This window comes from Prionailurus bengalensis, chromosome B1 (assembly GCF_016509475.1).
Source record: "Prionailurus bengalensis isolate Pbe53 chromosome B1, Fcat_Pben_1.1_paternal_pri, whole genome shotgun sequence".
NCBI classification, from domain to species: domain Eukaryota; kingdom Metazoa; phylum Chordata; class Mammalia; order Carnivora; family Felidae; genus Prionailurus; species Prionailurus bengalensis.
In genome coordinates this window covers 67,706,783-67,850,961 of record NC_057344.1, presented here as the reverse complement: position 1 = coordinate 67,850,961, position 144,179 = coordinate 67,706,783, and the positions used below count along the sequence as shown (strand labels likewise).

Here is a 144,179-nt window from a genome sequence, read left to right as displayed (position 1 = left end):
CTTCCTTTTATTTTCACATTTTTTCTACTCTAGTGTTAGAAATATATATTTACAGATAAACTGTGCCATTACTTGTAAATATAACGAAATTATCAAATCAGTCCACATACTATGCCTTTTAGCTCTTGAGTCAATGTTTTAATGGCCCTTACGTAAAGAAAGTGATTCACATGTAAAGCATGCACACTTTCCAATGTTATTTTATATAGTATTGATTGGTTATTTTTTCCCTCTTAAATTTCTTTAATTTTGTTCTGTGTGGTATTTTTTGATTCAAAGTTTCATTTTCCCTAATGGAAAACATTCTTCCCCCGGATCCTCCTACCTCCAGTAATGTTGGGTCCTTAACTTTCATTTCCAATATTCGCTTGACCTTTAAGACACCCAGTAATACCCAGATGTGTTGAGTAGTTATCAAAAAGACTTCCTCGCAGGGAAAGCTCTCATACCATCCCAAGTATAAAAGGCCTGCAGCCTTATTTCCCAAGTGTAGAACAAAGGGTAGATGTCACATCTGCTTTTCACTTATTGTAAATGCTAAAGGCACACTTTATTTTCTTCTGTGGTCCCAAGTCCACTGCAACTTTTGTGCTTTCACCACAGGAATTTTGACATGTAAGATGGCCTACAAAACAAGTAGTGTCAGATCTATTTGTCATGTCGCCTCCCTTTCTTGCAGCCACAGGTTTAAAACGAAGTAATTGTTGGTTTTATAATTCACATAATCAGAATTGCTTACACTCTGTCAATTCTCCTTGTCCCTTGTTTGTTCGTTTGTTTTCTTGACTATTTTGGCCATATTCTTTCAATTGATTCTACTCAAAACCTAAAAGACAACAGCAATTCAGAAATATAATTAGGGACAAGAATGCTTCAAGGCTCTGAATGTCAGCAAGTTTTCCAAGTGCATTATTTCTGTGACTCTAACTTCGCATCGCACAGGTATTGTGTGATCAAAAATGTTTTGAAAGGAAAGATTTTTGTCCAGTGGGAGGATACAGTACCTCTTTTTTTCTACTTATAAAATGAGTGCCAACCATTAACTTTGGGTTCGGAATGTTATAGTGAACACAATGGAAGTGCGAGACATAGGTAAGTTTACGGGATTTAGTGCTTCATCTTATGTCCTATCCTGTGATGAATTCGTCAGGATGTCTTAAATGTGTCACTTGCAAATATTTTTTGTCATTATATTTCAAAAAATTAGCCATTAGCCATTATATTTCAAAAAATTAGCCATTAGAGTTTTTCAAATGTAACTGGGTGTCTTCTGTTTTATTTTGCCTATCTGTCAATCCTAGACAAAGGCTTTTCTATTATGAAAATGCATTAAAAACATTCTAAATTATCATTTAAATTTATGAAGGATTTAAAAAGGACATGTAATTTATAAAGGATCTCTCTTTTTTAGTGTTTATTTTTGAGAGAGAGAGAGAGGGAGAGAGAGAGGGAGTGTGTGTGTGTGTGTGTGTGTGTGTGTGTGTGTGTGCATGAGTGGGGGAGGGGCAGAGAGAGAGGGAGACACAGACTCTGAAACAGGCTCCAGGCTCTGAGCTGTCAGCACAGAGCCTGACAGGGGCTCAGACTCACAGACCACAAGATCATGACCTGGGCCAAAGTGGGATGTTTAACTGACTAAACCACCCAGCAGCCACTCTTTTGTAATTTCCAATTACCTTTAGTGCCAGTATAGGCAACCATAGTAATACTTTCCTTAGGAAACGTAACAGGGAAAAACAGGCAAGGAAAGAGAATTTCTGCTTTTGCATTTATTTGATTGGATGATTAATCTACTAATTAGCCTCCCAACTGACCCTGAAAACTGAAATTGAGGCCCCTGATATTGTCAGGTTTTTAAAATGTAAAATGATAGGGGCTCCTGGGTGACTCAGTCAATTAAGCCTCTGACTCTTAGTTTTGGTTCAGGTCATGATCTCAAAGTTCTGTGCATTTGAGCCCCACATTGGGCTTCCAAACTGATGGTGCAGAGCCTGCTTCGATCTCTTTCTCTCTGTCTCTCTTTCTCTCTCTCTCTCTCTCAATATAAATAAATAAATAAATAAATAAATAAATAAAATGTAAAATGAGAGAAAAGAGGAGTGTGCACGAGTAGTTAAAATTGATGAGGATTTAAGTTGTAGGCTCTGGTCTACCCCCCTTTATATCCTAGAAAATAATTATCTGCAGTCCTTTCAGTGTCTGTGTTATATGTAGCCTTTGCCAATAGCAAACTTACCTGTGTGTCTGTTTGTTTTTTTTTTTTCAAACTTTGCTCTCACTTACTTTTTCTTGCTGTAACATTTCAGAAAGTGCTATGGACTGAATTATGTCGCCCCAGAATTTTATGTTGAAGACCTAACCCCTAATGTTTGGAAACATGACCTTTGGGAGGTAATTAGATTTAGATGAGCTCATGAAGATGGGGCTTTCATGATGAGATCAATGCCCTTTTAAGAACAGACACTAGAGAGATTGCTTCCTTTCTCCACCTGCACACCCCCCAGAAAAGCTGTGTGGCTGCCTGAAACTTAAGGAGAGAGTCCTCACCAGACACTCAACATACTGGCACCTTGATCTTGGATTTCTAGTCTCCAGAACTGTGAAAAATAAATTCCCGTTGTTGAAGACACCCAGTCTACGGTATTTTATTTTGGCAGCCTGAGCTGACTAATTCAGGGAAGTAACTTAGTTAAAGTGGTTTCATCTAATTAACTTTGGTACTCCAGTCATGCTTCATACTGCTGACAGGATCCAAACCACTACCATAGAAACACAACATGGCTTTCTCACTGTTTCTAAAATTTGATATCAGAATTCAGACTAAAATGTCAGTTTTCATGAAAAAATATCAAAACTCTGTGATATATGTTATTTATTATTTAAATCAAATTTGATTAATATTTTTAAAAATTATATTTAATTTAGTGGCCATTCTGTACATCCACTAATAATTCTGGAATAGGAAGTTTTTCTTCTTCACCTTTTTTTTTTCATTCAGAAAATAGAATCACAGCAACATTTCCTTGATTCTTGCAAGGATTCATCTGTTGTAGAACCAAAATTCACAAATTGAGATGCTGTTAAGTAAATATCGTTCTAAAGCAAACAGTAGACTATTAATACCATTGCAACATATAATTACATTGGTGAAGCTGCAATAATTTTGACATATGAAATTTTTCACCTTCAAGCTACATGAGCTCCTGAATTGTGGAAATCCCTAAGATAGCGATCTTGAAATTAATTAGAATCTGGTTTTAAGAAGAGTATCTCTGCTTCAGTCAGAACACATTGTTAAGCTAACCCAATTTTCCATTTATTGCTTATAATTTGTGCATTAGGGAAGTGGCTTAACATTTCTGAGCCTCTGTGTGAAGTACTTTATAATTTCACAAGCACAGTCTGTTGCACAATCATATTAGCACACATTCAGATATATTTTCCACAAATTAATGATCAAGAATTCCAATGCCTAATTAGCTAAAGACCATTATGTCCTTTATCAGATTCTTCAACCCTCTACACTTAAATTATTGCAGATGTCCAAGGAATAGATCCAAGATTGTTCAGTTTAACTAGTTGTTATTGATTAAGCTTTGGTGGTTTGTGCCTTTCAAGGAATTTGTCCCTTTCATGTACATTGTAAAATGTATGTTTTTAAAATAGTTTGTAACAGTCTCTTATTATTTTTTAATGCCTATAGGATATTGGTATATTTGTCTTCTCTCACATTTTTGGTTACTCTGGCTACAGCTTTATCTATGTTGATCTTTTAAGAAATAACTTTTCATTCATAAATTGTCTGTGTGGTTTTATAATTTGTTTTCAATTTCATTGATCTATGGTTTTACATTTACTACTTCTTTCCTTCTGCTTGCTTTACATTTACTTTACTGTTCTCTCACCCCCAGCACCTTCCTTCCCAGTGTCTTCGGGTATAAGTTTGGATTATTGATTTGAGAATTTATTCTTTTCTAATAAAAATTTAATTTCTAAAATTTTATGCTAGTTACTTCCTTAACTGTATTTTACAAATTTTGATATGTTGTATTTTCATTCAGTTAAAATTATTTCTTAACTTTCCTTTTGATTTCTTCTTTAATCTGTGAATATTTAGAAGTATGTTGTTTGCTTTCCAAAATGATTTGTTTTGAGATATAATTTTGTTAATACTTTCAAGTTTAATTTTGTTGTGTCATACTTTATGAGAGTTCAGTCTCTGCAAATGTATTGAGAATTTTTTTATGGTATAGAAGAATATTAACCATCTTGGTGAATATTTAATGTGTACTTCAAAATGATGTGTATTATGTGGGTGCCTGAGTGGCTCAGTCCGTTAGGCATCTGACTTCAGCTCAGGTCATGATCTCACAGTTCATGGGTTCAAGCCCCACATCGGGCTCTGTGCTCACAGCTCAGAGCCTGGAGCCTGCTTCAGATTCTGTGTCTCCCTCCTCTCTCTGCCTTTCCCTGCTCTTGCCCTGTGTATGTCTTTCTCTGAAAAAAAATTAACATTAAAAACATTTTTTAAAGAAAATGATGTGTATTATGCTGTGGTGGGTTTTTTGGGGGTTTTTTTGGGGTTTTTTTTTTTTGGTGTCGTGCTGTCTATATATTAATTGCTTTAAGCTGATCAATAGTGATGTTCAGGTATTTTATATTTAGTGTTCTTGTTTATTTTATACTGGAATAAGAAGGTCAAAATATTCTCATGTAATTGATGATTTTTAAAGTTCGTCTTTTCAGTTTTATTAGTTTTTCTTCATTATTTTGAAGCTTTGTTATTAAGTCCTTTTGATGAATTGGCTCTTGTTTTACTATGGAATGTCTCTTACCTATTTATCCCTGGCTTTATTCCCTATTCTGCCACCCACTTTGTCTAATATTGACATACTCATCTCATCTTTCTTTTGTTTAGTGTTTGTGTGCTATATATTTTTCCATAATTTTTACCTTTATTATATTTTTAACCTTGTTTTGTATTTAAAATAATTTATTTCTAGATTTGGGGGAGGTATTCTGTACTTGTTTTTTTTTTTTGATTTGTTTTTTGAATCTGAAAGTTTTTCTTGTTTAATGGGACTATTTGTAGCATTTGTATTTAATGTATTTATCAGTGTGATTATATTTAAATCAATCATCTGTGTTTTTCTATTTCTCTTACAAGTCTTATTAGATATATAGAAGCATTTAAATTTATTTCTAAGCACCACCTTCACAGAATCCAACACATGTTGATATGTTCATATGTTACCCTACAATGTCAGTTTCCTGAGAGCTTCAAGGATATTATGGGTCTTTAGTTTACATGGTTTCCTCTCTTTTTGAGTAAGATGGATACACTTTCAAAATTTCTATATTTTAGATGGAAGTGGAACACTTTGTGTTATTTATATCCTTTTAAATTAATTGAGGCTTGAATAATTATTGGATACATTCTTTTTTTTTATGGTGAATATCCCATCTAGTCTAGAAAGAATAGGCTTTCTGTAGTTGGTGAATGTAGCAATTCTTAAATATCAGTTTAGTCAATACAGTTGATAGTGTTCTGCATTTTTAAATTTTTTCTAGTTGCATCAGTACCAGGAAAAAGTGCATATAAAATCTCCAACCCTATTTTTTTGGAATGTCTCTTTAACTCTTTTAACAATGAATTTTTATCGCAAACCTTTTATTTTTCAACTCAGTTTTAAATTTACAATTATAATTTTCCATTTGGTTTCTCTAGGGTTTGTTATCTTTTATTTTCTATGAATATATTTTCCTTGATGTACTTCAGCATAGTTTAATAGCTGACTTAATAGTTATTGTTTGTGAATTTCATAATCTTAGTCATCATGAGGTTACCATTTTTTTATTCAAATTTTGACACCCTTATGACTCTCTGTCTTTGTTCAGTACCTAGAACCTTTATATATATATATATATATATATATATATATATATATTCTTTAAATGTTTTAGCTCATATGTTTAGTCAAGGTCCATTGAGAGAAACAGAATCAGTAGGAGATATTCAGAGATTTAGTACAAAATATTGGTTTATGTGATTGTGGTGCTGACTAAGCAAGTCAAAAATCAATAGGGTAGGCTTTCAGAATGGAAGTTTACGAGCAGAATGGAACTCAGAGGCATTGACCAAAGTTCCAGATCATAGTTACAATTCCTTTTCTTTTTGAGAAAATGTCAATTTACTTTTAAATCCTTTTCAACTGATTGAATCAGTTAACCCAGATTACCAGATTATAATCCCCTTTGTTAAAATTACCTATATAGGGGTTTTAGTTACATCTGCAAAATACGTTCAAAGCAACATGTAAATTCAGGGAACATTTAGATTTCTGTTTGAATTTTTATTAAATAACTGAGGACCTTAGACTAGCCAAATTGACAATCCAAAAACCCATGACTTTTTTCTTGTTTTTCTCCAGGATTTTGGTTTTTACATTTGGGTCAGGGTTATAATTTTTGGAATAATAATAAGAATAATAATTCTTGGGATCATAATGCTTTTTTAGTTGCATTTTTCTGTCTTGATATTTTAGTTTTTTATTCTTACTTTGTTTTCAGTAGTCTTGCCCTTATTGAGCACTTTCCAATTTCGTCTTCATTTTGTGAATATTTTATTTTTTGCTTCCTGTTTGTCCTGAGTTCTGCTAGCTTGTGCTTTATCTACTTTGTTTTAAATTTTTCTTTCTTCTTTTCTCTTTTGTTTTAACTTTCTGAGCTTTTATTTCTGTTTTTATTTTTTTATTTTTTTTAATGTTTATTTATTTTTGAGAGAGACAGAGAGACAGAGCACGAGTGGGGTAGAGGTAGAGAGAAAGGGAGACACAGAATCTAAAGCAGGATCCAGGCTCTGAGCTGTCAGCACAGAGCCAGATGTGGGGCTCGAACTCACAAACCGTGAAATCATGACCTGAGCCAAAGTTGGAGGCTTAACAGACTGAGCCACCCAGTAGCTCTCAACAACCTACTCTTTAATTACTTTTTTGCATGGGTCACTTTTGTTTCATTAATTTAATAATTACTTAAGTTTTAATAATGAAATAGGCATTCAAAAACCATATCCAAAATGAGAAGTAGAATATGGATAATGAATATTACTTATCACCACCAACCCATCCTCTGCTTCCCCCTAGCTTTTAGACCAGGAGTTGGCATGCTACAGCCTAGAGGCTAGCAATTTACTTTTGTAAATAAAGTTTTATTTCTGTATTGCCTGTGGTTGCATTCAAGTTGAGTAATTGTGATAGAGACTATTTGGCCTACAAGCTAAATTAGTTAAATCTGTTCTTTTTAGGCAAAGTTTGCTGACCACTGAATGGAATATGTATTTTATATAGTTTTATTGATATTTTTTGTTTATTCCTAATTACACATATGTATTTTAGTTGTTTTTCACTTCACAAAATGAAGTGTATATAATTACTCTATGTAGTTCTTGTTTTCAACCCACAATTATATTACAAAGATCCATTCATTTTAATGTGAATCATTTCAATTCACTCATCATTACATTTAACTACTCATATTACTGCATAATATCTTACTGTATGAATAGTATACAGGTCATTCATTCAACTCTCTCTTTAGAAGTAATCAGAGTTATTTCTGGCTTTTGGTGTTATGAAAAGTTCTGTACTTTAAGAGCCATGTCCACTGTAACATGACTATTAGCTGATTCAAATGGGACTAGGACTCATATTGAGAGTTTTTCCCTTATCCATTAATAACATACTATATTATTTTCATTATTATGAAGATCTATGAAATCTTCAAAGAAATCTTTTAGCAATATTCAATTCAATTCAATACAGTTTCAATGTTAATGCATAATGATCTGTAAACTCAAAAATATTTAAACAATTGATTTCTATCAATACCTTTATAAATGCATACACTTTCTTGAAGAACTTTATGAAAAATGTTTTTTTCCTTTTCTAAATCTGATTTTAGTAATTTTAAGTTCATGTATTTTCCATACTTTATTTATGAAAAATAAATGAGTTTATCATGAATATAATTCAAATATCCTAAAGTTCTCTAATTTTTTTTTCTAAACATTTATTTATTTTTGAGAGAGAGAGACAGACAAGAACAAGGGGTAGGGGCGCAGAGAGAGAGGAAGACACAGAATCCAAACCAGGCTCCAGGCTCTGAGCTGTGAGCATAGAGCCCAATGTGGGTCTCAAATTCATGAACCATGAGATCATGACCTGAGCCAAAGTCGGACACCTAATTGACTGAGCCACCCAGGTGGCCCTCAAATATCCTAAAATTCTTAATGAGTTTCTTTATCAATAGTTTACTGTAATCACATTTATTTACATTTACTTTGTAAAATGTGTACACTTTGATCAAGATTTACATATTTATTGAAGAAATTCATGTTTTATGAATGCTTTGAAGACTGTAGAAATCAAAATATTGGGAAATAAAATATAACATTTTAGAACTCAAGTGAAGTTGCTATAAGATATAGATGTAGAAGTCTGTTTTGTTCACTAGAAAATACCAATTCTTTGGAATAATAAAACACAATTCAGAAATCTGGTACTGTAGGCCAACATTTTCTGATGATTAGTAATTTACATAAACTATTGCAAAACACATAAAAATCATGTTGCCGTACAAACAAGATATGATGTTATAATATATTTAAATAAGTTATAGGTATGCGCAATTTCCATTGTATGTTTTATATTAACATAAAAATTAACTACTCATAAAATATAATAAAATGTGATGTTTGTCTTACTAAGCTTCAGTGATCATAATTTGTATATTAACTTAACAACCAGAAATAATTAAGTAAAGCCAGTCAAGTCCTAAGCATGTTATGAATTGTGTTAATTTGGTTGGATGTTCAAGATAAAAATTCTAAGATCCATGAAAACTATTTTCAGTTTTGTAAAACAACTAATATTTTGAAACAATAGATTTCACTTTTTTCATATTAAGAAGAAACTTCAAGAAAACTGAACCTCAAATTTTAATAGCTGTCATTATATTTGCATCTGCTTACAACTGATTATACCAAATTATTTCTATCTATTGTGGTTTGAATATGTGCTTGACTTGGCTGAACTAAACAATTCAGGTCTTAAATTTATCAGTTGCATGGGGATATATATGCTCGGGGAGCCCATAAATTATCTACATGGTACTTATAGTATGGTACCTTATAATTAAAATGATGCAAGTTTAATAGTTAATCAATAGTTATTAAGTATTTTCTGATGATTATCTGACCTCCTCTTCTCATGTATATCCATTCCAATTTCTGAAAAATTTAAATGAGGATTTCTATTAGCTTTTGCCATGAATTCTTCATCTATTGCTTTATGAGGTACTCTCAATATATGTGTTTAAATTTATGTTCTTTCTCTGGAAATTCCTGGGATAGTCTCCCTTTCCCTCCCTCTGTTAGATATCTGGGTCCCAGTAAGTCTCTCAGATCTGTTTATGCTAAAATATTTTCTGCACTTATCCCTGCATGCTTCATGTGGTTTCTTAAAATGGCTGCCAAGATTGAGTTTTGTAGAAAACATTATGGATATTTCTTTAAAAATTAAAAATAGAACAACCATATGATCCAGACACCCCACTTCTAGGTATATATCTAAAGGAAATTAAAATAGGATATCAAAGAGAGAAATACACTCCTATGTTCATTGCAGTACTATAGCCAAGATATGGGAACAACCAAAGTGTCCATCACTGATGAATGGATAATGAAATCACGATTTCTTTATATTATACATACTACACACACACACACACACACACACGTGTGTGTGTGTGTGTGTGTGTGTGTACATGCACATAGCTATGGGAAAGAAGAAAATCCTGCCATTTGTGACACAGTTGAAACTTGAGGACATTATGCTAAATGAAGTAAGTCATTCAAAGAAAGACAAAATAGTGTATCACTTATCTGTCAAATCTAAATAAACAGCTGAACTCATAGAGAGATGAGTTGAATGGTGGTTAACAGGTACTTGGGTTGGGGAGGAGGAATAGAGAGGTGTTGAGCAAAGGATACAAACTTCCAGTTGTAAGATAAATAAGTTATGTGGATCCAATGCACAGCACCATGATTATAGTTAACAATACTGGGTTACAGGCTTAAAAGTTGATGAAACAGTAATCTTAAATGTTCCCACCTTCAGCACAAAAACAAAATGGCAATCGTGTGACATGATGAAGGTGTTAGCTAAAAGTATGGTGGTAATCATCTTGCAATGTACAACTATATCAAATCAACATATTTTACACTTCAATTTACACAATGTTGTATGTCAATTATAGCTCACTAAAGCTGGAAAAAAGTAAAAGAAAAACCTAATTTTATGTTTCATACTTTTCCAGCATGTCACTAAAGATTTCTGCAGCTAAATCAGCTTAATTACATACCTAATTATACATAATTTTTGTTTTCTTTTAGTTTGTTTTATTTTTGTATTAGCTTAATTTTGAAAATGAATCTAGTTATTTCTTGATTTCCTAAACAAATCCAATTATTAGAGAAAATATTTGGGAATAAGATTTCAAATCTATTTCTTGTATTTTGACCTTGGAATGCTTTACTGAGTTTTCTCCTTCAACCCCCCCATATGACATATTGCTTATTTAATAAAAACCATTCATACATGCATTCAATGCTTTAATCATTCTCTAAACACTGATTTCATTGTATCCCACAACATTTGATAATTTGTATTTTCATTTGTAGTGCAATATTTTCAAATATCTCCTGAGGCTTCTTCGATTTGTATGTTTTTTTTATATGTTCTTTAATTTCCAAATATTTGGGAATTTTTCAGCTGTTATTTTATTACTGATTTCTAGTTTAATTCCATTTTTGTCTGATGACACATTTGTATGATTTCTACTCCTTTAATTTTTTTATGGTGTGTTTTCTGGCCCAGACTGTGGTCTTTCTTGGTGAATGTTCCATGTGATCTTTAGAAAAATGTGTAGTCTGCTCTTGTTGGATGAAGTATTCCATAAATATCAATTAGACCAAGTAGATTGAAAGGACAATTCAGGTTAACTATATAGTTACTGATTTTCTGCCTGCTTCATCTATCAATTACTGAAAATGAATTGCTGAAGCCTCAAAGTATAATAATGGATTTGTCTATGTCCATTGTAATTCTATTAGTTTTTGCTCACATATTTAATGCTTTGTTGGTTAATAATTGTCATGTCTTTTGGAGAATTGACCACCTTTTAATTATTGTAGTACTCCTCTTCTTGATAGTTTTCCTGTTCTGAAGTCTGTTTTCTCTGAAATTAATATAGCTACTCCAGCTTCCTTTTAATCAGTGTCAGCATGGCATGTCTTTCTTTATTCCTTTACCCTTGACCAATCTCTTCCTTTATATTTAAAGCCTATTTCTGATAGAAACATGTATTTACATTTATTTAATCTAGTCTTTCAGGCTCTTTTACATAACTTGACTGTTGCTATAGTTGACCTAATATTTACAGTGTAATTTTTTATTCATTACACTTGTTCTTTTTATTCTTCCTTTTTCTGGCTTTTCTGGTTTAACTGTGCATTTTATATGATTCCATTTTATTTTCTCTTTTGGTATGTAAATATATTATTTAAAAATTTTAGTACTTGACCTAGAGTTAACAATACACATATATAATTAATCTCATTCTACTATTGTGGGCAGTGGAGCTACCTTCTAAGACACTATTCCCAATTCTTCAGATATATTATGTATCTGGTAATATGAACTGAGTTAAATAGGTCTTCAATGTGAAATTTTATATTACTCTGGTTAGGAGCTAGGCTGTGTTTAATATTTGCTCTAGCTGTAGGTGTCAGAGGCTTCAACTTTCTTTTTTTTGTCTCCTCTACTATGAGTTTCCTTAGAGACTCCTTTAAAAATAGAGATTGCATTCTGTAGTTCTTCAGCTATATTTCTCTGCTATCATCTTGAAGGTATGTAGTGGCAGTGATAAGGTTTGGGGTTAGCAGATGCATTCTATAATCCTATGATAAATCTTTTTTTTAAACTTTATTTACTTATTTTTGAGAAAGAGAGAGTAGGGGAGGGACAGAGAGAGAGGGAAAGAGATAGAATGCCAAGCAGACTCTGCACCATCAATTCAGAGCCTGATGTGGGGCTCGAACTCATGAACTGTGAGATCATGACCTGAGACAAAATCAAGAGTCGAATGCTCAACCAGCTGAGCCACCCAGGTGCCCCAATCCTATGACAAATCAGACTTATGTCAGCCTGTGACTTTAGGCAGTGATCTTCACAACTATTTTTCAGCTTTTTCCTCCCATATAGCTGAGAAACAAAGGCTACAGTGGTTGTTATTGGGTAAAGCTCCTATAACATTTTTGTTCTTGTTGAGTAGGCTTTTGTTCTGGAGACTCTCTGAGTGTATTTCAAAATAGGTAATTTTCCTGAGGGTTTTCTTGTACCTTGAGGAACTGGTAGGGTCCTGGAGGTAAAAGTCCATGAAGTGTATGCGTTGGGGGGGGGGGGTCCTAAGACACAGAATCCCAGGAGATTATCATTTTCATGGTAGTCTATATTCTGCCTCCAGCAACTAGTCCCATTTACCCTTATGTACTCCTTCTGGTTTATGGTTCTACCAGTCTTCTATTCCAGGTAAGCGCATCTCAGATATGACTCTCTATATTCATCTTCCTCTCCAGATTTTGGAGATGCTGGTTTGCCTTATGACTTAAATTCCATGATAATTCAAGGAGACGCATTGGATTTCACTTGGCTCAGATTTTTTTCCTATTGTTAAGTACAAAAATGACAGTGTTTAAGCTCTTTATATGTCCAAGCTTGAACTGGAAATTATAAAATCCATTTTTTTTTTACTTTTATCAACTCACGATCTGGCTATGATTGAAACTCTATTCTCAGTCTACAGCTTTCACAATTATGATCATATATTGTATCACTAACATAGCAGATAGAACTTGAGAGCTTATGTCTACACCTGACAAATGCTCATAGGCAGCCATATGAAGAGCCACATTTAACTAATATAGAATCTTTCTTTTCTTAAATCAGTAGCTCAAAGCAGGATGACAAAAGAAGTGAATTTTGTGATTGGTACAGTTTACCTAAAGCCTCTTCTACTTATCAATTTAGAAACTTTCACAATCCATTCAAAGTGTTCATGCTACAAAGAAAGCTTGAGAATTTGTCATATAAGTCCCTCTACTTTGACCAAAAAAGTGAATCTCTATATTTACTGCTTAGATTTGAAGCTTTTTGTTTATTCTTTGATGATTGCATCACCATCTGTTGTAATTATATTTTGTCTTTCATTTATTTGCAATGTCTCCTGTCTATGGACTGTTTAACAGAAATTGAATAATTTGATCATTGTTCTCATTTCAGTGCACCATATATATAAGAAATATAAATATATCAAGTATTCATATCCCTAAAAATAATGCAGTTACATTATGCTTTTCATGGCTTAACGTTATTTTGATTTAGAGGGTTTTAAGTATATCATATATGAAGCAACATATTAAGAAGACTCTACATACTGAAAAGCTTCTGAGTTAATTCAGCATTAAATGTTGGTGATAGTCTAAATTTTTTTAAGTTTATTTATTTATTTATTTATTTATTTATTTAGTGAGTGAGTGGAGGAGGGGCAGAGAAAGAGGGAGAGAGAGAATGCTAAGCAGGCTCCATGCTGTCAGCACAGAGCCCAATTTGGGGCTCAATCCCACCATCCATGAGATTATGACCTGAACTGAAATCAAGAGTCGGATGATTGACAGACTGAGCCACCCAGGTACCCAAAATGTTAAGGGTTTTTGAGCTAAAGAAAATAATTTTCTCTCCACTAAACATAAATAAATATATATTTAGGTGAGGGTTTGGAAAATTAAAATCACTCAATAAAGTAATATGCATTTATAGTATCTCATATATAATTTTTAAATACAGATTAATTCCACATATAAACTTCCATTGTCTAAAGATATAAGTTCCTTTGGTTCCTCAATATTGTATAACACATCTTTGGCATGAGAGGATACTACAGAATATTTTCTACAAATAAAACCCTATAGTTTCAGAAATACAATAAAATATTAATAAAAATAAAAGTCCAAAGAGTTTCTTGAGATAAAATTCCAAATTTTTGGAAAGTTTTTAAGTTAATGTATTCTTTTGAACATATATATTTGGGGTTCTTTAATATATTTTTTAAATTAGTTTTAAATTACTAATGCAGAGTAAATTCTAGAAGAAATCTATCAAATTTTAATTATTTGTATATTATTTACATTGAAATGGTTACATTTATCATATTGACTGCATGCACTTGTAACTTTAAAATTTTTTAATTCTTTTTTTTATTCATCTGCTAGTAACAATAGCAATGATAAGGAAAATTGGCATGGTAGGTGCTTTGTATGTATTAAATCATGGACTCTGTAGCTTTGAGAAATTGTTTTTATTAACCCCATTTTATAGATGAGAAAATTATGACTTAGTGGAGTAAATTGACTTGGCCAAAGTCTCACATCCACTAAATGCTAGAATTTTCATCAAGATCTCCATGACTCCAATATACTGGAGGTCAGGCACTGTTACACATTCTCTGTTTCTTAATATAATGAAATTGCCTCATTTTTATCTTTAGTGTCAATACTTTATGTTAAAATACACCATTTAGAGTTTGTATGCTTTTAAATACAGAATACATTAAATATGGAACATATTTCCAGCAGTAGAAAATCAAATAATCAGATAGTAAATAGCATTTTTTTTCTTAAAATAGTAGATTAAAAGAATTTTTCACACTAGAGATGTTTTTCTTTCTTTCCTTCTTTCTTTTTGTTTTTCTTTCTGTCTCTTTTCATTTTTGTGGTTGTGCTACATTATAATAAAAAACCTGGGACTTTTGAGCCAGATAATATTCTGGTTTTATATCTATGTCTGTTTCTCTACAGCTAAATAATTTGGATATGTTGCTTATTTTTCCAATGGTTTAACCACCACCCCATTCCTTGTACTAAGGCTGCCATTAGTATCACACTATTGTCCTGAGAATTAAATGAGGCAATGCAATTAGGTAGGTACTTAGCAAATGCTTGTTCTCTCTGTTTGTTTTTTTTTTTCATAAAGGAGGACAACACAAAGCACTGAGAGTGTATATTTCTTCTTCTTTTCTTTCTTTTCTTGTCTCTACTTTAGTGAAAATAATTTGGTATGGGATACCAAGTACTATGTAGTTGATTTTGCTCTTTTTTCTATTTAAAGAAAAATTGTAGTAAAAATAGATAACGTAGATGAATTTTACTATAACAATTTAATAATTTTTATTTTTGTGAAAAAATCATAATGATTAGGTTTAGTATGGGGTATAATACACATACAGTGAAAAAAGGTCATTCTATAGATAATATTATAGATAATATTGCAATTTGCTTCTATTTAAATAATACACACAATTTTGGGATGTGTGTGTATATAATGCGCATGTGTATAAGTGAGCTATCAACATAATGTATCAAATTAAATTTTGAGCTATTTTCTTGTGCCACATGTACAATAATGAGGTATATAAGGGCAACTAGGGTTTGTATAATACAGCATAATTGAATACAATAGAGTTCCAAAGACATGACCCAGGGGAATATGTATGCTCTTGCAATCACCATTCAAGCAAGATATAATAAGCTCTATTTCTATAGGCCAAGTGACTTTAAGAATAGAAAAGAAATGAATTGGCCATGGGTTATATTGCCAAAAATGTTTCATTATCCTCATATACTGGAGTTTATAATGAATGCAAAACCCAGAGCCCTGCATGTTCTTCTCTATCATTAATATGAATAAGACATGATGAATAACAAATTTATTGTAGAAATACCAGATCACTAAAATTATGTCCTAAATATGGTGCAGGTAGATGTTTGATAGCTTTGAGTGAACAAGTTGTGAAATTTAGTAGCTATTAACTATGACCATTTATTTTCTACTTATTTTTTCCATTATTGATTGCTGTATTTACTATATAATATATATAATTTCAGAAACTACTTACCTAATATGATCTTTAAGTATATTTGAGAGACAATTTATTATTTACATTGTATTTCTATTCCTTAGAATAATTACCCTTATCTGATTTTTTACATTACCCTTATTTTAGAGTAAATATTTTTAACTGAGCAAATGTTGACAACTACGGCCCCTTTATAGTTGAATTCCTCTAATTTTTCTTTGTCATTTTTACTTTCTGTCTTTTTGTCTATCTCTCCTAATTTCAATCTCTTTCTTCAAAGTTAGCATCTATTTATAAAATAATATTTCTTAAATACACAACAACTTTTAAGATTTCCAAATGTTTCTAGTGGAAACTGACTTCAAGACAATAATCAACATGGTTTTACATTTTTATTCAAGACACTTGTGTAAGGTCATGTTAAGTTTTTTGAATTTCAGCCCAAGTAAATCACCAACACTGTGCTTTATTTTCCATATTTTTACTTTAGTATTTATTGTTTCTCTTAAATCCTAATATTCTGCCACTACGTTCAGATGTCAATTGAGATTTACAATTAAATTCTCTGGTCTACGTAAGATTAATGTGACATATTACTTTATCAATCATTTCCCTGAGTATATATTTCATCAGTTTTTCAGACATTATCCTTGAGTTTCTTATTTAATGTCTATTTTGATTCCAGTCACCTTTGTATACTAGTACTATGTCTATGAAAAAACACACGTGTGTGAGAGCAGAGATTTTTATATTACAGAAATTTACTGTGTTGCAAAACAGTATCAGATTATTACCTCTGAAATGGTTTTGTATATTGTAGCCAGTCTTTAAAAAGAATAGAGCAGAGATACTATCAAATATCATGGATACATTCAATAAAGAACCAGCCACTTACAGCATTTAAGGACCATTGGGTCCTTAAAAACAGCTTCCAAAATGATCATTAACTAGAGCTCTGGCAATGCTAAAGAATGCTTAGATTATGAGTTAGTCTTCACCATGAAAACACAAAGTTTAAATAGTAATATAAACTTAACTTTTTATCAATGAGTCTTTTCTAGTTGTTAAGCACACTAGCTTATGGAACATTGATCACCAAGTTAGAGGCAAACAAAATTCCTACATTGTTTCTGGATATTGGAAAACATGAGTATAACCTCACTCAACAAAGAAATAGTGAAAGATTAGTTAAATCAAGAGTACATGTGTATTTTTTTTATCATGTAACCCAGTTTTGTTAAAGTTTTCTTTTCTCACAGCCTAGGAAAACTAGCTGATGAATGGCTTTTGATAATACCTTGCTAGCGTTCAATTCCTCATTTTATAAACTTAAAGGAAGTAAATTACTTTCAAGCACATAAAGCTAGTTTACAGCCACTAAGGATTTAAAATCCCATTTTAAACTCTTAGGGGAGAGATCTCTTACTATTCCATATTCTGTGGAAGAAATTGTCAACAAGGAGTTCAATATTATTAGAGTAATGATTGTTGTAAAGCAACCCTGATGGGCTAGATAATTTACACATGCAGACGACAATAGTATACTCAAAGATATTGTCAGAAGATAGTAATAGCCTTAAAGAGGAGGGCAATGAATACATTGAACTCATCTGCAAGCAGTGACGATCGCTGATCATATTGTAGCACAGCAATATGAATATTTGCCCTTTGAAATGGGCTGTTTCTCTCCAAAAAAGGCTTTGTCTAAAATTTAGCCTACAGTTCAGAGCCACTAGCAATGCCAGACCTTGAAAACACACTTTAGACCATGAATTAGATCCTTCATGCTCATCTGATTGCGTCTTTATGGGTAACTTGAGAAACATTAAACAATGAATGTGATTAGGTGATAAACGAATCTTTGATTAACTTAATTGGAATTTAAAAAAAAAACTTTTTAAATGTTTTTATTTATTTTTGAGACAGAGAGAGACAGAGCACGAGCAGGTGAGGGGCAGAGAGAGAGGGAGACACAGAATCCAAAGCAGCTCCAGGCTCTGAGCTGTTAGCACAGAGCCTGAGGCGGGGGTCAAACTCACGGACCACGAGATCATGACCTGAGCCGAAGTCAGACGCTTAACCGACTGAGCCACTCAGGCGCCCCTAACTTAATTGGAAATTTAAAGTGTATCTATTTGGACTCATTATAACAAAAGATGCTGATATTTTGCTGGAATGCTACTTTTATTATAAACACATACATATTTATATGGTGGCAATTGTGGAGTAAGGAGATGACAAAAAATCTAAGTTTAAAGTAACAATATATGGAAAGAGCATTTGGTAAAGTATCAGGAAACTGAATTTTGTCTTTAATTAGTTTCTTATTTGTTTTAACTTCTTTAACTATGAACGGTGGTTTTTGTCATGATCTCTCAGTGCTCTTTCCACGCTAAACTGTATGGTCCCTGAAGTTTTATTATATTAATAAAATAGTCACATCATAAAAAAAAATCACAAATATAAGATGGCTTGATATGGATAAAAAAATTAGAGTATCATTGATAACCTGGATTAATATCCAATAGTTATAATTAACCAGATACTTAGGAATAATTTGATGACTTTTTCACAAAATAGTTAACCAACAGAATCAAAGTCAACTCAGTAAAACAAATATCTATTGAGTAGATTCAAGATGTTTTTAAGATACAGATAGGCTCTATTTTGAACATACTTAAATGGTTAAAACAATATGTCCATCAATTATAAAAATAAAATGTCACATGTTAAAGAAAATGACATGTGTAAATAAGTGTAGTAATTTCAGATCCTGTGCCTTACCACATTCAAGCAATCCCCTCAGAAAACTTTCTCAAAAATAATAGAAGCTAAAGAGCTATAATAGAAATGTATCTAGTTTATAATGTTTAAAGAAGTAGAACTGTAAGATTTTGGAAAATGTTTACAAAAGGTGTTGAATTCACCATCAAGGGGGCAATAGACATTTCCTCCTGTCTCTCTCCCATAAGTGCAAAAATATAGAGAGGGAATAAGAAATTGTTTATGGAAGAAAGAAAACAGAAAAATACCTAGGATTTGCATGTGTTTTTGGACAAGAAGGAAATATTGCAAGAGACACCTTTTGGTTAAGTTTTAGTTTTTACCTCTATAACTGACATTAGAGATAAAGTCATTCATTCAGATATCTTTCTAGTTGCTTTCTTTTACTATAGAAACCTGAGCAATTATATGGGGCGCCTGGGTGGCGCAGTCGGTTAAACGTCTGACTTCAGCCAGGTCACGATCTCGCGGTCCGTGAGTTCGAGCCCCGCGTCGGGCTCTGGGCTAATGGCTCGGAGCCTGGAGCCTGTTTCCGATTCTGTGTCTCCCTCTCTCTCTGCCCCTCCCCTGTTCATGCTCTGTCTCTCTCTGTCCCAAAAATAAATAAACGTTGAAAAAAAAAATTAAAAAAAAAAAAAAAAGAAACCTGAGCAATTATAAATAGAATAATAGAAGTTACTGGTTTTTCTTTCCTAAGAAGGTTGCTGACCAATTTTATTATCTGGAAGTTGCTGCTCATTCTTTGTAAGCTTGTTTTACAGATGGATACACTTGGTACCACAGGGATATTATGGATATTGATCCTGGTAGTTTTAAAATCTAGGGTATGGTAGAGATTCACAGTATATGAACCAACTGGTAAGATCAGAGAAGACTTTCATGTATTTAGGCCGAATTTCTTTTTTTTTTTAATTTTTTTTTCAACGTTTATTTATTTTTGGGACAGAGAGAGACAGAGCATGAACGGGGGAGGGGCAGAGAGAGAGGGAGACACAGAATCGGAAACAGGCTCCAGGCTCCGAGCCATCAGCCCAGAGCCTGACGCGGGACTTGAACTTACGGACCGCGAGATCGTGACCTGGCTGAAGTCGGATGCTTAACCGACTGCGCCACCCAGGCGCCCCATAGGCCGAATTTCTTATTATTGCCTTGTTCTTCAGTAAATAGACATCATAAAGCAGAAAGTGTGTGTGTGTGTGTGTGTGTGCGTGTGTGTGTGTGTATGTGTGTGTGTGTGTGTGTGTGTTCGATGGATCAGTCAGTTAAGCATCTGACTTCGGCTCAGGTCCTGATCTCACAGTTCATGAGTTTGAACCCCACTTCAGGCTCTGTGCTGACAGCTCAGATCCTGGAGCCTGCTTTGGATTCTGTGTCTCCCTCTCTCTCTATCCTTCCCTCACTCATGCTCTCTCTATCTCTCAAAAATAAATAAACATAAAAAAATTCAAAAAAAGAAAGGAAGAAGAGGAAAATAATACAGAAACAAACTAAAACTATGTAGCCAAAAGAGCAATGTCTGTGTAAGTACCATTTGTAAGATTACAAAATAGGATTAAAGTACAAGATTATGGGGTGCCTGGGTGGCTCAGTAGGTTAGGCATCTGACTCTTGATTTCGGCTCAGGTTATGATCTCACATTTCGTGAAATTGAGCCCCACATGGGGCTCTAGGCTGGTAGCATGGAGCCTGCTTGGGATTCTTTCTTTTCCTTTCTCTCTGCCCCTCCCCTGCTCGCTTGCTCTTTCTATTTCAAGATAAATCAATAAATTAAAAAATAAATAAATAAAGTACAAGATTAGTATAAGTGAAACCTCATACCTGTTTAATTCAACTGGTAAGAATGTTTTTGAGTGTTTATAGTTCCAATTTTGATATTGTTTGTGTAATTTGGTATTTATTAATTTATTAATAGGCAAGTGATGATATAAACCTACATCAGTTACCTTCTCTAATTTCTTAGCAATTTTTATGATATTTAAAGAAATTGGCCCTAAGGGAAAATTCCATTTGATAACTTTTCACAAAAAATGCAAATATATGAAATTATTCCCAGGTATTTTATTTTCTGCAGTGTTTTATTTGTATAATTTCTTATAAAATACGTCGGGCAATTTAAAAAATGTTACAGTATGAAAATTTAAGCTCAAATATAAAGAAAACAGATGGATTAATGTTTAGAGGGACATGAAGAAAGAGTATCAGAAGTGAATAAAAGTTTGGCAGACGGAACTATAGTAAGTCACTAGGGTTGGAAATCATGAAAATACAGAAACTATTGGTGCAGTGTGATGAATTTCTCCAGAAGCCCCTTAGCTGTCCAGAAGTAAAAAGAGAAAAGCAGATGGCAGCATATAAATTGGTTCAGAATCAGAAAGCCAGGAAAGACAAAAAGACAAAAAGAATAAAAAGAAAATGGATACTGTGATTCTGGCTAAACTAAAACCAAGATTTTCTCCAACCACATACCTTCCAAGAAAAAAGATTTACTACATAAGTCTACTTTTGGCCTGATTTTTGGCAAATCCAAATATGATGAACAAAAGTTGGCCAGCAATAACTTCTCTAAAACTATGGCTTTGCTTGTGTTTCTAAATTTTGTTAATGTGAGACTAGTTATTTGATAATCTAATGGATTTTGTTTATTTTTGGATTTTCTTTTTCTAAAAAAAAAAAAAAGACATGACAGACTTACCAATGAACTCATTCAACTTTCACAGTCTGTTATTGTTATTGTTGATTTTTGTTATTTTTTTTTGTTTTGTTTTGTTTTATCTTTCTAGAGAGAGGGAAAGAAAACACGAGAACATGATATGGAGAGAGGGGCAGAAGGAGAGAGAGAATCTTAAGCAGACTCCACACTTCATGCAGAGTGGCATTCCACGCTGACTCAGGGTTCCATCTCATGACACTGGGATCATGACCTGAGCTGAAATCAAGAGTCAGTCACTCAACCAACCAAGTCAACGAGGCTCCCCAACTTTCAGAGTCTTGAAGGCACGATATCCATTCCTGAAAAGGACAACCCAGACATAAGGTGTGGTAACAATTTCTTTTTTTTTTAAATATATGAAATTTATTGTCAAATTGGTTTCCATATAACACCCAGTGCTCATCCCAAAAGGTGCCCTCCTCAATACCCATCACCCACCCTCTCCTCCCTCCCACCCCCCATCAACCCTCAATTTGTTCTCAGTTTTTTTTTTCAACGTTTATTTATTTTTGGGACAGAGAGAGACAGAGCATGAACAGGGGAGGGGCAGAGAAAGAGGGAGACACAGAATCGGAAACAGGCTCCAGGCTCCGAGCCATCAGCCCAGAGCCTGACACAGGGCTCGAACTCACGGACCGTGAGATCGTGACCTGGTTGAAGTCGGACGCTTAACCGACTGTGCCACCCAGGCGCCCCTGTTCTCAGTTTTTAACAGTCTCTTATGCTTTGGCTCTCTCCCACTCTAACCTCTTTTTTTTTTTTCCTTCCCCTCCCCTATGGGTTCCTGTTGAGTTTCTCAGGATCCACATAAGAGTGAAAACATATGGTATCTGTCTTTCTCTGTATGGCTTATTTCACTTAGGATCACACTCTCCAGTTCCATCCACGTTGCTACAAAAGGCCAGATTTCATTCTTTCTCATAGCCATGTAGTATTCCATTGTGTATATAAACCACAATTTCTTTATCCATTCATCAGTTGATGGACATTTAGGCTCTTTCCATAATCTGGCTATTGTTGAGCGTGCTGCTATAAACATTGGGGTACAAGTGCTCCTATGCATCAGTACTCCTGTATCCCTTGAATAAATTCCTAGCAGTGCTATTGCTGGGTCATAGGGTGGGTCTATTTTTAATTTTCTGAGGAACCTCCACACTGCTTTCCAGAGCGGCTGCACCAATTTGCATTCCCACCAACAGTGCAAGAGGGTTCCCGTTTCTCCACATCCTCTCCAGCATCTATAGTCTCCTGATTTGTTCATTTTGGCCACACTGACTGGCGTGAGGTCATACTTGAGTGTGGTTTTGATTTGTATTTCCCTGATAAGGAGCGACGCTGAACATCTTTTCATGTGCCTGTTGGCCATCCGGATGTCTTCTATAGAAGTGTCTATTCATGTTTTCTGCCCATTTCTTCACTGGGTTATTTGTTTTTCGGGTGTGGAGTTTGGTGAGCTCTTTATAGATTTTGGATAGTAGCCCTTTGTCCGATATGTCATTTGCGAATATCTTTTCCCATTCCATTGGTTGCCTTTTAGTTTTGTTGGTTGTTTCCTTTGCTGTGCAGAAGCTTTTTATCTTCATAAGGTCCCAGTAATTCACTTTTGCTTTTAATTCCCTTGCCTTTGGGGATGTGTCGAGTAAGAGACTGCTATGCTGAGGTCAGAGAGGTCTTTTCCTGCTTTCTCCTCTAGGATTTTGATGGTTTCCTGTCTCACATTCAGGTCCTTTATCCATTTTGAGTTTATTTTTGTGAATGGTGTGAGAAAGTGGTCTAGTTTCAACCTTCTGCATGTTGCTGTCCAGTTCTCCCAGCACCATTTGTTAAAGAGGCTGTCTTTTTTCCATTGGATGTTCTTTCCTGCTTTGTCAAAGATGAGTTGGCCATACGTTTGTGGGTCTAGTTCTGGGGCTTCTATTCTATTCCATTGGTCTATGTGTCTGTTTTGGTGCCAATACCATGCTGTCTTGATGATGACAGCTTTGTAGTAGAGGCTAAAGTCTGGGATTGTGATGCCTCCTGCTTTGGTCTTCTTCTTCAAAATTACTTTGGCTATTCGGGGCCTTTTGTGGTTCCATATGAATTTTAAGATTGCTTGTTCTAGTTTCGAGAAGAATGCTGGTGCAATTTTGATTGGGATTGCATTGAATGTGTAGATAGCTTTGGGTAGTATTGACATTTTGACAATATTTATTTTTCCAATCCATGAGCAGGGAATGTCTTTCCATTTCTTTAAAATCTTCTTCAATTACCTTCATAAGCTTTCTATAATTTTCAGCATACAGATCTTTTACATCTTTGGTTAGATTTATTCCTAGGTATTTTATGCTTCTTGGTGCAATTGTGAATGGGATCAGTTTCTTTATTTGTCTTTCTGTTGCTTCATTGTTAGTGTATAAGAATGCAACTGATTTCTGTACATTGATTTTGTATCCTGCCACTTTGCTGAATTCCTGTATCAGTTCTAGCAGACTTTTGGTGGAGTCTATCGGATTTTCCATGTATAATATCATGTCGTCTGCAAAAAGCGAAAGCTTGACTTCATCTTTGCCAATTTTGATGCCTTTGATTTCCTTTTGTTGTCTGATTGCTGACCCTAGAACTTCCAGCACTATGTTAAACAACAGCGGTGAGAGTGGGCATCCCTGTCGTGTTCCTGATCTCAGGGAAAAAGCTCTCAGTTTTTCCCCGTTGAGGATGATGTTAGCTGTGGGCTTTTCATAAATGACTTTTATGATGTTTAAGTATGTTCCTTCTACCCCGACTTTCTCAAGGGTTTTTATTAAGAAAGGGTGCTGGATTTTGTCAAAGGCCTTTTCTGCATCGATTGACAGGATCATATGTTTCTTCTCTTTTTTTTTGTTAATGTGATGTATCACGTTGATTGCTTTGCGAATGTTGAACCAGCCCTGCATCCCAGGAATGAATCCCACTTGGTCATGGTGAATAATTCTTTTTATATGCCGTTGAATTTGATTTGCTAGTATCTTATTGAGAATTTTTGCATCCATATTCATCAGGGATATTGGTCTGTAGTTCCCTTTTTTTACTGGGTCTCTGTCTGGTTTAGGAATCAAAGTAATGCTGGCTTCATAGAATGAGTCTGGAAGTTTTCCTTCCCTTTCTATTTCTTGGAATAGCTTGAGAAGGATAGGTATTATCTCTGCTTTAAACGTCTGGTAGAACTCCCCTGGGAAGCCATCTGGTCCTGGACTCTTATTTGTTGGGAGATTTTTGATAACTGATTCAATTTCTTTGCTGGTTATGGGTCTGTTCAAGCTTTCTATTTCCTCCTGATTGAGTTTTGGAAGAGTGTGGGTGTTCAGGAATTTGTCCATTTCTTCCAGGTTGTCCAATTTGTTGGCATATAATTTTTCATAGTATTCCCTGATAATTGTTTGTATCTCTGAGGGATTGGTTGTAATAATTCCATTTTCATTCATGATTTTATCTATTTGGGTCATCTCCCTTTTCTTTTTGAGAAGCATGGCTAGAGGTTTGTCAATTTTGTTTATTTTTTCAAAAAACCAACTCTTGGTTTCGTTGATCTGCTCTACAGTTTTTTTAGATTCTATATTGTTTATTTCTGCTCTGATCTTTATAATTTCTCTTCTTCTGCTGGGTTTAGGCTGCCTTTGCTGTTCTGCTTCTAGTTCCTTTAGGTGTGCTATTAGATTTTGTATTTGGGATTTTTCGTGTTTCTTGAGATAGGCCTGGATTGCAATGTATTTTCCTCTCAGGACTGCCTTCGCTGCGTCCCAAAGCATTTGGATTGTTGTATTTTCATTTTCGTTTGTTTCCATATATTTTTTAATTTCTTCTCTAATTGCCTGGTTGACCCACTCATTCGTTAGTAGGGTGTTCTTTAACCTCCATGCTTTTGGAGGTTTTCCAGACTTTTTTCTGTGGTTGATTTCAAGCTTCATAGCATTGTGGTCTGAAAGTATGCATGGTATAATTTCAATTCTTGTAAACTTATGAAGGGCTGTTTTGTGACCCAGTATGTGATATATCTTGGAGAATGTCCCATGTGCACTCGAGAAGAAAGTATATTCTGTTGCTTTGGGATGCAGAGTTCTAAATATATCTGTCAAGTCCATCTGATCCAATGTATCCTTCAGGGCCTTGTTTCTTTATTGACCGTGTGTCTAGATGATCTATCCATTTCTGTAAGTGGACTGTTAAAGTCCCCTGCAATGACCACATCCTTATCAATAAGGTTGCTTATGTTTGTGAGTAATTGTTTTATATATTTGGGGGCTCCCGTATTCGGCACATAGACATTTATAACTGTTAGCTCTTCCTGATGGATAGACCCTGTAACTATTATATAATGTCCTTCTTCATCTCTTGTTACAGCCTTTAATTTAAAGTCTAGTTTGTCTGATATAAGTATGGCTACTCCAGCTTTCTTTTGGCTTCCAGTCGCATGATAAATAGTTCTCCATCCCCTCACTCTCAATCTAAAGGTGTCCTCAGGTCTAAAATGAGTCTCTTGTAGACAGCAAATAGATGGGTCTTGTTTTTTTATCCATTCTGATACCCTATGTCTTTTGGTTGGCGCATTTAATCCATTTACATTCAGTGTTATTATAGAAAGATACGGGTTTAGAATCATTGTGATGTCTGTATGTTTTATGCTTATAGTGATGTCTCTGGGACTTTGTCTCACAGGATCCCCCTTAGGATCTCTTGTAGGGCTGGTTTAGTGGTGACAAATTCCTTCAGTTTTTGCTTGTTTGGGAAGACCTTTATCTCTCCTTCTATTCTAAATGACAGACTTGCTGGATAAAGGATTCTCGGCTGCATATTTTTTCTGTCCAGCACCCTGAAAATCTCGTGCCAATTCTTTCTGGCCTGCCAAGTTTCAAAAGAGAGATCAGTCACGAGTCTTATAGGTCTCCCTTTATATGTGAGGGCACGTTTACCCCTTGCTGCTTTCAGAATTTTGTCTTTATCCTTGTATTTTGCCAGTTTCACTATGATATGTCGTGCAGAAGATCGATTCAATTTACGTCTGAAGGGAGTTCTCTGTGCCTCTTGGATTTCAATGCCTTTTTCCTTCCCCAGTTCAGGGAAGTTCTCAGCTATTATTTCTTCAAGTACCCCTTCAGCACCTTTCCCTCTCTCTTCCTCCTCTGGGATACCAATTATGCGTATATTATTTCTTTTTAGTGTATCACTTAGTTCTCTAATTTTCCCCTCATGCTCCTGGATTTTTTTTATCTCTCTTTCTCTCAGCTTCCTCTTTTTCCATAACTTTATCTTCTAGTTCACCTATTCTCTCCTCTGCCTCAATCTGAGCCGTGGTGGTTTCCATTTTGTTTTGCATTTCATTTAAAGCATTTTTCAGCTCCTCGTGACTGTTCCTTAGTCCCTTGATCTTTGTAGAAAGAGATTCTCTGCTGTCCTCTATACTGTTTTCAAGCCCAGCGATTAATTTTATGACTATTATTCTAAACTCACTTTCTGTTATATTATTTAAATCCTTTTTGATCAGCTCATTAGCTGTTGTTATTTCCTGGAGATTCTTCCGAGGGGAATTCTTCCGCTTGGTCATTTTGGATAGTCCCTGGCATGGTGAGTACCTGCAGGGCACTTCCCCTGTGCTGTGGTGTATAACTGGAGTTGGTGGGTGGGGCCGCAGTCCGACCTGATGTCTGCCCCCAGCCCACCACTGGGGCCACAGTCAGACTGGTGTGTGCCTTCTCTTCCCCTCTCCCAGGGGCGGGATTCACTGTGGGGTGGCGTGGCCCATTGGGCTACTTGCACACTGCCAGGCTTGTGATGCTGGGGATCTGGCGTATTAGCTGGGGTGGGTAGGCAAGGTGCACGGGGGCAGGAGGGGCAGGCTTAGCTGGCTTCTCCTTAGGTGATCCACTTCAGGAGGGGCCCTGTGGCAGCGGGAGGGAGTCAGATCCACTGCCGGAGGTTTTGTTCCACAGAAGCACAGAGTTGGGTGTTTGTGCAGAGTGAGCAAGTTTCCTGGCAGGAACTGGTTCCCTTTGGGATTTTGGCTGGGGGATGGGCGGGGGAGATGGAGCTGGCGAGAGCCTTTGTTCCCCACCAAACTGAGCTCTGTCGTCCGGGGGCTCAGCACCTCTCCCTCCCTTTGCCCTCCAGCCTTCCCGCTTTCGGAGCAGAGCTGTTAACTTATGACCTCCCAGAAGCTAAGTCGCGCTTGCTGTCAGAACACAGCCCGTCAGGCCCCTCCGCTTTTGCAAGCCAGACTCGGGGGCTCTGCTTGGCCAGCGAGCCGCCCCTCCGCCCCGGCTCCCTCCCGCCAGTCCGTGGAGCGCGCACCGCCTCGCCGCCCTTCCTGCCCTCTTCCGTGGGCCTCTCTTCTGGGCTTGGCTCCGGCGACTCCGTTCTGCTCGGTGTGGTAACAATTTCATTTCCCTGGGGGATCTGTGTGAGGTGCTTTGGGCAGAGACCAAGCTGAAACAGAACTGCAGTGAATGAGGATTGATACTGGGCCTTCAGTTTCCTTGGGCTTTAGTTAAAAAGAACACACTTTGATTTTGGCTTCGATTCCTTTGGGATCCAAATGAAACGTTAAAAAGTTCTTCATTTTTAAAAAAATGAATTTTTATTTCATTAAATTCTAACTTCTAAAAAAAATTCTTGGAGTGCCTGGGTGGCTCGGTTAAGCGTCTGACTGCAGCTCAGGTCATGATCTCACGGTTTGTGAGTTTGAGCCCCACGTCGTCCTCTGTGCTGACAGCTCAGAGCCTGGAGCCTGCTTCAGATTCAGTGTCTCCTTCTCTCTCTGCCCCTCCCCAACTTGTGCTCTGTCTGTCTATGTCTCTCAAAAAATAAATAAATGTTAAAAAAAAAAACAAATACAAAAAGTTCTTTACTCTCTGGGAGATTTAGAAAGTTCATTTTCTAATTTAACTATATTACAAAAAAGTAAACACATAAATATACACATGTGGTATATTTTATCCACTGCAAGTGTTTTTTTAAAACACTTATGAATCTAAGTTGACCCTGTATTGAATATGATGATTTTTGCTCATGTGCTTTTTAACATTACAGCACAAGCAATTTTACCTGAGGAGTTTTGTATGGATTATGTTCAACCCTAGTGGAAAACTTGCCTCAGAAGAGTGCTTTGCATTTGCTTTTCTGAGTATAGTGGGAATATCAGTATTCAAAGATTGATTTTTATGATAGTTTCTCAACGTGGGCTTTCTGTACCAGTAAGTAGGGCATAAATTCCAACCTCAAAACTGTGTGTGGTATATAGCTTAGGGGTTACCAATTATCTAGGGAGATTTTTTTCTTCAACCTAAAAACCGGGTGGTGATAGAAAGTCTTTGCCATCTTCCTTTCCTAGTAGATAGATTCTTTGTTTTGCCTAATTCACCCTTTTACTAATTACAGAGCCAGTTGAGGGTACCTGCTTTATACGAGGTCCAAATTCACCTTGGGCTCACAAGGGCTCAGGTTTCATATCCTTCCCCTGTGAAGGTGTTATAGCACAGACCTTTGGTTACTAGCGCAGCCCTCTGACCCATGCCAGAGTAGCCAGTACATCCGGCCAACTATGTGCTAACTGAACTGGTTTTTGTTCTTCTGTATTCCTGGCACCAAGGCTTTTAATCTCATTTCACTTACCTGAAGCTATGATTTTAAAGAAATGTTAAAATTGTAAGTGTCATTTCTAGATATTTGCCGAAGGAAGAATTTCCAGCCTATTAATAAGTTGCTAGAACCAGATGTTTTTATTTGGATATTATTAAATATTTAAACTTTTTTTACTGTTTTTTTTCTGCATTAATTACAGTTGACCTTTAAACAACATGAGGGATGTTAGGAATGTCGTCCCCTGCAGTGAAAAATCCACATATAACTTAGACTCCCACAAAACTTAACCACTAATAGCCTATTATTGATGAGAAGCTTTACGGGTAACATAAAATCAGTTAATGCATTTTTTTACTTGGTATTATATATTCATTATAAATTTATTATATATTTACATTATATGTGTTACATATTCTTATAATAAAGTAAGCTAGAGAAAAGAACATGCTTATTAAGAAAATCACAAGGAAGAGAAGATACTTTTGCAGTACTGTATTATGCAGTATATGGAGCCATGTGTTAAGCAAAGAGCAATGCAGTCCCAAGCCAAGCTGGCAGAAGTGGCCCAGGACCTCCAGGACTGTCACCTTACCCCACAACAGCCATGCAGGGCCCCACAGGGTTCAGGGCCAGGCCAGGTGGGAGGCCAGGTGGAAAGCCAGGTGGGATCCTGGTGCCCAGCTAAGCTAAGGCTGAGGGAGTCCTCCCTGCCTGGAGCTGGGCCCCAGACAATGGTTGGTGGATCTGGTGCAGCTCCTGCTGCCACCACTCCTGCTGATTCTGGCCAAGCTGGACCTGGGCGGCCAGCAGGAGCACTGGAGACATTCCAGAAATGGCAGAGGCTCACCTTTGAGAGTACCACCACACTACTGCTGGACAGCTTGCCAGCTCAAAACCTGAAGACTTCCACTTTGGCCCTTACCACCCAGATGAAGAGACCCCCCCTGGAGTGTGGTCATTGCAGAATTCAGTGGCAGAGACTGAGACAAGGCCATGAAAGAGCACAAAACCATCATGGACATGTCTTAAGAGTGAGCAACTACTTGTGCCTTCCCAAAAAGGAGGAATGATTGAGGTCAGCAGCTTTGTGGTCCCTGATGCAGCTCAGTGGTACTCATGAATACAGCTGACCCAAGCTGCTGGTTCCATTGGCCAGTGGCCATTTCAATGTCTGCAGCTTGCTCCAGCTACCAGGAATTTTTAGGCAGCTCTTCATCCTTCCTCAGCCCGGATTTGGATGTGGGTCACTTGACATCCTTCTTTCTCCTTCCAACTTTTATGCAGATCTTTTAGAAAAATAAATATTTTTAACATTAAAGCGAAAAAAAAACCCAAAAAACTGTATATACGTGGATCCACACAATGAAAAATGTTAAGACTTACTGAGTGCCACCACCTTCTAGGCACTGTTCCATGCAACAAGTATATGACAATATACTAAATAGTCATTTGTCTTCATTCAGTTTAGTTCTGTATCTCACAATTTATTTATTCATTTTAATTTTAATTTTTATTTTCATTCCATTATAGTTAACATACAGTGTTATTTTGGTTTCAAGTGTACAATACAGTGATTGACTAATGTTGTATATTTCTCAGTGCTCATCGGGAGGAGTGAACACTTAATCTCCTTCACTGATTTCACCTATCATCCCCCACCTCCTCTTTGGGAGCCATCTGTTCTCTATACTTAAGAGTCTGATTTTTGGTTTGTCTCTTTTTTCCCCATTTGTTCCTTTTTTTTTTCCCTTAAATTCCACACATGAGTGAAATCATAGGTATTTGTCTTTCTCTGGCTGGCTTATTTTGCAACATTATACTCTCTAGTTCCATCCTAGTTCTTGAAAATGGCAATATTTCATTCTTTTTTATGGCTAAATAATATTCCTGTGTTTGTGTGTGTGTGTGTGTGTGTGTGTGTGTGTGTATACAACATGATTTTTGTCCGTTCATCTATCAGTGGACACTTGGGCTGCTTCCATAATTTGGCTATTATTAATAATGCTGCAATAAACATGGGGGTGCATATATCCTTTTGAATTACTGTTTTGGTATTCTTTGGGTAAATACCCATAGTGCAACTACTGGATCATAGGATAGTTCTGTTTTTAATATTTTGAGGAGGAACCTCCATGCTGTTCTTCACAGTGGCTGCACCAGTTTGCATTCCCACCAACAAAACAAGAGGGTTCCTTTTCCTCCACATTGTAGCCAATGCTTCTTGTTTCTTGTGTTTTTAATTTTAGCCATTCGGATAGGTGTGAGGTGATGTCTCATTGTATTTTTGATTTGCATTTCTCTGATGATCAGTGATGTTGAGCATCTTTTCATATGTCTGTTGGCCATTTTTATGTCTTCTTTGGAGAAACGTCTGTTTATGTCTTTGGCTTATTTTTTAATTGGATTATTTGGTGGGTGTGTATTGAGTTGTTTATGTTCTTTATACATTTTGAATGCTAACCCTTTATTGGTTATGCCATTTGCAAATATCTTTTCCCATTCAGTAGATTGTCTTTTAGTTTTGTTGATTTCTTCCTTTGCTCTGTAGAAACTTTTTATTTTGATGTAGTCCCAACAGTGTTTTGTTTTTGTTTTTGTTTTTTGTTTTTGCTTTTGTTTCCCTTGCCTCAGATGACTGATGTATGTAGAAAAACGTTATGACCAATGTTAGTGGAATTACTGCTTGTGCTCTCTTCTAGGATTTTTATTGTTGCAGGTCTCACATTTAGGTCCTTAATCCATTTGAGTTTATTTTTGGGTGTGGTGTAAAAAGGTAGTCCAGTTGCATTCTTTTGCATATAGCTATCCAGGTTTTCCAAAACCATTTGTTGAAGGGATTTTTTCATTGAATATTCTTGCCTTCTTTGTTGGAGGTTAATTGGCTGTAATAATCATGAATTTGTTTCTGGGTTTTCTATCCTGTTCTATTGATCTTCTGTCTATTTTTGTGCCAATACCATACTGTTTTGATTACTACAACTTTGTAGAACTCAAAATCTGGAATTGTGATATCTCTGCTTTTTCTTTTTCAAGATTGCTGTGACTATTTGGGGTCTTTTGTGATTCCACACAAATTTTAGGATTGTTTGTTCTAGTTCTTTAAATTTTGATATTTTGATAGGGAATTAAATCTGTAGATTCTTTTGGGTATGTATATTTTCACAATATTTTTTCTTCCGATCTTCAATTATGGAATTTTTTTTTCATTTCTTTGTGCTGTCTTTAATTTCTTTCATAAATGTTTTATAGCTTTTGGTGTATAGGTCTTTCATCTCTTGGTTAAGTTATTCCTAGGTATTTTATTATTTTGGTGCAATTGTCAATGGGATTGTTTTGATAATTTTTTCTTTCATCTTCTTCATTATTATTGTATAGAAATGTAACAGATTCCTGTTCATTGATTTTGTATTCTGCAACCTTACTGAATTCATTTATCAATCTTAGTAGTTTTTGGTGGAGTCCTTATGGTTTTAATTGGAATGTTGTATGAGAAGATAATGTACCTTATAAACATTAGTTTTGGAAATCTTTTTAAAGATTTCATTGTAAAGAAGTACATAAAATATTTAAATTATTGTAAATGCCTCATAAACCTCATAAAAAATAAAACATATATATTTTACTTGTGTGTCTATGAGTGTGGAGGTATATACAAAGCTTGTATCTATATGTAAATATATGCTGCTAAATTCTAAAATTTTCTAATAAAGTAAAATATGTGCAAAATGGACCTGAGCTATATGATACTGATGAAAAATACCTTAGAATTAAGTGATGAAAAAGGCTTTATATAAGGAGCATAGTGTGTATTAGATACTGTTTGTTTTCTTTGTACTTAATCTCATCCTTCCAAGCTGTGGCAGTGACTGGAAAGGTAAAACCACATTTCTTCATCTCCTTTGTGGCTAGAAACAGCTACTGTAATTTGGGACAAAGGGACAGAATTTGGAAGTGAGGCAGAAATCATGTTCTTGCATTCTTGCATTATATAATTTGTATAATGATCTGAAAATTCCATTATATAACATGGCTCTTTATCCTGTTTAGTTCTATATCTATCGTTTTCTTTTCACTTGCATTTTCCTCGTGTCTCTTTTCTCGTCAGTATCTATTATGGTTCAAAGAAGAAAATCACCATAGTTATTTCAAGAGATTTTGGTGATTAAGCATGATTGGAAAGGCTAGGTGAGGAGATGTCAAGGAATTGACCACTAGACCGTGGTTTCCAAGGTTATATGACCCTGGTGGCAATCTGCAATCTAGGAAACCGCTGCTTCTTCCACTTCCACCACTGCTACTTCGTGCTCATGATCCTGGTGGACAGACCCTGGAATTGGAGCCCAGGACCCACAAATACTCACAGCTATGCAATTGTGTTTGCCAGACTCCACAGCTGCAGGGAGATGGCACCTACCTCACTTCTAATTCTGTGCCATTGCACTTTACTCACAGAAGCTGTTTTCCATCAGAACTCGAAATGCAAGTGAGGATGGGAAGTTTGTTTTTACCCTTCCAGTCCCTGCTATACAAGGAGAGAACAGATTGACAGGAAGGGGTGAGTGAAACTGGAGATACTTAATGCCCATGTTTTTCACACGCGAACTCTCTTTATTACAGCATTCAAGAGGTTTAGTGCAAATGTCATAGCTGAAGTTATTTTTTAAGATCATTCAGAAATGTTTTATCTTTTAGTAGGAAAATTCAGTCTTTTTATTTTGGGAACAGTATGGCAAATTGACAATTTTTTTTCTCTCATCCAGTTATAAACAAAATGGTTTGAGTGAAATCTTTCTTCTGTTTGACTTATTGATAATAATTCAAAGTACTATTATTCTTCTCAGTCTGTGATTCCTATTCCTTTAATGTGAAAACAAGATATCAAGTAATTCCTACATTAATAACCTGCCTTACTGCTCTCCCAACAAAAATGTATCCTTGTGAAAATAATTGTTTTCTCTCATTCCTGTGGTCCAGTGAGACCTCTAGACAGTTTGAATTCTTCTTGTTCTTTCGTCTTCTCCTTTTTCTTTCTTTTCTTTTCCTCTTACCCTCCCTCTCTCTTTCCCTGTCACCTACTTTCCTCCAACCCTGTGTCTTTTTGAGATAATGAAGTACTTTTGGCTCCAGGATCAGTATGTAGTACTTACAGTAGGCATTCCTACTGTGTCCCTCACTACCCATTTAGTAATAATGGAGAGTCTACTTCAAGAATCCCACTTGACACTTCTGTGGCCCATTCTTAGGTAGTGTACTGTTACCATTCAGATTTCCTAGTAGTTGGCTGGATTGATACCAACATTCGTTGGTCATCCACGCTTCCAGAGCTGTTCATCCATATAGAGGCAAAGGAAGCAAAAGTTGTTTATTATTCTGATTCCAGATAGGTATCACCAAGTAGATATAAGAATTTTGTAGGAAAACACATGACTTAGAAGAAAAAAAAATGAGAGTTTTCAGGAAAAGAATTGTCAGTCTGACAGGAGGAAGTCAGGTCTTGAGGACTTTTAACAACTGTTACTTCCAGTGAAATGCAGAATAATGCATGACACTGGCAGAGAGTTGTTGCGATGGATTGATTATTGAATAATTTTATTTTGAGGGGATCACCAAGAAAATTTTTAAAGGTTTTATAAATTATAAAATGATATAAAATATAAAATAATATTTAATCTCCTTTTCCTTCTCTCCTGTTTGCTGTTTTTATCTTTTGTTTTCCAATATGATTATCATTATCATTAATTATTGTATTGTCAGGCACAATAGCAATGCCAATATTTGTCAATATTAATATCAGTGTGCTATGTGTTAGTTTAACATTTACTAAATATTAAAGATGTTTTTATTCATTTTTGTAGTGTCTATTTATTTTTGAGAGAGAGAGGGAGAGAGGGAGCAGGGGAGGGGAAGAAAGAAAGGGAGACAGAAAATCTGAAACAGGCTCTGCACTGTCAGCCCAAAGCCTGACATGGAACTTGATCCCACAAACTGTGAGATCATGACCTGAGCCAAAGTCAGACACTCAAGCGACTGAGCCGCCCAGGCACTGTTAAATATTAAAGATGTTTTGAAAATAACATGTAAATATATCATAGAACACAAAGTAGAATTGTAGTTATGAAATATAAATTTTAAAAATCATTATCATTCTCATATATAAATTATTAACAGCAGCATATACAAAATGTAAATACAATATAAGTGAAGAATATTTAATCATAAAATGTTAAATGAAACAATGTTATATAACTTTATTTTGATCCTTCAATATAAATTTGTCATTTATGTCATAATCAGACCTGGAGCATATTCTGTACTAATTTTCCAGCTACCGAAAGAATTCTTTTTAACTCTATATGAGACTTGATGAAAAATTGTTATAATCCAATTCCAAATACCGTGCCCTTGACTTTTTCATCTTAAAATAATCTCATCTTTTTCTTGGTGCTTTGAGATACCCAGATTCATTGTGTATAGATGGGTATTTCAAGTAGAATTAATTATATCATTTTGAATACCACCACATTAACTTTTAACTTAAGAAAGTCTTTACACTAGAGGAAGAATTCTTGTATTTCACACTTTGTTTATCTCTTATTCTTCCTCTTGAAAATTCTAAAAGTTTAAGACAATGCACAAATACTTGATATACAATTTTAATGTGTATATCTCAATTGGTATATTTTTATGTTTTATGTATTTTGAATATATATAAATGAAATTTTATACTAAAAACTATGGGTACTGTATAAACTGTAGTGCGTACTGGAATTTGGAAATTAAAAAATATATTACAATTTTTACCTTCACTATTGTGATCATCATTATTATTTGATATTTTTAAGAAAGTTAATAAACAACAGTGTAAAGGAGATCATGAGTGAGGTATACAGCCTTTTTGAAACAGAAAAAAAGAATTCAATTAGAGAAAGGATTGTAAAGGTGGACATAATTTATATTGACTAAAATAGACATTGATCATTTCTCTCTCTCTGTCTATATCTGTCTCCTCTCTATCACTCCATTGTCTATCATCTATCTATCTATCTAAATCATCTGTCTATATAGCTATCATCTACCATTTTTGCACCACTTTTTCTCAGTCTTTGAAGATAAAACATGAGTATACTAAAATTTTCTTTCTAAAATTTGGTACTGTTTCAACATAGATAAAACACATTAAAATAATATTACCACTTAACTGTGTGAAGTCATCAACCAGACTTTTCCTCATGTTACAGTACTGTCCCCTACCCCTTTTGTATAAGCTATACACAAACAAAAATACACACCCCTACACACACATGCAGACTGACAGAAACTTTGCTGACTGATCTACTCACATTAACTGCCCTCTTTTCCTTAATCGTCCTTTAGCTAGGGATGGCTGTGCAACATATTTCCTGAAAGTAAAATGTAGGAAGGCACTCATTCTTAATAGAAGGCAAACTTTCCTATAAAATAGACTCCTTCCATGTGTTGTCCATGTCCCGAGTATTTTAAAGTAATTAATCTGATTCTATCCACATAAACCAGGAAACTGACATTGCAAATAAAACGAACTAAATGATAATGTATATTTTGGAGGCGGAGAGAAAAGCACACACTTACTTCTTAACTAGGAATGAGGGGTGAGGAGCATGGACTGAAATGGAGAGTGAAAAGTCAAAGGAAAGCAATGTCTTTCTGATTTTGAATAACTGACTAAACTGTGATTCTACAAAGTAAAATCAAGAATCCAGGAGCCCCAGCAATTTGGGGAAAATAAAATTTAGTTGACTACAGGAAATCCAAAGAGAGATCTCCTAGGTCATTTTATATGGAATCTAGATTTTCGGAATTAGAATTACATTAGGGATATCCATTTAGGAATTATGGTAATTGAATACATACAATTGTATATATTCTTGATAAAGACTGAAGAGACATGAAGAGGGAAAATAATCTGAGCAAAAATCTGAACTGTAAGAATGTATTTGGGATGTAAGGAAGAAAGTAAGCCAGCCGAAAAAGCTGAAGCATAATGGCCAAAATTACAGGTGCAATGGAAAGGCCTCTGTAAAAGTTTCAGGAAAGAAAGAAATGATGAAAATAATGAATGGTCCTCACTGAGTATAGGGAACCAAAAGTAATTCATGACCTCAGCAAGAAGAACGTATATGGTGTAGTAGTGTAGAAGAGAGTCTGTCAATAAATGAGGGGTAACTGGGGAATGGAAATTGAAGATGATGAAGATACAACTGCTTTGTAAAATATTGAATGTTCAAGAGTGTTGGATGCAAGAAAGGGTGTAGGACCAAAGCAAAGATTTTGTATTTATTTGTTTTTAAGATGTGAGAAATGTGAACAAGTTTAAATGTACGTGGAGGCAAGAAAGAAAAGGAAAAAAAAGTAACATAGAAGAGATTTACACAAAAAAAACATACAATTGATAGAACAAGATCCTAGAAAAGTGGGAGATTAAACAATCCAGGATAGAAAAATTGGAGTGCTAAGACTTGTACAAGAAATGGGACATATTTTCAACAGGAGAAGGGGGAGAAAGCAAAATAGATGTGTGTATGTGTTGCCAGGAATATTTGCAGATTTCTGTGAAATAACCTCCTGTTTTGTGGCTTCTATTTTGTCTCAGAAGGAAGTAGTGTTCTTTGTGAGTTGTGAATGCATGAGTTTGAGGTTTCAGGGACTTGAAAGATTAAGAGAGTGTGGAGAACTGGGAGCTGATTGCAGAAACATAAATGGATTTCTTGATATCGCTGAGAATCTATTTGAAGTTGCAGATTAAATTGGTCCCATATTCAGTGTAACATAACTTTTCCCAGGTATAATCAGTGCAGGGTTCTCAGAGTTCAGTGAGAATGCAGAGTTAGACTAAGGCTATTGAACTTTTTTAACCTTTTGAGGACCATTTCAAATAAGATATTCTGTATAAGAAATGATCTGATCTATGTTTTCACCCCTACTGAAATTGTTTTTCGTCTGCATTTGTGTTTACTTTACATTTTGTATTTAACATCATAGCACTTTTCTTGGTGCATTAGACATATCCCCTTATGACTTATCTCAACTGAAAAACAAAAAAAAACCCTTTATTCATACTTGTAGTTCTAGTGTCCAGTGCATTTCCTGGTATTATCTGCTTACTGCTGGCTAAGTGTTGATAACCCGAAAGAAAACATTGCTGAGATTCTATCAAGATAGGCTGTGTAAAGGAATATTTTCCCAGACTCTGTAGGATTACAAAGAGAAAATCTAGAGTAAATTAATATGATAGATCACAATGGGAACATTTATATTGTGAACACTAGATACTTTATTCACTGAGATATCTAAAATTATGGGGCTCCTGGGTGGCTCAGCTGGTTAAGCACCTGACTTCAGCTCAGGTCATGATCTCCCATTTCGTGAGTTTGAGTCTCGCATGGGATTCTCTGCTGACAGCTCAGAGCCTTCAGATTCTGTGTCTCCCCCTCTCTCTGCCCCTCCCACACTCACACTCTGTCTCTTTCTCAAAAATAAAAATAAAACATTAAAAAAATATTAAAATAAAATTAAAACTCTGCTGTCAGATGCCTTAATCACATGATGCTATTGAGAACTTGAAATGCATCTAGTTCAAACTGAGATGTATTTTAAAATTAATATATACCCAGTTTTTAAAAAATGTCATCTATCTCCTTAATATTTATATGGATTACACACTAAATTTAAAATATTTAGATATATTTAAATAAATAAAATATTGTATTAAAATTAACTTCACTTATTTCTTTTTACTCTTTTTAATGTGGCTACTAGAAAATTTAAAATTAAATATGTGGTTATTATTTAAGGCTTGCATTATATTTCTATTGGATGCCAAGCATCTATTCAGAAAATAATACCAAACTAAAATTTATAGTTGTGTTGTCTTTTATTAATACTTTCATTTTTTCATTATTTTTCAATACTTTTCATTATAATGGTATTAACCATCTAATATCTTTGATAATCCAATTTTCAAGGGTGACTAAAGAGTCTTCATATTCTTCATATGGCATATCACATAATACATTCAATTTTTATATGAAATTAGTTTGAATAATTGCTAGATTTGCAATCATATAACCCAATATCAGCATTTTGTTCTTCTTTCAAGTCACTGAATTTCTAGTTGCAATATAAAGACAATTTGAGATTATTTAGTAATATATTTACACCCGTAACAAAATATCTTTTGAAATAAGATAATTTTAAAATATTAAAATCCCGCAATGGTCATCAGACTATATAATAAAATCTACATTTATAATCTTATAAAATGGTAACAAACATACCATATGAAAAGAAACAAAATTGACATGACTAAACACCAGCATAAATGATAGAAAATGCTGTTTTCAATAGTGTATAATAACTCTCACTGACATTTAAATGTAAAAAAATAGTGTTTTATAAGTTGATGTTATAAAAATGAAAAATTTGTAGCCATTTACAAAAGAACATACCATCTTTGATCCTACACGTGCTTACAAAATATAAGCCATATATTTATCATTTAGAATTGTTATGTTATGAAAACTTCATTTATACACTAGACACAATAATCTGAAATTCATTTAGATTTTTATAATATTTATTAAGCCTGACTTCTATTTTCTTTTTTTTTTTAACGTTTATTTATTTTTGAGACAGCGAGAGACAAAGCATGAACGGGGGAGGGTCAGAGAGAGGGAGACACAGAATCTGAAACAGGCTCCAGGCTCTGAGCCATCAGCACAGAGCCCGACGCGGGCTCGAACTCACGGACCGTGAGATCGTGACCTGAGCCAAGTCGGCCGCTTAACTGACTGAGCCACCCAGGTGCCCCCTGACTTCTATTTTCTTTTAACATCAGTCCATGATGCTATTAAAGCTGTTCAAGATACCGTGATACCAGAACACACGATAGAAAGAAATTTGTAAAAATGCTTTTAAATGTTTATTTATTTTTGAGAGAGAGAAAGAGAGAGACCACATGCAAGCAGGGAAGGGGCAGAGAGAGAAGGAGGAGACAGACTGCCAGCACAGAGCACCATGCAGGGCTCGAACTCACCAAGCCACCAAGCCTTGAGATCATCACCTGAGCAGAAACCAAGAGTCTGACCCAACCAACTGAGACAACCAGGTTCCCCTAAAACTGCTTTTAGATAAGTAATTCATATATACTTGTATTCAAAAGACTCCTCATTTTCTTGTATTTTTATAGTTTTCTTATTACCTTTATAAGAAAGTGTATATACTACTAAATCTATTACTCAGTTTATTTATCCTAAAATATGCTGGGTGAAGCAGATGACATGCAAAGTAAACGTTTATTCTACTGATACTTGTAATATTTTCACCATAAGGAGTATAGTTTGTATGGACTTGCCCTCAATTTCAGTTAATAATGAATTATGTAACAGAATCAACACTTTATTAGTATTGGATATTAGGTATCAAACCGGTAAGTTTTCTCTTTGACTTAAGTTTTCTCTTACAAACCGGAATGATAGAACTCTTTGAAGCCCCTTTCTGAAGAGTAACAATAGATATAAAAATTATGGAACCATAGGTGTTTGCAAATACCTATCATAGTGTTCATTTGCCTTATTTGTGGTCACCCTTGTGCACTGGATTATTAGAAAATCAACACTATCATGGAAAATAAATGTGACTATTAAAGAAAATGCAAACATAAATCTTAATTCAGTAGTATTCTCCGTATCAAGACACTCCAATGGAAACATAATTTTTAAACTTTCTGGTAGTCACAAAAAGAAGATAAAATAAAATCAGATGTTAGTATTAGTAATTAGTAATATAGTTTTAGTAATTAGTAATATAGTTTAATATACCCAAAATGTGTTTTAGAGTGTAATCAATATAAATATTTGAGATCTCTAAGATACCTGGGTTTTTTTACTACTAGGACTTCTAAATATATAGTTTATTTTACACTTACAGCACAACTCAATTAAGATGACATATTTCAATAGCATGGCTAGTGTTTTAGTCAGGATATCTTCTGTTAAGAAAGATACACCTTCATAATTGTACACTCTATACATATGTGTGAATTATTTATTTATCAAATTCCTGGAGCAAAGATAAATGTGAGAAAAAATGTGGAAGTGTTTGAGGAGGATAGAAATAAAGAAATGACTTTTGTTCCACATAGAATTACCTGGTTTTGATTTGATTCATTGTAATAGAGGTTAGCAGCAGCTGCAGATGGAGAATACTGGTGAAAATCAGGGCTCAGTAATCAGCCCTATCACAGAATTATGAAGGAATTCTTTCTCTTCAGTTCTGCATACCACTTATTACTCTCTTGGACTCTGAGGAAATAAAGCTATGGGAGTATGAAGGCATTACATCATAACCATAGATGAAGTTTTCTCTTCAAGAGAGCCAGAGAAACTTTGCAAGAGGTTTTACAAACAAAGCAGATATTTAAAAAATGGGAGCTGGAATAGAAAAGAAAAGAAAAGTCAGACATCTAGTGTAGACTGACACTAAGGAAACATTGAGGAGATTTTGCTAAGGAATACAGAAAGAAAGAAAGAAAGAAAGAAAGAAAGAAAGAAAGAAAGAAAGAAAGAAAGAAAGAAAAGGAAGAAAAAAAGAAAAGGGAAAGAAAAGAAAAGAGAAAAGAAAAAAGAAAATAAAAAAAAGAAGAAAAGGAAAGAAAAGAAAAGAAAAGAAAAGAAAAGATAAGAAAAAAGAAAAAAGAAAAGAAAAGACATTTTGGTTTAGGAGTGTAGAAGGTAGAAATATTGCTACTAAGACTATGAAGAAAACTACTTACAGGTATTTATGCTACATGTATTTGAAATTGAATAGTAACTTTTTTATTACTTGCTTAGCAACAATAAATGCAGTAGTTGGAGATGGTTCTATTTCAAATACCTAAACTCTCATACCTACATTTCTGTCGTTCGTGTTATTAAAATATGGTAACTATAGGTCCTATGACATAGATTGCTGTTTCTGAAGCAGGAATATTTTTTTAATGTTTTTAAAAAAAATTTTAATATTTATTTATTTTTGAGATAGAGAGACAGAGACAGAGTGCGAGGAGGGGAAAGGCAGAGAGAGAGGGAGACACAGAATCCAAAGTAGGCTCCAGGCTTTGAGTTGTCAGCAGAGTCTGACGCGGAGCTCAAACTCATGAACCGTGAGATCATGACCTAAGCTGAAGTCCGACTCTTAACCTACTGAGCCACCCAGGTGCCCCTAAAACAGTAATCAGTTTTAAAAGTATATGTAAGTAAATAAATAACTCAAAACTGAAAAGCATATTGCCAGCAAAGGCTTCAGAAGTGTAAACAGTATCATAGTCAAGAGTCATCTTTTGAGATGATAAAGTAGAGTGACCATAGCTAGAAGTTGAAGAAAGTGAAGCGTATGAAATCCTTATGTCAATAAGAAAGTCTTAGTAGTTTGTTGGCAAAAATAGGTGGTAGAAATCACAACTTTGCAGTGTATTCGATAATGGGAATTTTTATTTTCAATCAAGGCTTTGACAAACCGTGAATATTAGGAAAATATGAGAGACAGCATTAGTTAATAAAATATAAGGTCCCAATCATTTTCAAAATTATTATAAATCAGTGGACAATACTCTATAGACATAGTAGCCACTACAAAGTTTGTTAGAAGAAGATTGAACATAAATTCTGTCCAGAAATATTCAAAACATCGCTTATAGTAAAATAGTCTCAAAATGCTGAGGAACTGTTTAATAGAAGCAAATATAGGAATTCTTTGAATGTAGTATATTGTATTCTGAGTAATCAATTGCAAATTAAAATGAGATAGCATTAATGTTTTTTTCTTATGAAAAAACTATGAGAATACTGTCCCTGTCTTTTTTTTTTTTAATGTGAAATTTATGGTCAAATTGGTTTCCATACAACACCCAGTGCTCATCCCAATAGGTACCCTCTTCAACACCCATCACCCACCGTCCCCTCCCTCCCACTACCCATCAACCCTCAGTTTGTTCTCAGTTTTTTAAGAGTCTCTTATGGCTTGGATCCCTCCCACTCTAACCTTTTTTTTTCCTTCTCCTCCCCCATGGCCTTCTGTTAAGTTTCTCAGGATCCACATAAGAGTGAAAACATATGGTATCTGTCTTTCTCTGTATGACTTATTTCACTTAGCATAACACTCTCCAGTTCCACCCACGTTGCTACAAAAGGCCATATTTCATTCTTTCTCACTGTCCCTGTCTTGATCTAAAGCCTCAAGAATCTCTAAACACATAATATTTAATAATATAAAAAAGTATGTGCAATGTATTTATACTTATAAGTTAATAAGTAGCAAAGTCAAGTAACTAATTGTGTTTTTTTTATTTTAATGCTTATTTATTTTTGACAGAGAGAGAGAGAGAAACAGAGCACGAGCAGGGGAGGGGCAGAGAGAGAGGGAGATGCAGAATCTGAAGCAGACTCCAGATTCTGAGTTGTCAGTACAGAGCCCCATGCGGGGCTCAAACTCATGAACTGTGAGATCATAACCTGAGCTGAAGTCAGACACTTAACTGACTGAACTACCCAGGAGTCCCTAATTACATATGTTTTCTTTAAAGCAACGATAATTCAATGAGCACTTTTGCCTATATGACGCTGAGCTAAATTTTATAATGTAAAGAGAGATGAGTAAATGCACAATTCTAGTTTCAAGGATCATACAGTATAAAACAAGATATATCTGATCAGTATTTTCATAAAATAAGCTACAAAAAGAAAAAGTAAAGAAAATAAAGTGTTTATAGTAATCATAACAGAACATTCTTAGCCAATGCTCCCTTGTTACCAGTCTGGCTAGGTCCAATAAGGGTAAACAGTGAAAGGGGACGGTCCTACGGATACCGTAGGGTAGCGGTGTCTTCTGTCAGTGGTTTGGATCTGCAAAGCTGGGAAGAAGACAGCCATAGCTGAGATCCAAATACTGGTGTTCTCACACCAATCTATTAACCCTGACTTTCTGGATCACTATTGCAGAGAAAATAATAGGCATAGCCAAGATGAATCATCAGTTGTCTCTGACTCCAGAGCTGGGCTCTCAAATAATGTGCTATTCTGCCTCTGCTGTGCTCAAATGTTACAAACCTGTACATGCTATGAAATGAGAGGAAGACAAGTAGAAAGTAACTGGAGAATTTCAGAAATGTAGTGAAAGAGACAGGACAGGACTCTGATATGAGAGTGAAAGGGACGCTATTTTAGTCGTATAATACAATACTACAATGCAACATAAAGTTTATATTTTGTGCAATTTGCCCTTCTTTTAATCTAAATATCAGAAAGTAAAAGGATAACTTTAACAAATTTATGGAATTTAGAACAGCTTCCTTGGGGACATTTTGCTAAGTATCACTGGCAGTACTCTTGGGAAAACACCTAATTTTTTTTGGCTTTCTTTGTTTGCTGGTTTACTTGTTTACTTTGTTTTGTTTTGTTTTGTTTTTGTTTTTGTTTTTGTTTTTTGAGAACATTAAGGAGAGAACCTATTTTATTCTCCTTCCAATCTCACTTTAAATATTTTTCCAGCATCCCAAAGTATTAGTGATTTAATAGTTGGTATTTTTTTTCTAAATTCAGTGTTGTGGTATCTTTCTGTATATATTTTTGAACTACCCATGTTAATTTATATTCCTGCTTACATAAGTGGTTTTAGCAAGTCCATAGGTATAATTGGATGAGCACTGTGTGGATCCCTCTAATTAGAATTTTCAGCAAGTTGAGCAGGAACAGCTTCTACTCTGTTATGCATGTGTAATTTCCACTAAAGTGAGCAAGCATAACTAAGGACAATGTTTTCCCCTTTGAGCACTTTGAATTCTATGTGCTCCAGATGCTATGGAGACTCCTATGACTATTCCCTTATTCAAACTGTTGATTTGTTATGGCAATATAATTCCTTATGAAATCACTTTTGTTTGTTTAAATGAAGTTTTAGACCCCTCCAAAGTAATATAAGTTCTGGTTATAGAGGCGTTAACTTTTCAGTGATGGAAGAAATATTTGCTAAGTGAAATGGAAATATTTGTCAAGGCCATCATGCTTCTAGTTTGATGATTCTGGACAGGATGCTGATACTAGCTGGCAGAAAGAGATGAACATCCCTGCAGATTAAAATGCAAATTTTATTGCTGAAAACAGCAATACACAGAAAAGCCATAGAGCCTTTCAGCTTTCTGACAGCAGCTTGCAGAATCAGTGCACTGAATCACTCAATATCTTTAAGTGTCTATCCTATTCTGGAATTCTCATAAACATCTGCTCACACTGTACCCATGCCAAGTTCCAGTTTTAAGAATATACAGTCTTCAAGATTAAATAACTGTTGGGCTAAGCACTTTCTCTAGAGTACATTGTGATTGAATATACTCTTAATTAAAAAAAATAGAGTGTGAAAAAATACAAGGTGATAATATAACATCATATAGAAATCTAGACTGATATACAATTCCTATTCTTAAAAAAATCACAAATTGAACTTGATTTTTACTGAAGGAGAATATTCTTTTACATACAAAAAGTAAAATACTTTAATTCTGCAACGGAAAGGAGATGATAAGGGGATTTCAACAAACACTTAGTAAGTGATTTGTAGATACCAGGGCCTTTACCAGGTTGAGTGGATACAGAGAAGATGATGAACTAGGCTGTCCTTCAAACACTTAACCCCAAAAGCAACTAAGTCCAGTAAAATGTGGTAATACTTTGTTCAAATGGCAAACTGTAGGCTCAAGATTGGTTTTGCTGCAATCTCTCAGTATAGAGAAGTCACTGTTCCCTAAGTGGAAGAAACTTTTATCTTAAGCTGGTCCCTGGTGATACATATTCAGAAAAAAAGTTTAGTAGATAATCACAGAATGGAATGCTGTTAACATCTTATAATGACCAGTTGTTCTTTTGAACAGAGCTACTAAGAATACCAAACTGGACCTTGGCTAATGTTGGAAACATAGTGATAAATCTGCAGCTCTTTTTCTTGGGTCCTTCTTGACTTGATTTATTAAAGGATATGCTATAGTCACTTATTAAGTTTAAGTTTATTAAGGTTTACTCAGATATCCATTGATATATCATTTGTGTGGGGGGGGATGTCACCTCCAGAAATCGCTGATCACATTCTTTCATTTCCCCATATTAAATTTGTAGAAGAGGACTTTAATTTCAAATATTAAGCTACCTTATTGTTGCCCCCTGCTCTTCAAGTAAAATCACAGTTTTTGCTTTTGCCTGAATTGTGTGCAGCACAGTCAAGACTGAATCATATATAAACATTTAATATGAAGCATACTTCACATTCAAGTTTCTCCCATCAACCAATATAATTCTAGATTACTATAAACCATCCACATATTAATTTAATATGGCTGGGCAAAGTATCATTATGAATGTATACTTGTAAAAATCTCTATATGTATTTTTAATTCAACTTAAAATATGTTTTTTAATGCAACTTTAATTCAACTTACTTTTTTAATTTATTCATGCCTATGTTTATCTCCCTCACTTTGAATAAACCAGAGTTAATTGCATTTGACTTTTCTTTAATTCCATTTATATGTACTTTAATTTTGTTCCTTTCTCTTCTACTATCTCTAACTTTCATTAGGATTTTAAAAGTGTTACCCAACATAAATGAGTTTGTAGAGTACATTTCTGACATTTTCTTATAGTGTTCTTGTAGCTAATATTGTCTTATTTTATCACTACCGTTCTTAAAAAGTATGAAACATGCATTGTATTTCACAAATCTGTTCCTCGTTTACACATAGAATAAATCATCCCACGTGGCAGAAAGCCCAAAGAGAGGCTCGGAAAACAAATACACATTAATGTGATTATTGTTTAATACCCAGGAATATATATCTTCCCCTTACAGGTGGAAGGAGGTCTTACAAAAGAAAAGAGGGCTTAATATTGACCTGTAATCTGAGGGCAGAAAATAACATGGAAAAGTCATCACAAACTAATGTTGACTTAATTTTTTCACTGTGTGAGGGAGTCCAAGAATTAAAAATTAACGAGTGTCAGCCTTAGGCATTAAAGACAATAGTAAAACAAACTATGCATGGATGTATTAGATGGTTTCAGTATAGTCCTATTCCTTTAATAGTTTTTTTTACAATTAACACTGTTGAAAGAAGGGAAGGGCTTTGTCCTCAAGTGTCCATGCGTGTCAATGAGAGCTATCACTGCCATCATCTAGAATTAATGGGAGAGAAAAGGTCTCAGAGATGTCGTCTCTTTCTATAGGTCATTCTATGAAGAAAAACTTTCAAATACCAAGGACTAAAATAAATACATTTTTTTTACCAATTTTGGGGTTTACATATATTTGATTTAGTGTGGAAGAAGTGCCTTCTCTCAGCAAATGACCCTTCCTTATAAGCTAAACCTTTTTATGCCTATAAATCTGTGAGTTAGAGAAGACACACACACACACACACACACACACACACACACACACATATTCCACAACACACATACTTAGATTCAGGTAGTTATGGCTTCATTTAGTATTTTTCCTCCACAAAATTTTATTGATGGTTTTAAATTTAGCTTTAATGTTCTCTTTTATCCAATTGATCTTCTTGAAAAGAGACCAAGGCCAAACATACCATAACTAAAGAATTCATGGTTCCTTGGCCATAGGACTAAGCCTGGTCACATCCCAGCAACTGTAACTCAACCCACACAGTTGTTACAAGTCACTGACAGGTAATAATCAACACATGATTGATATATTTTGAATGATAGCTTGTCCATTTTTGTTTTAAGGATACAAAGGCTTTTCATTTCCTCTGGACAAGTTTATCTCACAAAATTCTATGGTTTTTATATTCTATTTGAAAGTCCATGTTATTATATTTAAGACATTAAGTTTGTTCTATACTTTAAAGTGAATTTGGCGGGTCCCTTTATGACATTTTGTCATAATTTGTCACATTTTTGATAAATTTTGAAGACAATAATATTTAACTAATTGGAATAACCTGCAGTTGAGTTGAGAAAACAAAGTAAACATGGGTATGAAAGATACATATCCCCGTATATTTTTAAAGGGCAACACAGAAAAACAGACTGTCATAAGACAATGAATGGGAATCAAGTAATAGTGTACATAATTATAAGAAATGATACTATATGTCATATTTATAAACAACATATCTATGTATAGTATTTGAAAGTTATTGAATAGTTAATGTTTACCAGATACTGGACTAAGCTCCTCATATCATTCTATCCTCACAAAACTTATAAGTTATGTAGTAAGTTTGTGATTCCAGAAGATACTAACAAGATCAGTTTGGCAGTTGGAAAATAGTGAATGCAACAGCTGGGAATTACTAGGATTTTGGAATGAGGTCTTCAGAGAATTTTGTGCACTTGGCTAAGATTGCTATTCTTATGTGTTGCTTACTATATGTCAAGCATTGCGTGAAAGGCTGTACACATAAGAAATAACGCCTTTTACATTTATAAGAGTCATATGAGATGGGTACTTCTATTACCTCCATTTTACCATTGACAAAACTGAAGCACAGAGTTTTGACTTGCCCAAGGTCACACAAAACGTGGCAAAGTGAATTTTCTCAGGTAGGAAATAGGGAGTCGTGGTATCTGATTAAATTGTGCAAGAGTGGGAGGAAATAAAGATTAAGGATGACTGAGTTTTTGAGGCTAGTAAAATGTGAAAATTATTTCACCACTGTCAAAATAAGAAGTCAAAAGGAAATCCAATAGGGAGGACTTAACTGTAATAACATGCTTTCTTCTACATTTTCAAGACATGAAGGAACTAGGTTAAAATTCTCAAGGGCACTATTATGAAAATTGAATCAAGACCTACTCTTTTTTTTTTTAAACTTTACTTGACTCTCTACAAAGATGGAATCACCATAAGAATGTTAAAAATCCTCTGAGGGATAGTTCCAGACGATATATTATTAGAAAATAGCCTCTAATTTACATGTAAGTGTCAGAGTTTGGTACACAGACAATTTATTTATATATTTTAGAGTTATAAAGTGAAAGCATAGTCTCAGGAGAGGAAAAAGAGGAAAATCTTGGTAGTATATTACACTAAGAACAATAGCGTCAACCATAGGTCATGTATGTATTATTTTTCAATTGTTGAAGATATTGCATGCTAGGATGTTAGCAATGGATCTGTGTGTCTCCTGGGGAGCAGGGTCAAAGTGATCACCTGTGGAGAGAGAAACTCCAAATCAGGTTGGGTTCTAATACTTACTAATTTGACAATAGGCACATCTGTTTTATAGTCTCAGTGTGCTTGTTTTAAACATGGGAATAATTTTAGAGATTGCCAGATTATTGATTAAATGAGATAGTACATGAAATGTACTTGGTAAGTTACTATATAAATGTGGAAGGTCTGCATAATAAGCCTAACTTCCATTGGTATCCAGTGTAAGTGGCAGACATACACTTTTATCAGTAGAGGGAGAATGTGTAACACTGAAATTCTCTTTGATGGTTGAAAGAGACTGGTCTCATTATGAAACAGTTCAATTTCCTGGGTTTTGAGTTATGTGTTATAGAATGTAAGTCAGCATTAGTTAAATCAACAGCAAAATTTAATTTTTGTTTTGAGAAGATTTCCTGGATCATCCCATGACTTATTTTAAATTAAAAATAATTATAAACAATGTATTTCTACATTGCCCTAGCTCTCTGGTGTTGGGGTGGGGAGAATTAAACCAAAACATTTCTGTGTGAGGTTCTGTGTGTGCCTAACCAATGTTCAGGTTAATCAAAATAAATAATAACTTATTTCTGTAATTTAATTCTTTTAATGCAGTCACTAATTTACTTAATATTTAATTTCCTGCTTTATTTTATTGCAGCACACTTCCACTGAATTAGACTTTGAAGTAAGCATTTGCCTATTTTTGCAATTTTTGTCTGATTTAAAATGTTTCAATATTTATCTAATCTTACTAGCCATTCACAGCTGTCCAATTTGAAATCTTTACAGGTCAAAATTAATTATAAAAAGTGTATTATAATTAGAACTTAAGCCTTGAAAACACAATGCCTAACCAGCTTAGAATGCCATTGAAGAAATGTCCTTGACACCTACATTATCAAACAACATCAATTGGGTTGGCAAAGGTTAAGACTGACAATTACCTCTGGTTGCTGCTAAAATGGTCACTGTGCATCCTGGAATTTTGTTCATCTTATTTCTATGGAATGAGAGTTTAAGTATACAAAGTAATTACCTGAAGCCTGAACAGATTGGTTGGACGTTGCTTCCTCATCAGAATTCAGTAGCGGTGTAAAAGAATGATAATGAGCATAAAGTGGAAAGGAAATAAAAGATTGGTATAGAGAAAGAAAAATCTATGTTAGTCCTTAATTGATCTGAGGAAGAAAGGGTGTTTGTATGACTTTAAATTTTGTTTTCCACCACTTCTTAGATTGACATATGACTATAAACTTAATTGCCTTGAAGATTTCTAGTTATCATTCATGCAACCTTAAAGAACTAAGTCTGGTCAGAAAGGAAACAGATGGAGAGGGCACTGCCATATACCCCTCTGTGAGCTTTGTCACTACATTGTCATTCAAAGCATAAGCCCACAGAGTTAAAACAGCATCACACACACAAAAAAAATGCACCACCCATCATAATTGAGCTATATGCAATTGTGCAGTAAAACATAGCTGTATTTTTAATAAAGATCCTCAACGTATCCTGTCAGGTGATTTTCCTTAAATTAAAAGGATCTCTGGAATAAATCCAGCTTATATTAAAAGAAAGCAGATGTTTTATTTTATATTTACTCAGACTTGGATTGACACCTAATTATTTTACATGTGAGTCTGGAAGTAAATATGTACTGCAGTTTGTTTCTCAGAATAATAATAATAAAGAAATGTTGACAAGTGAAACAAGTAATAAATACAGCAACTACTTCTCATAGGAAATTCTTTGTAGTTGTCATGAATTTCAGTTATGAGATACTGTCACTAATTTAGAAGCCCAGAAATAGTTTGGATAGATAACATTAAATGTAGCTGACTATTGAGGGAGAACTTCATGATTGAGCTATGTTGAATGTATTTTTAGTCTGAAATTGTTCTATGAGCATACACATAGCAGTGGGAAAACAATTGCCTTGAGATGTGGTGAGTGTGCCTTAAACACAAGATGAGCAGTGTGAAAGAGAACATGGAAGTTATACCTCCTAAGGTACACGGTACAGTTGCATAACAAATAGTAGAAACATACACATATACTAATTCTTTGTAGGATCCTTGCTAATAGAATGAAAATAGAGTTGAGAATGAAATAAATATTCATCAATACATAGTAAATTAAGGGACCCCCATAAGATGAAGTAACATACATTCCTAAAAAAAGAATGAAGGCAATTCATATGCAGTTAACATAAAAAGCTTTTTATGATCTATGCAAATTTTAGAACAGGGTTTCTAGTAAAATCCTACTTGTATGTAAATAATATAGAAAATAAAGTTAATGATTGAAAATTTAAATAAACATTTTGAACGAAAAAGCCAGAAACTGCAATTACCTCTAGAAACTGCAAATGAAAATAGATATGGGGAGGGACCTTCTAATATTTTCCTTATAAAGTTTACAATTTTTAGCATGATAAAATAGTGGAGGTATGATAAAATATTTTTTTCAGAGATGACTGCTTCATTTCACTTCACCTCTAATTGTGTTCATCTTTCATAAACTCTAGCTTCATATACCTTTGGCCTTTCAAAAAACACAAAAATGCTCTTTCAGGATATATTCTGACGTCTTCTATGTGGTTCATTATATTATTTTGGTAATTAACATTATTTTGTTAGAAAATTTGTATATCTAATTTACCTGATAGAGAAATTGATTGCTGAGGAACATATTTTTTGTTCCTATTTAAAATGAATTAGAACATGGTAGTAATGGACATTCAATTTAAATACCTCTTAGAAAATATGTATAATGATATTTAATGACTACCTTAAAAGCATTTCAATAAATTAATTACTTTAGTATTGTTTAAAATTCAACAACCATTTTATGATCTGTATTATAGAATGCTGCATATATAATGGTATAAAGGAAATTATTTACATCTTAAATATTTAACCAAACGGATATATAATTAAATAGCCATTGTGCTACCTGAATGGATTTCCCCTTGTAGATTGATCTTTAGTTTTATTTGTTCCTGTGGTTCTAAGCTTCACATATTTAATAAAGCAAGCTATTTGTTGAATACCTTCTAAATTTAAATTTCTATTACCTAGGTTTCAAAATGTGTAGTTTTCAAACACTAAAATAGCTTTGAAAAAAAACACACCAAGCTAACGTTACCCAGTAAAGATCGGCAGAACTAAACAAATAGTCACATAGTATACGCTTTGGCAAATTTGAGTCAAAGTTTCAGAGACATTAAAGATGTAAAATCAAAATACCTATGAAGTAATTTGATAGACTCTTACTTGGCTCTTGAAATGAGATTGGTAGTAACACATTCACAAATGGGGAAGTTTGAGCGAGATCAGTTTTGAAGTTAATATTCTTTAGTTTGTAATTTTTAGGCTTTGAGGACTATGGACAAGGGGAGACAAACTAGGTTTGAGATGCATCGCGGCCCTCAGTGTATTGGATCGCCAAAGGTCAAGTATATAAAGGGAAAAGAGTAGAGGAATAAGATACCAGGATTCAAAAGGGAGCCATAAAGGAGACTAAGAAAGAAGGTGAGGTTGACTAAAAGAAACCCTAGTAGGAGTTTTATCAAGGAAAATAAGAGAATTTTTTCAGAAGGTGGCGTGTACAGCAAAGCAAAATTCATCAGTACCTTATGGATACAGACTAAAAATGTTTGTTAGTGATATTTTCCTATAAACCTGATTTCCTGTCAACACTGTTCTACTAAGCAACATTTGCAAAACTACAAGAACAGTGACTTTGCAGTGACTTGATGTAAACACCATGGAAGTGTTTGATAAAGTTACAGTGGATATAGAATTCAATCACAAATGATTCTCATGATAAGCAGATTCGGTAGGGGTCAGATTTCAGTGGATTGAGAGCCAAAAGCAGAGACAGCAAATGTGCACTCTTCTTTCAAAAAGATTTTATATAAAAGACAAAGAAGAAGAGGTATATTTAGGGTATAAGACTTGTAGACACAGGAGAATTAATAGTAAATAAAGGTTGGCGACAGAAGTTTGAGAGTTCATACATGTGATCTTAATTTTACCAGTTAAAGTGGGAAAAAAAAGGTTACCTGTAGTGGGGTCATAGGACATAAATTGAGTGGCAAAGATACAGAAACATCATTAGGTGGGGATGGATTTTTACAAAAGAAAATTTTAAAAAACAACTGTTTTTGTTTTTGTTTTTGTTTTTTCCTGTTGTCAGTAGGGGCTTAAGATCACTGCTTCCATCTCCTGATTCCACCCTGGAATTTCTGCTCCTTCCACATGAGGAGAATGAAGGAGGAAATTGTCCAGTCCCAGCTGTGATCATGCACAGTGATATTAGCCTATTCTCTGTGAAAATGCTAGCATCTGTGTCCTCGGTTAGCATTAAAATTCAAAGGGGGCCAAAATATTTCACAACTTTTATTCTGCCTCAGATAATCCCAACTTTTAATTTCATGGTAGAAAAATGGGTAAAAGAGATTGAGTGTCTAAGATAAGATCAAAGCAGGTTGAGGGCATAGGCCTCGGAGGTCTCCTAATAGATTATGTTGGCTGCTATTGCTTGTAGGGACAAGCTGGGTGGTCTGAGAACAAGTAACTTATACCTTTGCAGGGGTTTGCTACTCGTGACTTAATTGTTATATTGATAAGGGAATACAAGGGAAGTTTTCAAAGCATCTGTAAAGTGATGATTAAAGACATTGGGTTATCTTCCTTCACAAAATCTGTTTACTTTCATTTTTTGATGCCTTCAGAACTCATTATCTGCAATTCTTTATGATGAACACAGAAAATAAGGGGAGAACTCTTCCAAATCATGATTTTATTTATTTATTTATTTATTTATTTATTTATTATATAATTTATTGTCAACTTGGCTAACATACAGTCTATATACTGTGCTCTTGGTTTTGGGGGTAGATTTCTGTGATTCATCGCTTACATATAACACCCAGTGCTCATCCCCACAAGTGTTCTCCTCAATGCCCATTACCATTTTACCCTCTCCTCCACCCTCCCCATCAACCCTCACTGTCATGGTTTATTTTAAAAAGGACATATAGGGGCACCTGGGCAACTCAGTAGATTAAGTGTCTGGCTTGGTTTCAGCTCAGCTCAAGATCTCGCGTTCCATGTGTTCGAAGCCCATATCTGGTTCCATGCTGACACTGCAGAGCCAGCTTGGGATTCTGTCTCTCCCTCTCTCTCTCTGCCCCTTCCACACTTGCTCTCTCTCTCTCTCTCTCAAAATGAATACATAAGTTAAAAAAAAAATAAAAAGGACCGATAGTATCACGTATAATTGACAGGAAAGTCCTCTAATAGGAGTGTCTTCTTCATCTGTGCAGATAGCTTCGGTTAGGAATGATACAGCATAACAAAAATAAGTAGGATTAATTCAGAAACAGTCAGTGAAACTTACATATCACTTCATGAAAGGCTAGAAACAAATCCCCTGAGCGACTCCATGGCGGAAAACATAGTGTGCCTCATTGTCGCATTGAATACTGGGGAAGCTTCTCAGAAATCTGGCTCTCCTTCAGTAGACTATCTCATAGAATAAAAAGACATCAAGTCTCCATATCCCTGCACATGAAACGAGAAATCTTAACGAGAAAAAGCTGCAGCTGCTTTTTCATGAGAAGAGGTGATGATGTGGTAACAGATGTTTAGCTTCTCCCTTAGTGACAGAGCATATTGGTGATTTCAAGTAGGGCTGGCATCTCAGAGAAAGCAATTAGGTTCTTCATGAGTGATGGTGGTAAAGAAACCAAAGTAATTAGGACAGATTAAAGCAAAGAAAGATAAATATCTTGCCCCAACAGAGGTCGAAGCTACATGACCACAATTATTTTGGCAGGAAACAAAGCAGTACATATGGTCATGGGCAGCAGTACCTTAATATCCCAAAAGTATATTTCATAAGTAATGGTTATTAAAAGCCTTTAATTTAAGATGTCTTATGTAGTCACATCAGGAAAGCATATTTGCTGAAAATATTTGTTGATGGCCTTTTAAAAGAAGATATGGGTATGTTTCAACACTACCATTTTTGAGAGGAACTTTTAAATTTTATATCATAAATACACTTACAGCAGATTCTAGGAAAATAATAATTATGAATTTGAAATCTATCTTATGTAGGTATCATCTGGTTGAATTGTAAAAAGCTCTTTTTTTTTTTTTCAGACACACTTGCTTATTTGTACCTTGTTACTAGTCCGCTATCATGATGTAGTGAGCGAGCATCCTGATTACTTGCTGGCAAAATACAGAAGCACAGGCAATGATGCATAAAATTATTTAGTTTAGGCATTGCAATAAATAAATACACCTGAAAGAGAGGCTTAATTGTAGGCTTTTTTTTAAGTTTTTTTAAAAAACAAAATTAAAGGTAAGAGTAATTCTACGGTTCTAAGATGAGCCAATTGAAGAGTTAAATAACTATATGAACTAGCGTCAAAGGCACAGATTAATAAACCAGCCTCCTTCAACAGGGATTAAATTTTCAGCTATACTGTATCATGGTCAGCTTTAGGATGATATGAATAATTCCTATTTGTCAGACCCTTCTCTGATAGCATGCCCCTCTCTCCATCAGCATTCACATGGCTGACACTTTTTTTTTTCCTGGTGACTTTTTCTTTTAAATTTTCATTTTAATTCAAGTTAGTTAAAATACAGTGTTATATTAGTTTCAGGTGTACAATATAGTGATTCAACACTTCCATACAATGAGTGTTTTTTTTTTTTGATGGAGATGAAGATCTTATATGATACTTAGGTGAACCATGGAATTAAGAGTTAATGCTGAAACTATGCTGGTAAAGTGGACTAACAATAAAGTGACAATTTTCACTACTATTAACTCTACTTATTTCTCTCTTCTACACACAGTTTAGATGGTTGGGTCCTTTGGGAGACTAAGAAAATATTACAAGATTGAGAGGCACACCTATTTTACTCTGAAATTCAGGGAATGACCATGTCCAAAGTTGATTCTATAAAACTGCACTGAGTTTCTATGAAATTCTATGAAACTGAATGTATATAAATTTTAAAATATCACTAAATCCTCCAATCTCTTCCAAGTTCTGTCTCCCACCAAAATCAGGACCACGGCAATCTTCACAATAATAGAGGTGAAAGGCAAGATTTCTGATGCTTCTTTTGGAAAGCCTCCTTAATTTTTCCTTTGATGATTCGCTATTCATAGCACTTAAAAATAATTTAGGCATTGTACACTAAGTATTACAAAACACACCTTCCCTTTTCCTCCTTCAGTGTATTGAATTGAAGCCAAGAAACTGAAATAAGAAACATCAGAAGAGACCAACAGTAATTGAAATGGCATGGGCATAAAAAGGCATCTTGGGAATGACTGAAACAAAGAATAAAGGTACATATGAAAGATTTTCTTCCCGTTATCTGATTTTGTTTGACTTTTAAATATTCCTCAACAAATATAATCACTGACATACTAATTGTTATAGTTTATACCCTCATCATGATGCATAAGATGAAAAAGCTTATGCTTAAAGCTTTTAGTTTGGCAATGATACATTATTCATGACATAAGAAAATTAATATAAAAAACACATCTAAAGCATATTTTAAGACCTATTTTTTTAATCTAGAAATCAACTACAGATATAAAATTTAACATGTGAGTAAGACAAAAATGTTTTGAGTTTAGAAAAATAAGCACACTGAGTACAAATACGTCTGAAATTTTAAGAGATATATACAATACTTTATGAGAAAGAGTAAATTGGAGGCTACCAGAAAGGAAAACAATGATAACTGAGATTCAATAAAGAAACTAAAACCGACTGTGATACCTTTAAGGTTTTTAACATCAGCAATTTCACTTATGAGTTTTTCTACTATGACTAAAATCCTTCTTTAATCCTCAAATTTGGATTCCAGATGTGATGACATATAAATATGGCTGCAGTTCCATTATGAGACTAATGAAATAATCTACAAATAGATGGCATTATTTTATAACTTAACTGACATCATTTAAAGAACATCATAGTTATTTAAATAAATGATACTACATTTAGATCCTAAGCAAGCAAAGAGCTAGGAATTACTTGATAACAATTAACATCAGACGTCCTAAGACATTTGAGTCTTCATTAAACTTTAGAAGAATGAACACTAGGTATTAAATGCAGAAAAGACAATAATCAAATTGACTCATTGTTTCAAACTTTGAAATGAGTGGAAGGCATATATGATGGGGAACACCAGATAATTTGGAAGATATTAAAAAAGGATGAAAGCATTAGTTTTGGTATACATTTTGCTCCATATTTTTGGGAAAGAGAGTTCGAAATTAAACTAGTGTTCAGAAATATGTGTCCTACTGTGAAATACAGACTGTATAAAACAGAGTGACTGTACCTATAAGCAGTCCTCAGAGGATTAGAGCCAGAGTAGCGTGGGTTGGAGTTTAAAAAAAGATGAGGTGACAGAGATGAGAGAATCACTATAAGAAGAGACTATTTATAAAGAAACAAAACACATCCACAACTCTACAGGGTTTTGAAAACAAAGAATAATTTTGTTCCTCTTAGTAGCAGAAGTATTTACAAGTCAAACCAAGTACTGGCAAGCAATATGTAGCCCTTCATCAGTCTTCAAATCTTTTTATTTTTTTTAACATTTATTCATTTTTAAGAGACAGAGTGGGATGGGCAGAGAGAAAGGGAGACATAGAATCTGAAGCAGGCTCCAGGCTCTGAGCTGTCAGCACAGAGCCTGATGCAGGGTTTGAACCCACAATGACCCCAGCCGAAATTGGATGCTTAACCAACTGAGCCACCCAGGCACCCCAGTCTTCTAATCTTAATAAAAATTCATGACCCATAATCTGTATGGATTCTATATGAATTATGCAACTCACGTAGGTGGATTACAAAACGTAATTTTGGACTAAAATACCGTTTAGGTTGAAATCTAAGTTGATAACCCCTTAAGAGTAGGAATTTTTTCAAACTAACCCTATTATATACCTTTCATTCAAGGACACAGGTACTGCAATGAACAGAAAATAATCTAAACAAACTGGGGGCCATTTGCTGAATGTACTGACTAAAATTAATACTTTATTCATCATACCACTGCCATCAGCTTTCTGATTTTTACATCATAGGATGCCGTAACTACAAATGCATAATCCAGGAGAACGTAGGTCAAAGGAAAGTGTGAAAAGCATCCTAAAATCCTTAGACACAGAGGAGAATATATTGACACTCTGAACAGAGTTAGATATAATGATGATACCGATACATAAGGGATGTAACTTTTCATGCAATACATTCCAAAGTACCCAAGCTACATTTAAAGCGTATCTGATGATCAGAAGAAGGGGAATTCTGGTGTTCCTAAGGTCAGCAGAGAGATTAGTGCATGCTATACATCACCAATTAAACCAGGTTGCTTTACATCAAATTTTGTGATTTTAAACTCTATCACACAGAAAGCAAATATTTTATGATGTCCTTTTATTAGCTTGAAATGATATCTACAGGGAATATAACTTACCTAGATACATAATTTTTACAATACAACCCACTATATACAAAATGGGTAAAATAAAAATAATTATGCATAATAAAATCTATTTGCTATGCAAGCTTAAGTATTTTCTACCAGAGCAATAATCTGTAAACTAAGGACAATATACCTCTGTAGATACACAGAGACTTATTAAAGATCTTAGTGGGGAGCCTAGTGGCTTTGTTGTTAAGCATTTGACTCTTGATTTCTGCTCAGGTCATCTTACGGTTCCTGGGATAGAGCCCTGAGTCAGGCTCTGCAACAATAGATCCTGCTTGGGATTCTTCCTCCCTCTCTCTCTATCTCTGCCCTGCCTGCACTCTCTGTCTCTCTCAAAATAAGTAGACATTGAAAAAAATGTAGTATTCAGTTTGGGAAGAGTTAGTTATTCACAATTAAATAAGTGGAATTATAACTGTTTAATTATGACCTCTAAAAGATGGTTTTAAAATCTAAGCACCTGATCTATATATACAATTACTGAAAAATAATATGCATTTTATCATGATCATTATAATGTTTTAGTTATACTTCATTATTACAAAATAATTCATAAAATATGACATAACTTGGTTACTCTTATATGATAATAAATAACTTATACTAGATCTATGTCATTTTACCTTGAACCTAGATATATTTGTTACTCCATTTTATATAGTGCATTCAACAAAGTTGTTTTTTTTCCCCCTTATATAACATAGTGGCTCTTATAATATGCTCGAAAACACATTAATATGTTCATTTCTGCAGAAAACTGTAGTAAGGTTGATATTTCAACAGAAAGTAAGTATTACTGGTTGAATGAAAATGCAGACTGCTTTTTCTTTTATGTTATGTGATGAATATTTTCTGCATGTCAAATCTGTAGATCTAAGCACAGGTATGGTGAAAGTATTTATATATGGAATCTAAAAAAATTAAGAAGAAAAACAAACTTATAAGAAAAGAGATCAGATCAGATTTGTGATTACCAGAGGCAGAGGGTGAAGGGAGAGGAAAATGGAGGAAGATGGGTCAAAAGGTAAAAACTTCCATTTATAAATAAGTACTCGGGACGCAACGTACACCATGATGACTGTAGCTAATGCTGCTGCTGCTATAGTTGTTAAAAATAAATCTTATGAGTTCTCTTCAGAAGGAGACTTTTTTCTTTTTCTTTTTTCCTTTCTTTTCTTTTTATTGTATCTATATGAGGAGATGGATAAGCTGAACCTATCACAGTAACCATGTATGTAAATCAAACCATCAGGCTGTATGCCTTCAACTTACACAGGGATGTATGTCAATTAATTTTCAAATGGGAAAATTGAGAAAAATCTCCTCCACCAATTTTTTTGTTCGCAGAAATATATTAAAATGAAATAATTAATTTCCTAATCTTTTCTGAGTTTCTCTAAGTAAAAGAGTAACAGGTAAAATTAACTGTTGTTTTACAAATCTTGATAAAAGCCTTGGTTACATTTCTCAGCAATTACAAAAGCAGCTCTAATATTGGATAAAAAAAAAAAAACCTTTAGAATCCCTATGGCTTACAATCTTTGCTTTCAAAAATTGATGGTAAACATATTCAAAATGTCAGCTTAAAGATCACTAAAAGTCATCAATGTTGCTAATTCACTTTGCGATTTTTGGTGCATACCAGGGAGTTGAAAAAATTGAGTGATGTTGCTTTATGAAAGCAAAGTTTCTCAAAATACTCATTTATAAGAATGCAAAGTAGAAAAAGAATTGATGGTAAATCTTTCTTTTATCAGAACAGTAATAAGCATCCAAGAAAACAGCCAAAATCATCTAATAAAAAAGTATTCATTTAGTTTAATATTTAATTACCAAAATATGCAATATATTTAATTTGTAATGTATTAAATTGTATACCAGTAATACTTGGGATTACAACTCATTCAGAAAAAAATAAAGTCAAAGTGCTGTGGACAAATGGAAAATATTGTTTAACTTTATACACATATTTTTCTTTGGGAGTTGCATGCTTATATATTTGAGATGTCAATTTACTAACAAGGAAATGTAGTTATTTAAAAATAATTTTAGCAGGCACAAAAACAAAAGTGTCCAAAGACCATTTTACTGAACAACGTAAAAACTGCTATATTCTCTTTCCCACACATCCCCTTACATACATACGCAGACACACACACACACACACACACACACACACACACACTTTTCCATAATATCCCTGAGACAGTGCTATTGCTTGTAGAAATTCACAATTCCAATGGCAAACCTGAGGAACAACGTACTTGCATTCTAATGCAAAATAGAGATGGAAATACTGAATATACACCTTTATATTCAAAGATAGACATAAGAAAGAATAAGTAAAAAAGTATACCACAGAACTAATAAAATTATATCATAAAGAAACAGCAACATTGCCTAAAAATCCAGAGTAAGACCATCTATCTAAATTGAGATTTTTTTTGAGATAAACAGCAGATATAAAAGCCACATTCTTGCTATATTCAAAGATGCATGAATGAATGTGAATGACTTCAATAAAAAAGAAATAAAATTACATAATAAGAAAAAAAAACTTAAGACAGGTACATTTCTACTTTTATGCCAATACAGAACATTAAAACAAACAGAATCTTTGCAGCCAAAAGAGAACAGACTATAAATTACAAATATCAACAAACATAGGAAGGATATAGTATGAAATAAGAATATTCATACTATTATTTATTTACATTTATGTACTTACTCATACATTTAATAAATATGTGAAAATACATTACTTAAACAATAAAGATATTATAATGATTAAAATGGATGGGATTCCTGATTCTAAAATCTAAAAAAAAGGAGGTATACTATAATCAATTAATGATAAAGTAAGTGTAATATTACAACTGCCCTTAGTTTGGACAAGAGCAGCACATGGTGACTTGATAGAATAAAACATGGGAATTTAGCCTGATTTAGAAAGTTTTCCCAGGACTGATGATAGAGCTGAGAGCTGAAAATTGAGTGAAACAAAAACAAAAAGGGAAGGGGCACAAAGCTGGGAAAAATAAGATTTGCAAAACCCCATCATGTTACCTAGATGGGATGTGTTGCAGGGGTCATATAATTCAACATTAAAAGTATTATACAATTACTAAAAATAAACCACAGAAAAACCAGAATTATCACAAAGAAATAGATAAAATACACATATCAATATACATATATTAAATGTATTAGGGGCGCCTGGGTGGCGCAGTCAGTTAAGCCTCTGACTTCAGCCAGGTCACGATATCGCTGTCCGTGGGTTCGAGCCCCGCGTCAGGCTCTGGGCTGATGGCTCAGAGCCTGGAGCCTGTTTCCGATTCTGTGTCTCCCTCTCTCTCTGCCCCTCCCCCGTTCATGCTCTGTCTCTCTCTGTCCCAAAAATAAATAAACGTTGAAAAAAAATTAAAAAAAATGTATTCAAGTATGTGCATATTATATGTATATATGTATTTATTATATGCATATACTTTATATATTTTTGTAAATTTGAATCTTTGTGTTTTATAGACACATGTTGTATTATGACTGCATGTTTAATCAAGAAAGATGTGACTTGTCCCCCTCACACACGCATGTTTTGGTAAGCTGTAGTAACAGTAAACTGTGAAGCACTCACAGTTTATGTCATACAAATAGTCATATGTGCAAAATGGGTAGATCTCCTGGTTCTGAAATTTGTAATTACTTTAACTTCTGTTGAGGATTTTACTTTTCTTATTATATTTATTTGTGTTGGTTTTGATTTGTCTTCTTGCCCATTCAAGCTTTTAGTATTTCCATGTCGTATTATCTACAAATTCAATTAGAGTTTGGTGTGTTAGAAAAACATATTGACCGGCATATTAATGTATGTGGCAACCTTCCACATATATCACTAGAGAGTTGCTTCATTATACCCCTAAAGGTCAGTACTATTAAAGCTTATCGTATTTTAAAAAAGATACTACTACATAAAAGCTAGATAATCAAAGTTTTCAGGAGAAAGTAGTTGTGTTTGTATATCTCGCTAAAAAAAAAAAAAAAGGGAATGTTGTATTTAGTAAATGGTGCTAAAGGTGGCCATCTCTCTCTCTTCCCCTCTTTTTTTTAGCCATGAAAAAATGAATTCAAAACAAATAAAACTGAGAATAACTCAGTTGAAAATGGTAAAGACATAGTTTCTGTGTCCATCTGATTTTGGATATAAAATTTGAGTTTTTCATTAAATAAAGTCTAATATGTAAAGATGAATTTATAGCTTGGTCAACATTACTTTTACTTAAAAAAAAACTTTTACTTTAACAGCAAAGTAATGAAAAATAAACATAGAAGATCAAATATACATGATGGTGGAAGCAAGGCAGTTCCTTAGTACTTCCTTATTTCTTCAGTGGGTGCTTTTGAAATTCAGTGGTCTCAGCAGCTAACATGGAGAGAGATGCCTCCTGGGACAGACGAGCCCAGAAATCCGTGCTACCTGCTGCCTTGTTTCCCATTTATGTCCAGTTTGGGGTAGGATACATGTCAGTCTATCTAACTCAGGATTAACATCTGAGGTTTATAAATTCTTACTGCCCCAGTCTCATATTCCAGTTTGATAATACTTATAAAGTATCATATATTATCCAACCATATCTGAGCTATATATTTTATTTCCTGCCTCACCACACACCCATTTTCACACCTATTTTCTGATTCAGTGTAACAGGACTAGCTGCTGCCTATGAAAAACTGGCACTGGGAGATTTCTCCTTTAATTTTTTTTTAACGTTTTTATTTATTTTTGAAGGAGAGAGAGAGACAGAGCATGAGCAGGGGAGGGGCAGAGAGAGAGGGAGACACAGAATCCGAAGCAGGCTCCAGGCTCTAAGCTGTCAGCGCAGAGCCTGATGTGAGGTTCAAACCCACAAATTGTGAGATCATGACCTGATCTGAAGCTGGAAACTCAACCGACTGAGCCACCCAGATGCCCCAGGAGATTTCTCCTCTAAATGAGAACTTGGATGATGAGAAAGACTACAGAATTGGTCTAGGACTGTAACAGCTAGTGAAGTCTATTCTAGACCAAAAATCCAAACCAGTGATCTTTTTATAATTCCTTTTTAGTTCGTGTAATTCTAATACTTTATGTAATGCTAATTATTTCACTAGAATTAAGTTTTAAAGTTCTTTCAGAAGGCTTTTTTAAAGAGAGGTATTTGTGTTCTAATAGTACTAATGATTACTTCGCAAACTTTTATCTACTTTGAGATCTTTTTAAGCCTGTATCTCATTTAACAAGGGTGAATAACTATAAAATCTCAGAAAAATCCTTTTGCATTTAAGAAAGCTAGTAGATTTGTATTACTATTATTATTATCCAATTAAAATCAAGTAAAACGGCACGTATTGACACAACTGAAGAAAACGTTAAGCTGAAATAATTTTATATATTTTAATAATCTAGATTTACTCTGCTTATGTGATATAGGTTGGATTTAGTAAAGCTATCATCTGCTTTAAATTATAGAAAATCATTTGGGAGATAAAATATATATTTGAATACAGCCAGTTTAAGTTATGCCATACAAATAGTCATATGTGCAAAATCAATGTAGGACATGGGATGACAGTGTATATTTTTACCTGCACTCATTTTCTTACATTGTGTCTCTTCAGTGAAAAAGTATCTACTGGGGGCTCTTTTAACTTATAGAATAAAAAGGGAGAAAAATTGCATTCCAATTAACAATAAATTATTTTCCCTTGAGTCTGATGTAATATTTATTCTGTAGTATAGCACAAGTTGGGAAAGTAGAAAAATTGCAAATATTACTGTGTTGTTATTAATATTTTTCTATCCTTCTGAACATTGTTGAAGGTAGCCTCATCCACCTCTGTCGAGATGTTAAATAATATCTCGAGTGCCCTGTTCATGATGAGGTGACAAAGTGCTTTTTAGAATTTGCAAGGTGTTAGCTGTGAGATTCCAAAGCAAGATTTATACTCAAGTTCCTAAGGTTTTTTTTTTTTTTTTTTATCATAGATGGGAACCAAATAGATCTTAATAACTCTGAAGGTTACTGATTCCTTTTTGACAACATTAAAATCAATTAATGTTTTAAATTTTTTTTTCAATAAATGTTTCCTAAGACTTTCCCTACAATGGATCAAGTCGTATTCTAGGAATTAGGAATGCAACATTAAACTGAGAAGTTACATACCATTGAAGGAGACAACTTATAATTCAATAACTACATAAATACTTACATGAGAAATTGGACCAGCTGTTCAAGTGCTATACAAAATGTAAATCAGTGTGATATGCTATAATGACAGTGTGGCTCCATTAGGTTGAGTGGTTAAAGAATGCCTGTCTGAGTGGGTAACACACATAGCCAAATTTAGAACTATTCACGGGAGAATCAAGTGGAATGGTATTCCAAACAATTTTTCTAAAATAAGAATGGGCTCCATGCATTCCAAAAAACCATAGGAAGACAATGTGACTGGACCATAGAAGCAAGAGAAAGAGCATTATAGGGTGAGATCATCTTTAAGGCCTTGTGAAGAAGGAAGATGATGTAGAGCTGTTTTAGCTAGAAACAAGTTTAGAATTTGTCTCAAATGTCAACGTGATTCTTGGAAGAGTTTTATGCAACTGTGTGGAGAATAGTTGGTAAGGGTGAAATGTGAGAACATAGAAGGCCAATTAGTTAATCCAAAAAGAAGTTGTGGTTAATACACTGATAGTAAAGATAGTGCAAAGTGGAGACATTAGAAATTAAGATAGATTTTTTTTATATAGGGAAAATTATGAGTTACTGATGTACTGGGGTGAGGGAAGGTAGTACTCAAAGACAATTCTTCAACTTTTGACTGAGCAACTGATTGGAACCAATGATCTTTAATGAGTTGGGCAAGACTGAAAGAAACATAGGAGTGTCAAGAACAGGAATCAAGACATTTGACATGTTAAATTTGAAGTTGACATGTTAAATAAGAAGTCTACATAAGCCTATTGAGTAAGAAGTCTGAGGGATGTTCAGAGAATTTAGATATAAAATTAAGAATCACCAACCTATAGTCCCATGTTGAAGTGACAATTGAAATGGAGAAACTGATAGTGCCAGAGAGAGTAGAAATAACTTCTTCAAATAAAGAGAGGAGAGAGCCCAGGGTATTAGTAAAGAGACTTTACTTGAGTGATAACTACAGGGACATTTTATCCATGGTAGCAAGATAGAAGGCAGAGAATGCACGTGCATGTGCATTTGCTCTTGATAAGGTGAAATCAGTCCATTCAGATTGGTTCTGTTTTCCCAGTGAAGCATGGATCAAGGCTATTAGCTGAGAATGAAGAAAGAATAGCAAAAAGAAAATTAAAAGGGATATAGAAAATGAGCAAGAGATTAGGGGTAGTATAATTTTTTAATGTAAAATATAGTCAGATTTATGAGTTAGGTGTAAAGTGATTATTTGAAATTTGTAGTCTTGAATTTAAGGTGAGACAAATCAGTTCTGATGTGTGCATTCATGGAGAAGGAAGACAATTGAGTTTAATTAGGAATCAGGTAAAACAGATGGAGAAGGGGGAAGGGAGTTAAAAGTGTTTGCTAGGGTGTTGTTATAATTCTGGAGCATTGACTCTAAGCTGAACAGGAAATAAAATGAAGACATAGTTTGGAGAAAGAGGAGTTCATAGAAAAAAAATCAATTGGAGTTTTCCATAAGGTGAAAATATCAATAAAAAAGAAACTGAATTAGAATGATAGGAAACATGTTCAGAGAGTGCTTTTTGTTTTCTTTCATTTTTTTCACCTATCTTTGAGTCCTAATTTATGTAGTGATTAAAGAAAAACAAACAAACAAAAAAACCCAACACATTCATTTGAGAAGGCTTTACAGGTGGTGTTGTCAGGATATGATTGAGTTTCTGTTAGAAAGAGGTGGATGGACATGCAGAGTAGTTTGAAAATTTGAGGAAATTTGTTGATCATAGATCTTATCAGTCAAAATATATCATAGGATGGTCCTGGAGATGGTTAAACATAAGGATTTATGCCAGATTAATACATATGTATGATTGGATGTGGGCCTGGAGTCATAGGTTTCTAACGGTGTATAAGGTATAGGAGGTGTCTATGGTGTATAGATTTTTAATTGTATACAGGAATGTATGACACTTATAAAGTTCATCATGGTAGTCTGTTGAGGAAAGACAACAACCATTTTAATATGGATGGTGTGGAGCCTCAAAGCATTTTCATTTTAGTCCTGGGGGGGCGTGGTATCCATGATGATGAGTGTGACTGAGTGCCTGCTCCAGATATGGCTTCTTTAGGTGACTAGTTCTACTGAGGCCTTTTTATCCAATAACCTTGCTCCATGGTACCCACCGTTCCTCCAGTAGGAGCTAAGAAACTTTCTCTTTTTTCAAGTGGTAGAGTATGGTTGTGGCTGGACTCAGAGGGGCTCAGATGGTACTTTTTCTCTGTACAACAGGGCTGTGAAAAGAATGATATATAGATGATGTAACATGGTTTAATATTTGTCTGTGGGTACTTCAGTCACATTTAGTTCATAACTTCTAACAGTAGATCTCAGATATTTTTCATTGTGCAAAAGAATGAAGAGGTAACACACACACACACACACACACACACACACACATATATATACTCATGCACAGATAAATAAATATATATACATATATATTTATTATATACAAATATATGTATTTAAAAATCAAAAAATGCACATTGGCCCAACTGTATGTGTTTTGCACCTAAACAAAAATAGATACTCTGACAGCAAATTTAAATTGTGTATGGGTAGGAGTCCTAATAGTTTCCCCAAAGAGGGTGCCTGAGTAAGCTTTTTGGAACATGGCCACCCCGTTTTAGAAACCACTCAAAATATGCCCACTATCAGAATTATATTAAATATTATTGATATTATATTAATACAATATATTAATCAGAATTATATTAAATATTATTGATATTCAATAACATTTCAATATTGCAGAATTAATCAGAATTATATTAAATATTATTGATATTATATTAATATAATATATTGATATTATAGTATCAGTGGGTTAAGAAACCCACTATCAGAATTATATTAAATTAATTCATAATTATAGTCAGGTATCCTAGTATATACAAAATATATAAGGATATATTTAATTTTTGTGAGAAAATCATAGGATGTCTTCAATTCACAAAACAGATAAGAATGAATCTGTCCAGTAGATTCTCTGTTTTTCAAGAGATTAAGCTTATTTTAAGCTTGTAAAACCTGATTTCAGGATTTACTGTTTATTACAAAACTTTTTCATCTGCCCCTGACTGCTTTCAGAGGTAACATGTGTGGAATTTAAATGTTTTCTAATGCTCTAAATTTTATGCGTAAACGTAGATCCAGCACGTGTGTTAGCATGGCATGCCATTTGATTCCTCTCAGTCTTCACCTGCACTCTCCTTCTTTTTCCCCATTGTCCCTCCTTGATTTGAAACCCAGTCATCTCATATTTGGTTTGCTTCAATGCTTTCTTTTCTGTCAACTCACACTGTCTTTCACCTTTGACCCAGTCTGTGACCCATCACCACATTTCTATTCTAAATTTAGTTCTTGTACTTTGTAACTGTCACTATTGCTGAGGCGCTGCTGATACTTATTAAGTTGGATTCTAATCTCTCAGCCAAACATTCTAGAGTACGAAGAAATTTTTTTGAATGACCTGGCTTTCTATTATGATTTTAAATTTATCTTCCTCTATATGAAACTTTACTCCAAAAGTTTCAACTTTTTATTTTGCTGTCCACTATTCATTTTTATTTCTTATTCTGGGCTTTGTTTGATCTTGTCAATTTAGGCTTCTCCTTTTAAGAGTCAATCTGTATATTATAGTAAAAAAGAACATATATCTCCATTTGTAAATTCATTTGTAAATTCATTTGTAAAAGATTATATTTGTTAGTGATAAATTAGCGTAAGTGAGAATACAACCACGAGTATGTTCAAAGACACAAAAGTGTACTCTAAAACTGTACCCACTGGAGGATGGATCCTGGAAAATGGAAGCACTTTTGTTTGAACTGGAATATGCAAACTTAAAGGTTAGACATGGGCTTGGGCTGAGATGTTCTGCATAATAAACAGGAGATTTTGAATGTCTCTGGAAAATCCAGGAGAGACAAAATTTTCTACCAAGGTTGTCACTGCATAAGAAATATGTGAGAAGAAATCAGAATAAGGATATTGGATATTGGAAATATACAGATATGACTAAGGAGATTTGGGTTTGGTTTAAATTATTTTATAGAAATGAATAATATAATTTTCCTTTACATACACACTTTAGTAAAATTTATATTAACCAATTAATTTTTTTAGTTACTCTTTTGGGAAGAATCAAAGAGAGACCGATATTTATTCTTGGAGTGATAGGGAAAAAATGGAATGCATGGCTTCAGAAAACAGAAAATGAGAACTTAGCTGGAATCTTAGACCCAAAAGTCCTATAAAGTACATCTAAGTACCATGTCTTTAATATATCCTCCTTTAATGTTTATATCTCACAATGTCCCCCTCTAGGTCTAGCTTTCTTGTATGAATGTTTTAGCAAATATAGCACTTGTTCCTGTACCACCACATATAATACTCATTATTCTATTTTATAGACCCCATTTTCTCCATTACACTACACAAATATTTAAAGACAGGAAAATATAATCTAAGTGTTCTTTAGTCCTTTAAAAGACTGGAATTTGGGCATAATCAACTCCTTATAATTGTGTATCATTAGTATTAGGGCATTTTCAATACATAGCTTCTTTATGCATTAAATAGTAAAAATTATTAAATACTAAGATTACTTGTTATTTTATGCATATTCTAAGTAAATATGATAGAAGAGTGTTTACTGCACATGCAAGAAATATTGCCAGAAAATTAGAATCTTTCATTATATGTCTTCATTTTGTATTTTAATTTTTTGAAAAGCTATTTTATAAGCTATCAGTAGCACTAAAAATCTCCAAATATGGGTCCTGGCGATAATTTGGTGTGGACAGATGGATAAATGCTAACATAACTGTTTGAAAGAGCCAATAAGGCTCAGAGTTTTGGTAGTCTCCCCCCCACCCCCACCCCTGAAAGTCTCGTATATCATAAAATGTCATCACAATTAAGCAAAGAAAAATCATGGTCCAAATCCTGGCCACAAATAGCAATACTGTGAGTATAACATGCTAATTAACTTTTTGTGTATTGTTTGAATTGCTTGGCTTTATTTAGTTTGTCTTTCCCTCCATCTTTTCTAAAACTGAAAGTGGGACTGAGCCAAATAATTAGTTAACAAGTTGAATTGTTATCACAAGTCAGAAGATGCATAAGCATAAAAGACATAAATAATACTTGATTTAAAAAAAAAACCCTAAAGGGGCGCCTGGGTGGCGCAGTCGGTTAAGCGTCCGACTTCAGCCAGGTCACGATCTCGCGGCCGGTGAGTTCAAGCCCCGCCTCAGGCTCTGGGCTGATGGCTCAGAACCTGGAGCCTGTTTCCGATTCTGTGTCTCCCTCTCTCTCTGCCCCTCCCCCGTCCATGCTCTGTCTCTCTCTGTCCCAAAAATAAATAAACGTTGAAAAAAAAATTTAAAAAAACCCTAAAATCCATTCTTTACCATATGAAAGATTTGTGAATATGTAATGACAAATCAAATTACCAAAGTCCAGTAATAGTAGAATTATGGAGATCTATCATTGAGGAGTGAAATAATTATGAAATTTTTGACGTTTTGCTAGCTTTTCAATGTATTTTCAATTTTATATTTTTATTTCACAATATGTGTGAGGTAAGTAGGGAGAATGCTTAAAAATTAGTGATTTTTTATTGATATTAAAAATGTGCTGCATTGGTATGGGGGGGAGCTAAATGGGTGATAGGTATTAAGGAGGGCACTTGTGATGGGCGCTGGGTGTTATATGTAAATAATGTATTACTAAATTCTCCTCCTAAAACTAATGTTACACTATATGTTAACTAAGTAGAATTTAAATAAACACTTGAAACATTAAAAAAAATTTAATGTGCTGCATTGGAAAACCTGATCATTTCCATGTTATTATAAGTGCATTAAGAACAGGAATTCTGGACTTCTCTTTGCTACTAATACTAGTGATTTTTATTTTTCAGTACCTAATTGTATGAAAAAATAGAGTGAAGTTATATAATATATACAACAATTTATTAAATCTTGTTGAGTAGCATCAATTGCCATAGTACCATAAATGAACCATTGACTAGAATGTACAGTACCACATGATAGCTTACTCTTCACTAGTGGGTGTATGAAAATCTGAGATGGTCGTAAGACATAATGTATTGTAGTGAAATCCTTGAAAGAATTACAAGGCAAGAAAAATATTTATTGATAATGATGAGTTAAATTAATTCTAATTAACTGATTCCAACATGTGTTGAACTCTCTCATGCAGTTAATTGGTTTTGATTATTTTACAGATAAACTTCTAATCCATTGTGGTGCCCAGTTTACCACAAAATTGGTTTTGTTGAACACTCAGATCATAGTTGTTGTTGCAAATGTATGCCTTTGATAATCAAAATCTAAAGATTCTTGTTGATGTAGTAGTTGATGTAGTAGTAGTATTTCAAACATATTTTCCCAAATCATCAAAAAAGTAAGAGACAGTGTAAATAAAACACTAGGAACTGCCATGGTTTTCCTGTTTCTGAATTCACTGAATTATGATAAAGAGGATTATAGACGTAGCAGCAAGTTTCTAAAGATGCCAGCAGGAACCTAAATGTCTACTACTGAATCTATATCTACTAAATGGATTGCTACATTCCATCATGTGATAGTACTTTCTTCCTTTTCCCCATGTGGCTATATGATTATAGTTTCCAGTGATGAGCTTAGAAAATAAACATTCTTCTTAAATATATTGCTGATGCAAACAATTTTTTTTGTATTTAGATGACATCTTTTAAAATAAAATATTAATGATTTTATAATTAAACTACATTATACAGCAATTATTTGACAGTCACAATTTAGTTTAGGAGATAAATTGATCACACTCTTAGAGGCTGGTGGCAGATCATGCATCTAATAACTGTCCAGTAAATGAAGAGCGAATTATGCAGATAACAGCAGTCCATGAGCACATTCATCACTATATATTTACTAACTATAAAAATACCTATATTATTTTCAAGTCTTCTTCCATAGCTAAGGAGATGAAATAATCAATACAAAGCTCTTGAATTACTAAACCAATTACTTTATGATAAAATTTTTAGGATTTTGATGAGAAGCCTTATTTATCTCTTCTGTCAAAGTTCTTTATAAATTGTATACGTACATGAAAAACACAATACATACGTGTGTGTTTGTGTCTATCTTTCTATCTATTTATCACATCAGCAACGACTCTTTTAAAAAACTGAGAGAAAATGAGTTGAATAAGACATTTTCCTCATTGGCAGAACTGTCCCACCAATTATAGAAAACAATGAGAAATTTTGTGAGTTTTTAAGGAAGACAAACTTAAATATTTTGAAATGTTTACAATTCACTCATCCTGAAATAAGTTGAAAAAATATGAAATTGCTCTACACCTCAACATAAAATAAGTCTTCTATGCAACTGATAGGAAACACTGCTGATTTGGTTGTACTATTTTTACAAACAGGCTGGAAACAACCTCTGGATGCCCAAGATTGATCTGGATGGATTAACCTTGAGAGCAAATAGTAGCAGTGCCACACATCATACACACCATCCAATATTTTGCAGTGGAAAGGCTGCCTGAGGCAGCATATTGAAAAGACTGAAGTATAGCTTAATACTTTGAACTGTTAATGGTTCCAAGGACTTTGCCACGATTGCTTACTTCTTCCTAATCAATGCTTTTAATATTAGATTATTATGCTGTTTTTGGAGCTGCATACTTTATGGCCACGTATTGCTACCTTATACATTAAAAGCAGTAACACTCGAAAGTATTTATGTTGGCTGTATTTTAAGTTTATGCTGAGAAATTAACTCAAATTAGTTATTCTCATTGCTTTGTGAACCGGTTAAATATACACTGTCTCACCTTGTCCCCCCAAAACAGCCAGTCTGTTTAGCTCTTATTAAATTCTACACATCTAAACTCCTTAGAAAAAGCAGCTGCCCATGATCCTTTAATTTTTTGATAATATACAAAGTATGTTCTATAAGAACTCTATCCTACAAGCGGTCTTGCAGTGCATTCCCATTGGTACTTTTGAGTATGACTTCAGTCTTCTATGTATGCCTTTCCAAAGACCTAGGGCTTCCTCTCTTCTATTTTTCACCATGCAAAAGTTCGCAGTCTTTTCCAAACATCTGTACACAAGTCATACTAATCAACTAATTAAACTTCCTTTTTTAAAAACTTACTAAGTATGAAGTACAGTTTTAGGCATTGAGGGAGACACTAAGTAAAATTAAAATAACTTCCTCATCTAAATTTACAAAACTGGCCTCACAAGGTTTAGATCTACAATTTATTTTCTTGATATTTCTAAATTCTTGTCATATATATATATATATATACACATATACACACACACACATATACGTACATACGTATATGTATATATATATATATACATATACATACACACATGTATATATGTATGTGTATGCATATATGTATATGTATACATATGTACATACATGTATATAGATGTACATATGTGTGTGTATATATATATATATATATATATGTATATATATGTCTTCTTTCTCTACAAAGGTTTTTTTTTTTTTTGGTTTCCTTGGTGGCTCAAAATTTAAAATTGAATCTGAATTATTCCTAATTTTTTATTCAGTCAGTGGCTAAATTCTAGCCTACTTCAATAAGGCTTTTCAAATCCACCCTCTTGTTTAGCATGTCACTGCACAAATTCAGGCCCTCATAGTCTCCCACTACTAGGCAAGAGTAGATGTCTCCTAGAGAGTTTCCTTGCCTTCATCCTCTTCTTGGTATAATCCATTCTAAAGATAACCTACAATGCATTTCTTAGAGTTCAAGTTACTACTCAGCCCCTAGGCAAGCTTTTGACAAAAAGCATTTGATAAATAGCTTCCATATGATTCAATAGACTTTAATTTCCAATTTGATCATGATCAATTCGCACCAAATTCGTCAACAACAGGCACATTATTTTGTATGTTAACACAACTACCTGCCCACCCCCATTGCCTACACTGTTTCTGTCCTAGACTACCTGCTTTGGCTCTTATTAGCTAGTTCATATTTTTCTGCCCTTATTCCCTCTTACCTTCTGGGACTCTAATACATATGGTAGACCATTTTATATTATTCCACAGGTCAGTGAGGCTGTGTTTATTTTTTTCCACTTTGTTCTATCTCTACTTCTGTTTGGATAACTTCTATTGTTCTACTGTCATTGTCTCTGATCTTTTATTCTACATTTAATCTGTTGTCAATTTAATGACATATATATATATATGGCTTCCAAGTTCTAAAAGTTCCATTTGTTTCTTTTTAAAAATGCCTTTCATTTCTTTCCTCATTATCTTCACTGTTCACTTCAAATTTTTATGTTATTTTAAAGTCTTCATTTATTAATTCTTCCATTTGTGACTACACCCTCCCCCAATATTTACTATGTGGCTCTGACTTTTCCACCCTTGTCTAACTCCAAAGGCTGCTGCAGGACATGCTGGGAGATGTAGTTCCCAACCCTGTAAGAATTAAGATTCTGGAATGTTTACTTTGCAACCAGATTTTGCTTTCTAGAATACAGATATTATTTTTTTTTTACTTAAATTCTTTTTTTTAATGAAATTTATTGACAAATTGGTTTCCATACAACACCCAGTGCTCATCCCAAAAGGTGCCCTCCTCAATACCCATCACCCACCCTCTCCTCCCTCCCACCCCCCATCAACCCTCAGTTTGTTCTCAGTTTTTAACAGTCTCTTATGCTTTGGCTCTCTCCCATTCTAACCTCTTTTTTTTTTCCCTTCCCCTCCCCCATGGGTTCCTGTTAAGTTTCTCAGGATCCACATAAGAGTGAAACCATATGGTATCTGTCTTTCTCTGTATGGCTTATTTCACTTAGCATAACACTCTCCAGTTCCATCCATGTTGCTACAAAGGGCTATATTTCATTCATTCTCATTGCCACATAGTACTGCATTGTGTATATAAACCACAATGTCTTTATCCATTCATCAGTTGATGGACATTTAGGCTCTTTCCATAATTTGGCTATTGTTGAGAGTGCTGCTATGAACATTGGGGTACAAGTGGCCCTATGCATCAGTACTCCTGTATCCCTTAAATTCTTTATTGAGTCCCTGTTGTCTCCAAGTAAGACTCCAAAATGCCAGCACATTTCATGATCTGTCTATGGTTGCCTCTCCAACCTCCTCTATACTATAACAAATGCTTGCGGAAAGGGGAAAATTATATTTTCTTACCCTTTCTGTGTTAAAACACAAATCAAACAATTGAAGACTCAAAAAGTGAGTTTTTGAGAAAAATATATTGGGCTAGATATAATCATCAATGATCATTTTGTATCCATGGCATATTTTTATGGTGTTCTTAAAATTATCTATTTTTTAAGTTTATTTATTTATTTTGAAAGGGGGAGAGAGAGAGAGAGAGAGAGAGAGAGAGAGAGAGAGAGAGAGAGCACAAGCAGGGGAGAAGCAGAGAGAGAAGGAGAGAGAATCCCAAACAGGCCCCATGCTCAGTATGGCTCAATCCTGAGACCAGAAGATCATGACTTGAGCAGATATCAAGAATCAGAGGCTTAACTAAACCCCCCCCCCCAGGCGCCACAGTTCTTAGAGTTAGCTTAATTATGTCTTCACACAGTGAGTCATACAGAGAAAGTGGGATTTTCAAAAATGTTTCTTCAGTTGAATCACAGAATTTTAATAGAATTCACTAGAACCTACCCCAGAGGTCTGAATCACAGTCTCTGCAAGAAGGGTTAGATGTCTTAATTTTAATAGCTCTGTAAGTAATAATGAAACAGCCATGGTTACAAATCACTGTACTAAAAAGCAAAAGATTGCATTCCTATATTTCTACTGTTTAATATGATAGCTAAACTTCAGTAGGCAGTCAGGAAATCTTTGTTGAATTTATTAAAAAAATATAGCTTTTTGCATTTTACATATGTAGTTTACACAGTTAAAATTTTCTTAAATCATATTTGTGTGTAACTGTATTTGTTCTGACTATCATTTTAAATGGGGATCTGATCTGAGGTGGAACAATCAATGCCTATGCATTCATGATCTTTAAGTTGGTGTCAATGGATTTATTCTTAACCATAATACACTGACACACAAAATAGTCAATTGCATATTCTGTTCTGTCAAATTCTTTCATTCTGTTTAAAGGGCATGTTATACTATGTTTGTCTTTGTTAAATGCACATTAGCTAACTTAACATGACCAAGTTGTCACTAGAGAATAAATCAAGAATTACAGAATAAAATAAATATTCTCATTTTAAAAGAAAAATACCACCACCATTATTCAAATTAAAAGGTAAATGTGAACCTCACTCTAGTTTTGCAATCTCTCTTTATTTCAGTCTAGTGATTAGCGATGTAGACGTATAATCCTATCCGATGTTCATTTTTATTTTTATTGTATTTTGGCAGACTTGCCAACCCTTCAACCAAAGATTTAACCACAAAGAAAACAGAACGACATCAAAGTATTAGGCAAGCTGTGCTGTGTCTGCTTTGATAATAACGCGCTTTCAGAAATTCAAAATCTTCACGAATAATATATTTTAGAAATTAGTATGTGGTCTACACTGGATTTGGATGACCTTATTTTAGAAACCTGCCCTTGCTTTACTTTCAAATAGGAAAATCCAGCAGTATTATTTGCATTCCTTGCCTTATCACAAATAAATTTAATAATTTGAATGAGGCTTGTCTTTCAGTGTTGGTTATGTTAAGTCTTTATTTTATAGACTAGACTTTTTCCTTCTCATTCATTCACCTTTTCAATGATCACCTGCTGACAACCTATAATGTGAAACATTGTTAGAGGTTACTTGAAATGTCTATAATGTGGATCATGGTCCTTGCCCTCCAGGAGATTTAGGGTAGTAATAGAGAGCAACACTGCAAAAATGACCACAGAAAGTTAATAGATGATAAAATCAGCACACATTTATTCTAGTCTCTTCAAAACTTCCAATTATATATTAAGCAGAGGTGAGTAATTTGATCCTTCTGGCTCTCAGCTTTCCCCCCTATTATATGAAAATAAGTTAGATTAAATTCTCAGCAACCATTCAGGCACAGCTACAATGTATACTCTTAGTTGGCTTCATAATTGTGCTACCAGATACAAATCACTTGATCAGTATTTCCTCAGCCATAAAATGAGAAGACCTTTCTTACCTTAGGTAGATACAATCCTAAAATATGCTGTGACCACAGTGAAATGATTTTTTTTAACTTTTTTAACGTTTATTTATATTTGAGACAGAAAGAGACAGCATGAATGGGGGAGGGTCAGAGAGAGAGGGAGGCACAGAATCCAAAGCAGGCTCCAGCTCTGAGCTGTCAGCACAGAGCCCGACGTGGGGCTCGAACTCACTGACCGTGAGATTGTGACCTAGCTGAAGTTGGTCACTTAACCACCCAGGCGCCTCAACAGTGAAATGATTTGTTGTGCAAAAGAAGACACAGTGTAAGCCTTTTCTCCAAGGACTGCAATTAGGATATTTAGACATGCTTATTATTATTTATTTCAGATAAACTATGAAGAGAGACCCTAAATTTAATTCTGTAGCCAGGACATAAAGTCCTTAGTTGGAAAATTATTCTGAAAATTAATTTTTGTTCTATAATCTTGTCTATTCTATTTATGAATAAAGAAGAAAAAATAGCTAATGAGAATTACTGTGTTTGAAGTCTTTGCTACAATAATCTGGGAATCTATTTTTTGGCATACTAGTTGATACTATACTCAGCTATACCAACCATCATTTAAAACATCACACACCCAAGAATTTCTCAACTTTTGTGTTACACTTATGCCAATATTTAATCTAGATTTTCTAAACCTGTATCTTTTTCGGTAGATACCTTCCTGGGAGTCTCCAACCCAAACAATTATAAAAACTAGACTAGTCGTATGTATCCCCAGATTGTGACTGGTGGGAAATTCTTGCTGATGGAGTGAAAAATACAATATCACCTTTGAGGATGGTTTCTGCAATTACCAGCAAAAGATCTGCTCTCTGGAGCCATCCAAAATGACTGGCCTCAGCATCAAGCTCCTTAAATTTGTTCAGGTTACAATTGTTCTGTTAAGTGAGAAAAGTAGAATTTTATCTGTCCATCTTACACTAATTTAAGGATGACTTAAAAAAAGAAGCCTTGGGGCACCTGGGTGGCTCAGTCAGTTGAGCATCTGACTTGGGCTCAAGTCATGATCTCTCAGTCTGTGAGTTCGAGCCCCAAGTCGGGCTCTGTGCTGATAGCTCAGAGCCTGGAGCCTGCTTTGAATTCTGTGTCTCCCTCTCTCTCTGCCCCTCTACCACTTGTGCTCTGTCTCTCTCTGCTTCTCAAAAATAAATAAATGTAAAAAAATTAAAAATAAATTTAAAAAAGATAAAGAAGAGTGGTCTCCAAAATTGTAAAAATGTGCAGAGGAATTTATATTTCAATACATACATATCAATGCAGATACATGCATGCACACATCACACACACACACACACACACACACACACACATTTTATTGCCCCAAGTCAATTATAATGCCTGGGGTTTTTCCATCTGAATATATTCTATTGTATCTCATCAAAGCTAATCCCAGAAATTTGTCTTTTCCCCCAATTCCACACACCTGGCTTTCAGGAAATTCCCAAAAGGCAGTATACCAGACACATCCCAAATTTTTCTCCAATGAGCTATACTTTTGTACTATTCCCTCTCCTTGCATTCAGGTGGAATCTTGATTTGGTTTTAGCCTTTAAAATATAAAAAAAGGTAAAAATATTTTTAAAATGTACTTATAATACTTAACCAGTTGATTTTAAGTTATTCAAAAGAGATAATATTCTGTATGGGCCTCACTTCATCAGATTAAAACCCTTAAAGAGGAACTGGTCTCCCCTAGGTCAGACTGATTCCTCTGCTGGAGTTGAAGAAGCAAATGGCTGTGATTTAAATAGACATGTAACCACCTATAAGGTAGGACAATGCAAGCAGACTAGGACATAAGGGCATATGCTGGCTGAGAGCCAGAAAGATAATGGGAACCTCAGTAAATTCTGTCAACAATGTGCAGGAGGAGGTTGGAAGTGGCTCCTTTCACAGTCAAGCCAATGGTGAGCTCTCAACCTCAACTGACATCTGGATTGCAGCCTAGGGAGACTCTGAAACAGAAAAACCATCCAAAGCATACCTAACCCCTGGTCCATAGAAACTATGAGGCCATAAATGTGTCCTGTGCTAAGGTCCTAAGTTTGTGTAATTTGTTTTATAGCAATAAAAAACAAATAGAGGTGGCATCTTCCATCTATAGGAGGAGCAGGTTTTCCACATTCTGCGATGCTAAGCCATTCACAGAAAAGCAACACCAATAGACTACTTAAGGGAAGTTCCTGACCATTGTGTGAAAATGGAGAGCTTACTTGTGTGAGCTCAGAGCTTTTCTTGGGAGCTTTCTGAGCATCTGTTTGTGTGCACATAGGTTTTTGTGATAAATGACCTCGTTCCCAAATCTTGTTCATAGTTTATCGCTGGCATTGCTTCTGTTCAGCTTCATATTGAGCATAACTTCTCCAACCTCAGTTTTTGTCATTTCTCCATAAAGACTGAATCCAGACTTGTAGATGGGGGCACAGACCGGTGACATCCACTTGTTTCCTTTCCCTTAGTACTCCGTGTATTTTTTTGGTGCGTCATCAAACTGAAAACAACTACCAGCCAAAACAAAAACTGTTAGAACAAATCAATGAATTCAGTAAAGTTGCAGGAAAGAAAATCAACATACAGAAATTGTGTCTCTAAACACTGACAATGATATATCTGAAAAAGAAATAAAACAATCCCATTCACAATAGTATTCAAAACAATAAAACACTTAGAGATGAATTTAAGCCAGGAACTGAGGGATCTGTAAAATTGATACTAACAAGACAGTGATGAAAAAAGTTGAGAAAACACACACTGGAAAGATAACCTGTGGTCATGGATCAAAATAATTAATTCTAACTGTCCATATTACCCAAAAACATTTATAGATTGAGTTCAATCCCATTAAATTCCCATGGCAGGGTGCCTGAGTGGCTCAGTCGGTTGAGCATCTGACTCTTGATTTCAGCTCAGGACATGATCTCACAGTTTGTGGGACTGAGCACTAGGTTGGGCTCTGTGCTGATAGTGAGATTCTGCTTGGGATTCTCTCCCTTTTTCTCTGCCCCACCCCCACTTGTGCACTCACCCTCTCTCACTCTCTCAAAACAAATAAACTTTTAAAAAATATTTTAAAAATTTCAATGGTGTTTTTCATAGAAATAGGGGGAAAAAAAACAATCCCAAAATTTGTGTGGAACCACAAAAGGCCACAAATAGCCAAAGGAATCCTGAGAAAGAACAAAGCTGGAGTCATCATACTTCCTGATTTCAAACTATACTACCTATGGAAAATAACTCATGTCCATCAATGGATAGAATGGACAAAGAAGATGTGATATATATATATATATATATATATATATATATATATATATTATAATGGAATAAGATTTAGGCACCCAAAAGAAAGAAATCTTGCTATTTGTGACAACATGGATGGGCCTTGAGTGCATTATTCTAAGTGAGATAAGTCAGACAGAGAAAGACATGTACTGTTTAATATCACTTATATTTGAAATCCAAAAAGGCTGAACTTGTAAAAGTGGAGGGTTGAATGGGGGTGCGGGAAATGGGGAGAATGTGATCGAAGTGTACAAACATACAGTCAGACTAAGTTCTGGGAATCTGATGCACAGTATTGTGATTACAGTTAACAATTCTGTATTAGGCACTTACAAGTTGCTAAGAAAGTAGATCTTAAATATTCTCACCACAAAGAAGAAAAGATAATTCACTGATGTGATGGAGGTGTTAGCTAATGCTACAGGGAAATCATGTTGTAATATCTAAGTGTATCAAATTAACATGTTGTACACCTTAAACTTACAAAATATTATGTCCATTATGTCTCAATAAAGCTGAAAAAGAAAAAGATTCTGCCCTTGGTCGCACATAAGTAACTCATACTTATACAGACAAAGGGTAGAGGGAATGATGATGTTTAATTCTTCTCACTGAAAGCATCTGAATCAAGACTTGTTCAGACAAGAGGCTCAAGAATCCTTGTTTTCTCTATAGCTGTTAGAAGATGAATCATTATAAAAATAAGAAAATCTAATTTTTGATTTTTCATGCTCAGTAGCATATTATTTGCCTAAGTAATGTTTACAGGCACCTGAAAATTCCTTTACATTATACATATTGTATCATTATCATAAATTAATAATTATCTACAAATTATATAATTACAGTTATAATAACTATTTTATTATATTTTTGTATTACAATATTGAATTCAGGAGTAGATAACTCTCATTTTAGATATATCAGTTGCTCTTAGAAAGGAATGAAAGGGTCAATGATTGAATTAAATTTTGGTGAGAAAAAAATCATGATAGATTGATTAATTTGACATTTTGGTGTTGCTATCTTTGAATTAAATGTAGATATGCATATTTTATACATGTGTGATATTGATATCCTTGTAATACTTATGTAGAAAATATCTAAGAAATGCAGATATTACCCACATTGTTCTCATATTATTTTCATATTATGTCTATACTTAGTTTTATACAACCATTGTTTAAGTATTAACAGATTCATTCAATTTTATCCCTGGAGGTGAACATACATAAAAGCACCTTTTACCTGGGAAGGGAACAAAGGCATTAGAAAGATCAATGACTTCAGTGTATTTACATAGCAACTAAGTCGTGGAGTCAAGGTTCATTTTCTTGGTATAAACAACTATACCTCACACTGCACTGTGGTTTACAGGGTTTATTACTATTCTTAATATATGTTATATAATCTATATTACAGTTTTATTCAAAATTGCAATATATTTGCTGAATGTTACATAAAACTGTCAGTCGTCTATCCATTTATTTTTCTCCCCATAAGACTGTTTATCTATCATCTATCTATGAATAGTCTATATCTTGTGTACATTAATATTGCTTAACATATGGGACTACTCTCATCATTACTGATTTTAATAATTTGTTTTACATTTCTCATGCTAAATGTAGAAAAATCAAATTCTCCTAATCAATCTAAACATTTTTCTTTTGGTTTTACTTTATGGAAAGGAAGCACACTTAATTTGTGATGTATCTCATTATTATTTCAATTTTTTATTTATTATTTCAATTTTAAATGTAATGTTTTTCTCCCCAATACCTTAAACAATAAAGAAAATAATGAAATATCCCTGAAAATGTTGGCATCTGGGTAGTTCAGTGGGTTAAATTTCAGATTTCGGCTCAGGTTATGATATCACAGTTTGTGAGTTCAAGTCCCGCATCGGGCTCTGTGGTGGTGACAGCTCAGAGCCTGGAGTCTGCTTCAGATTCTGTATCTCCCTCTCTCTCTCTGTCCCTCCCCTGCTTACTCGGTTTCTCTCTCTCAAAATAACCATTAAAAAAATTAAAAAAAAACAAGAAATACCCCTGAATATGTTCACACCTTGAAATTGTGATTCCTTTTATTGTGATTCTTTTTTTTTTCTTTTTTTTCAATATATGAAGTTTATTGACAAATTGGTTTCCATACAACACCCAGTGCTCATCTCAAAAGGTGCCTTCCTCAATACCCATCACCCACCGTCTCCTCCCTCCCACCCCCCATCAACCTTCAGTTTGTTCTCAGTTTTTAACAGTCTCTTATGCTTTGGCTCTCTCCCATTCTAACCTCTTTTTTTTTTTTTTTCCTTCCCCTCCCCCATGGGTTCCTGTTAAGTTTCTCAGGATCCACATAAGAGTGAAACCATATGGTATCTGTCTTTCTCTGTATGGCTTATTTCACTTAGCATCACACTCTCCAGTTCCATCCACGTTGCTACAAAAGGCCAGATTTCATTTTTTCTCATTGCCACGTAATATTCCATTGTGTATATAAACCACAATGTCTTTATCCATTCATCAGTTGATGGACATTTAGGCTCTTTCCATAATTTGGCTATTGTTGTAAGTGCTCCTATAAACATTGGGGTACAAGTGCCCCGATGAATCAGTACTCCTGTATCCATTGGGTAAATTCCTAGCAGTGCTATTGCTGGGTCATAGGGTAGGTCTATTTTTAATTTTTTGAGGAACTTCCACACTGTTTTCCAGAGTGGCTGCACCAGTTTGCATTCCCACCAACAGTACAAGAGGGTTCCCGTTTCTCCACATCCTCTCCAGCATCTATAGTCTCCTGATATGTTCATTTTGGCCACTCTGACTGGCGTGAGGTGATATCTGAGTGTGGTTTTGATTCGTATTTCCCTGATGAGGAGCGACATTGAGCATCTTTTCATGTGCCTGTTGGCCATCCGGATGTCTTCTTTAGAGAAGTGTCTATTCATGTTTTCTGCCCATTTCTTCACTGGATTATTTGTTTTTGGGGTGTGGAGTTTGGTGAGCTCTTTATAGATTTTGGATACTAGCCCTTTGTCCGATATGTCATTTGCGAATATCTTTTCCCATTCCGTTGGTTGCCTTTTAGTTTTGTTGATTGTTTCCTTTGCTGTGCAGAAGCTTTTTATCTTCATGAGGTCCCAGTAGCTCATTTTTGCTTTTAATTCCCTTGTCTTTGGGGATGTGTCAATTAAGAAATTGCTGCAGCTGAGGTCAGAGAGGCTTTCCCCTCTAGGATTTTGATGGTTTCCTGTCTCACATTCAGGTCCTTTATCCATTTTGAGTTTATTTTTGTGAATGGTGTGAGAAAGTGGTCTAGTTTCAACCTTCTGCATGTTGCTGTCCAGTTCTCCCAGCACCATTTGTTAAAGAGACTGTCTTTTTTCCTTTGGATATTCTTTCCTGCTTTGTCAACGATTAGTTGGCCACACGTTTGTGGGTCTAGTTCTGGGGTTTCTATTCTATTCCATTGGTCTATGTGTCTGTTTTTGTGCCAATACCATGCTGTCTTGATGATGACAGCTTTGTAGTAGAGGCTAAAATCTGGGAATGTGATGCCTCCTGCTTTGGTCTTCTTCAAAATTACTTTGGCTATTCGGGGCCTTTTGTGGTTCCATATGAATTTAAGGATTGCTTGTTCTAGCTTCGAGAAGAGTGCTGGTGCAATTTTGACTGGGATTGCATTGAATGTGTAGATAGCTTTGGGTAGTATTGACATTTTGACAATATTTATTCTTCCAATCCATGAGCAGGGAATATTTTTCCATTTCTTTATATCTTCTTCAATTACCTTCATAAGCTTTCTATAGTTTTCAGCATACAGATCTTTTACATCTTTGGTTACATGTATTCCTAGGTATTTTATGCTTCTTGGTACAATTGTGAATGGGATCAGTTTCTTTATTTGTCTTTCTGTTGCTTCATTATTGGTGTATAAGAATGCAACTGATTTCTGTACATTGATTTTGTATCCTGCAACTTTGCTACATTAATGTATCAGTTCTAGCAGACTTCTGGTGGAGTCTATCAGATTTTCCATGTATAATATCATGTCCTCTGCAAAAAGTGAAAGCTTAAATTTATCTTTGCCAATTTTGATGCCTTTGATTTCCTTTTGTTGTCTGATTGCTGATGCTAGAACTTCCAACATTATGTGAAACAACAGCGGTGAGAGTGGACGTCCCTGTCGTGCTCCTGATCTCAGGAAAAAAGCTCTCAGTTTTTCCCCATTGAGGATGATTTTAGCTGTGGGCTTTTCATAAGTGGCTTCGATGATCTTTAAGTATGTTCCTTCTATCCCGACATTCTCTAGGGTTTTTATTAAGAAAGTTTGCTGAATTTTGTCAAAGGCCTTTTCTGCATCGATTGACAGGATCATATAGTTCTTATCTTTTCTTTTATTAATGTGATGTGTCACATTGATTGATTTGTGAATGTTGAACCAGCCCTGCATCCCAGGAATGAATTCCACTTGATCATGGTGGATAATTCTTTTTATATGCTGTTGAATTCGATTTGTTAGTATCTTATTGAGAATTTTTGCATCCATATTCATCAGGGATATTGGTCTGTAGTTCTCTTTTTTTACTGGGTCTTTGTCTGGTTTAGGAATCAAAGTAATACCGGCTTCATGGAATGAGTCTCGAAGTTTTCCTTCCCTTTCTATTTTTGGAATATCTTGAGAAGGATAGGTATTATCTCTGCTTTAAACATCTGGTAGAACTCCCCAGGGAAGCCATCTGGTCCTGGACTCTTATTTGTTGGGAGATTTTTGATGACTGAATCAATTTCTTTGCTGGTTATGGGTCTGTTCAAGCTTTCTATTTCCTCCTGATTGAGTTTTGGAAGAGTGTGGATGGAATTTGTCCATTTCTTCCAGGTTGTCCAGTTTGTTGGCATATAATTTTTCATTGTATTCCCTGATAATTGCTTGCATCTCTGAGGGATTGGTTGTAATAATTCCATTTTAATTCATGATTTTATCTATTTGGGACATCTCCCTTTTCTTTTTGAGAAGCCTGGCTAGAGGTTTATCAATTTTGTTTATTTTTTCAAAAAACCAACTCTTGGTTTCAATTGATCTGCTCTACAGTTTTTTTAGATTCTATATTGTTTATTTCTGCTCTTATCTTTATTATTTCTCTTCTTCTGCTGTGTTTGGGGTGTCTTTGCTGCTCTGCTTCTATTTCCTTTAGGTGTGCTATTAGATTTTGTATTTGGGATTTTTCTTGTTTCTTGAGATAGGCCTGATTTGCAATGTATTTTCCTCTCAGGAATGCCTCGCTGCGTCCCAAAGCGTTTGGATTGTTGTATTTTCATTTTCGTTTGTTTCCATATATTTTTTAATTTCTTCTCTAATTGCCTGGTTGACCTATTCATTCTTTAGTAGGGTGTTCTTTAACCTCCATGTTCTTGGAGGTTTTCCAGACTTTTTCCTGTGGTTGATTTCAAGCTTCATAGCATAATGGTCTGAAAGTATTCATGGTATGATCCCAATTCTTGTATACTTATGAAGGGCTGTTTTGTGACCCAGTATGTGATCTCTCTTGGAGTATGTTCCATGTGCACTCGAGAAGAAAGTATATTCTGTTGCTTTGGGATGCAGAGTTCTAGATATATCTGTCAAGTCCATCTCATCCAATGTATCCTTCAGGGCCCTTGTTTCTTTATTGACCGTGTGTCTGGATGATCTATCCATTTCTGTAAGTGGACTGTTAAAGTCCCCTGCAATGACCACATCCTTATAAATAAGGTTGCTTATGTTTGTGAGTAATTGTTTTATATATTTGGGGGCTCCCGTATTCAGCACAGAGACATTTATAATTGTTAGTTCTTCTTGATGGATAGACCCTATGATTATTATATAATGCCATTCTTCATCTCTTGTTACAGCCTTTAATTTAAAGTCTAGTGTGTCTGATATAAGTATGGCTACTCCAGCTTTCTTTTGACTTCCAGTAGCATGATAAATTGTTCTCCATCCCCTCACTCTCAGTCTGAAGGTGTCCTCAGGTCTAAATTGAGTCTCTTGTAGACAGCAAATAGATGAGTCTTCTTTTTTTATCCATTCTGATACCCTATGTCTTTTGGTTGGTGCATTTAGTAATTTACATTCAGTGTTATTATAGAAAAATATGGGTTTAGAGTCATTGTGATGTCCGTAGGTTTCATGCTTGTAGTGATGTCTCTGGTACTTTGTCTCACAGGATCCCCTTTAGGATCTCTTGTAGGGCTAGTTTAGTGGTGATGAATTCCTTCAGTTTTTGTTTGTTTGGGAAGACCTTTATCTCTCCTTCTATTCTAAATGACAGACTTGCTGGATAAAGGATTCTCGGCTGCATATTTTTTCTGTTCATCACATTGAAGATCTCCTGCCATTCCTTTCTGGCCTGCCAAGTTTCAAAAGAGAGATCAGTCACGAGTCTTATAGGTCTCCCTTTATATGTTAGAGCATGTTTATCTCTAGCTGCTTTCAGAATTTTCTCTTTATCCTTGTAATTTGCCAGTTTCACTATGATATGTCATGCAGAATATTGATTCAAGTTACGTCTGATAGGAGTTTTCTGTGCCTCTTGGATTTCAATGCCTTTTTCCTCCCTCAGATCTAGGAAGTTCTCAGCTATTATTTCTTCAAGTACCCCTTCAGCACCTTTCCCTCTCTCTTCCTCCTCTGGAATACCAATTATGTGTGGATTATTTCTCTTTAGTGCATCACTTAGTTCTCTAATTTTCCCCTCATACTCCTGGATTTTTTTATCTTTTTTTCTCAGCTTCTTCTTTTTCCATAATTTTATCTTCTAGTTCACCTATTCTCTCCTCTGCTTCTTCAATCCGAGCCTTAGTTGTCTCCATTTTATTTTGCTGTTCATTGATAGCATTTTTTAGCTCCTCCTGGCTGTTCCTTAGTCTCTTGATCTCTGTAGCAAGAGATTCTCTGCTGTCCTTTATACTGTTTTCAAGCCCAGCGATTAATTTTATGACTATTATTCTAACTTCACTTTCTGTTAATTTGCTTAAATCATTTTTGATCAGTTCATTAGCTGTTGTTATTTCCTGGACGTTTTTCTTAGGGGAATTCTTCCATTTCCTCATTTTGGATAGTCCCTGGAGTGGTTCGGAACTGCAGGGCACTTCCCCTGTGCTGTCTTGAATAACTCGTTTTGGTGGGTGCGACGCAGTCAGACCTGATGTCTGCTCCCAGCCCACCGCTGGGGCCACAGTCAGACTGCTGTGTACCTTCTCTTCCCCTGTCCTAGGGGCGGGATTCACTGTGGGGTGGCATGGCCTGTCTAGGCTAGTTGCACTCTGCCAGGCTTCTGGTGCTGGCGATCTGGGGTATTAGGTGGGGTGGATTTGCAAGGTGCAGAGGTGCGGGAGGGGCAGGCTCAGTTCCTTTTGCCTTCGGAGATCCACTTCGGGAGGGGCCCTGCGGCACCAGGAGGGAGTCAGACCCGCCAGAGGGATGGTTCAGCAGAAGCACAGCATTGGGTGTTTGCGCGTTGCAAGCAAGTTCCCTGGCAGGAACTGGTTCCCTTTGGGATTTAGGCTGGGGGATGGGCGAGGGAGATGGCGCCGGCAAGCGCTTTTGCTCCCCGCCAAGTTGAGCTCTGTCATCCGGGGCTCAACAACTCTCCCTCCCATTGTCCTCCAGCCCTCCAGTTCTCCGAGCAGAGCTGTTAGCTTATAACCTTCCAGATGTCAAGTCCCGCTGGCTGTCAGAACACACTCTGTCCGGCCCCTCCGCTTTTGCAAGCCAGACTCGGGGGCTCTGCTTGGCTGGTGAGCCTCCCCTCTGCCCCAGCTCCCTCCCGCCAGTCCGTGGAGCGCGCACCACCTCGCCGCCCTTCCTACCCTCTTCCGTGGGCCTCTGGTCTGCGCTTGGCTCTGGAGACTCCGTTCTGCTAGTTTTCTGGTGGTTTTCTAGGTTATTTAGGCAGGTGTAGGTGGAATCTAAGTGATCAGCAGGATGCGCGGTGAGCCCAGCGTCCGCCTAGGCCACCATCTTCCCAGGATCCTCCTCATGATTCTTAAAGAATGACATTATACTGGAGAATATTTATATGACAAATTTAACAAATTTAACACTATTAAGTTTATTAGGTTCCTACTGCTACTGTAACCGATTATGACAAATTTAGTGGTTTAAAAGGCACACATTTATTCTCTTACAGTTCTGGAGTTTGTAAATTTAAAATGGGCTCACCTGGGCAGAATTCTTTCTGGACACATTGGGGGAGAGTCTATTTCCCCTGCTTTCCACGTATCAGAGGCTTCCTGTAATTTTGGTTTGCAGCCCCTTCCTCCATCTTGAGTGAGCAATGAGGAATTTCAAAATTCCTTCCTGACTTGCTTCCCTCTCTTCTGTCACTACATCACGTTCTCTCTAATACCCATTGCTCTGCTTTCCTTCAAATATAACCTTTGTGGTGGCATTGGGCCCACCACAGATTTCCTTGAAATATTCTTCCCATTGCAAGGTCCTTAATTTAATCACATTTGCAAAGTCCTTCTGAACTTGAGCATAACATATTCACTAGTTCTGAGGATGAGGATTGAATATCTCTTGGGCCTGCTGCCTACCCCACCACACTTGCTACATCTCCCAGCATTTTGGTGGAAGTAATTCATTCTAAAAACCTTCAGCTGCAAAATTTTATCATATCTCCCAATGTATTGTCATCTCTGGTAATTGTTGACAGGTTAATATATTTGGTCACTCATCTATTTATTAATTAATGCATTCAGAATGATTTATGAAGCACTTACTATATGGCAAGTTCTGTGCTATGTGCTAGGAATATAATGGTAAACCAAACAGACATCATGTTTCATTCAAAAAATATTTCTCAAGACCTTCTTTGTGCCAATCTCTGCTCTGTTGATGGGAAAACAGAAGTGATCAAGAGAATTAAGGTTTATTTTTTTCCCTCTCATTCCATTACAATGTGGTGTAAAAGATAGATAAAGGTGAAATAAATTAGAAATTTGTCAGAGAGTGATGATTTCTATGCAAATAGTTACAATATGATAAGATGTGATAGATATTTACCATATAGCCATTTGTGAGTCAAAGGTAGGGAAGGCTTCTCTCAGCTCGTGACATTTAAGCTACAAAATGGATGATATTAACGACCCATCCATGCAAATATCATGTTTTAAACAGAAGAAATAGCTATTGTAAAACCTTTAGGGAAAAGAAGCTGGTCTTTTTCCTCCTAAGCGCCAAAGAACATAAAATGTAATATCATTTTTAAGTAAATGTGGTAAGGGCAATGAGTGAGGAGGTGTCCAGTTCAGAGGGAGGGACTAACCCCACCTCATTGCCAGGAGCACTCACACCTGTATCCCATTTCAGGGCTGCTCCCTCTGACCTTGTTCCACTCAGCCTCCTCATTGTGCCACCTTCACAACCATTTGATTCTTCTCGTATCCTGCACATAAGGTCTCCAAGCCTGCACAGAAGGTCAACATGATCTTCCCTCACAAAAAGCATAACTCTTCCATCCACATATCGACTCCTCAGTAGCAATCTTCTGGGTCCCCCAGGCAATATCCAGACTGCTACTTTCCCTTCCAGCTCATGTTGTTTAACCTTATTATCCCTACTTTATCAGTCTCAATATCCATCACTAAATTCTGGTTTCCTTTACTATTCCAGTTTCCTAAGCCTGTGTTTCATGTTAAATCATGCCTACCCCCATTTATATGTTAAAATCCTAACTTCTCAAACTTCTGAATGTGATCTTATTTGGAAACAGAGTCATAGCAGTTGTAACTAGACAAGATGAAGTTGTTAGTTTGTGCCCTAATCCAATGTGACTGTGTCCCTATAAAAATGAGAAACTTGGACACAGAAATATGTACTTTGGGAGAATGTCAAGTGAAGAGAGAGACAGGCACAGAAGGAAGACAATGTGAAGACACAGAGACAATACCATCCCCAAGCTAAAGATACCTGAGCCTACCAGAGGCTAGAAGGCCTGATAGAAATCGATCCCTAGTGCCTTCAGGGGAGCATGGCCCTGCTGATACCTTGATTTTGAACTTCTATCCTCCAAAACCTAGTGATAATAAATTTCTACTCTTGTCAGCCACTCAGTTTGGGATATTTGTTTTTCAGCAGCCTGAGGAAACTAATATACCATGGTATGTCAGTCCAGTGCAGGGACCTACTCAAGATCCTGGACCTTATCAAACTTATACACTTGAACCATATGAAATCTTAAGTTTGAACTTTAACTCTGACTACAACTTCCTATAATTCCAGCATTTTGCTCGCCTACTCCCTCTAAATCTTTGCTCTTACCAGACTTGACCCTTCTATATTTACCTATTGATTTCCTTCCAATGTTTAGTTCCTTGCCTCTACAGTCAACCCCTATAGTCTTTTGTTTTAATCATGCCCTTTCTAATAATTTCAACTTCCTTCTCTTGTTCTCTTTGACAAACTCTAATTCTGAATTAACTTCAGTTTTTGCTTTTAATGTTCCTTTACTTAAACTACTGAGTAGAGTGGGGAGAAAACCTGCATTAGCCTAGATAATTTTTGTTTACAGTTCTTTATTTTGAGAAAAATGCATATATAGTGGGAAGCATAAATTCTACTCATAGAATTTGTTAGGTTTGAAAAGCAAATTCACCCACATAGCCTACATCCCTATTGAAACTTACTATAGTACAAGACTCCAAAGTTTTCCCTTGTGATACTTTTCTTTTTCTTTTTAAGTTTTATTTATTTGAGAGAGACAGAGATAGCATGAGTGGGGGAGAGTTAGAGGAAGACAGGGAGAGAGAGAGAGAGAGAGAGAGAGAGAGAGAGAGAATCCTGAGCAGGCTCCACACTACCAGAGCAGAGACCCATGTGGGACTCAAAATTATGAAACTATGAGATCATGACCTGAGCCAAAACCAGGACTCTGATCCTTAACTGAATGAACCACCTATGCACCCCTCCCTTGTGATACTTCTCATTCAACAACCACAACCTGGTCATGCTGAGGCCAGCAGGGTATTGTTGTTTTGTGTACAGATTTTTTTCCACAAAGAAAGAGAAATAAAAATCATCCATATTGTATATACCAGTAGCTCAATCCTTTTTATGTTGAGTAGCAGTCCTGTTCATAAATATGATTAGTCCACTTTACAATTTATTGTGTCATGTCCAGGTTTGGCTATGATGAACAGATTTTCCATGAACATTCTGTATATACAAGCTCTTACATGGACATATGTTTTCATTATAGTTGAATACATAACCAGGAGTGTAATCGTTCTGTGGTGTGGTAAATGTATTTTTAACTTTACAAAAAATGTCCTTATCTTTTCTGAAAAGGTTGTACATAACCACTAGTGATAGATACGAGTTAGTTACTCCACATTCTTGCATATTCTTGGTGTTTCCAATACTTATAATTTAGATATGTTGGTGGATACACAGTGATTCTTAATCATAAAACTGAATATTGCCTTCCAGAACAACTGGACTTGCTTGGAAAACACTATGTTTTCATTAATGTGACACTTTATTAATGTCAAAGTAGCACATGCTGCTGTCTACCTCCCACAAAATCCATCCTACAGAAACTGACTATGAAGAATCAGATGGGACTGGACAGCAAGAATCATGAACTGACAAAAACCTGTGAGAAACCCCATGAAATGTCCTTTTTCCAACTAATAACTTAACCCATCTGCATAGAATTTTTCTCCATTTGTACTGTTACAAAAATTGAAGAAATATCTTTCCTGTCTAAGGAAGAATTTGTCTAAGGCAAATTCTTGGACCATCTGTTATGTTTAGTGGCTTCCCCAGAGATATTCTATTCTATATCTATATCTATATCTATCTATATATCTATATCTATATCTATATCATCTATATCTATATCTAGATATATAGATAGATAGATAGATGGTATATAATATATGTCATAAAATACTATGCATACATGTATTTATTATTGTTAGCAAAACTTTTCCTTTTGTAGGAAAGAAATATACCTAGCTATTATAGTAAAATGGCAAATAAAGGTGGCATTTGTGTTGTGTGTATGTGTGTATGTGTGTTTAAATAAGTAACCAGTGAGCTTATCCCTGTCCAGGAAACTGGAGAAAAATATCTTATACCATTTTTATGAGAGAAAGGTGTGCTAATTTTTACACACTTGAGATATATTTCCTGTCAATGTTTCTTTGTCATAGTTTTAGGAACTGATATGCAGTTAAGATCAAGATTTGCTCTCCTCAAGTGATAGATTTATTGGGAAAACGTTTCTAGTAGCTAACATTCTTTTCTTAAGATCTTTAAAGAATTTTTTAAAGTTTATTCATTACTGAGAGACAGAGGGAGACAGAGCATGAGCATGGGAGGGACAGAGAGAGATGGAGTCACAGATTCAAAAGCAGGCTCCAGGCTCTGAGCTGTCAGCACAGAGCTGGACATGGGGCTCAAACTGAACTCACAAACTGCAAGATCACAACTCGATCTGAAGTCGGACACCTAACTGACTGAGCCACCCAGGCGCCCCAAGACCTTTAAACATTAAAACCACATTTCAGTTTTTCTCACAGGTATTTATTTATGTCAGCAACTTAACTGAAGGTTATAGAATTTTTTATATTATACTTTTTAAGAAAAATTGAAACATAAAATTAGATTTATTCACAAAGTAAAATATTATACATTGATGAAAATGAATGAGGCAGGAACATGGTTAAAAATGGGTAAATCTTACACTTTTATATTAAACACTTTGTTTTAAACTTCTTATCTAGCAACAATAAAAAAATAATTATTTGGCTGTGGTATGTGGTAAGAATGGCCTTTGATCATTGCCTACGTCAGGGAGACTGGTAGACTCTAAGCTCCTTTTACTTCCTGTTACAATACACTGTTTAATAGAGTGGACTTAGGATCTATGCTAACTGCTTGAATATTTCATGAGAGTTTTATGATAGTTTAATGATGGTTTTTGTACTTGCTTATTTGTCTTTTAAGGTGGCTGGTGACACGAGTGGCAAAAAACTGCACAAAGAAGAGAACAACAGGATAAAGGCCCTGAAATTGAGACAGGGAACCATCAAAACCCTAGAGGAGAAAGCAGGAAAAAACCTCTCTGACCTCAGATGCAGCAATTTCTTACTTGACACATCTCCAAAGGCAAGGGAATTAAAAGCAAAAATGAACTATTGGGACCTCATGAAGATAAAAACTTCTGCACTGCAAAGGAAAAAATCAACAAAACTAAAAGGCAACCGATGGAATGGGAAAAGATATTTGCAAATGACATATCAGACAAAGGGCTAGTATCCAAAATCTATAAAGAGCTCACCAAACTCCACACCCAAAAAACAAATAACCCAGTGAAGAAATGGGCAGAAAACATGAATAGACACTTCTCTAAAGAAGACATCCAGATGGCCAACAGGCACACGAAATGATGCTCAATGTCGCTCCTCATCAGGGAAATACAAATCAAAACCACACTCACGCCAGTCATAGTGGCTAAGATGAACAAAACAGGAGACTATAGGTGCTGGCAAGGATGTCGAGAAATGGGAACCCTCTTGCACTGCTGGTGGGAGTGCAAACTGGTGCAGCCACTCTGGAAAACAGTGTGGAGATTCCTCAAGAAATTAAAAATAAATCTACCCTATGACCCAGCAATAGCACAGCTAGGAATTTACCCAAGAAATACAGGAGTGCCGATGCATAGGGGCACTTGTACCCCAATGTTGATAGCAGCACTTAAAACAATAACCAAATTATGGAAAGAGCCTAAATGTCCATCAACTGATGAATGGATAAAGACATTGTGGTTTATATACACAATGGAATACTACATGGCAATGAGAAAGAATGAAATCTGGCCTTTTGTAGCAACGTGGATAGAACTGGAGAGTGTGATGCTAAGTGAAATAAGCCATACAGAGAAAGACAGATACCATATGTTTTCACTCTTATGTGGATCCCGAGAAACTTAACAGAAGACCATAGGGGAGGGGAAGGAAAAAAAAAAAGTTAAGAGAGGGAGACAGCCAAACCATAAGAGACTCTTAAAAACTGAGAATAAACTGAGGGTTGATGGGGGGTGGGAGGGAGGGGTGGGTAGGTGATGGGCATTGAGGAGGGCACCTGTTGGGGTGTGCACTGGCTGTTGTATGGAAACCAATTTGGCAATAAATTTCATATTTAGAAGAAGAAGAAGAAGAAGAAGAAGAGAATGACAAGCAGGACAGAGTTTATTCACTCTCCAAGGGAGGAGAGAGGCCAGACTTCAAGAGAGATGAAAGCCAGCCAAGTTTTTGTTTGTTTCTTTGTTTTTCTTTTAGCTTTTTTAAGGATGTGAGAGCATTGCTGTGCCCATAGAAGGTGTGGGGAGCAGGTGGATTCTTGGCGGGGCAGGGGAGGAGGTGGCAGGTGTCTCAAAGGGCTCTGTCCATGGCTCATCTGGGATAGGGGATGTGGTCAGGCTAGAAAATATGTTTAGTAGTTGGGGTCTATTTTTTGAGAATGTAGGGCCCTGTGACCTAGAAAAGCAATGACTTAGGGCCAAGTGCAGATATCTGTGAATTTTGTCTGTAAACTTGATTGGTGAGAGTGGAGGGGGTGCTTTGAATAGATTCCTTTCACTATCTATGTGTCCATGTTTAATTGTGTCCATCTATGTATCTATGTATATATGTGTCTATGTATCTATCTATCTGCCTATCTATCTATCTATCTATCATCTATCATCTATCTATCTATCATCTATCTATCTATCTATCTTTCTTTCTTTCTTAATTTTAACATAATCTAATTTGTCATTTCATCCATTACAGTTAGTTATTTTGTCTATCATCTATCTATCTATCTATAATCTCTATTATATCTATCATCTATTTATCTATCATCTATTGATTTATCTGCATTATGTTATAGCAGACCTAATTGTTTCTAGGGAACTGAATACCAACAGTTAATAGTGAATTCTCTAAGACTCCAAAGGAAACAAATAATGTGATTACAATTCTCTTGGTGCACATTTTTTTTTGATGGATAGCTGGAAATATATAAAAGTAAGTTATTTAAACCTAGTACAGCAGAATTCTAAGCCATTGGATAAATTCAGGGGATTTTCATACATTTGGAGTCTTGTAATTTGGGGAAAAAACTCTAAGAAAAATTTACATTTCATCTGCTTTGCTTTTCTTCACTCTCCCTCCAGGAGGGAAAAAAATGTGTTTATTTAGACAGTTAATTCAAGAACATTAATTGGGTCACCTTACTAAATGATAGATTTAGCAAGGGATGTAAAAACAAGTTGGCATGCAGCAAACACTTGTTTATCTTTTTCCTAGAACTGGCTGAGGTGTAAACTTTTGTGTATTTTTATCTCTATAATAGATATTAGCTGCAATATAGATGCTAAGGAAGGGTCTTCAGTACGAGAGTGCCTGCTGACATGCAGATGGATGATCAAATACTATTTTTGTTCCATTTCCTCATTATAGTTCCATTTTCTCTCAGCAAACAGTATAACTAGATTTATTCAATAATACAGTAATTGCCAGACTAAAAAGAACATCAGAAATACAATCTTTTGCTGTCAACTTCAAAGGGATTCCATGCCTATAGTAATTAAAATTAAAAAGTATCATTATTCAAGGATGTTCTGGTTTTTTTTTGAAAAATATTTTACTTCATTAAATTGGAAGTGAGTAGGAGAGGAAAAAACGAGTTGGTGTCATTTTCTCAACAGAGTATAACGAAATGGAAAAATCACGTGTTAAATCCAGTCAAATCAAACATCAGGCTGAGGATATTAAGTTTTCCATTTGTGTATATGCTAAATGCAGGTAATTACTATTCAGCAGCTAATTCTACATTCTTTAAGCCTTAAATGAAGTACGAAGCATATATTAAATACAAAATTTATCCATGAGAGATGAAAACTGTTAACAAGCAGATACCAGAATATTATCCAAATCCAAATGATTTTAAAATAATTTTCATTTTTGTAAATGTCCAGATGCTTATATCACTTCATGAACATTATTATAGCATACCCTTGGGGAAATTAAGTAAATATTTCTCTAAATTTCTGGATATATATCTTCTAATATTATTATTTGTTATTATACCAAACAGAATAAAATTATAACACACTTATTGAGTTTGGGAGTCGCTCACATTTTAATATTTACAAAACAAAAACACTTTTTATAATTGGAGATATGTCACAATTTCATTGGGTGCTTTTTATAATATTTTTTTTCTACATGCTACAGAAAATAATGATGTCTCTTGGAATCTATATTTTTTAGTTTCATTAAAAATGACATGGATGGGAGCACTTGGGTGGTTCAATCAGTTGGGCGTCCACTCTCGATTTCAGCTCAGACCATGATTTCATAGTTCCTAGGTTCAAGCCCAGTGTTGGGCTCTGCACTGACAGTGTGGAGCCTGCTTGGTATTTTCTCTCACTCTCTCTGCCCTCCCCTGCTTGAGCGCTCTTTCTCTCAAAATATAAACATAAAACATTTCTTTAATTAAGAAAAAATGGCATAGATGACAAAAGTAATTATAAGAGAAGGAAAAGTATCTCTTAGATTTTTAAAAGTTCTATATTTGGTAGCTTGATTCTTTTACTTGACATATTTTAAAAATATAATTTAAATTTAATTGATTTATATGAAATTTGTGTTATTTATTTTCTTTAGAGCAGTTTACTTATAATGCAGAGAGAAATCAGCTCTCATGTATTTGTAAACAGGAAAATAATTAATTAGATTATGTAAATTGGCATAGTGTGGATCACACTATGTATTACACAAAAACTTCATAAAATACTTACCTGAAAATAGTATCTGATATAGTAATAAGAAATATAACAAATGGTTTTCTAGTACTATATCAAACTAGTCTCTATGATTTTCAAAATAGTTGGCATAATAATATTCATTATAATAAAATACATATTATTTAAAGAGTTTACAAACCCGATATGAGCATCTTAAACACATACATGAAATTATAATAATTAGTTAAGATAATAATTTTCTTATCAATTTCTTTTGGTAATATTCTAAATCGATCTGCATTTCCAGCTATTGCATGGAAAAAATATTTTGCATATATCTTGAGAGAAGCTTAAATAAGGGAGATTAACATATGTAGAGGACATTTTGTTATGTAATCTAATTATAACTTTGAAAAGGTGATTTGGGATGAGTTTGTTCATAAAACAAACACATATTTTATAATGCAAATGTCAATGGAGATTTATCTAGAAAAGTAAAAACTATATAAACAACTATTTTACTTTATGTATAATGCATTTTAAGTTATAATAAAGTATGCTAATTATTAAAATGAACAAATGGTAAATCAACTGTTAATTTATTTGGAAGTTTCCTAACACCAGTAAGATATATCTTCCTTCATTTCAAATCGAATTTTCAGTCTGACCATAAAACATTTAATTTTACCCCAAATCTTTGAAGGTATAATAAACTTCTCAAGGGCCTCTTTCATTTACCCTATTGATACTGAATCTCCTTTGAAGAACTTATGATAGCATCATTCCTATTGATTTTCTCCTTTTCACAATTTTGATGACCAAGTCCTTAATTGTCAAGGACTTTGCACATGACTTAGGAATTTTTAACGTTACTTTCTTTGCTCTCTGTAAAACTCAGTTATATGACCCTGTACACTTCTGTAACTTCTAAGCTCTTTATTATACTGTGTCCCAGAGAGGTTAATGGTTTAACTTGCCACAACTACTTAGCGACAGAAATAATATAATTAATAAATAATTATAGAGATATTTACATTAAAGTCAATAAATCTATGTGTGTCAGTTTACTAGAGCTGCCACAGCAAAATGCAATAGACTCTCAAGCTTTAATCACAGAAATCTATGTTCTCACATTTCTGGAGCCTGGAAATCTAAGATCAACATGCAAGAAAATTTGGTTTCTTCTGAATCCTCTCTCCTAGGCTTGTAGGTGGCTGCCCCCTTGCTGCCTTTTCACATGGTCAATCCTCTGTGTACATACAGTCCTGGTGTCTCACCTTCTTACAAGAACACCAGTTGTATTGGATTCTAGAAATGCTCTAATGGCTTTATTTTAACTTACTGACCTCTTTAAAGACCTCATCTGCAAATATGGTTGCATTTTGAGGTACTGGGGTTTAGAGCTTCTATACATATGAATTTTTGATGGGATACAATTCAGTCCAAAACAATATGCAATGCCAATATTTTATTATAATAATAATTATTATTATTATTGTTTATTATGTATTTTATTATTCCTCCAACATATTCAGTGCTCCTGTTTTATTGTTATTACTGGGCTAGCAGTGAGGATAATACAAGGAAAAATACAAACATAATATGCCACTTTTTTCATAATATAATAAAACTTAATGTATGAAACTCAAATTTCTTTTTTTTTAATTTTTTTTCAACGTTTATTTATTTTGGGGACAGAGAGAGACAGAGCATGAATGGGGGAGGGGCAGAGAGAGAGGGAGACACAGAATCGGAAACAGGATCCAGGCTCTGAGCCATCAGCCCAGAGCCCGACGCGGGGCTCGAACTCACAGACCGTGAGATCGTGACCTGGCTGAAGTTGGACGCTTAACCGACTGTGCCACCCAGGCGTCCCTGAAACTCAAATTTCTAATAATATTTAACATAAATAACTAAACTCAATTCCTTGAAGAATTTTTATTTTCCTCATGACTTTTCTCCAATCATAATTTTCTTGCTTCTTCCAATCTCCTTTTCTTGCTCTCACTCTTCTATTTACTGTCCAGATGAGATAAGATCTAAGAATCAATGCTAGATGCTATTACCATTTCTACCTTCACTCACTCCTTCAGTGTCTCATGGCTATAAATGGCAATATATGCCATAAACAGGTCTATTAATTACACTCTTTTCTCCAAAATTGCTCCTTGTCAAATCTCCATTTCACATGATGGCATTGATTGCTCAGACAAAAACTTTACTTTTTTCAGACAAAAATATTTATAAAAATCCTTCTTACTTTCCCTTTTCCCTTAAAATCCATATAAAATTAATCAGTAATCACTGCCAATACTAACTCCAAAATAGGTCCCAAAACATTCTATATCACCTTTTCTTCATAATAATCACTGCAGCTTAGGGACAAAGCTATAATTGTCCCTAAGTTAGATTCCTTAAATTTCTTAATCTCTCTAATTTCTTAGTGCTCATTATTCAATCAGTCTGTAAAGGAATGTAGAATAACATTTTATACTATTATATATAATATGAACAAGTTATGGACACCTTAGTTACAACATAGTGTCTATAGCTACAATTCTGGATTGTACACTTCAAGTTTTGTTAAGAGCGTAGAGCTCATCTTAAGGGCTCTTACCATATGAAAAAAATGTGAACAAAATCACATCAACAGAGTAGAGACAAATTTTTGTATGATTATATCAAAAGAGTCAGAAAAACTTTGACAGCATCCAACACACTTTTATGATAAAAACACTTAGCAAACTAAGAAAGAAGGGAACTTCTTCAACTTGAATATAGTTTGAAATTGCACCAAAATCAATAAGATACCTAGAATAAACCTAACCAAAGAGGTGAAAGACCTGTACTCTGAGAACTATAAAAACTTTGATGACAGAAATTGAAGAAGACACAAAGAAATGGATATTCCATGCTCATGGGTTGGATGAGCAAACACTGTTAAAATGCCTATACTGCCCAAAGCAATTTATACATTTAATGCAAGTCCTATCAAAATGACAACAGCATTTTCCACAGAGCTAGGATAAACAGTCCTAAAATTTACATGGAATAATAAAAGTCCCAAAAAAAGCTAAAGCAGGCTGGAAAAAGCAAAGCAAAGCTGGAGGCATCACAATTCCAGATTTCAGGTATATTACAAAGCTGTGCTGATCAGAACAATATGGTACTGGCACAAAAGTAGACACATAGGTCAACGGAACAGAATAGAAAAACCAGAAATGTACCCATAACTACATGGCCAATTAATCTTTGACAATACAGAAAGAACATCCAATGGGAAGAAGACAGCCTCTTCAACAAATGGTGTTGGAAAAACTGAACGGCAGCATGCAAAGGGATGAAACTGGACCACTTTCTTACACCATACACACACAAAAAAATTGAATATGCATGAAAGACCTAAATGTGAGTCAGGAAACCATCAAAATCCTACAGGAGAACACAGACAGTAACCTCTTTGACCTTGGTTATAGCAACTTCTTACGAGATACAGCTCCTGAGGCAAGGAAAAGCAAAGCAAAAATAATCTATTGGGACATTATCAAGAATAGTATACAAAATGTATAAATAACTTATCAAATGCAACAGCCAAAAACTGAATAACTTGATTAAAAATGAGAAGAAGACATAAATAGACATTTTTCCAAAGAAGATATACGGATAGTCAACAAACACATGAAAAGATGCTCAACATCACTGATCATCAGGAAAATACAAATCAACACTACAATGACATATCATCTCAAATCTTTCAGAATGGCTAAAATCAACACAATAAACAACAGGTGCTGGGAACCCACTTTGCACAGTTGGTGAGAATGCAAACTGGTGCAGACACTCTGGAAAAGAGTAGGAAGATACCTAAAAAAGATAAAAATAGAACTACCCTATGATCCAGAAACTGTATTATTAGGTATTTGGTCTATGAATACAGAAATACTAATCAAAGGGCTACATGCGCCTCAAAGTTTATAGCAACATTATCTACAATAGCCCAATTATTGAAAGAGCCCAAGTGTTTACCAACTAATGAATGGAAAAAGGTACACACACACACACACAATGGAATATTACTCAACCATACAAAGAATGAAATCTTACCATTTGCAACAACATGGATGGAACTAGAGAGTATTATGCTAAATGACATAAGTCAGTGAGAGAAAGACAAATACCATATGATTTCACTCATATGTGCAACTTAAGAAACAAAACAAATGAACAAAAGGGAAAAGAGAAGGGAGAAAGTAAACCAAGAAACAGAGTCTTAACTATAGAGAATAAACTGACTTTTATAAATAAAAGTGAGAATCTAGATTCTTTCCCCTAAGATCAGCTGCAAGACAAGGATGCCCCCCACCCTCTCCTCTTTGAGCACTCCTATTCAACATCATAGAAGTCTTAGTACAATAGAGCAAGAAAAATATACAAATCCATACTGATTGGTTAAAAAATGATTTTTTTCTTATAAATATAAGAAAATTAAGTAAATCATTAAGAATCAATATCAACAACAACAACCAAAAACTTCTGAAACAAATAAAGCCATTATAGAAAGGCTGAAGGATACAAGGTCAATACAAAATAGTCAACTGCTTTCCTATATACCAGTAATGAACAATTAGAGTTAAAAAATTAAAAACACAATACCATTTACATACACATAAAATACCTGAAATACAAATATAAATCTAATAAAAACCATGTACAAGATCTGTATGAAGAAAACTATAAAACTCTGATGAAAGAATCAAATATGTAAGTAAATGCAAATGATAATAATTAAAAATATTCACATTTATGAATAGAAAAAATAGATATCTTCAAGATGTTAGTTCTTCCCAGTTTGTTATACAGATTCAATACCATCCCAATCAAACTTCTAGAAAGTTATTTTCTGAATACCAACAGAGTCTAATGTTTATATAAAATGGCATAAGATCCAGAATAGCCAGAAAATATTAAAGAAGAACAAAATGAGAGTACTGAAGTACTGAAACTACCTGACTTCAAGACCTCCTGTCAAGTTACAGCAATCAAGAGTGTGGTATTAGTGAAATACAGAAAAAATGATCAGTGGAACAGAATAGAGAGCCCAGAAATACACCTACACAAATACAGCCGACTGATATTTGACAATGGAGGAAAATAATTCAGTGGGGGAAAAAGAAAGTAGTCTTTTTAAGAAATGGCTTTGGAACAACTGAACATCCACATGCAACACAATGAATGTAAACACAGGCTTTACACCTTTCACAAGAATTAACTCAAAATGGATCATAGACTGAAATATAAAACACAAAGATATAAAACTCTTAGAATATAACATAGAAGAAAAACGAGGTAGACATTCTTGGTTTGGCAGTGACAATTAAGATAAAACACTAAAAGCATAACCCATGAAACACAAAATTAATAAATTGGATTTCATTATAGTTAAAATTTTCTGTCTTGTAAAAGGCTCTGTTAGGAGAATGAAGAGATAAAACACATAAGAGGAGAAACATTTAGAAAACACAATTGGCAAAGGATTTATATTCAAAATTTCCAAAACTGTTAAAACTCAGCAATAAGAAATCAAACAGCTTAGGTAATAAATAGGCGAAAGATCTGAAGAGATGTCTTACAAAAAGGAGATATACACATGGCAAATAAGCATTTGAAAAGATGTAAACAACATGTTTAATGCCATTAAGGAATTGTATGTTAACAATCCGATGCTATAGCACATCTATTAGAATAGCTAGAGTTCAAACTACTGACAACACCAAATGCTTATGAGTGTGGAGCAACAAGAACTCTCATTTATTGCTGGAGGAAATGAAAAATGGTACAAGCCACTGTGAAAGACAGCCTGGCAGTTTCTTTCAAACTAAACACACCACCTTTATGATCCAGCCATGATATTTACCCAAATGAACAGAAAATGTCTGTCCAAACAAAAACCTTCACATGAGCGTTTGTAGCAGCTTTATTCATAATTCCCAATATTTGGAAGCAACCAAATAGGTGTTTCAGTAGGTGAATAGATAAATAAGCTGTGATGCATTCAGACAATGCCATATTATTCAGCACTAAAAAGAAATGAGCTATCAAGTCACAAAGACATATGGAGGATCCTTAAACGCATATTGCTAAGTAAAAGCGGCCAATTTGAAAAGGTTATGTACTCTATAATTCCAACGATATGATTTTCTGGGAAAGGCGAAACTAACGAGACAATGAAAGGATCAGTAGCTGACCAGGAGTTCAGAAGGAGAGACAGAAGGATGACTAAGTGGAGCACAGTGGATTTGTAAGGCCATGGAAACATTCTCGAAGGTACTGTAACGGTGGATTTATGTTACATATCTGTCAAAAATATATAAATATGCAACACAAAGAGTTAACCTTAATGTAAAATGTGGACCTCAGTCATAATAAGGTATCAATACTGGCTCATCAGTTGTGAGAAGTATATCACACTAATGCAAGACATTAATAATAAAGGCAACTGTGTACAGAAGGAGAGAGGGTATATTAGAAATCTCTATTTTCACTCATTTTTTTTTCTGTAAACCTAAAAATTCTCTGAAATATAAAATCTATTCAATTAGGCAATTTAAAGTCACGGATAAAAGGGATATAATAAGAAGGTTATGAATCAGAAATAAAACTGATATTTCATGAGACAACTGCCAAAATTTAATGAAGTAGTTTATCACAATACTAAAATAGAAAAAAAAGGAAAGAAAGAAGGGGACAATATGAAGCATGGCATTGCACAAGAATGAGTTCCAGTACATAGACTGTGTTCACATGTCATGTCTGTTCTTCTTCAAAATTTTTACTTTTCTCACCACTAACATATAGATAATGGAAACAAAATAAACATTAAAGTAAGAATTTTCAAAATTACCTAGAGTATTTTTATTTGCATTTTTTTAAAAAAGCTCTCTTCTTGTCTTCCCAGTACGCATCTGACCTTTTCTATTTTCAATCAACCTCCTTCATTGTTTTAACCTTTGACATGACATAAAAATTTCCTTTTCTTGTTTTCTTTTTAAAGATTACTGAACTTGCACTTTTCTATGAACATTTATCCAATATTTTCCCATATTGTTCCCTGCCCTCTTTGCAATAGTTTCAACCACCAAGAAATGGAGTCCCTTTATGTCTTTCTGAATGTTGGCTGGCCTTGTTTGACAAAATGCAGTAGAAGTGGTAGTATACTTCTCTCTTAGGCTTAGGCTTTGTACATTCCTACTCCTTCTGTTAAAAATCTAAAACCATGTAAATGAACTTAGGCTAGCATGCTGAAGGGTGAGACCATTGGGCTGTAGCCCAAGTTTTCCAAGGTATCATTTGTGAATGACATTTTTAAAGAGCCATCCATGGCCAATCTACCAATTGACTGAAATACATGAAGCAAGACCAGCGGAGACTAGTAAGGATCCAGTAAGAACCACCTAGATGTTTTGCTAACCTACAAATACACGTGAGCTAAATAACTACTTAAATTTCTTTAAGCCACAAAGTTTTAGAATAGTTTGTTACAGGAGAGAGGGAAGATGGCGGCGTAGGAGGACGCTGGGCTCACCGCGCGTCCTGCTGATCACTTAGATTCCACCTACACCTGCCTAAATAACCCAGAAAACCACCAGAGGATTAGCAGAAGGGAGTCTACGGAGCCAAGCACAGACCAGAGTCCCACGGAAGAGGGTAGGAAGGGCGGCAAGGCGGTGCGCGCTCCATGGACTGGCGGGAGGGAGCCGGGGCGGAGGGGCGGCTCGCCAGCCAAGCAGAGCCCCCGAGTCTGGCTGGCAAAAGCGGAGGGGCCTGACAGACTGTGTTCCGACAGCAAGTGCGACTTAGTGTCTGGGAGGTCATAAGTTAAGAGCTCTGCTCCGAAAGCGGGAAGGCTGGAGGACAAAGGGAGGGAGAGCTCAGTTTGGTGGAGAACAAAGGCAGTCACCAGTGCCATCTCCCCCCTGCCCATCCCCCAGCGAAAATCCCAAAGGGAACCAGTTCCTGCCAGGGAACTTGCTCGCTCTGCACAAACACCCAAGTCTGTGCTTCTGCGGAGCCAAACTTCCGGCAGCGGATCTGACTCCCTCCTGCTGCCACAGGGCCCCTCCTGAAGTGGATCACCTAAGGAGAAGCGATCTAAGCCTGCCCCTCCTGCCCCCATGCACCTTGCCTACCCACCCCAGCTAATACGCCAGATCCCCAGCATCACAAGCCTGGCAGTGTGCAAGTAGCCCAGACGGGCCACGCCACCCCACAGTGAATCCCGCCCCTGGGAGAGGGGAAGAGAAGGCACACACCAGTCCGACTGTGGCCCCAGCGGTGGGCTGGGGGCAGACATCAGGTCTGACTGCGGCCCCGCCCACCAACTCCAGTTATACACCACAGCACAGGGGAAGTGCCCTGCAGGTCCTCACCACTCCAGAGACTATCCAAAATGACCGAGCGGAGGAATTCCCCTCAGAAGACTCTCCAGGAAATAACAACAGCTAATGAACTGATCAAAAAGGATTTAAATAATATAACAGAAAGTGAATTTAGAATAATAGTCATAAAATTAATTGCTGGGCTTGAAAAGAGTATACAGGAGAGCAGAGAATCTCTTGCTACAGAGATCAAGGGACTAAGGAACAGTCACCAGGAGCTGAAAAGCGCTTTAAACGAAATGCAAAACAAAATGGAAACGACGACAGCTCGGATTGAAGAGGCAGAGGAGAGAATAGGTGAACTAGAAGATAAAGTTATGGAAAAAGAGGGAGCTGAGAGAAAGAGAGATAAAAAAATCCAGGAGTATGAGGGGAAAATTAGAGAACTAAGTGATACACTAAAAAGAAATAATATACGCATAATTGGTATCCCAGAGGAGGAAGAGAGAGGGAAAGGTGCTGAAGGGGTACTTGAAGTAATTATAGCTGAGAACTTCCCTGCACTGGGGAAGGAAAAAGGCATTGAAATCCAAGAGGCACAGAGAACTCCCTTCAGACACAACTTGAATCGATCTTCTACATGACATACCATAGTGAAACTGGCAAAATACAAGGATAAAGAGAAAATTCTGAAAGCAGCAAGGGATAAATGTGCCCTCACATGTAAAGGGAGACCTATAAGACTCGTGACGGATCTCTCTTTTGAAACTTGGCAGGCCAGAAAGAATTGGCACGAGATCTTCAGTGTGCTAAACAGAAAAAATATGCAGCCGAGAATCCTTTATCCAGCCAATCTGTCATTTAGAATAGAAGGAGAGATAAAGGTCTTCCCAAACAAACAAAAACTGAAGGAATTTGTCACCACAAACCAGCCTACAAGAGATCCTAAGGGGGACCCTGTGAGACAAAGTACCAGAGACATCACTACAAGCATAAAACATACAGACATCACAATGACTCTAAACCCATATCTTTCTATAATAACACTGAATGTAAATGGATTAAATGCGCCAACCAAAAGACATAAGGTATCAGAATGGATAAAAAAACAAGACCCATCTATTTGCTCTCTACAAGAGACTCATTTTAGACCTGAGGACACCTTTAGATTGAGAGTGAGGGGATGGAGAACTATTTATCCTGCTACTGGAAGCCAAAAGAAAGCTGGAGTAGGCATACTTATATCAGACAAACTAGACTTTAAGTTAAAGGCTGTAACAAGAGATGAAGAAGGGCATTATATAATAATTACAGGATCTATCCATCAGGAAGAGCTAACAATTATAAATGTCTATGCGCCGAATACCAGAGCCCCCAAATATATAAAACAATTACTCATAAACATAAGCAACCTTATTGATAAGAATGTGGTAATTGCAGGGGACTTTAACACCCCACTTACAGAAATGGATAGATCATCTAGACGCACGGTCAATAAAGAAACAAGGGCCCTGGGGCGCCTGGGTGGCGCAGTCGGTTAAGCGTCCGGCTTCAGCCAGGTCACGATCTTGTGGTCCGTGAGTTCGGGCCCCGCGTCAGGCTCTGGGCTGATGGCTCAGAGCCTGGAGCCTGTTTCCAATTCTGTGTCTCCCTCTCTCTCTGCCCCTCCCCCATTCATGCTCTGTCTCTCTCTGTCCCAAAAATAAATAAACGTTAAAAAAAAAATTTAAAAACAAGAAACAAGGGCCCTGAAGGATACATTGGATCACATAGACTTGACAGATATATTTAGAACTCTGCATCCCAAAGCAACAGAATATACTTTCTTCTCGAGTGCACATGGAACATTCTCCAAGATAGATCATATACTGGGTCACAAAACAGCCCTTCATAAGTTTACAAGAATTGAAATTATACCATGCTTACTTTCAGACCACAATGCTATGAAGCTTGAAACCAACCACAGAAAAAAGTCTGGAAAACCTCCAAAAGCATGGAGGTTAAAGAACACCCTACTAACGAATGAGTGGGTCAACCAGGCAATTAGAGAAGAAATTAAAAAATATATGGAAACAAACGAAAATGAAAATACAACAATCCAAACGCTTTGGGACGCAGCAAAGGCAGTCCTGAGAGGAAAATACATTGCCATCCAGGCCTATCTCAAGAAACAAGAAAAATCCCAAATACATAATCTAACAGCACACCTAAAGGAAATATAAGCAGAACAGCAAAGGCAGCCTAAACCCAGCAGAACAAGAGAAATAATAAAGATCAGAGCATAAATAAACAATATAGAATCTAAAAAAACTGTAGAGCAGATCAACAAAACCAAGAGTTGGTTTTTTGAAAAAATAAACAAAATTGACAAACCTCTAGCCAGGCTTCTCAAAAACAAAAGGGAGATGACCCAAATAGATAAAATCATGAATGAAAATGGAATTATTACTACCAATCCCTCAGAGATACAAACAATTATCAGGGAATACTATGAAAAATTATATGCCAACAAATTGGACAACCTGGAAGAAATGGACAAATTCCTGAACACCCACACTCTTCCAAAACTCAATCAGGAGGAAATAGAAAGCTTGAACAGACCCATAACCAGCGAAGAAATTGAATCGGTTATCAAAAAGCTCCCAACAAATAAGAGTCCAGGACCAGATGGCTTCCCAGGGGAGTTCTACCAGACTTTAAAGCAGAGATAATACCTATCCTTCTCAAGCTATTCCAAGAAATAGAAAGGGAAGGAAAACTTCCAGACTCATTCTATGAAGCCAGTATTACTTTGATTCCTAAACCAGACAGAGACCCAGTAAAAAAAGAGAACTATAGGCCAATATCCCTGATGAATATGGATGCAAAAATTCTCAATAAGATACTAGCAAATCGAATTCAACAGCATATAAAAAGAATTATTCACCATGATCAAGTGGGATTCATTCCTGGGATGCAGGGCTGGTTCAACATTCGCAAATCAATCAACGTGATACATCACATTAACAAAAAAAAAGAGAAGAACTATATGATTCTGTCAATCGATGCAGAAAAGTCCTTTGACAAAATCCAGCACCCTTTCTTAATAAAAAACCCTTGAGAAAGTCTGGATAGAAGGAAAATACATAAAGATCATAAAAGCCATTTATGAAAAGTCCACAGCTAACATCATCCTCAACGGGGAAAAACTGAGAGCTTTTTCCCTGAGATCAGGAACACGACAGGGATGCCCACTCTCACCGCTGTTGTTTAACATAGTGCTGGAAGTTCTAGCATCAGCAATCAGACAACAAAAGGAAATCAAAGGCATCAAAATTGGCAAAGATGAAGTCAATCTTTCACTTTTTGCAGATGACATGATATTATACATGGAAAATCTCATAGATTTTCCACCAAAAGTCTGCTAGAACTGATACATGAATTCAGCAAAGTGGCAGGATACAAAATCAATGTACAGAAATCAGTTGCATTCTTATACACTAACAATGAAGCAAGAGAAAGACAAATAAAGAAACTGATCCCATTCACAATTCCACCAAGAAGCATAAAATACCTAGGATTAAATCTAACCAAAGATGTAAAAGATCTGTATGCTGAAAACTATAGAAAGCTTATGAAGGTAATTGAAGAAGATTTAAAGAAATGGAAAGACATTCCCTGTTCATGGATTGGAAGAATAAATATTGTCAAAATGTCAATACTACCCAAAGCTATCTACACATTCAATGCAATCCCAATCAAAACTGCACCAGCATTCTTCTCAAAGCTAGAACAAGCAATCCTAAAATTCATATGGAACCACAAAAGGCCCTGGATAGCCAAAGTAATTTTGAAGAAGAAGACCAAAGCAGGAGGCACCACAATCCCAGATTTTAGCCTCTACTAAAAAGCTGTCATCTTCAAGACAGCATGGAATTGACACAAAAACAGACACATAGACCAATGGAATAGAATAGAAACCCCAGAACTAGACCCACAAACGTATGGCCAACTCATCTTTGACAAAACAGGAAAGAACATCCAATGGAAAAAAGACAGTGTCTTTAACAAATGGTGCTGGGAGAACTGGTCAGCAACATGCAGAAGGTTGAAACTAGACCACTTTCTCACACCATTCACAAAAATAAACTCAAACTGGATAAAGGACCTGAATGTGAGACAGGAAACCATCAAAACCTTAGAGGAGAAAGCAGGAAAAGACCTCTCTGACCTCAGCTGCAGCAATTTCTTAATTGACACATCCCCAAAGACAAGGGAATTAAAAGCAAAAGTGAATTACTGGGACCTTATGAAGATAAAAAGCTTCTGCACAGCAAAGGAAACAACCAACAAAACTAAAAGGCAACCAATGGAATGGGAAAAGATATTTGCAAATGACATATTGGACAAAGGGCTAGTATCCAAAATCTATAAAGAGCTCACCAAACTCCACACCCGAAAAACAAATAACCCAGTGAAGAAATGGGCAGAAAACATGAATAGGCACTTCTCTAAAGAAGACATCCGGATGGCCAACAGGCACATGAAAAGATGTTCAATGTCGCTCCTTATCAGGGAAATACAAATGAAAACCACACTCAGATATCACCTCAGGCCAGTCAGAGTGGCCAAAATGAACAAATCAGGACACTATAGATGCTGGAGAGGATGTGGAGAAACGGAAACCCTCTTGCACTGTTGGTGGGATTGCAAATTGGTGCAGCCGCTCTGGAAAGCAGTGTGGAGGTTCCTCAGAAAATTAAAAATAGACCTACCCTATGACCCAGCAATAGCACTGCTAGGAATTTATCCAAGGGATACTTGAGTACTGATGCATAGGGGCACTTGTACCCCAATGTTTATAGCAGCACTCTCAACAATAGCCAAATTATGGAAAGAGCCTAAATGTCCATCAACTGATGAATGGATAAAGAAATTGTGGTTTATTTACACAATGGAATACTACGTGGCAATGAGAAAAAATGAAATCTGGCCTTTTGTAGCAACGTGGATGGAACTGGAGAGTGTGATGCTAAGTGAAATAAGCCATACAGAGAAAGACAGCTACCATATGTTTTCACTCTTATGTGGATCCTGAGAAACTTAACAGAAACCCATGGGGAGGGGAAGGAAAAAAAAAAAAAAAGAGGTGAGAGTGGGAGAGAGCCAAAGCATAAGAGACTCTTAAAAACTGAGAACAAACTGAGGGTTGATGGGGGGTGGGAGGGAGGGGAGGGTGGGTGATGGGTATTGAGGAGGGCACCTTGTGGGATGAGCACTGGGTGTTGTATGGAAACCAATTTGACAATAAATTTCATATATTAAAAAAAAAAGAATAGTTTGTTACACAACAAAAGTTAACTAAAACAAAAAACTTCAAAAGACACAAATATAATAATGACCATCAAAACTTTTTTTCTCATGAATTTTCTGGGAAAGGTGAAACTAATGAGACAATGAAATTTTATTTATTTATTATCTCCAACTGGATATCCCACTGGCAACTTAAGCCTTATCAATACTGAAATCATTGCTCCTTTTCCAAATTTTTATATTTTATATTTTTTCTTCGGCCATATTACTTAAAAATCATACACATTTGAAAAATTATTTTAATTACAATTCTTTATCCTTAGTATATCACCAAGTGGATAGTGAGTCACCCCAAATGTCTCATAAATGCTTTCTTATTTCCTGTTTATAGTATAATAGTGTTCACTTAGCATATCTTGAACTCTAACATGGATGATATAATCTCTTTTTAACTGCTCTTTTAATTTGCAGGGTTTCTTCAATCCAAATCTTCTAGAAGTATATTTCTATATTGAAATCATATTATTTAAATACCTCATGAAATTTATTTTTTCTTGATACTATTTAAGGAAAATTGTATTATATCTGATATATGAAAACAAAATCCACTATCATGAGTTCCTAGACTAGTTAGGTTATATTTCGACCTTAGTTTGATCCCTGATTCTCTCATTCTATATTGTAACTACTCCAAGTATACTCATTTATTCCATATCTCCTTGTCTTTGTAAAAGCTGTTTCCTCTGCCTAGAATTCCCTAAATTCAATGTTATCATATGTTGACCGTCCCACTTTTTCTTCAAGTGACAGTTCATGTATTATCACCTGTAACTATAGATGGAACATATTAGATAGAAATAAAAAAAATATGATAGCTTAGAGAGTAAACACCATCACTGAAGCAATATTGATTATGTCGTTATTTTTTTAATGCTTATTTTTGAGAGAGAAAGTGTGAGCAGGGTAGAGGCAGAGAGAAAGAAAGAGAGAGGAAGAGAAGCTCTGAAGTGGGCTCCACGTCGACAGCAGCAAGCCTGATGTGGGGCTGAACTCACGAACTGTGGGATCATGACCTGAGTCAAAGTCAGACAATCGACTGAGCCACCCAGGCGCCCCTCATTTTTTAAAAATATATTAATATATTTTGAGAGAGACAGATAGAGACTGAGTGGGGGAGGGATAGAGAGAGAGGAAGAGAGAGAATCCCAAGCAGGTTCTGTAGCTGTTAGTGCAGAGCCCTACATGAGCTTGAGCTCATGACCTGAGAGATCATGACCTGAGCAGAAACTAAGAGTCAGATTTTTAACTGACTGAGCCATCCAGGAGCCCCTCTTTCATTATTTTTTTTTAAGTCCGTTTCAATCACTCATCCAAAAACATGTCCTGTACTTATCTGAGACTACTATTGTTTTCTCTGATATTATGTCAAAATATTACCAGCACTTTGTTTTTCCCTAAAGCCTCTACTGGCTTCAAATAAGCCAATATAATATTCACTCTCTCTCTCCCTCTTTTTTTTTTTGAGACATCACCATATTCAGCTCAATTTTAAGCTTTTATAATGCTTTAAAAAACTATGAGTAAAATTTTCTTTGGGCAAATAGATCTGATATCATTGGATGTACCAAACCCTATCTTCTCTGCCCAATCATGTAGTTAATACATGTTCTACACAGCCCGATGCTTTAAAGAATTACCAGTGTATTTTTTTCCAAAGGTACTGACAAAAATTAAAGACTGTTTTTTTTTTCAGTGTAGTCTTCTTTGAAAAGAGACACTTTCTTTGATAATATTTAACAGTTGTCATTCCATCACACTTTGATATCAATCGCTCACTCCACATTAGTGTTAAGTCCCCCCTATAATCAGCAGATGTATCATTTCATAGTGTCCTTGAGCTTCTAATTGACTGTCAGTTCTCAGTTCCATCTTCCTAAATTCTACATTTGGTGACAGTGCTTAGAAAACACTCAATTTTACTGATGCTCTTTAGGGATTTTCTGAGATGTGGGAAATTAGGTGATGTCTTTTTTATTCTCAGTTTGTCATTTCTGTGAGTCTAGATTCATCACTGAACTTATCCAAAAAATAATGCAGTGATAAATGACTAAAGGGACTAACGTGCTAAAGACTTTAGGGTCTACAGTTTTTCCTATAGTTGATAATAGTTAGTTATAATTCATAAATAATTGCAAACAATTTCAGTATTATCAACGGCAGTAGCCAGTGTGATAAAATCAATTTAGCTAATTATATACATCCACCATTTTCAAAAAACTTGAATAAAAAGCTTTACTGGAAGATATTTATCTTTTATGACTATCATTATGAGACATTTCTTCTTACAAGAAAATCTCAAGATTGTACTTAGAATTGGCATAAATTTTATTGGAAATTTACCTTTTGTTTATAAATTACATTATAATTTTACTTATAATTTACTGGTTTCCATGTCTTAAAGTATATTTTTTCCTAACATATAATTTTTTTATCAAAAAACTTGCAGTTGTGGAACTTAGCAAAAAATTCAATAATTTTCATAGTAAGTATTTTTGTATTTTTAGCATTTGATTTATTAAATAAAATATTTATTGTATAGATTTCCTGATCCTCAAACCACAGTCAAAACTCACTCATTTAGCGATAGCCCCTTACTATCTCTCATGTAATTTAAACTAGTATTTTCTTACTTTAATATTATGCAGTGATATTTACTCAAACATCACTCAGTTTGACTTCTGCTCCTCTCCCACCAACAGAAGGACAGGCCAAACCCAGCCCAAGGAGCAGGAGCATCCCACCAGGGCAGTGGCACAAAGGAGTCAGACACAAAGAGATGGGCTTTTTCTTGGGTGGGGTGTGGGGTTTGCTTCGCTGGATGACGTTCGGAAGGACAGCACTAGTTCCTCCTCATCTTTGTCCTCCAACATAAACCAAGAAAGAAACAAACGCCCCCAAGAAGAAGGAGAGTAAAATTAGTGTGAGCAAGAATTCTAAACTCCTCCATACTAACGCAAAGAGGATTCAGAAGGAACTGGCAGACATCACTTTAGATCCTCCACCTAACTGTAGTGTTGGTCCCAAAGGTGGTAACCTCTATGAATGGAGATCCACAATGCTGGGGCCTCCAGGATCTGTATTTGAGGGCGGTATACTCCTCCTTTATACCACTTTTATACCAGAATACCCCTTTCAACCTCCAAAGGTTACATTTTGGACGATAATCTCTCACTGTAATATTAACAGTCAAGGAGTTATTTGCTTGGACATATTAAGAAGATAATTGGAGTGCAGCACTAACCTCTTCTAAAGTTCCCCTTTCTATCTTCTCCCTTCTTAACAGACTGTAATCCTGCTGACCCTTTGGTGCATAGTGTTGCCATTGAGTATATGACCAACAGAGCAGAACATGATAGAATGGCCAGACAGTGGACCAAGAGATATGCTACATAAATTGGGTTTTCACAATTCTTATGTTGTTTGTCAGAGAGAGCTACTTGTGATTTTGAAGGGGTGGGGGAGGGCGGGAATTGGTAAAAATTAGGGTATTTCTATAACAGATTTTATTCAGTTTATTTCCTAAGATTTTGTTGTAACTTAAGGTATCTTGCTACACTATACAGAATTGATAATAGCAACTCTTAAAACTGTCATTACTTCTGCAATATTAGCTGAAGTGTAGAACAGAGAATAGGCATTTGGGTTCAGTTGCTTGTAGTCTGTAAATTTAAAATAGCTTCATTTTGTGCAGGTTATACACATGGCCCTTTATGTAAAGTCTTTCCAAGACTACATATTTTTTGGCTCAAAAAATGGAATTTATTTTTCCTTCTTGGGAGGGCACATTGATATTTAACGGTTTTTAGAGACTGTCACCGTATATATATATATATATATATATATATATATGTATGTATATACACACACATATGTATACATATATATACACGTATACGTGTATATATATGTGTATATGTATATATGTGTGTATATATATATATATATGTATATATAATGGACACAGGGCCATAAGACACCATAGAAGAAATGAGTAGTTATGTATTTTATTTTATATGCCAGTCTACTTTACTGTGCCAAGGTGAGAGGTTTGAATCACTTGTGAAAACCTGTAGTAAACTACATTAAGCTGTTAATTGTAAGGTATAAAATAGGAGTTGCTCAGTGGATTGGTTATATGTTGTGCACTACTTACATCTGCATTTGTTAGTGTGCTAGTATACAATAGTAGAACAAGCAAAATGAATCTCTTAATTTATTAGACTCTTTAATATATATTCTCATTTAATCCTCTGACGATGTTTCCCAACAAACTGTCCTACAGACACACTCTTTTCCTGCCTCTATCATTTGTTTTTCATCAGCATCTACAAACATCCAAACACCCCCAGCTTAACAACTGCTTAAAAATACTTAGGCATAATTAAGTGATTTAAAGCTATAGTTTCTCTTTATAAAATTGTTACTATTGTAGTTACTCTTTGTATGCTCTATAGGTTCTTTCAATAATAATTATTAAAGTGTATTTGGCTTGATACCAATTTGTATAGATCTCAGGACTTCCTCCATGGACTGTAAGTTTCAGGAAGGCAGTTTTGTATCCTCACTGAGTCTAGTACAATGATTTGCATAGAGTAAACACTTTAATGCTTTGGCATAAATGAAAGATACATACTATGTTATGAGTTACAAATAATGAAGACATCATTGTTGTAGCAACAATTTTTATTGTAAAATTTCATGTCTATAAATGTAATTTAAATAATTTTATATCATTTAATGTCATTATTTTTCAATGAAATATTAGAAGAAGCATACTTTCTAAAACTCTATGTTTCAAAAGAGTGGAAACCAAAAAAAGAAAAAAAAAGAAAAGAAAACAAGAGTGGAAACCAGAGATAAAAATACATAAGTCTATCTCATATTTGAGAAAGTGATCTAAGGAGGATGTTGTAATTCTCAAGAGAGAAAGGTTCTATTTTCATGTAGGTGGCTGTCAAACCTTAATGTGGTTTTGTGCATCACCTTGCCAACTCACTGAAAGACAGGTTACAGTGCCAATAGCTCAATAATTCCAAATAAACAAGTCTGAGAAATGTCCAGGGCCCTCCATTTTAAACCTTATAAGTGTTTCTTGTAAGTATCATACACAATGGCTTTTACTTGCTTGCTTGTTTGTTTGTATTTGTTGTTATTTATTTGGATGGGGAAGAAGGTATACTGAAATTAAAACAGAAAAGCAATTTAAGAATTACGTCACTTCATATAACCTAGTAAAAAATGCAGAAATTGGGTTCTCAAAACTCTGCAGAAAAGATATTTTTAGGAATTTGGAAATGGTTATTGAGGGGGAAAATATCCACATAATGTTGGAAATGTTGGATTTGGGGATAATCAGGAATGATAAGAATTATCAATTGGCAAGGGTGAAAGATGAAAAAGGAACTTGGAAGAATACTAGTATTTAATTTGTTTTTTGTTCTGACTTGGGCTTTAATCTTTTTTTTTTCAAATCTACACCTTTATTTACTTTTCAGTTAGTTTAAATCCTTGAAGGGTACAGCATCACACAGCTAAAATGGCTTTAGCAGGAATGTTGCTTCAGAATTTGGCATGAGCCATGCCACTATTTCCATGAGCATGAGTTACTTTTCCCCAGATTACTCTGGTTTTACCCGGTTTGCCACCAGGAGTCACTGTGTTGTTCTTTGGTTTGTACACATAAGCACATCTTTTGCCTAGATAGAATTCAGTTTCATCTCGAGCATAAACGCCTTCAATTTTAAGAAGAGCTGTGTGCTCCCTCTGGTTCCAGAGACCCCACTTACAGCCAGCAAAAATGACTTTGGACTACAGCATTCCAGACATATTTGTCATTTCAGGAGTCTTGTTCCCACCAGGCAGGTTCCAAGATGGCAGAAAGAGATGGGTTTTAATCTTTACTTTCCCACCACATTCTTATTATCCTCAAATTTTCAAAGTATTACTGATATAGACTTGCATTTTTTTGTTTTTGTCTTTATTTTTTTGAGAAATTGAAGCTGAAATAAAGCATACACATGGACAAAAGAGGACAGCTCTAGCAGGTGACAGCTGAAACTGGGTCTGAAAACAAATATCAGGGGTGTGAAGGGGAGCCTGGGTGGCTCAGTCGGTTAAACATCCGACTTCAGCTCAGGTCATGATCTCACAGTCCGTGAGTTCGAGCCCTGCGTCAGGCTCTGTGCTGACATCTCAGAGCCTGGAGCCTGCTTCGGATTCTGTGTCTCTCTCTCTGCCCCTACCCTGCTTATGTTCTGTCTCGCTCTGTCTCAAAAATAAATTTAAAAAAAACATTAAAAAAATATCAGGGGTGTGAAGTCATAGAACATAACCAACTTTTGAGGCATCATCAGAAGTGATGTAATGGTAGAAGGAGATTTTTGATAGGACCAGGGATGGAAGCTGAGGCCATTCTATTTGGATTAAAAAGTAATTTTGTACCAACAAATTTGTACCAACAAAATTCAGAAAAATGGGGTGGTACTTGGATAAGACCAAATAGAAATTCATGAATGATACATATAAAAGAATGCAAATTCCAACCAATCTGTTTCCCCATCCTATTTTCTTGGTACACTGTGTCTGACTTGAAAGGAAAGTAGCTTAACTAACTTCCAGAATAATTAGAAGATCTACTTTGTCATTGAATCTGGCACTGAAATTGAGGAAATGGTTTGTTCTGTACTTCTGGAAGACTTCACATTGGGGACATGTACATGAGATGTGTAGGTCTGATACAACTTTTACAGTACAAATACAAAAAGTTGCAGCATAGTTTATGTTTAACAGGCTATTTATCCATAGTCTAAGTTCTTTAAAAAAGAAGAAAAGATATTTTCTGAAACTCTGATACCAAGTCAGAGACATCACAAAATCAGCTTTGAGCTGTTACCAGGGATGACATGTGAACATGCACTGAGAAGTGATGAGGAGCTCTAAATTGTTTATTTAGTGAGGAAACCAATTCATTTGATCCAATGCCTGGCAGTTTCTTTTCATTCTTTCTTTTGTCTTGTTTCTTTGTTTGATGCAGGTCAGGGAGCCAATGCTATTATATCCTATGCAATTGGTAAGCACATTTCCCCCTCATTATCACATCATTCTTTGTTCAAAGGATATTTGATGTATGTGGCAGCTTTTGAACCTTAAAGATGAATATAAAGAAATATTCAAATAATGCTTTGAATTAACATCAAATACACATCAACATTTCAGAAGACAAACTGATCAGAATTTACTAGATGCCACAGAAAATTCATTCTGGATAAGGGAAAATAATTAGCTTTGGAAAAGTCACCATGTGTGATTAAAAGAATAAACAACTATAAGAGGTTTATTTAGTATGGTTTATTCCAATTAAAAACAGCTACCTCTACTCAAATACCTGCAAAGAGCCCTCGAGATAACTAGAAATTTGCCTTAGTCTGAATTAGTTTGTATTTTTTCCACAGAAACTATATATTTTATTTATTTTTAATTTCCTAATGAAAATACTCATATCAAAAGCATCTTCATATTTCTGCCATTGCTGCTTCAATTTTCTTCCCCAATTAGGAACAAAGATTAGTGTTGTGAATTTAATGCTAATGAGGGAATAGAAAAGAAACACGAGGCACACTTCTCCATAATTAAACATAATTTTCTCCTAAAACTAAAAATCAAGGGAAAGAATGTGATTAAAATATATTAAATTTATTTTAGGAATTACTAATTCAAAAAAGTATTTGAAGTTTTGGGACAATAAAATATAAATACATTCTCATTGCTATTATTAAAAGAAAAATAATTTCCTATTTTGAACATAAATAACAAAATCATAAACAAATAAAAAAATGCAAGCAAGTCCTAAGAGAAAAATGTTACTAAAAGTTGAAAGGTTAAAAAAATGCAAAGAAAATTGTATATCAATATTTTGGAATTTACTTAAGAAAGGAAAATCCATGTTGATCACTCTAGAGAAGTCTTACTAAACTCTGCATTAAATTATTGTGTTGGTTGTTCAACATTAAGAGACATTCTTGATCAATGATTGTTAGAGGTAGAATGTCCTATGAACAGAATTCATGAAGAGTAATGTAAGTGAAAAATGGTTACAAGTGCTAATATGTCTGTGTATTACTTTTTAATGATGATAAATTTATGGAAGCCACTTTTCAAACATATAACAAGGGTTATAATGGTTTATAAACTTATTAAAAGTATATCCTTAAGGAACAATCAATGAAGTGAGAATAAGGAAAATTAAACTATTAACCAGTTAATACAAAGAGAATGTGACCTCCAATTCTTCAGATTTTATCTCATATTTTTCATTATTTTTAATAGAGATTTAATGATGAATCTGGTATTTTTATGGATTGGTTTAGTTTCACTTCAACACCACTTTATGGCATTCTTTCCACTCTATTTCATAGTTTCTCTGTCTGATATAAAATCCAAAGATAATTCAAAGAATTCACATGTTTTATTTCATAAAATCTATCTTTATGTAACAAATATTGGTGCTTAAAAAATAGCATTTTGTTAGTAGTTTTTACATAGTTAGAACGGTCACATCAATACTCATTTTACACCTGCAATTAGTCTTGAGGGTTTCCTAAAATATATTTTTTGGGGATTCAATTGAATAATGATTGAATTCACATATGTTTAAATAATAAAGTAATTCGTGTGTGTGTGTGTGTGTGTGTGTGTTTTATTCACACATTCTTATGCTGTTAGTGATAGGTTACTTAGTGTATTAAAGAAAAAAATACTAACAATTAACTTAAAGTAAATTTATATTATAGGTGCTCGAATGTATATAGTTATTTTTGGTACAAAAATGTATTTTTTTTTCATTTTTAGGGGAATAAACTATTTGCTGAACAAGTTTTATCAGGCAGCACTCGGTGCTAAACATTTAATTGTATTAGTAAACTCGGTCCTCATAGTGCTTATATTGCAGTGTAGCCAAACATTAATACAATAATGTTATAATATATTATGTATAGTATATTATATATTAAATAATATTAAAAATATTGAATATATAATAATTAATAACTGTTATATTATTATATGTAAATATATTTGTTTCTATATTTATATATAAGTATTATAAATAATATTATATTATATATAAATATAAGTCATTTATAATATATAATAAATATACATAATATATAATATACATTTTAAGTAATATATAATAAATAATATATTAAATGTATATATTTAATATATTAATATATAATATTGTGTAAATATTAATAAATAATATAGCATTAATATATAATATTATAATAAGTATAAAATAATATATAATATGCTAATGAATATGATATAATAAATATAATATAATGAATACTACAATAAATATATAATATAATATAATGTAATGTAATGTAATATAATATAATTAATATATTATATAAAAATAAACACAATATTTAATAAATATTAAAATATACAGTATATTAAAAATAATAGATGCAAGAATAAAAATAAAGCTAAGAAGGAGGACATTGAATGCTGGGGACTACTTGCAATTTAAAGTAGTCAGAGAAAAAAGTAATCTGAGAACGCCTCACTGACCAATTGACAATTAAAGATGTAATGGGATGGAGGACAAGAGATAGGCAGATGGACCTAGGAGGATCCTTTTTTCCAGGTAAATGAATCAGCATTATGCTTATAGTGAAGGAAGAACAGAAAGAGAGCAAGAGGTACTGGATGAAATGAGTAAGAGGGAGAAAGGAAATGATGCCCAAGAGGTAATTATGCATATTGCAGAATCCTGATTGTGAGAACCTTGCAGGACAATGCAGGGTGTTGGATTTTAAGTCTGAGTGATGTAGGAAGATAATGGAAGTTTGTTTTTGTTTTTGGTTTTGTTTTGTAAGAAGTAACATAACTATGGATTCTGATGGATTTGAACTTGTTATTCTAGCAACAAGGAAACATACGGGAATGAACATTGTTCCCTAATCATTTATAGTGAGTACCTATAAGTATGATGAACCAAGTAACTCTACAACCAACCTTGTTTGATACTACAGAATGTACAAAAGTGGTATAAAACTTAACCAATTTTACACCCACAATGATCAGAGATTCTTCAAAAATTCTAAGCATTACTGAAAAATATTTCTGAATTCATAAGAAAAAAAAATCTTCAGAAATATGGCACAAAAATAATCTTTTTTCTTTGCCCAAACTATAATGAAATGGATCTAAAGACACACGTGCATAAGGATATATTACATTTTCTATTGAAGACACCTGCTATTTTTTCACCCTAAAAAGGCCATATCAGTGTGGACCCTCTTATTGGTTCGGTTCAGCATACCTCCCCTACTCTTTTATTTTTTAGTCATTACAAGTTTTTAGTAAAAAGCAGCTATGAATTGGACTTTGGGCTATTATTTAGGTCATCATTCCTCTATATCAAGAAGAATGTATTTGATATTTCTGAACTAGTTCTGTTCTAAGTTCCCAGAAGTAATGGATACTTTGTTTTCATATTTTTATGCCCCACCTGTTATTTCAAAGGGTATGCAAGAGTGAAAGCTATTTTAATAGTAAAGGAGTTAGAGGCTTCTGGGAAGATGGCGGCGTAGGAGGACTCTGAGCGCACTGCGTCCTGCGGGTCACTTAGATTCCACTTACACCTGCCTAAATAACCCAGAAAATCGCCAGAAGACTAGCAGAATGGATTCTCCAGAGCCAAGTGTAGACGACAGATCCACGGAAGAGGGTAGGAAGGGCTGCGATGCGGTGCGCACTCCACGGACTGGCGGGAGGGAGCCGAGCTAGAGGGGCAGCCCACTGGCAAAGCAGAGCCCCCGAGTCTGGCTTGCAAAAGCAGAGGGGCCAGATGGAGTGTGTTCTGACAGCAAGCGGGACTTGACATCTGGAAGGTTATAAGCTAACAGCTCTACTCGGAGAGTGGGAGGGCTGGAGGACAACGGGAGGGAGAGTTGTTGAGCCCTCGATGACAGAGCACAGTTTGGCCCGGAATAAAGGTGCTTGCCAGCGCCATCTTCCTCGCCCATCCCCCAGCCAAAATCGCAAAGGGAACCGGTTCCTGCCAGGGAACTGGCTTGCACCATGCAAACACCGAACACTGTGCTTCTGCGGATCCATCCCTCTGGCGGGTCTGACTCCCTCCCAGTGCCACAAGACCCTCCCAAAGCATATCATCGAAGGAAAAGCGAGCTGAGCCTGACCCTCCCACCCCTGTGCACCTTGCCGATCCACCCCGGCTAATACGCCAGAACCGCATCACTACAAGCCTGGCAGTGTGCAAGTACCCCAGATGAGCTACCCCACCCCACAGTGAATCCCGCCCCTAAGAGAGGGGAAAAGAAAGTACACACCAGTCTTACTGTGGCCCCAGCAGTGGGCTGGGGGCAGACATCAGGTCTGACTGCGGCCCTGCCCACCAACGCAAGTTATTCAAGACAGCACAGGGGAAGTGCCCCGAAGTTCCCCACCACTCCAGGGACTATCCAAAATGAACAAACGGTAGAATTCCCCTCAAAAAAACCTTGAGGAAATAACGACAGCTAATGAACTGATCAAAACAATTTGAACAATATAACAGAAAGTGAATTTAGAATAATAGTCATAAAATTAATCGCTGGGCTTGAAAACAGTATAAAGGACAGCAGAGAAGCTCTTGCTACAGACATCAAAGGACTAAGGAATATCCAGGAGGAACTACAAATGCTATTAATGAGCTGCAAAATAAAATGGACAATACCACAGCTCAGACTGAGGAGGCAGAGGAGAGAATAGGTGAACTAGAAGATAAAGTTATGGAAAAAGAAGAAGCTGATAAAAAGGCAGATAAAAAAAATCCAGGAGTATGAGAGGGAAATTAGAGAACTAAGTGATGCACTAAAGAGAAATAACCTACGCATAATTGGTATTCCAGAGGAGGAAGACACAGGGAAAGGTGCTGAAGGTGTACTTGAAGAAATAATAGCTGAGAACTTCCCAGATCTGGGGAAGGAAAAAGGCATTGAAATCCAAGAGGCACAGAGAACTCCCTTCAGACGTAACTTGAATCGATCTTCTGCACGATATATCATAGTGAAACTGGCAAAATCAAGGATAAAGAGAAAATTCTGAAAGCAGCAAGGGATAAACATGCCCTAACATATAAAGGGAGAACTATAAGACTCGTGACTGATCTCTCTTTTGAAACTTGGCAGGCCAGAAAGGAATGGCAGGAGATCTTCAATGTGATGAACAGAAAAAATATGCAGCCGAGAATCCTTTATCCAGCAAGTCTATCATTTAGAATAGAAAGAGAGATAAAGGTCTTCCGAAACAAACAAAAACTGAAGGAATTTGTCACCACTAAACCAGCCCTACAAGAGATCTTAAGGGGGATCCTGTGAGACAAAGTACCAGAGACATCGCTACAAGCATGGCATCAAAATGGACATCAAAATGACTCAAAACCTGTATCTTTCTATAATAACACTGAATTTAAATGGACTAAATGCACCAACCAAAAGACATAGGGTATCAGAATGGATAAAAAAAGAAGACCCATCTATTTGCTGTCTACGAGAGACTCAATTTAGACCTGAGGACACCTTCAGATTAAGAGTGAAGGAATGGAGAACTATTTATCATGCTACTGGAAGTCAAAAGAAAGCTGGAGTAGCCATACTTATATCAGACAAACTAGACTTTAAATTAAAGGCTGTAACAAGAGATGAAGAAGGACATTATATAATAATCATAGGGTCTATCCATCAAGAAGAACTAACAATTATAAATGTCTCTGTGCTGAATACGGGAGCCCCCAAAGGTATAAAACAATTACTCACAAACATAAGCAACCTTATTGATAAGAATGTAGTAATTGCAGGGGACATTAACACCCCACTCAGCAATGGATAGATCATCTAGATACATGGTCAATAAAGAAACAAGGGCCCTGAAGGATACATTGGATCAGATGGACTTGACAGATATATTTAGAACTCTGCATCCCAAAGCAACAGAAAATACTTTCTTCTCGAGTGCACATGGAACATTCTCCAAGATAGATCACATACTGGGTCACAAAACAGCCCTTCATAAGTATACAAGAATTGAAATCATACCATGCATACTTTCAGACCACAATGCTATGAAGCTTGAAATCAACCACAGGAAGAAGTCTGGAAAACCTCCAAAAGCATGGAGGTTAAAGAACACCCTTGTAAAGAATGAATGGGTCAACCAGGCAATTAGAGAAGAAATTAAAAAATATATAGAAACAAATGAAAATGAAAATACAGCAATACAAACACTTTGGGATGCAGCGAAGGCAGTCCTGAGAGGAAAATACATTGCAATCCAGGCCTATCTCAAGAAACAAGAAAAATCCCAAACACAAAATCTAATAGCACATCTAAAGGAAATAGAAACAGAGCAGCAAAGACACCCCAAACCCAGCAGAAGAGGAGAAATAATAAAGATCAGAACAGAAATAAACAATATAGAAACTAAAAAAAAAACTGTAAAGCAGATCAATGAAACCAAGAGTTGTTTTTTTGAACAAATAAACAAATGTGATAAACCTCTAGCCAGGCTTCTCAAAAAGAAAAGGGAGATGACCCAAATAGATAAAATCATGAATGAAAATGGAATTATTACAACCAATCCCTCAGAAATACAAGCAAACATTAGGGAATACTATGAAAAATTATATGCCAACAAACTGGACAACCTGGAAGAATGGACAAATTCCTACACATCCACACGCTTCCAAAACTCAATCAGAAGGAAATAGAAAGCTTGAACAGACCCATAACCAGCGAAGAAATTGAATCGGTTATCAAAAATCTCCCAACAAATAAGAGTCCAGGACCAGATGGCTTCCCTGGGGAGTTCTACCAGACGTTTAAAGCAGAGATAATACCTATCCTTCTCAAGCTATTCCAAGAAATAGAAAGAGAAGGAAAACTTCCAGACTCATTCTATGAAGCCAGTATTACTTTGATTCCTAAACCAGACACAGACCCAGTAAAAAAAAGAGAACTACAGACCAATATCCCTGATGAATATGGATGCAAAAATTCTCAATAAGATACCAGCAAATCGAAATCAACAGCATATAAAAAGAATTATTCACCATGATCAAGTGGAATTCATTCCTAGGATGCAGGGCTGGTTCAACATTCGCAAATCAATCAATGTGACACATCACATTAATAAAAGAAAAGATAAGAACCATATGATCCTGTCAATCGTGCAGGAAATGCATTTGAGAAAATTCAGCATCCTTCTCAATAAAAACCCTCAAGAAAGTCGGGGTAGAAGGAACATACTTAAACATCATAAAAGCCATTTATGAAAAGCCCACAGTTAATATCATCTTCAATGGGGAAAAACTGAGAGCTTTGCCCCTGAGATCAGGAACATGACAGGGATGTCCACTCTCACCGCTGTTGTTTAACGTAGTGTTGGAAGTTCTAGCATCAGCAATTAGACAACAAAAGGAAATCAAAGGCATCAAAATTGACAAAGATGAGGTCAAGCTTTCTCTTTTTGCAGATGGCATGATATTATACATGGAAAATCCGATAGACTCCACCAGAAGTCTGCTAGAACTGATACATGAATTCAGCAAAGTTGCAGGATAAAAAATCAATGTACAGAAATCAGTTGCATTCTTATACACTAACAATGAAGCAAGAGAAAGACAAATAAAGAAACTGATCCCATTCACAATTCCACCAAGAATCATAAAATACCTAGGAATAAATCTAACCAAAGATGTAACAGATCTGTAGGCTGAAAGCTATAGAAAGCTTATGAAGGAAATTGAAGAAGATATAAAGAAATGGAAAAACATTCCGTGCTCATGGGTTGGAAGAATAAATATTGTTAATATGTCAATACCACCCAAAGCTATCTACACATTCAATGCAATCCCAATCAAAACTGCACCAGCATTCTTCTCAAAGCTAGAACAAGCAATCCTAAAATTCATATGGAACCACAAAAGGCCCCGAAAAGCCAAAGTAATTTTGAAGAAGAAGACCAAAGCAGGAGGCACCACAATCCCAGATTTTAGCCTCTACTACAAAGCTGTCATCATCAAGACAGCATGGTATTGGCACAAAAACAGACACATAGACCAATGGAATAGAATAGAAACCCCAGAACTAGACCCACAAACGTGTGGCCAACTAATCGTTGACAAAGCAGGAAAGAATATCCAATGGAAATAAGACCGTCTCTTTAAAAAAAGTTCTGGGAGAACTTCAACATGCAGAAGAATGAAACTAGACCACTTTCTTACACCATTCACAAAAATAAACTCAAAATGGATAAAGGACTTGAATGTGAGACAGGAAACCATCAAAACCCTAGAGGAGAAACAGGAAAAGACCTCTCTGACCTCAGCCGCAGCAATTTCTTACTTGACACATCCCCAAAGGCAAGGGAATTAAAAGCAAAAATGAACTATTGGGACCTCATGAAGAAAAAAGCTTCTGCACAGCAAAGGAAAAAATCAACAAAACTAAAAGGCAACCAACGAATGGGAAAAGATATTTGCAAATGACATATCAGACAAAGGGCTAGTATCCAAAATCTATAAAGAGCTCACCAAACTCCACACCCGAAAAACAAATAACCCAATGAAGAAATGGGCAGAAAACATGAATAGACCCTTCTCCAAAGAAGACATCCAGATGGCCAACAGGCACATGAAAAGATGCTCAACGTCGCTCCTCATCAGGGAAATACAAATCAAAACCACACTCAGATATCACCTCACGCCAGTCAGAGTGGCCAAAATGAACAAAGCAGGAGACTGTAGATGCTGGTGAGGATGTGGAGAAACGGGAACCCTCTTGTACTGTTGGTGGGAATGCAAATTGGTGCAGCCACTCTGGAAAACAGTGTGGAGGTTCCTCAAAAAATTAAAAATAGACCTACCCTATGACCCAGCAACAGCACTGCTAGGAATTTATCCAAGGGATACAGGTGTACTGATGCATAGGGGCACTTGTACCCCAATGTTTATAGCAACACTCTCAACAATAGCCAAATTGTGGAAAAAGCCTAAATGTCCTTCAACTGATGAATGGATAAAAAAATTGTGGTTTATATATACGATGGAGTACTACGTGGCAATGAGAAAGAATGAAATATGGCCCTTTGTAGCAACATGGATGGAACTGGAGAGTGTGACGCTAAGTGAAATAAGCCATACAGAGAAAGACAGGTACCATATGTTTTCACTCTTATGTGGATCCTGAGAAACTAACAGAAACCCACGGGGGAAGGGAAGGAAAAAAAAAAAGAGGTTAGAGTGGGAGAGAGCCAAAGCATAAGAGACTCTTAAAAACTGAGAACAAACTTAGGGTTGATGGGGGGTGGGAGGGAGGGAAGGGTAGGTGATGGGCATTGAAGAGTGCATCTTTTGGGATGAGCACTGTGTGTTGTATGGAAACTAATTTGACAATAAATTTCATATAATAAAAAATGAGATAAAAAAAGAGTAAAGGAGCTAAATATATTAGCTCACAAAGTATGTTCACATTGTCATCTCTCTCCAAGGCTTTTTATGACATAACAATAAGATATTCTGAACCATCTAACATTGTTGTAGAGAGTTGCATTTTTACTTTCTTATTTCTCTGAAAAATGTATTTTTCCCTACGCTTAACAATACATGAGGATTAAACATCCTTCATTATATCATCTAATCATATGACAGGAATGTGTACTCTTTATGAAGCATCAATATTTACAAAAGTATGTAATGAACTGATACTTAGAAGATAATAAACTCCTGAATGCTCAAGAAATGCTAGCATATTTCAACAGAACTGCTAACTGAAAGGCCATTTATGAAGATGAAAATGTTTGAATACTTTACTACCATGTACTCTATGACACCTTGCTGACCTTCAGACACTGGAAAATATGTGTAAATCTCTAAAGAAACTCTATATCTGAGATTAGCCACTCTGTTGTAGATTTTTAAAAACATGAAACACATTATTAATATGATTTTATAAATCTCCAAACACCCCAAATAGGTAATTTCTATATAAACACACTAATGTACATGAACACACGTACATAAATAATTATTTTAATATGTAAACACTGATTATTTTATATGTGCTCCCATATCACCCCTGACTCTTTAACTTCCATAAACTCACCCATGTTCTCCATTTGAAGTTAGCCAAAGTATAAAAAAAATAGTAAATTAAATAGCAATCCAGCTTGTGCCACATCAAGAAAGTTACAGATATTCTATTCCTCAATTTCCTCAATAAAGTGGAGAAAATTATCACATGTAACCTACTAGGGTTTTGCATCTATTAATTATTAATACATTTAAAGTCTTTGGAGTTATACCTGCAAGATAGTAAGCTTTCACAATGGTTAGCTATTATTATTTTTACCTCTTTGGAATTGATATAATTAATTAAACATTTTTAAATGTTTATTTATTTTTGAGAGGGAGCAGGGGAGGGGTTGGAGACACAGAATTGGAAGCAGGCTCCAGTCTCTGAGCTGTCAGCACAGTGCCTGATGGGGACTCTAACTCTCTAGCCATGAGATCATTACCTGAGCCAAAGTCAAATGCTTAACTGACTGAGCCACCCTGGCACCCCTGATGTAATTAATTCTTAAAAAAGAGTTAAGAAGAATGATATTTTGCATTAGTAGAGGACATGGCATTAAGGGAATTGAGTCAGCAAATTCAGAAGCAACAGCACCATTCTCAAAATCTGTGGGAGTCACCAAACAAGCATAACTGCATAATAAGGCAATGACAGTCTTTATATAATTTTGCTGAAAATATCTGCATTTAGACAATTTGTAAAGAACTAAGACTTAGGAATGAAGAAAGGAACACTTGAGTCTTATCCTCTACTTTTCAATCCTTTAGGTCTATTGACTGACTACACAGTTGATATTTTGGAAAGGGGCGTAATGTCGTTAACTCTGAATTTGTAATTGTTTGGATTTAGAGTTGATAAGGGTTATCTGTTTTTAATATCTATACTATTATGGAAGCAGCATAAGACAAGTGAGTTCTAGGAAGAAGATATGATATTGAATTAGACAAAGAATGCCACAGGAAATGTTTAATGATAATATAATGGATGTTTCAGAAAAGAGAGGGCCACATTCTAATATTTGATTGTTATTCCATCTGTATGATGAAAGTAGTATAACCCAAACACTTAACAATATTCATACAAATGGAAAAGCTAATGAGATACATTTTTCTGCCAAAGGCCTTATATATTCAGACCTGTCAGGACTGAGATGTTGCAGCCACAGGTATATGTTATGAACAGTAAACTGGTGTCTTTCATGGTTGAACAAATTTTGCAGAAAATAACCTTGAAAGTATAGAATCAGATTTGGGTCCCCAAATGAAAGCCAGTAATATCACAATTGTCACTTTTTGTTAGATATTTAATAAGTGGAAATAATTCTGAAAAGTGTGTATGCAGTTATTATAAGGTCTGTCAATAACATTATGTACTGGGAGCCCCTTTTTTTCATTCATAGTTAGGTATGATTAGTTTGATCACTTGAATTTCTCCAATATTCATTGAGGTTTTTTTCTAATTCTTTTTCCTAAATCATTTTCCCCTAAAATCTTTACTTGGTCCTACTTCCAACAACAACAAGAAAAAATGCAAAGTGTATTTACTGAGATATATTACTTTAAAACAATAAGATTTTTCATTGGTGTGACTTGAGACAAATCTCATTTAAGCACAGATATTATCTATATTCATTTAATTTGATCACTGAAAAACTTCCTTATTTCTTTAGAAAGGTAAGTTGGTTTCACCTTAATTTTCAGTCAATCCCAAGTAATTATATTTTATGAACAACTGTGACAGTAATGTTTTTTTAATCAAAATTTCATTTTTTCTCACCCCCTCTCCCTCTGGGGAAGAGACTACTTTCCTAGCTCATTGATTTGGGGATTTTTCCATGTGAGTAGCACTAGCTGAAAAAATAGAGATGGAAGTGACACTGTGCTTGTTCTAAAACTAGGTGTTAAGACTCTAAAAGTGTATGTTAATCTCCGTGGGAGCTTCTTTTCTGTCAAAAGAACATTCTCTAGAGTTGCTACCCCTTCAGCCTGAACACTGGGGTACGACATGCAGAGGAAAATCCCTCTGACTGATCTGCACATCTGCATTTTTTTTAATGTTGATATATTTATTTTGAGAGAGAGAGAGAGAACTCAAGCATGGATAGGGGAGGAGTGGAGAGATGGGGAGAGAGAATCCTAAGCAGGCTACACACTCAGCACAGAGCGCAATGCAGGGCTTGATCTCACAACCATGAGATCATGACCTGAGCCAAAATCAAGAGTCAAACACTCAACTGACTGAGTCACCCAGGTACCCTCAGATTTGTATTTTGAAGCAGATCTATTTTTAATCCACATACTTGTAAAGTATAAACACTTATGCCTTATGCAAATAAGCACTGAGGTGATGAAAACAGCACTATGGTGAAAATGGTTAACCAGCACAGCAACTATCTGCAAACATAGTAGGAAAATAATCTGGTAGAAAATATTCTGGACTAACAATTGAACTAGTACAAATATTCCAGAAAACAATCTTAATTTGCAAGGTATTTTGTTAAGTAATACTCTTTATATAACACCTAGTGCTTCATCCATGATGTGCAAGTATTAGAATTTTGTATCTGAGACTCAGTGCTTGCTACAAGCATGTATGTAGGGTGAATAGTGAAAATATTTTGGAATCATTCAAAAGCATGTATAACATTTACAAAATCATTTGTTATTAACCTTCTTAACAGTGCATATTTTAACATGTATAGTATGTTAAAAAATATATTTATTGAGATAATAAATTATTCCTGCTATGTATAGTGAAAAAATTGGCCTAGCCCAAAAGAAGTTTGGCATTTGCTCTTTGTTTTGGGGCTGTAATTGCTGTACCCTTGAAATGGCATTCTTTGCAAATTTGTGGTCATTCTGATTATTATAAGCCTATGTTATATTTTATAAAGTATTTATTAAAGATTTTTTAGTCAATTGAGAATTTAAAGAGCTATAAATCTTAATTTCTTGCTCTTATATTGAAATAATAATCTTGGTTTATATCTATCACTTTGTTTTGTTTTTATATTCCCTTATTAAACTTTTTCATAGTTCTTAAAAATAGTGTGTCATTGGATTTTCTTTTCTGAATAAATTGGAGAAGCTTATATATTCAAAATATGGCTTGTTTTTATTTTGTTGAAAAATATTCAGTTGCTTTTGCTCTTCTTATCCCATTTATGATTTTCTTTGAAAGGTAAACTCTATAAAGCACTTCTTATATTTCAAAATAACTGTTTTAGGTTTTGATTTGTATTTCATCAAACATATAGATTGAGGTAGATTTAGTTGTTACACTTAAAAGTAGTATATTTTAGGGGCGCCTGGGTGGCGCAGTCGGTTAAGCATCCGACTTCAGCCAGGTCACGATCTCGCGGTCCATGAGTTCGAGCCCCACGTCAGGCTCTGGGCTGATGGCTCAGAGCCTGGAGCCTGTTTCCAATTCTGTGTCTCCCTCTCTCTCTGCCCCTCCCCCGTTCATGCTCTGTCTCTCTCTGTCCCAAAAATAAATAAACGTTGAAAAAAAAATTTAAAAAAAAGTAGTATATTTTACCATTTATTAAAAACTTTCCCATTATGATTACAAATAATTGTATTCTTTTCTTCTGATGACTCAAATATGTTTCCGATTAAGATTACCCCTATGTGTTTTATTGCTCTTCAGTAGACTTTCTGGAAATTTATTCAAAATTGAACAATTAATTATCTCTTGCTTAATTTGTGCCAGGTACTCTACCAGATATTTGACATACTTTGTTAACCCTTTCATAAAAAAATTTGTTCAAATAAGAGAAAGGAGTACATGTTCTATGATAACAATGTTTGAAATACTTTCACTGAACTGTAAAGTAATACTGGAACGTTATTACTGTTTCTGAACCTGTATTTCTCCGAGGAAATATATTTCTCAGAAACCTTCTAGAACATGGCTTCTTAAATGTCGATCGATAGATAAATGCATAAAGATGTGTGTTAGATATACATAATGGAATATTACTCAGCCATAAAAAAGAATAAAATCTTGCCATTTGCAATGACATGGATGGAGCTAGAGACTATAATCCAAATAAGTCAGTCAGAGAAAGACAAATACCATATGATTTCATTCATATGCGGAATTTAAGAAACAAAATAAATGAGCAAAAGAGGGGGGAAAAAGAGAGAGAGAGGCAGACCAAGAAATAAACTCTTAACTACAGAGAACAGACCGAGGGTTACAAAAGGGGATGTGGGTGAGGTGGTGGGAGAAATAGGGGATGGGGATTAAGGAGGGCATTTGTGATGAGCACTAGGTGTTGTATGTAAGTGATGAATCACTAAATTCTATACCTCAAACTAATATCACACTAAATGTTAACTAACTGGAATTTAAATAAAAACTTGAAAAGGGGGGGAAATTTTCAGATATCTGGTTAAAAATATCTGGTTAAAAAATATCTGGTTAAAAAAACCTGAAAAGAGAAAAAAAAGAATGAAATTTGCCATTTATAACAACATGGATAGAGTTAGAGAGTATAATGTTGAGTGAAATAAGTCAGTCAGAGAAAGACAAGTACCGTATGATCTCACTGATGTGGGATTTAAGAAACAAAATAAATGAGCAAAGAAAAAAAAAAGAGAGACAAACCAAGAAACAGACTCTTAACTATAGAGAATAAATTGGTGGTTACCAGAGGAGTGGTGGTTGGGGTATGGGTGAAGTAAGGGAGGGGGATTAGAGTACAAAAATAAACCACAAGTAGTTGAGAGAAAAACAAAAAAAATCAACTTGTGTGTACAAATTAAGACTGTGATATTATTTCTCTTCTATTAAGAAACAGATATCTTTTAATATAATGTCATACAAGTTAACAGAGATCATAGCCTTTATCCATGTGCATCTTTGTACTGTACAATCCTTTTTGCTTGGCCCTTTGGTGGCCAATCTGCTTCAGATTCTGTCTCCTTCTCTCTCTGCCCCTCCCCCACTTGTACATGCGCTCTCTCCCTCCCTCTCTCTCTCTCTCTCTCTCTCAAAAATAAATAAATATTTTTAAAAATGGTTTCTGTTTGACACAGAAATTTCAATTCTCATTTCTGGGAATTTATACCAAATAAGTAAGTACAATATTGTAATTATGAGAATGTTTACTCTTAGATGAGAAATAATCTTAACTGCTCAAAAATAAAGATTTGGTTAAACAACAACAACAACAACAACAACAAATAAAGCACAGCTATTTTCTCTCACATTGGTCTATGACAAGGTCAGCTATGTGCTCTCCTTGATTCTTATCGCTGGCTCCTGACATTAACATTTTTGCCTTAGATGATATCAGTGGCCATGTTTTCTTGCTATATACATCCTCAGCATCCATTTCATTCCCCATAAATTCTTAATATTTTTCACTGATATATTTCTTAGTGCTTCAATAACTACATAGATGCTGTTTTTCAACATACTGTCTACTTAGTTCCTAAAACTTCTTTTGCCCACCATTGATCTTTACCCTATTTTTTTTTATCTTAAGACTTTGTCCTTGGCAATAAAAATCTACTCTTTGCGTCATTCAGGGCCCTGACAGGCATAAGGCCCATTAAATTTGACATACTTTATGGGAGATTTATTTATTAGATGGATATTTGAGAAAGTATGGGAAGGGAATAGAGGAATCTTAATCATAGTGAAAACGCATGTGGTTAGTAGCAACAGAGTTTTATTGTTCTTAAGTCCCAAGGATGAGGCTAAACTAAAAAGATGTCATGCAGAGAAGACTATCTAAAGAGGAACAGTGTCCTTGAATTGAGAAATATAGCAGTCAAAAGGATCTCACAGAGAAATAGTCCATAGAAGGGATATGCTGATCTTATTCTCTCTTCCACGGTGATTTTATGTTTGGGTTACTCATTGGCTGGACTTAATCTGTATTCGTAGAGTGTGGTATTGTCCATAGAGGTGAGTCTCCTGGGGAAAAGATAACCATGAAAGATAGAGAGTAGATCAGGAGAGGCAAAGAGAATAATTATGCCCCACATCCTATAATTTCAATTTAAATAATTTTACTGTGTATTCTTCTATCTCACTCTTTATAAAATCCCAATTGCAATATTTTAAATCTGTTACCTAAAATCCCATGATTCTGCAATACCCATTTCTTTCTCAGTCTATGCATGTCTAATTTTACTTTGGCACCATTAGTTTCCATTGTCAATCATAGTATTCACAACCTTGCATATTTCAGTAGTTCATTTGCCCTTTACTTTTCTGTTTTCAACTAAATTGGCATAATCCAACCCTTGTTAAATTCAATTCTCCACTTACTCTGTCTAGCTGTAGGTGGTGGTAAGAAAGCACAAAATTATGATGGCTGATTATACCATTAGTGCTTCTGAGCAAGTGTGTTGGTTTCCTAGGGTGACTGTAACAAATTATGACAGACATGGTGGCTTAAGACAACCAAAATTCATTCTTTCACAATTTTGAAGTCAGGTACTCCAAAATCAAGGTATTTTCAGAGTTGATTTCTTTTGGGGGCTCAGAGGAAGAATATGTTCCGTTATGTATTTCCTGGCTTCTCGTAGTTGCTGGCAATTCTTGAATTCCTTGGCCTGTGGTAGCGTGAATTCAGTCTCTGTCTCCATCATTATGTGATGCTCGTCTTTTTGTGTATTTCTTTGTCCAAGTCTCTTTACTTATAAGGAGTATAGTCTTATTGTATTAGAGACCACCATAATCCAACATGACTTTATCTTAACTTGATTGCACCTGACAAAACACACACACACACACACACACACACACACACACACACAAAACACACACAATAACTATTTCCAAATAAGGTCATGTTCACAGGTTTTAGGGGATGTGAACTTCTCTGGGACATTATTCAACCCAGTACTGCATCATACAATTTTTCCTAAGGACAGTCACTGTGTCACTTTTTCTAAATTATTATTTCACTTTTTCTCTTCTTGCTTGTTTTTATTCCAGATAATGACCATGGTATATATTTAATTGGGAAAGTATAAAACATAGAAAAATTCCTCCATGTTGCTATTACAAGGTCTATTGATAATTTGCCTCTTATTCCTTATATTCTGCCTTCCCTGCTCTTATTGGGGCATAGATTTCCTTGTCTTCCAACTAAGTTGAGTCTAACTACTTAGAAATTTTTACATGAGTGTGTTGATAAACCGTTTTACTTTCTTGAAAGTGCCTTTATTTTACTGTCATTTTAAAAGATAATCTCATTCTTTATATGAGTACATATTAAGAGTTACTTTCTTTCACCTCATTAAAGTGTATGGACTCATCTTCTGAAAAGTCTTAAAAAGAATGGAAAATTATGAAATATACATACTGTCAGTGAAGAAGTGATTTGCTACAACTCTGCAAATCTGACATCAACTGTTATAACTGAAGATTTGCATCCTCAGGCTGTGTAGATATGCAACAGAGGAAGCATAAAATAGCTTCTAATGCTACATAGAATAATTATCCATGATCAAAATATGGAAACAATCCAAGTGGCCTTGAACACTAAATGGATATGTTTTTTTGTGCTATTTCCCCCAATTACCTACTGACCCTTTCTATGAGGGAAAAGCACATGCACTCCACACTTGAGCTCAGGCATGGATGTGTGAGTTGTTTGGGAATGGAAAGGGAAACAGACATGTGCCATCAAAGTTTCATGAGACATATGGTTCTTTTATTTTTTTCCCCATTGCTATGAAAGTAAATATCTGAGATAGGGCCTGTTCTTTAAAGGCTGGAATGCAGAGGCCACATAAAGCAGGAAAAAGAGAAAGAAATGCGCAATTGTTGTAGTGCACTGAGATTTGGAAGCTGTTCCACTGAGTATCTCTCTTGTTTCCAGGCAGAAGCAGCTAACACCACATATTAAAAGCCCCAACGCAAGAAAAAAATTATGATATTTTGGAAAAGTCTATAACAACTTTGTTACTTAGAATCTAGTGTTTACTCATGGCACAGCATAACCCATAACCCTAAACATCAGCCATAATGACTAAAAGAGATTAGTGCTTCAAACAAAAGACGACTATTTCTGAACACTATAAAAGTTTGTGGTTTGTGAAACTGCCAACATTAAAGTCAAACACTGCTTTGGAGTGAGGAGACATTTGAATGGCAGAAGAGTGTAAGAGCAGAAACAAATTAATCCACTCTCAAAGCTCTTCCTCTCAGATATTGAAATGCAAAGAAGTAATATTTTCTGTCAGTAGCAAACATCCATTTCATCCATTTGCATCCATGAAGCAAAACTCTTCATGTTTTGTTTGTGGTTCTGAAGGAACTCAAAATTAACATAATATTGAAGAGTTTTACACAGAGCCTAAGGAACATTTGCAATATTATGATTAATAGTACTTTTGAATATATATAGTTCTAAATGTAACAAACATTGTTTTTCACCTACATAATTATAAATTATCATTGGATAAAATGCCACCACCGTCTTATGAAAATTTGTTAGTTATTTTCTGCTTCTTTTTTCTTATATCATCTATCAACTCTCTTTGTATCTATCATTTCTCTCTCTATCAATCATCAACTATCTACCTATGATGTATCATTTATCTATGTAATAATATTCTTGTCATTATATTGGTTTTCTGGTAATGACAGGAGAGAGTTTTGGGATCAATATATTCTTGAGTATGACTTACTAGCATTTGCCACTGATCTCAATATTAATCAATTCATACAAAAAATAATTTGACAATTATGGAGTGACTACCAATTATATTCCAGCCACTCTCTTAAGACCCTGAGAAAATGCTGTAAGCAAGAACCACAGAGCACAAGTTTGGTTGGGGTGGGGGGAGATATTGACAAAAAAAAACACCATGTAATTTCAGTTATATATTTATAAGGAAGGGAAAATCTAATCTTGTTTGGTGGAATCTTGGAAGATCTCATTGAATGAGAAACAAGTAAGTTGAGGCAATAAGGATATTAAGGAGTTAGCCAGGTAATGTAGCAGGAAGAGAGTTCAAAGCAGAAGGGTTTACATTTGCAAAGGCCATGAAACTTAGAAAAAGTCTTAGGAAATTCACAGAATATGTCAGTAACAGAGGTTTGTCTATATTTATTTTATGTAGCTATAATATTAATATTTCATTAAAATTTTAAACAGCATAAATAATTATTGTTTTGATATAAATTATTTGTTTTGATATAAATTATTTAATATAATTATTGTTTTGATATATCAAAACAGCATAAATAATTATTAAACAGCATAAATAATTGTCAATTATATACTATTTCTCACTCTATTTTATATATATTTTCTAATTTATTTATTCATTTATTTTTGGAGAGAGAGAGTAGAGGAGGGGTAGAGGGAGAGGGAGAGAGAGTATCTTAAGCAGGCTCAATGCCTAGTGCTGAGCTCAACACAGGGCTCAATCTCATGAACCATGAATCATGAGACCATGACCTGAATCAAAATCAAGAGTCAGATGCTTAACTGAGTGATTCATTTTATTCATTTATTTCATTTACTTGATTAGATTTCTGAAAGATTTTTCATTAATCATATTTCTAAGCAGAGGTATGACCAGGTCAAGCGATTACAATATTCCAAAAACTTCTCAAACTCAAGATTCCAAAGAATGTTGCTGGCAGTTTATGGACTTAATTTATATCAAAAGCTGTAGCATGCATTTTTATTTTTTTCACTGTCGTATCATATGGATCTATGAAAACCTCAGACCTTCCTTTGTCCTGTTTCAGTTCACTTTTTATAGCAGAAATTCTAAGGTATAGTACCTTTCAATTCTATAGGTGTTGAGCCAGAAGAGGGGCTCTGGCAAGAGACTGTCACAAATGTCCTACTGTCTTTGATGAAGTTGATTTCATGCTTGCCTGGCAAGAAAGATCCTCTTAACTGGTTTCTGGATTCCCCACAAAGGGTATCAATCCTTGGTTTGTTGAATCAGTGTCTTTGTGGTTGAAGGAGGGTCTGGGCTTCCTATTCCACCATCTCTCTGATATAATCTCCAATTAATGACTATTATTCACTCAGATTTTGCATTATATATATATATATGTATATGTATATATATATATACACACATATATATCACTATATATATCACTATATATCTCACTATATATCTATCATTATATATCTATCACTATATATATCACGATATATGTATATATAATATATATATATACATATATGTATATATAATATATATATACATGTATATCACTATATATGTATATATAATATGCATATATATGAATATATATATAGTGGTTAATACAGTTTGGAGGAAAATGCAGCTTGCATCTGTAACTATGTGCAAAAGAGAGGGATGGCTGGTTTACAAGAGAGAGGAAAAGAGAGAGGGAGAGAGAAAATCTGGTAAAGCAATGCAGAATTCTTTCAGTATCTATGCCAGCTGGTTGGAAATCAGGCAGGTTTTAATTCCAGAGAATAGCTGCAGGGCTCACTATGACCCCATTAAGTTGGCAGAAAGTAATATTTTTATTTATGACCATAAACACATTGTGTGTTTCAAAGAATGTCATATTTTAAACTTAAGACAGGGAGACTAAGAACAAGTCCTTCCCTGGTAGATCACAGCCTAGAATTGTAGTATATTCTCCGATCAGGTATATTTCAATAATGGATATGAAAGCCTATAGATTAACATTTTTTGTGTGTTTGCGGAAGGATAGCTCTCAGATTTTGTTATTATTATAACCAATATAGATTTGGTTCTTAATTTTCAGGCTGAAACATAGATTTAGAAGTTTATTTAAGCAGAAATATATGAGAACATGTGGATTTATCAGGAAGTTACAAACATAAAATAAAATAAAAACATATATATATATTTTTTTGAGAAATGAAACATCCTTGCATACTCTAATATCTTCCCAGAAAATAAGACTAAAAGTCATGTTGCTGCTGCTTGAAAATAAAACATAATGAGATTAATTTATCTTTTAAAAGCAAAGATTTTAGTTGAATTTTGGATCCTCAGTCATATATTTTACTTACTGTGATCTGGGAGGCAAGATGGGTACAAAAGATTGAAAATTACATTCTATTTTAATCTCATCTCACTGCTTGCTACAAAACTTACCTTAAGATTTCTAAATCTAATGTGTTCTACTCAAAGTTTAGGTAGATTTTAATGGCAAATCAGAATGTGGTCTATCAACCAACTGCATCTGAGATGAGAACCATGGGGATTATTATTTTTAATGTAATAATTTTCATTTTTCTTTGAACCAGCCATTTAAATTGTGGGTTGTAATTGGAGGGGGTGGGGGGCAGGTCAGCCTCCAAACTTTGACATCAGAAGTTCCCTACTTGAAAACCTCAGTTTCAGGGATGATGACAAAGTTTGTGGCTTTCAAATGTCCCGTCTGGGAATGCTGAATAAAATAGAGAATTCATTTTCTTGGAGTCATCTGAAAGTGCTGTCACTGAGGACAGAAGTTGCTGTAAAACTAACTAGGGGAGAACCTCACAGAGGTAATCTGATTTTTCTAGCCATTTTACCCTGGAGGTACATGCTAATTTGGGTGTGGGAAGGAGACTGAGAGGCTGAGCAAAAAGCTACAGATAAACAAAGCGGGAGGACAGAGAAACCAGAGTTTGGAACAAAAATTTTGGAAGCTTCTAGGATTAACTAGGGTTTATCTCAGGATAGTTTCTGAATTTCAGCAAAGAATGCAGCATAGATTTAATTTAGCAAAATCCATAATTTAATCAATATTTATCACACTAAATACCTAGTTGAAGAATATAATTTTATACACATGATTTCCATCTAATAAAATCACTAGACAAATCAAAAAACAGTGGAGTATGATTTTTTTTTAATCAAGAGTCTAAACAGACAATATAAAGGAATTCACAGGTGTTTGAGACATTGATGATAGCTGGCAGGACTCTAAGAGAACTGTGAATAACATTCAAAATCTATAGAGAAAGAGAAAAATACAAGAAAAATTGAAGGAAGTCACTACAAACTGGAACCAACAAAAATAAAAGTTCTAGATATTATAATATCTGAAATTGGATCTCATTGAAACAGTTTAAAACTACATTAGGCACAGAAGATACATAACTGTATTGGAGAACAGATCAATATTACTGTGATGTGGGGATAAAGAATGCCCTATCCTGAGAAGAGAGAGGGGGACAGAAGATGCACCAGAGAGTGGAAAATTCAAACATTATTGTATATTGGAATTGGAGCCACATAAAAGAAGAAAGTACGACAATTTCAAAAACAATACTTAAAGCAATAATGATCAATCATTTTTTAACGGGTACAATATAAACAGATTCAAGAAGCATACTACATGCCTCACAGAATAAGTACAAAAAATACCATGCGTAGACACACCACAGTGAGAGTGTTAAATACTAAGGAACTAATAATAAAAGCAATAAGTGTGGAAAGATACATTTTCTTCAGAAGATAATCACTAATACAAATTATTGTATTAGGTTATAATATGTCAATGATGCATGCTATAATTTCTAGAATAATTTCAAAAGAAGAATAAACATATTGTATAACCTACAATTTAATAGAGAGATAAAAATGGAACAATGCTAAATTATAGATTGTTATATAGCATATGTAACAATAAAAAGTTATACAGAAAAGAGAGCATAAAATAAGAGACAGAATTAACTGTGAGATGGTAGTCAAATCATAAATGCATATGTGTGTAAATACATAATAGAAAGCATAAGTCAATTAAATACTACAAATAATAGAATGATAATGTCAGATTGGGTTCATAAAGCAAAATATGGAAGAAGAGATACATTTCAAGTATAAGGACACAGAAAATTTAAAAGTAAATGGAAGGAAAAAGATAACATGGCAATGTAAACTAAAAAAAAAAAAAAAAAAAAAAAAAAAAAAAAAGCAAACATTGTGGTTGTGGACCTGTATTGACTCAAAGGGTACATGAGGAGTTCAGCCCCACATGTGATGTTTTTAGGTAGGCAATTACAAAGGTTTTACCTGGCAGGACTCCCCCGGGAGCCTGCCCTCCCCACACCAAATTTGGTGCACAGGGAGTGCATCTCCGTCTTTGAAGTGAGTTGTAATCAAGACTGAGTTCCCCTGGTCAGCCATGCTCTTACAGATAGCTGCATTCCTAGGCCAAATGTCTTCATTTGGGGGCCTCTTTGTTTGGGGCCTTTGGCTGGGGCTTACATGACGTTCCTCTGCTGAGGTATTTTTATTGGAGAAGCGGTGAACTTGAAGATACTTCTCTACCTCAGAACTTTTTCTCTCCTATACCTTCCTCCTTCCCCCAGTCCACAGGTTCATAAAACTGCAGAAGCCTTCTGTTCAGGAGTTTCCTTGAAATGAGACATTCCCTACCTGTGTCATTCAGTGTGGAAAGAGAATGGAAAGGACAGGAAATCATTGCTTTCTTTGGTTGAGCCTCTTGCTTATACATACTATCAAAGTAAATGATTAAAGGCTTGATGGTTACTTTCATATTGCCTTGTTGTCTTAATGGGACACTCTAATATCTGGTAGCTGAGTTGTCTTGAATTTTGCTAAGCTTGTATGACAGTATACATTAAGAAGAGAGGTATCCTAGAGATAATGAAGGAATGTCATAATGATAAAAGAACCAATTCTCTATGAAGAAATCACTATTCTACATCTTTAAGCATATAATCTATGTACAGCAAAAATTGACAGAACTTAAAAGACAGTGGTTGCCACCCACCTACCTTTCTTAATAGCTAATAGAACAAGACAAAACATCAGTAAGGATACAGTGCATTTGAAGAATATAATTAACCAACTTTACCTAACTTGCATAAATGAAATACACTACAAATCAATTTTGAAAGTGATTTGGCACTAATAACTACAGCTCAGTGCATATACATGCTGTAGTTATTAGTGCCAAATCACCCAAGACCTCACTATTCCACTCCTAAGAAAATACTATATAGAATATGTAACTTGTTTCACCAAAGACATGAACTAGATGTTTATTAATATACAAGAACCTGGAAATTGTCCAATGCTCACCAAGAGGAGTATGGATAAATGATTGTAATATATGTTTACCTAATCAATTATGACTCAGTAAAGAAAATAAATTAACTACAGCCACTCAACAATTTGGAGAACTTGCAAATATGATGTTAAGCAAAAGAAGTCATGGGGCGCCTGGGTGGCGCAGTCGGTTAAGCGTCCGACTTCAGCCAGGTCACGATCTCGCGGTCCCTGAGTTCGAGCCCTGCGTCAGGCTCTGGGCTGATGGCTCAGAGCCTGGAGCCTGTTTCCGATTCTGTGTCTCCCTCTCTCTCTGCCCCTGCCCCGTTCATGCTCTGTCTCTCTCTGTCCCAAAAGTAAATAAACGTTGAAAAAAATTAAAAAAAAAAAAAAGTCAGATACTGAAGCTCATATACTGTATGATTTAATTGACATAAAGATAACAAAAACTGGAAGAACTAATCTCTGCTATGAAAAGACTGGATACCAATTATCCTTTAGTGGGAGACACTAAAGGGAACATTGTGTAGGCCTCTGATCTTCTGGATCTGTGTACAAGTGACAAATGAGGAAAAAATTTGAGATCTTGTTATACTTTAATCAAAAATTTAAAAATAGCAATGTTAGAGTTCAGGATTTAAAAACTTTAAGGGACACCTAAGTGGCTCAGTCAGTAAAGTGTCCGACTTCAGCTCAGGTCATGATCTCACGGTTTTGAGTTTGAACCCCATGTTGGGCTCTGTGCTGACAGCTCAGACCCTGGAACCTGATTCAGATTCTGTCTCCCTTTCTCTCTGCCCCTCCATCACTTTTGCGTGCTCTCTCCCTCTCTCAAAAATAAATGAACATTAAAAAATTTTGTTAAAGAATTTAAAAATAAATAAGTTAGAAATAATCACAGAAGAAAAGATACTGTATTTCCCTTGTTATCTATGTGAAGTCCATAGAATGGGACTTTAATCTTTCAATGAGAGCAGAGTATGCACTTTATACAGACACTACCAGTAGAAATTGTATTTCTACTGCCACAGATAAGTCGCTGTTGACAATAAAAGCTGCTGATACAATCACTGCTATTGCTGCATCCAGAAAATTAATGCAGTTGCCACTGTTATACCCAATACTCCCCCCTACCAACTTCAACTATAAATAAATTACTCAACATGTTCTTAGTTCTTCATGTTCTTGGGTTCTGATTCAAAGTGCTAGTGGGTGATTCATAGCCCCACATTGCATCTTTAAAGGAATCTTGGACACTAAGTTCAGAGCTTCTGGGTAGAAAGATTTGCTCTGTTTCATGAAGAGGGAACTTGTCCAGTAATAGAAACTGAGGGCAAAGAGAGTATTAACTGGTGAGTTTCATATCTTAATGTATTTGTGCCAGATTGTTCTATTTCATTTTGGTTACACTGAGAATTTCTCAGAATTACCTTCTGCATGTATTCCTAGGTTAGAGCTCACTAAAAGTAAAGATGAGGTAGTTTAAGGGGTAAAGTGAAGCAGCAACAACTATGCTTTTTTGGTTGGAGGTGGTGAGAGACAGATCCCCAGAACACAAAGAAGTACTAACTATGAAGAGCCAAAAAGTTTCGGTAGGCTTTTATGCTGGCTTCTGTAGCAATCAATTATTCTAGTTGGACATTCTTGGCTTCCAGATTTACCAGAAAACTCAGGGAAAGCTGGTTTATTTGTGCCAGGGTGTACAAATATTATATTGTCAAAATAAGCTAATGCCATATGTCTATTGATTAAGAACTTGGTCAATTTTTTTCTTAAATATTTAGATTTAGCAAGTAATAATTTTTAGAAGATTTATAAATAAATTTTAGAGTAGTGAAAATACTCTA

At 35.1% G+C, this 144,179-nt stretch overlaps 2 pseudogenes; one reads left to right on the top strand and one right to left on the bottom strand.

Moving 5' to 3' along the window:
* The first annotated feature begins 54,805 nt into the window (after positions 1–54,805).
* Positions 54,806–114,578, top strand: LOC122468885 (annotated as a pseudogene).
* A 2,107-nt stretch (positions 114,579–116,685) lies between these two features.
* Positions 116,686–117,011, bottom strand: LOC122467781 (annotated as a pseudogene).
* Between the last annotated feature and the right edge of the window lie 27,168 nt (positions 117,012–144,179).